The sequence below is a fragment of the Haliotis cracherodii genome, unplaced genomic scaffold (genome assembly GCF_022045235.1).
Source record: "Haliotis cracherodii isolate W230 unplaced genomic scaffold, xgHalCrac1.p SCAF_25, whole genome shotgun sequence".
Classification (NCBI taxonomy): Eukaryota; Metazoa; Mollusca; class Gastropoda; order Lepetellida; family Haliotidae; genus Haliotis; species Haliotis cracherodii.
The window spans coordinates 83,847-228,025 of record NW_027266281.1 but is presented as its reverse complement, the minus strand read 5'-3'; the positions used below and the strand labels follow the sequence as shown (position 1 = coordinate 228,025).

At 44.6% G+C, this 144,179-nt stretch overlaps 5 protein-coding genes across 6 annotated transcripts; 2 read left to right on the top strand and 3 right to left on the bottom strand.

Annotated features, from left to right (window-relative positions):
• Window positions 1–1,635: 1,635 nt before the first annotated feature.
• On the bottom strand, window positions 1,636–11,294 carry LOC139472871 (uncharacterized). 2 transcript variants are annotated; one of them, XM_071255338.1, is made up of 2 exons: window positions 11,180–11,294; window positions 1,636–7,060 (listed from the first exon to the last, which is right to left on the bottom strand). In XM_071255338.1, the coding sequence occupies exon 2, from the start codon at window positions 7,042–7,044 to the stop codon at window positions 3,880–3,882; it is 3,165 nt and encodes a 1,054-aa protein (XP_071111439.1). In that variant the 5' UTR covers window positions 7,045–7,060; window positions 11,180–11,294; the 3' UTR covers window positions 1,636–3,879. The 2 variants fall into 2 exon arrangements, with proteins under 2 accessions (XP_071111439.1, XP_071111438.1); XM_071255337.1 differs by having other exon boundaries at window positions 11,184–11,294.
• A 9,003-nt stretch (window positions 11,295–20,297) lies between these two features.
• Window positions 20,298–41,916, bottom strand: LOC139472727 (integumentary mucin C.1-like). The gene is made up of 5 exons (XM_071255177.1): window positions 41,710–41,916; window positions 38,810–38,912; window positions 26,392–26,771; window positions 21,292–21,456; window positions 20,298–20,444 (listed from the first exon to the last, which is right to left on the bottom strand). The coding sequence occupies exons 1-5, from the start codon at window positions 41,914–41,916 to the stop codon at window positions 20,298–20,300; spliced, it is 1,002 nt and encodes a 333-aa protein (XP_071111278.1).
• A 15,014-nt stretch (window positions 41,917–56,930) lies between these two features.
• LOC139472585 (protein starmaker-like) lies at window positions 56,931–60,279 on the top strand. Its single transcript, XM_071255049.1, has 4 exons — window positions 56,931–56,936; window positions 57,974–58,156; window positions 58,243–59,856; window positions 60,052–60,279. The coding sequence occupies exons 1-4, from the start codon at window positions 56,931–56,933 to the stop codon at window positions 60,277–60,279; spliced, it is 2,031 nt and encodes a 676-aa protein (XP_071111150.1).
• Window positions 60,280–73,321: 13,042 nt separating this feature from the next.
• Window positions 73,322–129,377, bottom strand: LOC139472780 (protein CEPU-1-like). Its single transcript, XM_071255250.1, has 8 exons — window positions 129,068–129,377; window positions 124,368–124,661; window positions 120,059–120,334; window positions 115,096–115,377; window positions 113,637–113,753; window positions 76,354–76,431; window positions 75,889–75,941; window positions 73,322–75,356 (listed from the first exon to the last, which is right to left on the bottom strand). Exons 1-8 carry the CDS (start codon window positions 129,135–129,137, stop codon window positions 75,189–75,191), a joined length of 1,338 nt encoding a protein of 445 aa, XP_071111351.1. The 5' UTR covers window positions 129,138–129,377; the 3' UTR covers window positions 73,322–75,188.
• Window positions 129,378–139,595: 10,218 nt separating this feature from the next.
• On the top strand, window positions 139,596–142,124 carry LOC139472583 (uncharacterized). Its single transcript, XM_071255048.1, has 5 exons — window positions 139,596–139,939; window positions 140,033–140,499; window positions 140,666–141,271; window positions 141,358–141,518; window positions 141,558–142,124. Exons 1-5 carry the CDS (start codon window positions 139,596–139,598, stop codon window positions 142,122–142,124), a joined length of 2,145 nt encoding a protein of 714 aa, XP_071111149.1.
• The last annotated feature ends 2,055 nt before the right edge of the window (window positions 142,125–144,179 follow it).

The following is a 144,179-nucleotide window of genomic DNA, read 5'->3' as shown; positions in this document are numbered from 1 at the left end:
CTGAAACACCTATGTAGTCCTGTTATCGGTGGGACACAAGTGGACAAGCCTTCGCAATAGTTATAACTATATTTACATGAAAAAGGAACTTTTATAGTCAGTTACCTCCCTTGCCTCGGGAAGATGCAATGAGGCTAACTCGAGACTAGTCAAGTGGCCTTGACCTACCTAATATTGACAAATTTACCTGACCATCAACAATCTAGATTTGGACAAAACCAACGGACATCCGTGAAAGTGAAAACGGGGCGGGCAGAGAAGTAGATGAATTGCCACGGTGTAAGCTCTAAAGGACTACGATCAGTTGAGTTAAACAATGTTTATCACTATAAGACAAATGTATCTATTTAGGACCAGTCATAGCTTAAGTCTCTGTGCACTTTAATCACCCAGAATGTTACAAAATATTTTGAGAATGATATAAAGATTCCATTCAAAGATATCTCAATGAAATCAGGTCTAACTGCTTGCTACCGCTACACCTATCTCAAAACATCCCATTACAGTGTCACGTCAGAATGACATCTGACAGCTGCTTAAGAGACCCTGAAAGTAAGAGTCCAAGTGTGTTCTCTTATCATAGAACCCTTTAAAGTTTAACACAGGACATTCTGTTCTATCGTTATTGCTGTACAACGCAATGGGCAAACTATGCTAAATGGAAGAGACTTCCCACAACCCTTGGGAAGTACTGACTTACAATCTCAACCATCTGTTAGACATTCGAGAATGTTCTTTTGTTCGGGTTTTCATATTCTGAAAGCGTTTTTCAAAGCATACTCTGGAATGGAAATCGCCTGCTTGAAACAAGTGCCATAAAGCTCAACAAAACTCCTTTTGATTGGCCTATGTTATCTTCCTCTTAGTCATTCATTGGTCAATCGAAAGGTCATTCTGACATGACCTGGGCCCCGTTCCTCAAAGCGATCTTAGCACAAAGGAGATCGTAAGTCCCATACTATACCATAGGCTTACATTCATTGTAGCGCCAAGATCGCTTTGAGGAACGGGGGCCTGTTAGGGATGTTGAGGCAGCCAGCACTCAGATCTTTGTGTTGAGGCGGCCTGCACTCAGATCTTTGTGTTGAGGCAGCCTGCACTCAGATCTTTGTGTTGAGGCGGCCTGCACTCAGATCTTTGTGTTGAGGCAGCCTGCACTCAGATCTTTGTGTTGAGGCAGCCTGCACTCAGATCTTTGTGCTGAGGCAGCCTGCACTCAGATCTTTGTGCTGAGGCGGCCTGCACTCAGATCTTTGTGTTGAGGCGGTCTGCACTCAGATCTTTGTGTTGAGGCGGCCAGCACTCAGATCTTTGTGTTGAGGCAGCCAGCACTCAGATCTTTGTGTTGAGGCAGCCTGCACTCAGATCTTTGTGTTGAGGCGGCCTGCACTCAGATCGTTGTGTTGAGGCAGCCTGCACTCAAATCTTTGTGTTGAGGCGGCCAGCACTCCGATCTTTGTGTTGAGGCAGCCTGCACTCAGATCTTTGTGTTGAGGCGGCCTGCACTCAGATCTTTGTGTTGAGGCGGCCTGCACTCAGATCTTTGTGTTGAGGCAGCCAGCACACAGATCTTTGTGTTGAGGCAGCCTGCACTCAGATCTTTCTGCATTCAAAAGAATGTGCATGATCAAATAATCTCAGTTTGTAGATATGTTATAAATTGTAATGAATTAATTGATTTGTTACGACTACTGAGTTGACAGTTACTAGACCGATCAACTAGCAGTGCACAAGTCTTCTAATGTTACAAATTGCCGATAGGATGAAATTTTGTAATTTGGTTACAAGAGTCTCCAGCATCAGGACCCCCTTAATTCTGAACCCTGTTTCTCACACACATGTTCTTGTAGAATGGTAGAATGTCACTGTTAACTGCGGTCGAGAACCCAATGAGGTAACTGGAATCAAACATGTGAGATCTAATTCTAGGCCCGTGATTGGCTACTCCATGGTGATGACCTGAGGTCAATACATGACGGACTACTTTCCTGATAGTAATTCCTCAGTCAAATTCACCAACATTTGTGTCAAACTTCTTTGCACTATCATCAAAGCTTTAATAATCCAAAAAAGGCTGAATATGTATTGCGGAGGGTCACACGGCGTATGGGTTATATCGCTCATGACTTGTGTTCTGTAACACAATGCTCCCCTGCGATCATGAGAAAAAACAAAGTCATCAATTCAAGGTAAAATGTTGTGATTTTAGGGTGTAAGAAACAGATTACTGTACTCGTACCTATCATATACCATGTATCTTACAAGTGGTCAGATACGTTTTGAAACTCGTAAGAAAAATGGTATCTTATATAACTGGTATAACCTCTATTTACATGCTCTGACTACATACACAGGGGCACTCATAGGAAATGCACATGTTTTGGACCCCAAAAATATTTTCAGTTCAACCCAAACATGCCAAAGGTTAGAATTTTTATATTTCTTGGTGTACGATCTGCCAACTTAAAATAGTAAAAAAGTGTAAAAAGTGAAAATGAAAAATAAAAGCCAACTTATCATTTTTGTTTAAGAACCACCAACAAGATAAAAAGTAACAAGAAAAAAAAAATAACCCTGATTATTGGACGATGTAAGTTGGACATAGTGTACAGGTAACAGGTAGGAAGTGCCTTGTATACGACAAGCGATGTGTGGAAAGGGAGCTAACTGCAGCTGCAGCCAAATACAGACCATTAAAAAAAAGAAAACATTCATAGAATACCTGACAGGATGGCACTTATTTTTTTTATTTTCCCTACCAAAACCTATGAAAAAATCCATAAACCAAGAAATAAAAGAATTCTGAACAATGAGGTGATGATGATAATTTTATTTTCCACATTGCAGGAGTCCAGGAATCGGACACTTTATGGAACTTGCTGAACTGAGAAAAACAAACCTTCCGACGGAGGTCGTTACCATAGAAACTGTAAACATCCTCCCTTAAACTTAATTAGAATTTACTTTTTTTCCTAATTCAACAACTTTTACATAATAAATACTGGATATTTACCCATAAAGGTAGAACTTTCCGATATTTACAAGTGCACTTTAGAAATGTTCAATGCTGAGTGGTGAGTTGAAGCCATGCAATCATAGCGCTTCTTTGTGGAGACATCAGCCACTGTTCAATACATCACAAATTGATTATAATATGTCATCTGAACAACCGGCTGCCTAAGTGAAGTTTCAAACATCTTTAGCTATTTTCTCTCTTAAAATGCCAATGAGTAATAGACAGCCTACTTGAAATGGATTATTTGGCCCTTGTGGATGAAAGTGGAGATTAACACCTTCACCTGGGACAGATCATCCATAATTCCTCACAACTTGTAGGTTACTCTCTAACACTGTAACAACTCAATACCCTGGGCTTTTGTTTGGAGACTAGATATTTTCTCAGGTAAAGCCAAAAAAACAGATAATACTATGAACCTAAATATATATAAAAACCATCTTGCAACAATGTATTTTTGGTGGCGACAATTCCTCTTTTGCAAAATTTTGAAGCATAATTATCATTTTCCAACATTTTCCGGGACCATTTATATTTATATTTTTCGAGAAAATCCCAGGCCCCAGATATCCAATAGTTGGTCCCAAACCACCTAATTCTGAAGAAGTCACCAGAATTTTGTTACAAAAAATCTTGATCAACTAAACTGCCATATTGACACTGAACCAAACAAAGCCAATGTTAGATAAAATAATTATATTGAGCTGAACAAATTTTATTTTCTCCTTATTTGATCTTCTCAAGCTACTAGGAACAAACCTGTAAATCATGAACGCAAAGAAGTGTGTCATTTTTGGGTGCTTTCTGTCAATTCTGTCAAGGCTATTTCATCAACAAGTTCAACAAATGTCAAATCATAAAATCTACCACGTGATCTCAATCACCTTTGGCTTAGTGTCCATGGCATCGACTTGTTGATCTGAGGGGACAGAAGAGTCAAATAACTCGGGCATTTTACAAACAAGTTCTGGGTGATTTTCTTGTATGTGCTTTGCCAGTGAATCCTTCTTGTCGGTCCCGTAACCACATCGAACACATGGGAACGGTTCGCTGGAGTGGAGCTGCATATGGGATCGAAGCTCCGTCTTGTTCCCAATGTCCTTGTGGCAGATGCGGCACTTCAAGACACGGTCCCCGGAGTGCCAGAGCGTCACATGACGCTTGAGCCGAGTCGGAGTGTCAAAACTCTTCTCACAGTCCCCGCACTTATGATACCGTGTTCGGAAGTGAGTCTTCTTATGGCTTGTCAGTCCTGAGTTGGATGTGAATGTCTTATCACACAGCTCACAGGCGTAAGGACGCTCCCCCGTGTGGATGCGCATGTGGATTTTTAAGTCTGTTTTCCTTGCAAAATGCACACTGCACTCCTCGCACTGAAAGGGTTTTTCTTTGTTATGGAATGAACTCACATGTGCTTCGAGAGGTGCCTTTTGTGAAAATGCCATTGGACATTTATCACAAATGAATGGTTTTTCCCCAGTGTGTACTCTCATATGGACTCGGAGATTGGCAACGTGAGGGAACTTCTGTCCACAAGAGCCACATCGGAAGTTCTGCACGCTGAGATGCTCGCTGACGTGGGTCTTGAAAGCCTCGGCTGATTTGAACACTGTCTTTGTGGTACACACGCTACACTTGAAGGTCTTACAGCGAGTGTGAGCGATCACATGATCTGCTAGGATTTTCACGTTGGAACATTTCCTCTTGCAGGCTGGGCAGAACACGTTCTTCAGCTTGTGCTCCTTGCTGTGCGTCTTCAGTTCATCGGCTGTTGAGAACTTGGCTTCACATGTTCCACAGATATAAAACGCATTTTCCAGATCGAGCAACTTTTTTCTTTTCAAAAATGGAGACACTAGCGTTTGCATAACATCTGAAGAGTCTTTGGAGGGTCTGGGATCGTCCAGATAAAAACGCTTTCTGCCGGGATGAAGCCTTGGCTTCTTTCTGTTGATGCTGAGTTCCTCGGGTGTGACATTGATGTAACATTCAGATGTGACATCAGTCTGGACGGTTACCGTCCTGGACTCAGGCCGGGGGTCGCTCGGCAACCGCCTCTTTGCAGGTGCGACTTCATGTCCACAGTTATCAACACTGTCCATCTTGCCTTCTTGGTCTTTCAGATCCTCCCCAGCAACATCTGCATCTTCATCTGGCTTCTCTATCTTCACCTTCACTGTGCTATCAAACAAGCCATCGTTGGCACTGCCTCCGTGCTTCACAATCTCCACCACAGCATCGGTTCCTGTTGCCAATGTTTCAGCACTAGATAGCTGTTCCTTGTTCTGTTTGGATCCCCCAGCCACTTCACTGTCAACACTCTGTCTTGTACTTGATGGCTTTGTTGGTTCTATGACAATCGTATTGGATGATTTGATAGCAGTTGGCCAAAGTTTGGAATATTTACGGCTGGATGTCTGGGATCCTGCTGAATACATCATCGGTTTCTCTGGTTCGACCTTGATGCTCATCTCGGCTGGCTCAGACCGATCCCCCAGGGCAGACTTTGTGTGACTGGCTGAGTAGCTGGTGAGGAGATCCCGAAGCTGCGTTGGATTGAGGGTGTCGGAGTCCGGAAGCACCACCATGTAACACTCTCCATTCTCAGCCTTGATCTTGCTGTAGATGTTCCTCTCGGGGGGCAGCTTCTGTGGCGGGTTCCGACTGTCAGGGAGGATGGTTGTGGTGTAGTTGCTGGCTCCAGCCTGAGATGGACCCGGTAATGACTTCTTTAATGGCACTGCAATATATTCTGTGGTGGTTCTCCTGGTTGGGGCTCTCATCTGAGAGATTTTTCTAGGTGTGGACGTCACTGTCTGCACACTACTGATATTCGAATCAAGGCCTGATATGACATAGGGCTGGTTGGTGGCATCTGAGCCTATCTGCAACTGATGGATGTTGGGGTTTAGACCATCACTTGTCTCAAGACATCCCTGGTTTATCACCAACTCTGCAATCTGTGCTAGCGACACAAGGTTCTGAGATCCCTGAGGCTGATCAACCGACACAAGGTTCTGAGATGTCTGAGTCTGATCAACCGACACAAGGTTCTGAGGTCCCTGAGGTTGATCAACCATCACAAGGTTCCTCTCATCAGGTTCTGTTTGAACACAAATTGGCTTGCCTTCTCCATTGTCCTTCATAGCAATGTACTGTTCAGTGACAGGGTTGATGTCCTGGTTGGTTCCAGTGTCTTCTGGGATGCTGACAAGATTAGCGCTGCGGTCGCTACTGTTGACAACAATTTCTGCAATCTGTGCCAGAGACTCCAGGTTATATCCATCAGTAAGTCCCGACACAGTGACAGTTTCGGTCTCTCTTCCTGGTGTGTCAATCTGGACTGTCATCTGTACATTGCCTGACTCCTCCATGCTCTCGACGCCAGCAAGGGTGATGGTATGATACTGACCATCTGTGGACATCACCTGGAACTGCTGTCTGCTGTTTGGGGTCATGGTTGACGTGGCAGCCTCTCCAAGTGTGTAGGTGTCAGTTATGGCCTCAATTTTCATGTCAGACGGGGCGATGGTGTGCAGACTGGTGTTGTCAGAGGGGGCGATGGTGTGCAGACTGGTGTTGTCAGAGGGGGCGATGGTGTGCAGACTGGTGTTGTCAGACGGGGCGATGGTGTGCAGACTGGTGTTGTCAGACGGGGCGATGGTGTGCAGACTGGTGTTGTCAGATGGGGCAATGGTGTGCAGACTGGTGTTGTCAGACGGTGCGATGGTGTGCAGACTGGTGTTGTCAGATGAGATGAAGGCAGGCTGGAGGCCAGTTTCCTGACCTCCGTCCATCAGGACTGCAGCTGCATCAGACGGAACAGGCACAGTATGCTGGTCAATGTCCAGCAAGATGGATGACCCTTCAGACTGACCAACGGTCAGGTCACTCTGATGGCCCACATTCATGAGAATGGTGGCAGCCTGTGATTGGCTGTTGAAGACGGAGCTCTCGCACTGCTGGGATACGTCCATCAAGATGGCGGCTGCTTCTGAGTGCTCAGTCTTCAGAGGGCTCGAGTCCATACCGGCTGTCTGGTTTCTGAAAAACGAAACAGATGAGATGAGAGAGTGAGTTGGGTTTTAACGCCGCTTTTAACAGTATTCCAGTTATATCGCAGCGTGTCAGCTTAATGTGGGAGGAAAGCCCGAAGTGATGCAGGTCGCAGACGTTTACCACTTTGGTGAAACTCATGAGCACGGGTATGGTGCTGACAAACCTAGAAACATAATCGGGGCGAACCGGGATTCGAACCCACAATCATAGGTTTCTGTCATGCCCAAGGGACGCAACTCTGCACAGCGAATCGCGGCGCCTTAGACGAATGGGCCACCCGTGCCGCCCAGATGAGATGAAAAATTGAACCAAAGACACAGCACTGGGGTACTTGCTAGGGATGGGTATTAACCTGACTTATGTCTTGCAAATTATTGCAATAATGATTCATGTATTGCCATAAGTACCACATAAATTGCATGCATTCTTACATCTACTATTTTATTTTCTGAGGGGCACGGGTGGCCTAGTCGTCTAAGGTGCCGCCGCGATTTGCTGTGCAGAGTTGCGTCCCTTGGGCACGCCAGAAACCTATGATTGTGGGTTCGAATCCCGGTTGTGTGAAACGTTTGACTGTACTCCTGTCAAAATAAATTTAGATACACATATAAACCAATCTGGTCATGCATACACTGAAGTTGACTTGAAGTTTTTATCTTTATGCAACATATAAAGTCAGAAGGAATGTGTGTATATGTAAGAGTGAATATCATCCTGCCCTATTTCTATCCCTGGGATCAAATTCTCTAGTGTCAGGATGATTCTTCCCCCCCCCCACCCCCCACCCCCCGCCTCATTTCTTACCCCACACCCCAGCCAAACATGATGAAAATGCAAGCATCAACATAAAATACACTAGAATATTTTAACCTATTGCTAGTTTTATTTATCCTTATTTATCCTGGTTGTGACAGCCTGACGACACGCTGTCCTTTAGCTGTGGTAACTTCCCTCTTCTTGTTGTCCTCTGTATAATACACCTCACCCTTTTCCAAACAGAAACGTGGACATACATAACAGACATTTTTGCCTCAAAGCCCTCTCCTGGTTAAAGTTCAACTTTTCTGGATGTATTTTGTCCTTTAAGTAATTGAATACTTTGGAATACATGTTCTATCCATGGTTGATCAAATCAACTGACAATGTCAACGTCAAACCTCAAAGTCATGAAGTCACGTGATCAGCTGATTCTAGTTAATGAACGTTAATTAAAATCGATATTTAGGAGGAACTAATTTACTGAGCGCATGACACAACAAAACTGTCGTTAGTAATACGTCTCCTCGTGCTCACCTTCGAAAAGATGCATGATATGGGGTGCCGCGAAACCGATCAATGGTTTCGAGGTACTCCAATAATGATGGTCCATTTTACGAAAGGGGTGGTCACATGTTTAAGCCCATTTCTCAGAAAATAAACAAATAACAGGAAATATCACAAATTCAATTCTTTATCACAGTTCCTCATCTTACTTGTAATTTGTAGTTATGCGTATCTATGAAATACAAATAATCAAAATTACAAAAGACGTACATACTGTTTGGCCCCTGTACAAGATAGTGTCAACTCGCCTGAAACTGAGGTGGTGACAAGAGACGTCAAAAATGTGCGAAATTTCAGACATGCAGCTTAGCTGAGATGGAAAAAGTTGTTTACTGTTACAGTGGAATAACATAGGTGAGAGAGACCGTGGGAATTAGCAGAAGAATTAACCTGGAAATTATTCACGGGAGCAGTGGACAGTGGCAGGATATTTGTATCTTGGACAGGTACCAAATTACGTTCGTTAGCGAGCTGCTGCTGTCCCTGAAAAATGTTCGAAGTATGTCGTTTTTGAGCCGAGCTCGAGTCAATGGAATACGACTTCAACGATTCATCGGTTTTGTGGCCGGATACCTGCGTTTGACAGCAAAGTGACGGCAGTTTGCAGTGTGAAATTCCCGGTCTTGGATAATGTTTATGCTGCGCTCAAATGGCGGTCCCCTGATATGCCTGTGTATGGCAGCACGCAACCCAACAAAACTCGATTTTGAGTAAGGGTCTCCCTCAGCATGTCTGACTTCGCCATAAAAGAACCTCAGTCTCTCATTCAGTTGAAAAGCAGGAAGCTCTTCGAACGTGGGTTCAAAACCTCGGAAACCAAGCCATTCTGGAAGTGAAAAGATTGCCTTGTTCAGGGTACAAATGTGACGGTAAGTGGGAGTAATTCGTTATTATTACGGTGTCGTGTTTAAATGAAATTTCCGTATATCCATTTAGTATAACATATCTCAAATCTTACAAAACGAAATATTTAATTTATGTTAAGATTTTGGTCAATCTCGTTATATTATTGCCAATTTTTGCGATGACAAATTGGTCACGCTTTACATTGCTATCATGGCAATGGTGTAAGGGAGGTAACTCTCGCTGATGTTCATCGAATCTGCGTAGGAAATTTTGGTATGTGTTTATGTATTCTTTTATGATTCAATGGCTTACGTCGAAATATTTTAACTGCCTGTAGATATGGAGAGGTTCCCATCCACGATGTCCTGTACTGCTTTTTCATCAAGGGACGCGAAGCGGTCACTGGACGCTTGAACTTTGGGCTCTACGGTAACGCTGGCTGTATTTCCTAGTTCAGGGGCCATCTCAGAACGGTTTTCAGCTTCAACAGCTGTTGTGGGTTATAATAAGAACAAAATTAGGTGGGTGTATGAAAGTCATAACTATTATAGAGTTGCAATAAATGTTTTTACTGTGTTAGAAATTGATTTTGTTTTGTTTTTTCCTTTGGCCAAGCCCAAGAAAATTACATTAATTATGATTATTCTTATTTTGTAATTAATGGAAAAAGGTAAATTTCATTTACCTTCAAATTCTTGAATTATCTCAAATGTCTCGTCGTCCCATTCACTCAATATTTCATCGAAATCGCCGATGTGGAAGTCAGGGTAAATTTCCCTCTGTTCCTCCATGTTGATGATTTCAAAAATAGTTCCATTAATTAATGTATACATACACGGTGATGAGACCCCAAAAATTCAGCGATGTTATGCTCATTCGACAACACTTTTTAACCAATCAGATCAGAGAACATACCTACTTTTATGTTACAATTTCCTATTTCCACTTAGGTATGTTTCACTGGGATGAATTACCCTTATTTTTTGGACATAACTTATCCCAGATTTCCCCCATAAGGTAGGATACAATACTCTAGAATAAAACTTCCCCCGGGATAATATTTAGGTAGGATATAATCCTTGCTTACATATAGTCAGAAAGAAATGTGAACATTTGTCACTTATAGTGTAACCATAAGAGTTCTAGATAATATTTGCCATTAAACAATATAATCACGTGACTAACCACGGGTCCAGGTAGTCATGTTGGTACCCGGGTCCTACTCGGTATCTACCCGAACAGAGCACCTGAGTTACCCGCCCCAGCCCTACCAAGAGAGCCCCTTAACATGTTCAATGATTTCACTTGTTAACATTCGGGTTGATATCTGTAATTTGTTATGTAGGTTCAGTCCTGAAACAAAACAGTGACTTTAAAATCACACATCACAAGCCAAATAAAATGTTTAATCCAAAAGAAAGCATAGATTTTTCTGGATTTCTGCATTTATAATTTTCCCATTATGTTTGAACAAAACTATGTGGTCTCTTTCAAACTAATGTGGCCAGATAATGTGAAAATAAATGAAAGTTCACAAAAGAATATCCTTCTGATCACATTTGCATTGAAAAATGAGTTTGATGGAAGCAGAACGTCTCTCTAATTTACTGGTATGCAGGTTCTCATGAAGATTCAAATTTTGAGTTGTGTCCCTTATTGTTTTTCAATGTCGTCTGGCAGAAAAACAACATTCATTTCGGAACAGTTAACTGGCACGAGAAATATAACACAGTCACAATATTTGGTCTCATCATAATCGCCTGAACTGCGTCAGAGCCCAACTTAACGGTCAAAACCAGCTGAACATGGAAAGCGGGATATTATATCAATATCAGCGCGTCGAGCAATCGAGGCCGGAGCACACCTCAGACCTCAATCTACCGTTATTTACGAATCCATGTCTAAGTTGTTTAGCACTTGTAAACTATTACTTACTTACTTGATAATTATCTTGCTCTGTGTAATCTCAACACACAGTTCGCAGTGTCCTTTTGTTAGTTATAGCTAAAAATGTGCGAACATTTCAGACGCCATTTTGAAAGCGGGTAGCAATTCCTCTCACCTGATTACCTCCCCTGAATACATACCGCCTTGTGTTTGTGCGAATACACAGAAAGTTGGGAACATGGTTTTACCTTAAATGACTTTTATCTGTGCAAATGAAATAGCTTGGCAATAAATCGCAAAGAACAATGGAGAACGAAGCGTGATTTATTTCACGATAAAACAATGTTCAATCATGACGTCATTTCTGGAGATTCGAACATGCGCTCGCAATTAATGATGACGGGTATATTTGACGACGTTATTTTTGAGAGGGAAGTGTCTAGTAAGTTGTTCCCCACAGATGTAGAGCCCAGGGCTATGCAGATGACCGAGCGATCGCATTCAAAAGTAGGAGAGATATGAGAAAAGGTGCAGATAATCGACGTGCGGATTGTGAGAATATGCGGGAAATACCAAACCTAACCTTTCTAATAAGAAATAAACGACTCGTGGTCTTTGTTTATCGTACAATAAAACACTGCAGGGAGAATAATTAAACGACTCGTTTATTTCTTAAATACATTTGAAACTGTAGTATTTAGTATGAACACGACTCCGCGTTATTTTAATATTGGTTATATAGTGCTATATTCTTGTGTGTATGTTGTTAAACACCGCACGCAGCAATATTACAGCCTGTCATCGAGTCTGGACCAGTGAGTCTTGTGATTGATATTATGAGCAACCATGCCGTTGGGGTACGATGACAAGCAATGAAGCACGGTACCGATCCTGAGAACCCGATCCACATGTTGCTGGGACTTTTATAACCCATGATCACCACGTGACACTGTTCTCGTGAGTGAGTGAGTGAGTTTGGTTTAACGCCGCTTTTAACAGTATTCCAGTTATACCACGGCGTGTCAGCTTAATGTGGGAGGAAAGCCCGAAGTGATGCAGGTCTCAGACGTTTACCACTTCGGTGAAACCCACGAGCACGAGTGGTGCTGACAAACCTAGAAACATAATCGGGGCGAACCGTGATTCATAGGTTTCTGGCGTGCCCAAGGGAAGCAACTCTGCCCTCTCCCTGTTAAGCCTGTATCCCATGTACACACAGCATATTCAACCTTGTATATAGTTATTAAAGCGGAAGGTCGTGGGTTCGATCCCCGGACGCGTCACGCCTGGTATAGACAAACCATGGTTCATGCATGTAAGTGAAATCCATCAGGTCCCCTCTGGCGGACAAACCATGGTTCATGCATGTAAATATTACACTATAGTTTAAGTCAACACTTGAGTTCATTCAGTGATGCATGTCAGTGTGAGTGTGTATGTATCTGTGTGTGTGAGTGAATGTGTTGATATTTGAGTGTGTGTGAGAGCGCATGTATGTGAGTTTGTGTCTGTATGTGTTGGTATTAGCGCGTCTTAGTTTGCATGTCCACGTGTACTGAACAACAAAAGTTCCTGTGACATTGAATAAGATTTAATGCAAAGTTATGTTTTTTACCAAATCTGAAACAATTTCGGTTTGCAACAGATAAAAGACTCATGTCAGTGTTCAAATGGTTTAATTTGCCATACTGACTTCAGAAAATGCGCGATTTGATAAAAAAAAAACACGAACATGCCAAAATGTCAAATTACAAATCAATAGAGTGTGTGTCCGCCTCTGGTTGCGATGAAAGCAACACATCTTCGTGTGGCAGGATGCATATATTTGGGATTATTTTTAAAAAGTAGTTTAGTATAAACTTATCCAAAACATAGGTATTTTAGGATTTGTGTATTTATTAAATAAATTAGTTTACTTCGTCCACTAACTCACACCTCAGTAACATAATCTAACATGTGGTGATTGATTCTTTGTGCTAAGGCCACTGCGGTCTCAGCCTAGCTTTTTGTTCTCTGCTGGTCAGCTTGGCCTGGCTTTGTATTTCCCGCGTCACATGACCACCTTGGTCATGTACTTCACACCTCTACTATGTGCACCATTTCTAGTCACAACTCTCACTGGGAAAGGACAGTTCAGTTTGGGGTGAGTGAAATATATTTATTATCATTGTCCTTAGGTTTCTAGTATATATAATGTATTTTAGTACACTCATATTAAGTCATTTATGTTCCATAAGAACAGTATATCATGTATATGTTATAAACATGAATTATCAGTACATTCATGTCAGTGCAATATATATTTAAATATTGTAAGATGTTACCACTGAGGTATATGCATAATGAGTGTACTAGATTTAAGCATGTATTGGTACTATTTTATCATGAAAGTGTAAAATACCAAAACAGTATATTTGTTGATTTTATCATACATATGAAATGCCTAAAAATGTTGATTTTTATACTGCTAGATGAGTTTCACATGCCATGTATACAATGTATGTGATGTTTACCATACCAGTAAGATTCATGTATTTATATATCATTTATCAGGTCACGTAAGATACTGCATGACCAGTTTGGATGACATCTGATGGTTTGGCCTCCGTCCCTTAGACGAGGTGAGGGTTACTTCCCTTAGTTATACATATATTTATGTCAACATGTCATGGCATAATTGTCTATACTATTGTAATGTTGTATTGCTTAATATAGAATTATTTAATTGCTTTGTAGTGTATTCAGTGATATCATCCTCACTGAGGAGATATCCGCCATAACATGCTTTACCGTACTAAATGTAAAGTAAGCGTTCACATTATACCTCATTGATTGGTATATCAAACACATTCTTTTAATGATCTAATGGTTATGATGTTTGCCTACATTTTGTAAATATTGTGTTTTAGGGTTTCTTCATCATCAAAACCACTGATTGCACGTGGACCATCATTGGAATAAATCCAGTTGTAAAGACAGCATGCTTTTGTGTCTCCATTACCCTGCATAAGCCTCTGCGACATTCGTCTCATGGAAAGGACCAGGCGTCGCACAAAGTCCTGTGGGATATCTGTCCATATCTGCTAGAGCATGTTTCGAAGTTCCTGGAGTGTCTGTGGAACACGTGTTTGACGTCGAAGGCCCCGATCCATCTCATCCCACATGTGCTCGATTGCTGAGAGATCAGGGGAACGAACCGGTCAGGGGATGACATTCACGTTGTTTTGTTGAAGCGAATCCTGAATATTTCGAGCAATATGAGGCCGGGCGTGGTCATGTTGAAAGGTAATGCCTGGGCCATGACGACGCAAAAACGGTAGAACAACAGGGCCGATGATCTCGTCGCGGTAGCGCTGTCCATTGAGATTTCCCTCTACCACTATCAAACGGGTCCTCTGTCTTGCTGTAATCCCACCCCATACCATAACGCTGCCACCCCCGAACCAATCTTCTTCCACGACGACATAATGATCGACGTAACGTTCACCTTGACGTCGGTACACTCGAATCCGTCCATCGCTGTGGCTGAGGTGAAAACGAGACTCGTCAGGGAATAGAACTTGTCCCCACTGCATGTCCGTCCAGCGTAGACACTGTCTGCACCACTGTAGACGTGCATGACGGTGGTATCCTTTCAATATTGGACGTCTGGCGGGTCTTCTGGCGACAATCCCTGCACATCTGAGACGACGACGTACGGTTTGTGAAGATATTCGTCGAGGGCCAGGGATGTTTCTTGCAGTCACTGTTGCTGGCTGGAATCGATTTCGTAGGTGTGTTGTTCGAATCCAGTTGTCTTGTCAATTATTGGTTTGCATGTGGCCTGCCACTCCGAGGATGGTCTTTGACTGCATTCGTTTGTTGCCAACACCAAATGGTGTTTCTGTGGACGTTAAATTGTCTTGCAACATCATGTTGACTCGATCCTGCTTCAAGCATACCAATGGCTCGCAGACGCTCATTTTCGGACAGGCGTGGCATTTCGTAATGTTGAATAATTGCGTAATTTTGTTGTTTTTCTGAGTGGTTGTTGTCAGCACGATGCTAAACAATGCATATGGAATCCGGTTAACGCACATGTTTTTATTTCCATTCTTGGGTAGTTAAATGCATGGGGTTTGCATAAAAGTCAACTTTTGCATGGAATGCATGCTTATCTGTAGCAGTTGCGTTTTTGTGACTTGATTCCATACATGTACTACAATATTGAAAACCAAACTTTACTTGTTTGAAAAATACACTGAAATATTGGTGTCCCATGAACTTTTGTTGTTGAGTATGTATCTTGAGGCCCGTGAAGACACGGGGAAGAATATGTCTTCAGCAACCCATACTTGCCGTAAAAGGCGACTATGCTTGTTGTAAGAGGCGACTAACGGGATAGTGTGGTCAGGCTCGCTGACTTGGTTGATGCATGTCATCGTATCTGAATTGCGTGGATTGATGCTGATAATATCAATCATATAGCTGGAATATTGCGGCGTTAAACAACAAAACAAAACAAAACAAAACAAACAAAACAAAAATCATATGTGAACAGTATTCTGTCTTGTCTCCTGAACCTCAGATGCTGTCTACGCCAAGCTTTTGGCGTGCCTGGCGGTGCTGTAAAAGGAAAATTGTGCAATTGCCTGAAGTTGGAGCCAAAGGGTAATCTGCGCACGGTTCTGACACGAGCTGGTCTTAACCCAGGAATTATCGGAGCTGTTTATGTGGCAGTTGGGTATAAAATTTGTAGGTGCGTCAACCGAATACTGTTGGTATGACGTCACGTCGCACGTGGACGACCGGCTGGTGTCACGCCATGAGTGTTCCAGCAGAGATGATACATTCATTGTGTTCCGATGAACAATAAAAGGCTACTTTCTTTTGTCCGGTAGTATACATGCGCCATTCCTGTCTGCAGCATACCCACGGTGCGAAGACTGTGATTTTCAGCAAGCATTCAAAAACGACATTTGGGAGAAGCATGCTCCCAACAAACACGCAAACATCCAAACTGTGCGCATCCATGAACATGCACGTGCAGACTGTGAATCACGTCACAAAGTCGAGGAGATGTCTTCATGAATATTTAATGAAAGATGCATCTTTAATTTCATCATAATGTATTTTTATTGAACTGTATATGAAGCACAGTTTCTTTTTCCCGTAAGTATATATTTGAAAGACGCTATGATCTAGTATGTACTGAGTGAGTGAGTGAGTTTGGTTTAACGCCGCTTTTAACATTATTCCAGTTATATCACGGCGTGTCAGCTTAATGTGGGAGGAAAGCCCGAAATGATGCAGGTCTCAGACGTTTACCACTTCGGTGAAACCCACGAGCACGGGTATGGTGCTGACAAACCTAGAAACATAATTGGGGCGAACCAGGATTCGAACCCACAATCATAGGTTTCTGGCGTGCCCAAGGGACGCAACTCTGCACAGCGAATCGCGGCGCCTTAGACGACTGGGCCGCCCGTGCCCCCTCGATGTAAAGAAGGTAAGAGAAGAAGGGTTGCCTGGTCCTCTCCACACCTAGACTTGGCACGCCCTTCATAGATCCAGTGCATTCAGGCAATTTGTTTTAAGAAATTTTATATGAGGCAAAATGTAAGATCAGGGTAAAATATTATACCCAAGAATTGAGCTTCTTTTATATTTCTAATGGGAGTGTCCGCTAGATGTAAGTCTGGATCACTATGTGATTTATACGTTCGACAGAAATGGATACAATGAGGTTTAGATGTCGAAAACCTGAAGTCGTTACATTCTGATCAATCCTTGCTTTCATTAAGACACAACTGCAACTGTCTGTCAACTATGTGCATATTCTACCTCGACATGGTACATTAAAATCCTCAGCAAATATTGTCCCATCAACAGAGTCATTTAAAACTTCCTATTAACTATAACGTTTGATACTAAACAGCGTAACTGATGTTATGAGTGGAACAGTCTGATCTTGATCATAAAATTCAGACAAGGTTGATCCCACTCGTACCTGGCAATTTCAATTCTGTAGAATTGTGAAATAAAATGAGACAAACGACCCTCAATTCCACCTCATGAAGATCTCTTGAAACAAAAGAACCTTCCGAACAAATGATTCTAATCTAATTCACATTGGATTTTTGTGATCAGATTATTATTGTTAGGTACCATATTAGTCTATTGTTGACCATTCATTCTATGGTTTCACACATACAGGTCATACATGATATTTGCGTCTAATTGGACGGATGATATGATAACGGTCCGGTTTCAGTTTTAGATACATGAGTGTGCGCTGAGGTGGTCTGCAGCTCATGAATGGACAATACTTCACTACATTCCTCTTCCTTATCAGAATTAAATATGTATATCTTTCTTTCTATTTGTGCTTTGAATTTCTATAATTTTCATATATAATTAGTTGAGCAAGACTGTGTAGCTGAAGTTCCTCCTAATGCATGTGCTGTATCTGATGTGCTGGTTAGTAGTGTGCCATTCTCCATCAGATGCTGAAGATTAGATTGGGGAGCTTTACCTTTTATCCTTTGCACTGTATTCCAAACATTAGACATACATGAACGTCTGTGGATTTATTTCAGAACATAGCTCGGCCAACATTATCCTTTATTTGCTTTTAAAATTTCAAAATTATGTAAGTTACAAACTGTTGGGTGATGGCGGAAATACTTCTCTGCCCTTTTCCTCACTTTCTGAGCTTGTTTACAATCAGTGTTAAACAAGGGTTTAGGCAATTTCTTATGGATCTGTAGATAACTTTAGTATGTACCTATTCATCAGCTATTTATTTCATTTAAGAGGTCAGAAAAAAATCTGAATAGGTTTTTAGGTTTATTTGAGCGATAAACGATGAGCAAGAGTTGTTTCTCGTAAAATAAAACATTACAGGGAAAACAGACCAAGATGGGCGGAGCTAGTCGTTTATATCGGATATAGGATATCGACAACTTGTAAGCCTCTCTACGGCTCTTAATACAAAATTAAAAATATAATAAAAATATTTATTTGTATTTAATAATGATGACTTCTTGAATAGAGTCTGACCTCGGCAATGTCGGACAAGTCCATTTTATGAACATGGGGTTTAAGTTTGGTATTTCCCGGATATTCTCAATTTTTACGTCGATTATCTGTACCTTTTCCCCCAATACAGATTGCCGTAGCTCTCCAAATTTTGAATACGATCGTTCGGCCTTTTGCCATCTACGTTGCCCAGCTACATTTTATGAGGAACAACTCACTGAACACATACCCCTAAAACGTAGCGTGTTCAATGAAAGAAACAGAAGTTATTACATATTTTATAAAAAGTATCCATACAGAGATCGACATTGGACGGAAAATAGAACAATTCGACAGTAAGAATCAACTGTGATAATATACTACTCAAAATTTGATAAGGATCACTAGGTGATATGTGTGTAAGTTACCACAAACATAACAAAAGACATGACTCTGACTCAGAAACGTGTTTAATCATGTTATGAATGAAAATTCATGAACGGCATGAACTTGTATCAATATGGAATGTTTGAAATCTGCAAACACCAAAAGGCATTTCATTAAAAAATGTTAACAGCAAACAAGAGAAAGAATTACACAGTTATGAGGGATAGTCCATCATTACACTTAGTCGATGAAGTGTCAATATCGAGTATGACCTCCCCTTGCATCAATGACGGCCTGACAACGTCGAGATATGCTGTCAATAAGCACCCGGATGTTCCCAATGGGAAGGTTGTTCCACTCTTCCACGAGGGCATGTCCGAGCTCTGCCAAAGTCGTGGGTTGTGCTCTACGGCGTGAAAGGGCAACCTGCAGCATGTTCCAGACATGCTCAATCGGGTTCAAGTCCGGCGAGCGCGCTGGCCAATCCATGCGGACAATTGTCTCCTGCTCAAGGTACTGCTCAACCACCCTGGCGCGATGAGGACGGGCGTTATCATCCATCAGGATGAACTCAGGGCCAACAGCACCAGCGTAGGGTCTGACGTACACATCGAGGATCTCATCCCGGTACCTCACCCCCTTCATTGTTCCTCTCTCCAGGACATGAAGATCTGTCCTTCCATCTCTGTTGATTCCACCCCAGACCATGATGGAACCACCACCATAACGGTCATGTTCACTGATGTTGGCATCATGGAAACGTTCACGTTGTCGTCGCTACACCCGCTGCCTCCTGTCTGTAAAGTCCAAACAATATCTGGACTCATCGGTGAACAGAACTGGAACCCAATCGTTCCGTGTCAAAGTGACATGATCTTCAGCCCATTCCAATCGTTCCCGCCGGTGTCGAACAGTCAGGGGGATTCGGACACATGCCCTTCTCGAGTAGAGACCTGCATTGTGAAGACGATTCCGTATAGTCTGAGTGGACACATTCACCCCCGAGGCGTTCAGGAGGTCGTTACGTAGGCTTGTTGCTGTCCAGAAGGGATGACGTCGTGCCTGAAGAGCCACAAAATGATCTTGGCGTTGGGTTGTCGACCTCTGACGACCGCCCCCATGTCGGTGTGCTGCTGTACCAAAATTTTGCTGTCGGGACCAGGCCCTGCTTACAACGCTCTGGCTGACGTTTAGTGCATTGGCAACGTCACGTTGTGAATAGCCAGCATCAAGCATTCCAATACATCTGTCCAGTTGTTCTGTCGTCAGGCGACGCCTTACACGTTGAGGGGGCATTGCGTAGATAAACGTAGTGTAAACACTCAATTGAGTTTAAAGTTTCAGAATGAATCAGACACCGTTGCCTGATTGGAAATCGTGCAATGGTAGCAAAAGCATGAACTGTGATGTGAAACGCATTTCCCATGGCATGAAATGCACGTGCAAGTGTGTTGGAGACGTTTTTGATTTCACTTGAACACAATATTGCCAGTTATGCAGTTATTTTGGTTTTTTTTAAGAAAAATATCTACGATCCTTATCAAATTTTGAGTAGTATATAATAAACTCAATATTCCATGTACATCTGTGTGAAACCAGTTTACCGTTGCCATGACATTGCAAATGATTGCATTTGATGAAAGTGGCATTGACAGTTAATACATAACTCAATTTCTCTGTCAGTAAGTGAGATTGACAAACACCTCACAGACGTAATCCATCAAGCGATGCGACAATGTATACAAAAACAAACGAAAGGAAACATTGTTCCCTAAGAGGGTCAAGTGCACTGGAACAGTGAGAGTCTGTAGGATCCCCCACACATCTGACTGCTGTTGCCCTCACACGGAGTGTTGCAGGTCCTGTCGCTCACAGCAGTGTACTTCACGTTGTCATAGGAGTTTCCACAGAAGCAATGGTTATAGTACTGAAAGAACATGCGTGCACTGTGTTATGTTGTAAGCTGCATTATATATTGTGGAGTGGGCTTCTGCCTACCTAAACAATGTGTTTGTTTGTTGTTTAACGCCGCACTCAGCAATATTCCAGCTATATGACGGCGGTCTGTAAATAAGCGAGTCTTGATCATTTGTCAAAGCTCTCTCAACAAAATTCAAATTAAGTTTGTTGTAATTATTTTCGTTCAATAATTCTTTCGTGGTGAACTCGAGTCTCGCGCAAGGATGTTACGCATGCGCACCTATTACCAGATATGGTACATATTTCTACCACTTTTCCGGCCGATGCCTGTTTGATAAGAGCGCGAAGCTTGCTTTGAGTACCAACTGTGGAATCACTTCATTCTACCGATCTTCCTCTCTATCGTCAATACTTTACTTACTTTGTTTGCTTGTTGTTTAACACCATACTCCAACTATTTGACGGCGGTCTGTAAAAAACTCGAGTTTGGACCAGACAATCCAGTGATTGACATTATGGGAATCGATCCATGCAATTGAGTTACGATGTATCATCCAAGTCACCCTGACCACCCGATCCCGTTAGTCGCCTCTTACGACAAGCATAGTCACCTTTTACGACAAGCAGGGGTTGCTGAAGACCTATTCTACACCGGATCTTTACTGATACATTACTCAGACTGTAAATCGGCTGTGTATATTCATCGGTCAAAGGGGAACAAGCCCGTGAACCACTGACGATGCTTCCTCTGACACTGCCATTACAAATAATCTTTCTGGGATTGCGAGGTTGTAAAGGTCGATTACCACAACATTTATGACATCTCAAGCTCGAGTGATTTACAGTGTATTTACCTCGACTCCAGCAAAAAGATAGTTGCCCTGTCTACAGCGAGTCAGGCACCATTCATGCGTCATGGAGTCGTCCTTGACGTGTAGATCGTTGATCATTCTGTCAGCGTCATCCAGGTAGCATCCCCTATACGCGGCACCTGCAATACGATCTGCATCAAATGTCGTCTCGGATTTACTGCTTACACAACGAGATATGGATTTAATAACATATATAAAACCGGGAGTCAGGGCTCATGTCTCGGAAACTGGTTTTACGTTGAAGTCAGGATCAATCCAGCATTACCCCATATCGTCCAGGGGGGCATGGGTGGCCCAGTCGTCTAAGGCGCCGCGATTCGCTGTGCAGATTTGCCTCCCTTGGGCACGCCAGAAACCTATGATTGTGGGTTCGAATCCCGGTTCGCCCCGATTATGTTTCTAGGGTTGTCAGCACCATACCCGTGCTCCTGGTAAACGTCTGAAACCTGCATCACTACTGGCACCTCCCACATGAAGCTGATAGCCGCGATATAACTGGAATACTGTTAAAAGTGGCATTAAACCCAACTCACTCACTCACCCATGTCGTCCAGCGTCAAGCAGCTGGTGACTTGTAATGGAGAGTTAATTGTAATTGTCCCTCAATGACTGATATGTCTACTGTAATATAAAACTCTCTATATTTCAAAGACCCGTACAATTCGTGGGAGAATAGGTTTGCAGCAACCCATGCTTGCCGTAAAAGGCAACTATGCTTGTTGTAACAGGCGACTAACAGGATCGGGGAGTCAGGTTCGCTGACTTGGTTGAAGCATGTCATCGATCCCAATTGCGTGGATGGATTGTGGATCAATCACTTCTCCTGTGATCCGTGCATTTCGAGATGTGGCGTCCAGTACAGCAGGCTTTCACATGAAACCTGACCATTCAGATATGATTGTTGCCCCGTGTAAACGAGTCATTCCTTACAGTGTAAAACAACAGTCATTAACTACTCAGATATGATTGTTGCCCCGTGTAAACGAGTCATTCCTTACAGTGTAAAACAACAGTCATTAACTACTCAGATATGATTGTTGCCCCGTGTAAACGAGTCATTCCTTACAGTGTAAAACAACAGTCATTAACTACTCAGATATGATTGTTGCCCCGTGTAAACGAGTCATTCCTTACAGTGTAAAACAACAGTCATTAACTACTCAGATATGATTGTTGCCCCGTGTAAACGAGTCATTCCTTACAGTGTAAAACAACAGTCATTAACTACTCAGATATGATTGTTGCCCCGTGTAAACGAGTCATTCCTTACAGTGTAAAACAACAGTCATTAACTACTCAGATATGATTGTTGCCCCGTGTAAACGAGTCATTCCTTACAGTGTAAAACAACAGTCATTAACTACTCAGATGTGATTGTTGCCCCGTGTAAACGAGTCATTCCTTACAGTGTAAAACAACAGTCATTAACTATTCAGATATGATTGTTGCCCCGTGTAAACGAGTCATTCCTTACAGTGTAAAACAACAGTCATTAACTATTCAGATATGATTGTTGCCCCGTGTAAACGAGTCATTCCTTACAGTGTAAAACAACAGTCATTAACTACTCAGATATGATTGTTGCCCCGTGTAAACGAGTCATTCCTTACAGTGTAAAACAACAGTCATTAACTATTCAGATATGATTGTTGCCCCGTGTAAACGAGTCATTCCTTACAGTGTAAAACAACAGTCATTAACTATTCAGATATGATTGTTGCCCCGTGTAAACGAGTCATTCCTTACAGTGTAAAACAACAGTCATTAACTATTCAGATATGATTGTTGCCCCGTGTAAACGAGTCATTCCTTACAGTGTAAAACAACAGTCATTAACTACTCAGATATGATTGTTGCCCCGTGTAAACGAGTCATTCCTTACAGTGTAAAACAACAGTCATTAACTACTCAGATATGATTGTTGCCCCGTGTAAACGAGTCATTCCTTACAGTGTAAAACAACAGTCATTAACTACTCAGATATGATTGTTGCCCCGTGTAAACGAGTCATTCCTTACAGTGTAAAACAACAGTCATTAACTACTCAGATATGATTGTTGCCCCGTGTAAACGAGTCATTCCTTACAGTGTAAAACAACAGTCATTAACTATTCAGATATGATTGTTGCCCCGTGTAAACGAGTCATTCCTTACAGTGTAAAACAACAGTCATTAACTATTCAGATATGATTGTTGCCCCGTGTAAACGAGTCATTCCTTACAGTGTAAAACAACAGTCATTAACTACTCAGATATGATTGTTGCCCCGTGTAAACGAGTCATTCCTTACAGTGTAAAACAACAGTCATTAACTATTCAGATATGATTGTTGCCCCGTGTAAACGAGTCATTCCTTACAGTGTAAAACAACAGTCATTAACTACTCAGATATGATTGTTGTCCCGTGTAAACGAGTCATTCCTTACAGTGTAAAACAACAGTCATTAACTATTCAGATATGATTGTTGCCCCGTGTAAACGAGTCATTCCTTACAGTGTAAAACAACAGTCATTAACTATTCAGATATGATTGTTGCCCCGTGTAAACGAGTCATTCCTTACAGTGTAAAACAACAGTCATTAACTACTCAGATATGATTGTTGCCCCGTGTAAACGAGTCATTCCTTACAGTGTAAAACAACAGTCATTAACTACTCAGATATGATTGTTGCCCCGTGTAAACGAGTCATTCCTTACAGTGTAAAACAACAGTCATTAACTACTCAGATATGATTGTTGCCCCGTGTAAACGAGTCATTCCTTACAGTGTAAAACAACAGTCATTAACTACTCAGATATGATTGTTGCCCCGTGTAAACGAGTCATTCCTTACAGTGTAAAACAACAGTCATTAACTACTCAGATATGATTGTTGCCCCGTGTAAACGAGTCATTCCTTACAGTGTAAAACAACAGTCATTAACTACTCAGATATGATTGTTGCCCCGTGTAAACGAGTCATTCCTTACAGTGTAAAACAACAGTCATTAACTACTCAGATATGATTGTTGCCCCGTGTAAACGAGTCATTCCTTACAGTGTAAAACAACAGTCATTAACTACTCAGATATGATTGTTGCCCCGTGTAAACGAGTCATTCCTTACAGTGTAAAACAACAGTCATTAACTACTCAGATATGATTGTTGCCCCGTGTAAACGAGTCATTCCTTACAGTGTAAAACAACAGTCATTAACTACTCAGATATGATTGTTGCCCCGTGTAAACGAGTCATTCCTTACAGTGTAAAACAACAGTCATTAACTATTCAGATATGATTGTTGCCCCGTGTAAACGAGTCATTCCTTACAGTGTAAAACAACAGTCATTAACTACTCAGATATGATTGTTGCCCCGTGTAAACGAGTCATTCCTTACAGTGTAAAACAACAGTCATTAACTACTCAGATATGATTGTTGCCCCGTGTAAACGAGTCATTCCTTACAGTGTAAAACAACAGTCATTAACTACTCAGATATGATTGTTGCCCCGTGTAAACGAGTCATTCCTTACAGTGTAAAACAACAGTCATCAACTATTCAGATATGATTGTTGCCCCGTGTAAACGAGTCATTCCTTACAGTGTAAAACAACAGTCATTAACTACTCAGATATGATTGTTGCCCCGTGTAAACGAGTCATTCCTTACAGTGTAAAACAACAGTCATTAACCATTCAGATATGATTGTTGCCCCGTGTAAACGAGTCATTCCTTACAGTGTAAAACAACAGTCATTAACTATTCAGATATGATTGTTGCCCCGTGTAAACGAGTCATTCCTTACCGTGTAAAACAACAGTCATTAACTACTCAGATATGATTGTTGCCCCGTGTAAACGAGTCATTCCTTACAGTGTAAAACAACAGTCATTAACTATTCAGATATGATTGTTGCCCCGTGTAAACGAGTCATTCCTTACAGTGTAAAACAACAGTCATTAACTATTCAGATATGATTGTTGCCCCGTGTAAACGAGTCATTCCTTACAGTGTAAAACAACAGTCATTAACTACTCAGATATGATTGTTGCCCCGTGTAAACGAGTCATTCCTTACAGTGTAAAACAACAGTCATTAACTACTCAGATATGATTGTTGCCCCGTGTAAACGAGTCATTCCTTACAGTGTAAAACAACAGTCATTAACTACTCAGATATGATTGTTGCCCCGTGTAAACGAGTCATTCCTTACAGTGTAAAACAACAGTCATTAACTATTCAGATATGATTGTTGCCCCGTGTAAACGAGTCATTCCTTACAGTGTAAAACAACAGTCATTAACTACTCAGATATGATTGTTGCCCCGTGTAAACGAGTCATTCCTTACAGTGTAAAACAACAGTCATTAACTACTCAGATATGATTGTTGCCCCGTGTAAACGAGTCATTCCTTACAGTGTAAAACAACAGTCATTAACTACTCAGATATGATTGTTGCCCCGTGTAAACGAGTCATTCCTTACAGTGTAAAACAACAGTCATTAACTACTCAGATATGATTGTTGCCCCGTGTAAACGAGTCATTCCTTACAGTGTAAAACAACAGTCATTAACTACTCAGATATGATTGTTGCCCCGTGTAAACGAGTCATTCCTTACAGTGTAAAACAACAGTCATTAACTATTCAGATATGATTGTTGCCCCGTGTAAACGAGTCATTCCTTACAGTGTAAAACAACAGTCATTAAGTATTCAGATATGATTGTTGCCCCGTGTAAACGAGTCATTCCTTACAGTGTAAAACAACAGTCATTAACTACTCAGATATGATTGTTGCCCCGTGTAAACGAGTCATTCCTTACAGTGTAAAACAACAGTCATTAACTACTCAGATATGATTGTTGCCCCGTGTAAACGAGTCATTCCTTACAGTGTAAAACAACAGTCATTAACTATTCAGATATGATTGTTGCCCCGTGTAAACGAGTCATTCCTTACAGTGTAAAACAACAGTCATTAACTATTCAGATATGATTGTTGCCCTGTGTAAACGAGTCATTCCTTACAGTGTAAAACAACAGTCATTAACTATCCAGATGTATCGTTGAGATATCGCTTGGTGTACCTGGTGTAGTTACAGATGCTGTTGTAACAGTCACCGCTGCGGATGTTGCGGGCGATATAGTAACCGAATCTGAAGTTGTAGTGGTCGTGGCACCGGGAGCTGTAGTCGTTACAGAAGTAGCAGTGATGCAAGCAGTTGTGGCGGCACCCGGGACTGTAGTCGTCACAGATGTAGCAGTGGTAGAAGCAGTAGTGGTGGCACCCGGGTCTGTAGTCGTCACAGACGTAGCAATGGTAGCATCCGGGACTGTAGTCGTCACAGAAGTAGCAGTGGTAGAAGCAGTAGTGGTGGCAGCCGGGACTGTGGTCGTCACAGACGTAGCAGTGGTAGCATCCGGGACTGTAGTCGTCACAGAAGTAGCAGTGGTAGAAGCAGTAGTGGTGGCACCCGGGACTGTGGTCGTCACAGACGTAGCAATGGTAGCATCCGGGACTGTAGTCGTCACAGACGTAGCAGTGGTAGAAGCAGTAGTGGTGGCAGCCGGGACTGTGGTCGTCACAGACGTAGCAGTGGTAGCATCCGGGACTGTAGTCGTCACAGAAGTAGCAGTGGTAGAAGCAGTAGTGGTGGCAGCCGGGACTGAAGCAGTGGATGCAGCTGAGATATATGAGGAATCGATTTTGTCATTTATACAACGTTTATAATCCATGGGGTTCAATTTTAGCAATTGCGATGATCATGACCATGGACTTTCAACATCGTTGATTAGACGTTAAGTCTGTTATTGTTGTTGTAATACCGACACGGTTTGTGTTTAGATAAAAGATAAATTAGAATTATTGTTTGCATGTCGTTTCTTGGAATATCGATCACCCAAACATATCTCCATAAACAAAGTTTGTTTTGCGTTTTATTGATTACATTGATTGATTACATGAGAATCGTAAATGATGGCCTGATCTCGATGACGATTCGTAGTAGTAGCTGCAGTCATGGTAGCAGCAGTAGTAGCTGCAGTAGCTGCAGTCATGGTAGCAGCAGTAGTAGCTGTAGTAGCTGCAGTCATGGTAGCAGCAGCAGCAGTAGCTGCAGTCATGGTAGCAGCAGTAGTAGCTGCAGTAGCTGCAGTCATGGTAGCAGCAGTAGTAGCTGTAGTAGCTGCAGTCATGGTAGCTGCAGTCATGGTAGCAGCAGTATTAGCTGTAGTAGCTGCAGTCATGGTAGCAGCAGTATTAGCTGTAGTAGCTGCAGTCATGGTAGCAGCAGTAGTAGCTGTAGTAGCTGCAGTCATGGTAGCAGCAGTAGTAGCTGTAGTAGCTGCAGTCATGGTAGCAGCAGTAGTAGCTGTAGTAGCTGCAGTCATGGTAGCAGCAGTAGTAGCTGTAGTAGCTGCAGTCATGGTAGCAGCAGTAGTAGCTGTAGTAGCTGCAGTCATGGTAGCAGCAGTAGTAGCTGCAGTCATGGTAGTAGTAGTAGTAGCTGTAGTAGCTGCAGTCATGGTAGCAGCAGCAGTAGCTGCAGTCATGGTAGCAGCAGCAGTATCTGCAGTCATGGTAGCAGCAGTAGTAGCTGCAGTCATGGTAGCAGCAGTAGTAGCTGCAGTCATGGTAGCAGCAGTAGTAGCTGCAGTCATGGTAGCAGCAGTAGTATCTTCAGTCATGGTAGCAGCAGCAGTAGCTGCAGTCATGGTAGCAGCAGCAGTAGCTGCAGTCATGGTAGCAGCAGTAGTAGCTGCAGTCATGGTAGCAGCAGCAGTATCTGCAGTCATGGTAGCAGCAGTAGTATCTGCAGTCATGGTAGCAGCAGTAGTAGCTGCAGTCATGGTAGCAGCAGTAGTAGCTGCAGTCATGGTAGCAGCAGTAGTAGCTGCAGTCATGGTAGCAGCAGTAGTAGCTGCAGTCATGGTAGCAGCAGTAGTAGCTGCAGTCATGGTAGCAGCAGTAGTAGCTGCAGTCATGGTAGCAGCAGCAGTATATGCAGTCATGGTAGCAGCAGTAGTATCTTCAGTCATGGTAGCAGCAGCAGTAGCTGCAGTCATGGTAGCAGCAGCAGTAGCTGCAGTCATGGTAGCAGCAGTAGTAGCTGCAGTCATGGTAGCAGCAGTAGTATCTGCAGTCATGGTAGCAGCAGTAGTAGCTGCAGTCATGGTAGCAGCAGCAGTATATGCAGTCATGGTAGCAGCAGTAGTAGCTGCAGTCATGGTAGCAGCAGTAGTAGCTGCAGTCATGGTAGCAGCAGTAGTAGCTGCAGTCATGGTAGCAGCAGCAGTATATGCAGTCATGGTAGCAGCAGTAGTAGCTGCAGTCATGGTAGCAGCAGTAGTAGCTGCAGTCATGGTAGCAGCAGCAGTAGCTGCAGTCATGGTAGCAGCAGCAGTAGCTGCAGTCATGGTAGCAGCAGTAGTAGTAGCTGCAGTCATGGTAGCAGCAGTAGTAGCTGCAGTCATGGTAGCAGCAGTAGTAGCTGCAGTCATGGTAGCAGCAGTAGTAGCTGCAGTCATGGTAGCAGCAGCAGTATCTGCAGTCATGGTAGCAGCAGCAGTAGCTGCAGTCATGGTAGCAGCAGCAGTATATGCAGTCATGGTAGCAGCAGTAGTAGCTGCAGTCATGGTAGCAGCAGTAGTAGCTGCAGTCATGGTAGCAGCAGTAGTAGCTGCAGTCATGGTAGCAGCAGCAGTATATGCAGTCATGGTAGCAGCAGTAGTAGCTGCAGTCATGGTAGCAGCAGTAGTATCTGCAGTCATGGTAGCAGCAGCAGTATCTGCAGTCATGGTAGCAGCAGCAGTAGCTGCAGTCATGGTAGCAGCAGTAGTAGTAGCTGCAGTCATGGTAGCAGCAGTAGTAGCTGTAGTAGCTGCAGTCATGGTAGCAGCAGTAGTAGTAGCTGCAGTCATGGTAGCAGCAGTAGTAGCTGCAGTCATGGTAGCAGCAGTAGTAGCTGCAGTCATGGTAGCAGCACCAGTATATGCAGTCATGGTAGCAGCAGTAGTAGCTGCAGTCATGGTAGCAGCAGTAGTATCTTCAGTCATGGTAGCAGCAGCAGTAGCTGCAGTCATGGTAGCAGCAGCAGTAGCTGCAGTCATGGTAGCAGCAGTAGTAGCTGCAGTCATGGTAGCAGCAGCAGTATCTGCAGTCATGGTAACAGCAGTAGTAGCTGCAGTCATGGTAGCAGCAGTAGTAGCTGCAGTCATGGTAGCAGCAGTAGTATCTGCAGTCATGGTAGCAGCAGTAGTAGCTGCAGTCATGGTAGCAGCAGTAGTAGCTGCAGTCATGGTAGCAGCAGTAGTAGCTGCAGTCATGGTAGCAGCAGTAGTAGCTGCAGTCATGGTAGCAGCAGCAGTATATGCAGTCATGGTAGCAGCAGTAGTATCTTCAGTCATGGTAGCAGCAGCAGTAGCTGCAGTCATGGTAGCAGCAGCAGTAGCTGCAGTCATGGTAGCAGCAGTAGTAGCTGCAGTCATGGTAGCAGCAGCAGTATCTGCAGTCATGGTAGCAGCAGTAGTAGCTGCAGTCATGGCAGCAGCAGCAGTATATGCAGTCATGGTAGCAGCAGTAGTAGCTGCAGTCATGGTAGCAGCAGTAGTAGCTGCAGTCATGGTAGCAGCAGTAGTAGCTGCAGTCATGGTAGCAGCAGCAGTATATGCAGTCATGGTAGCAGCAGTAGTAGCTGCAGTCATGGTAGCAGCAGTAGTAGCTGCAGTCATGGTAGCAGCAGCAGTAGCTGCAGTCATGGTAGCAGCAGTAGTAGCTGCAGTCATGGTAGCAGCAGTAGTAGCTGCAGTCATGGTAGCAGCAGCAGTATATGCAGTCATGGTAGCAGCAGTAGTAGCTGCAGTCATGGTAGCAGCAGTAGTATCTGCAGTCATGGTAGCAGCAGCAGTATCTGCAGTCATGGTAGCAGCAGCAGTAGCTGCAGTCATGGTAGCAGCAGTAGTAGTAGCTGCAGTCATGGTAGCAGCAGTAGTAGCTGTAGTAGCTGCAGTCATGGTAGCAGCAGTAGTAGTAGCTGCAGTCATGGTAGCAGCAGTAGTAGCTGCAGTCATGGTAGCAGCAGTAGTAGCTGCAGTCATGGTAGCAGCAGCAGTATATGCAGTCATGGTAGCAGCAGTAGTAGCTGCAGTCATGGTAGCAGCAGTAGTATCTTCAGTCATGGTAGCAGCAGCAGTAGCTGCAGTCATGGTAGCAGCAGCAGTAGCTGCAGTCATGGTAGCAGCAGTAGTAGCTGCAGTCATGGTAGCAGCAGCAGTATCTGCAGTCATGGTAACAGCAGTAGTAGCTGCAGTCATGGTAGCAGCAGTAGTAGCTGCAGTCATGGTAGCAGCAGTAGTATCTGCAGTCATGGTAGCAGCAGTAGTAGCTGCAGTCATGGTAGCAGCAGTAGTAGCTGCAGTCATGGTAGCAGCAGTAGTAGCTGCAGTCATGGTAGCAGCAGTAGTAGCTGCAGTCATGGTAGCAGCAGCAGTATATGCAGTCATGGTAGCAGCAGTAGTATCTTCAGTCATGGTAGCAGCAGCAGTAGCTGCAGTCATGGTAGCAGCAGCAGTAGCTGCAGTCATGGTAGCAGCAGTAGTAGCTGCAGTCATGGTAGCAGCAGCAGTATCTGCAGTCATGGTAGCAGCAGTAGTAGCTGCAGTCATGGCAGCAGCAGCAGTATATGCAGTCATGGTAGCAGCAGTAGTAGCTGCAGTCATGGTAGCAGCAGTAGTAGCTGCAGTCATGGTAGCAGCAGTAGTAGCTGCAGTCATGGTAGCAGCAGCAGTATATGCAGTCATGGTAGCAGCAGTAGTAGCTGCAGTCATGGTAGCAGCAGTAGTAGCTGCAGTCATGGTAGCAGCAGCAGTAGCTGCAGTCATGGTAGCAGCAGCAGTAGCTGCAGTCATGGTAGCAGCAGTAGTAGTAGCTGCAGTCATGGTAGCAGCAGTAGTAGCTGCAGTCATGGTAGCAGCAGTAGTAGCTGCAGTCATGGTAGCAGCAGTAGTAGCTGCAGTCATGGTAGCAGCATAAGTATATGCAGTCATGGTAGCAGCAGTAGTAGCTGCAGTCATGGTAGCAGCAGTAGTAGCTGCAGTCATGGTAGCAGCAGTAGTAGCTGCAGTCATGGTAGCAGCAGCAGTATATGCAGTCATGGTAGCAGCAGTAGTAGCTGCAGTCATGGTAGCAGCAGTAGTATCTGCAGTCATGGTAGCAGCAGCAGTATCTGCAGTCATGGTAGCAGCAGCAGTAGCTGCAGTCATGGTAGCAGCAGTAGTAGTAGCTGCAGTCATGGTAGCAGCAGTAGTAGCTGTAGTAGCTGCAGTCATGGTAGCAGCAGTAGTAGTAGCTGCAGTCATGGTAGCAGCAGTAGTAGCTGCAGTCATGGTAGCAGCAGTAGTAGCTGCAGTCATGGTAGCAGCAGCAGTATATGCAGTCATGGTAGCAGCAGTAGTAGCTGCAGTCATGGTAGCAGCAGTAGTATCTGCAGTCATGGTAGCAGCAGCAGTATCTGCAGTCATGGTAGCAGCAGCAGTAGCTGGAGTCATGGTAGCAGCAGTAGTAGTAGCTGCAGTCATGGTAGCAGCAGTAGTAGCTGTAGTAGCTGCAGTCATGGTAGCAGCAGTAGTAGTAGCTGCAGTCATGGTAGCAGTAGTAGTAGCTGTAGTAGCTGCAGTCATGGTAGCAGCAGTAGTAGCTGCAGTCATGGTAGCAGCAGTAGTAGCTGCAGTCATGGTAGCAGCAGTAGTAGCTGCAGTCATGGTAGCAGCAGTAGTATCTGCAGTCATGGTAGCAGCAGTAGTAGCTGCAGTCATGGTAGCAGCAGTAGTAGCTGCAGTCATGGTAGCAGCAGTAGTAGCTGCAGTCATGGTAGCAGCAGCAGTATATGCAGTCATGGTAGCAGCAGTAGTAGCTGCAGTCATGGTAGCAGCAGTAGTAGCTGCAGTCATGGTAGCAGCAGCAGTAGCTGCAGTCATGGTAGCAGCAGTAGTAGCTGCAGTCATGGTAGCAGCAGTAGTAGCTGCAGTCATGGTAGCAGCAGTAGTAGCTGCAGTCATGGTAGCAGCAGTAGTAGCTGCAGTCATGGTAGCAGCAGCAGTATATGCAGTCATGGTAGCAGCAGTAGTAGCTGCAGTCATGGTAGCAGCAGCAGTATCTGCAGTCATGGTAGCAGTAGTAGCTGCAGTCATGGTAGCAGCAGCAGCAGCTGCAGTCATGGTAGCAGTAGTAGCTACAGTCATGGTAGCAGCAGTAGTAGCTGCAGTCATGGTAGCAGCAGTAGTAGCTGCAGTCATGGTAGCAGCAGCAGTATCTGCAGTCATGGTAGCAGCAGTAGTAGCTGCAGTCATGGTAGCAGCAGCAGTATATGCAGTCATGGTAGCAGCAGTAGTAGCTGCAGTCATGGTAGCAGCAGTAGTAGCTGCAGTCATGGTAGCAGCAGTAGTAGCTGCAGTCATGGTAGCAGCAGCAGTATATGCAGTCATGGTAGCAGCAGTAGTAGCTGCAGTCATGGTAGCAGCAGTAGTATCTGCAGTCATGGTAGCAGCAGCAGTATCTGCAGTCATGGTAGCAGCAGCAGTAGCTGCAGTCATGGTAGCAGCAGTAGTAGTAGCTGCAGTCATGGTAGCAGCAGTAGTAGCTGTAGTAGCTGCAGTCATGGTAGCAGCAGTAGTAGTAGCTGCAGTCATGGTAGCAGCAGTAGTAGCTGCAGTCATGGTAGCAGCAGTAGTAGCTGCAGTCATGGTAGCAGCAGCAGTATATGCAGTCATGGTAGCAGCAGTAGTAGCTGCAGTCATGGTAGCAGCAGTAGTATCTGCAGTCATGGTAGCAGCAGCAGTATCTGCAGTCATGGTAGCAGCAGCAGTAGCTGCAGTCATGGTAGCAGCAGTAGTAGTAGCTGCAGTCATGGTAGCAGCAGTAGTAGCTGTAGTAGCTGCAGTCATGGTAGCAGCAGTAGTAGTAGCTGCAGTCATGGTAGCAGTAGTAGCAGCAGTAGTAGCTGCAGTCATGGTAGCAGCAGTAGTATCTGCAGTCATGGTAGCAGCAGCAGTATCTGCAGTCATGGTAGCAGCAGCAGTAGCTGCAGTCATGGTAGCAGCAGTAGTATCTGCAGTCATGGTAGCAGCAGTAGTAGCTGCAGTCATGGTAGCAGCAGTAGTAGCTGCAGTCATGGTAGCAGCAGTAGTAGCTGCAGTCATGGTAGCAGCAGCAGTATATGCAGTCATGGTAGCAGCAGTAGTAGCTGCAGTCATGGTAGCAGCAGTAGTAGCTGCAGTCATGGTAGCAGCAGCAGTAGCTGCAGTCATGGTAGCAGCAGTAGTAGCTGCAGTCATGGTAGCAGCAGTAGTAGCTGCAGTCATGGTAGCAGCAGTAGTAGCTGCAGTCATGGTAGCAGCAGTAGTAGCTGCAGTCATGGTAGCAGCAGCAGTATATGCAGTCATGGTAGCAGCAGTAGTAGCTGCAGTCATGGTAGCAGCAGCAGTATCTGCAGTCATGGTAGCAGTAGTAGCTGCAGTCATGGTAGCAGTAGTATCTGCAGTCATGGTAGCAGCAGCAGTAGCTGCAGTCATGGTAGCAGTAGTAGCTGCAGTCATGGTAGCAGCAGTAGTAGCTGCAGTCATGGTAGCAGTAGTATCTGCAGTCATGGTAGCAGCAGCAGTAGCTGCAGTCATGGTAGCAGTAGTAGTAGCTGCAGTCATGGTAGCAGCAGTAGTAGCTGTAGTAGCTGCAGTCATGGTAGCAGCAGTAGTAGTAGCTGCAGTCATGGTAGCAGCAGTAGTAGCTGCAGTCATGGTAGCAGCAGTAGTAGCTGCAGTCATGGTAGCAGCAGCAGTATATGCAGTCATGGTAGCAGCAGTAGTAGCTGCAGTCATGGTAGCAGCAGTAGTATCTGCAGTCATGGTAGCAGCAGCAGTATCTGCAGTCATGGTAGCAGCAGCAGTAGCTGCAGTCATGGTAGCAGCAGTAGTAGTAGCTGCAGTCATGGTAGCAGCAGTAGTAGCTGTAGTAGCTGCAGTCATGGTAGCAGCAGTAGTAGTAGCTGCAGTCATGGTAGCAGTAGTAGTAGCTGTAGTAGCTGCAGTCATGGTAGCAGCAGTAGTAGCTGCAGTCATGGTAGCAGCAGTAGTAGCTGCAGTCATGGTAGCAGCAGTAGTATCTGCAGTCATGGTAGCAGCAGTAGTAGCTGCAGTCATGGTAGCAGCAGTAGTAGCTGCAGTCATGGTAGCAGCAGTAGTAGCTGCAGTCATGGTAGCAGCAGCAGTATATGCAGTCATGGCAGCAGCAGTAGTAGCTGCAGTCATGGTAGCAGCAGTAGTAGCTGCAGTCATGGTAGCAGCAGCAGTAGCTGCAGTCATGGTAGCAGCAGTAGTAGCTGCAGTCATGGTAGCAGCAGTAGTAGCTGCAGTCATGGTAGCAGCAGTAGTAGCTGCAGTCATGGTAGCAGCAGTAGTAGCTGCAGTCATGGTAGCAGCAGCAGTATATGCAGTCATGGTAGCAGCAGTAGTAGCTGCAGTCATGGTAGCAGCAGCAGTATCTGCAGTCATGGTAGCAGTAGTAGCTGCAGTCATGGTAGCAGTAGTATCTGCAGTCATGGTAGCAGGAGCAGTAGCTGCAGTCATGGTAGCAGTAGTAGCTGCAGTCATGGTAGCAGCAGTAGTAGCTGCAGTCATGGTAGCAGTAGTATCTGCAGTCATGGTAGCAGCAGCAGTAGCTGCAGTCATGGTAGCAGCAGTAGTAGCTGCAGTCATGGTAGCAGCAGCAGTATCTGCAGTCATGGTAGCAGCAGTAGTAGCTGCAGTCATGGTAGCAGCAGCAGTAGCTGCAGTCATGGTAGCAGCAGTAGTAGCTGCAGTCATGGTAGCAGCAGTAGTAGCTGCAGTCATGGTAGCAGCAGCAGTATATGCAGTCATGGTAGCAGCAGTAGTAGCTGCAGTCATGGTAGCAGCAGTAGTAGCTGCAGTCATGGTAGCAGCAGTAATATATGCAGTCATGGTAGCAGCAGTAGTAGCTGCAGTCATGGTAGCAGCAGTAGTAGCTGCAGTCATGGTAGCAGCAGCAGTAGCTGCAGTCATGGTAGCAGGAGCTGTAGCATCCAGCATTGTTGCCAATTCCCTTTTATTTATATGTGACATTCACCTTTTAATTGTGAGGAAGAGGGTATATTTAAAAGCTCAGAGGGAAATCATACCTCATTAGCCTTAAGAATAGTAAAGTGCAAATGTACAAGTTACATAATGGTCGTTCTGGTGCATATAAAAAAACCTGTCTGATTCTAAACACTTTCAAATATTCTGCACACATGTACTATTCATTCTTTTGACTCCTCGTGATCAGGACACCAGCACACTTACTACCATACCACGTGCACGCACTTTCAAATTCCCCAATGGTGACACAGTAGGCACACATCATCTGGGTCCCTCGGGCTGGAATTTGCGGCCCTGGCGGCACAGGCGTCGTTTGAGTCTGAAGATTCGATGTCTGGGCGACACGAATGCACGCCAGGTGTCAGGTTTATTCTGTTCCATTCCAATTTTTCCTTTTTGACTTGACAGGATGTTTTCTCCAAGAATCAAATTCTCCACCATTGCCTTGTCTCTGAGAATCAAGTTCTCCGTCATTACTACCAACGATTGCACTGATGACTTTCCTGTTATTGTCGGCTGTGATTTCGACTTCTCGAATTCTACATTCTGTTTTCTGCTAAAGAATGCCACACTGTATTCTTGTATAAATGAATGCTGTTTATTTGGGCCATTGCAGCCAGCGTGTCAAAAGGATAAATGCCACATGCCTGGAAAGGGGCCTGGAGATTCGTTGGAGTCAAACATGACAGACCAAATGACACTGAATGTGTGCCTACAGAGCCGGTAGCATGGTCACGCTTGAACTTGTGTCTAAAGTTGTTGAAAACCCTGCAAAACGGACCGAAACATCCGACATCCATAGGTTGCAGGACGTGGGATGTATGTGCTGGTAACAGAAAAAGAATATTATATTCACGCCCCCAGTTTATCCATGGTAGAGAAACTATAGGCGCGGAGACAGGGTGTTCCAGAACGTGGTGCTCCGGGTAATAACGAAAACCTTCGGAGCTCGGCTGTCCAGGATGAGAGGCTATCCAGGATGAGAGGCTGTCCAGGATGAGAGGCTATCCAGGATGAGAGGTTGTCCAGGATGAGAGGCTGTCCAGGATGAGAGGCTGTCCAGGATGAGAGGCTGTCCAGGATGAGGGGCTGTCCAGGATGAGGGGCTGTCCAGGATGAGAGGCTGTCCAGGATGACGTGGTGCTCCGGGTAATAACGAAAACCTTCGGAGCTCGGCTGTCCAGGATGAGAGGCTATCCAGGATGAGAGGCTGTCCAGGATGAGAGGCTATCCAGGATGAGAGGTTGTCCAGGATGAGAGGCTGTCCAGGATGAGAGGCTGTCCAGGATGAGAGGCTGTCCAGGATGAGGGGCTGTCCAGGATGAGGGGCTGTCCAGGATGAGAGGCTGTCCAGGATGAGGGGCTGTCCAGGATGAGAGGCTGTCCAGGATGAGAGGCTGTCCAGGATGAGAGGCTGTCCAGGATGAGGGGCTGCTCAGGATGAGAGGCTGTCCAGGATGAGGGGCTGTCCAGGATGAGAGGCTGTCCAGGATGAGGGGCTGTCCAGGATGAGAGGCTGTCCAGGATGAGAGGCTGTCCAGGATGAGAGGCTGTCCAGGATGAGAGGCTATCCAGGATGAGAGGCTGTCCAGGATGAGGGGTTATCCAGGATGAGAGGCTGTCCAGGATGAGGAGCTGTCCAGGATGAGAGGCTGTCCAGGATGAGAGGCTGTCCAGGATGAGAGGCTGTCCAGGATGAGAGGCTGTCCAGGATGAGGGGCTATCCAGGATGAGAGGCTGTCCAGGATGAGAGGCTGTCCAGGATGAGAGGCTGTCCAGGATGAGAGGCTGTCCAGGATGAGAGACTTTCCAGGATGAGGGGCTGCTCAGGATGAGGGGCTATCCAGGATGAGAGGCTGTCCAGGATGAGATGCTGTCCAGGATGAGGGGCTGCTCAGGATGAGGGGCTATCCAGGATGAGAGGCTGTCCAGGATGAGGGGCTGCTCAGGATGAGGGGCTATCCAGGATGAGAGGCTGTCCAGGATGAGGGGCTGTCCAGGATGAGGGGCTGTCGAGGATGAGAGGCTGTCCAGGATGAGAGGCTGTCCAGGATGAGAGGCTGTCCAGGATGAGAGGCTGTCCAGGATGAGGGGCTGCTGAGGATGAGGGGCTGTCCAGGATGAGAGGCTGTCCAGGATGAGGGGCTGTCCAGGATGAGGGGCTGTCCAGGATGAGAGGCTGTCCAGGATGAGAGGCTGTCCAGGATGAGAGGCTGTCCAGGATGAGAGGCTGTCCAGGATGAGAGGCTGTCCAGAATGAGAGGCTGTCCAGGATGAGACCAGGTGATGCCCCTCCATTAGCTCCTCGTTCAGTCGTTTTCCGTTCTGCATATCTGAGTCTGGTCGCGGTATTTGACTTGTGATTGGTGACGGCAGATGGTATGGCGTGGTTGGTTGACACAATTGGTCGCGGTATTTGACTTGTGATTGGTGACGGCAGATGGTATGGCGTGGTCGGTTGACACAATTGGTCGCGGTATTGACTTGTGATTGGTGACGGCAGATGGTATGGCGTGGTCGGTTGACACAATTGGTCGCGGTATTTGACTTGTGATTGGTGACGGCAGATGGTATGGCGTGGTCGGTTGAAACAATTGGTCGCGGTATTTGACTTGTGATTGGTGACGGCAGATGGTATGGCGTGGTCGGTTGACACAATTGGTCGCGGTATTTGACTTGTGATTGGTGACGGCAGATGGTATGGCGTGGTTGGTTGACACAATTGGTCGCGGTATTGACTTGTGATTGGTGACGGCAGATGGTATGGCGTGGTCGGTTGACACAATGCAGGGTGGGGTGGATGTTCCACTCCTCCCTTTTCTTCTACTTTCCAGATGCGACGTGTACTGACTTTCAAGTCGCACTTGTCAAGTCGCCTTTCACGTAGAATTGGCGCGTTGATTAAACTTTCAGATCTGACTAACACTTGATGGCATGTTTACCTTCCTGAACTTGAACCGCAGCATATTGTCAGTCTGAGCGAAAAATGGAGGTCGCTCGGTTGTCACTGAATCGGTGGTAGTGCTGTCTCTCTTTTCGTATCATGGGAATATAAAATGGCTGACTGAAAACAGATGACTAACGAAAACACACAACGGGAGGATACATAATGTGGGTATAGGTAGTTGACAAAGAAGTAAAGGATAGTTGTGACGATAACCTTCTAGAGGGAGGCAGACATAATGTGGGTATAGGTAGTTGACAAAGAAGTAAAGGATAGTTGTGACGATTACCTTCTAGAGGGAGGCAGACATAATGTGGGTATAGGTAGTTGACAAAGAAGTAAAGGATAGTTGTGACGATTACCTTCTAGAGGGAGGCAGACATAATGTGGGTATAGGTAGTTGACAAAGAAGTAAAGGATAGTTGTGACGATTACCTTCTAGAGGGAGGCAGACATGGCAGGAAGCTGCTTCAGCTGGAGCACAGACGTGGGTGTCAGGACAAGGACGTCCTGTACACGGATGACGCGGACCCTAACAGAGAAGTATGTATGAGGATCATATCATATGCCCAAAATGATGTATTGTCGTCTTGTGAATTACTGAACATAAAAATAAGAGCAAAAGCTTGGGTTCCCCAGACCCTGAATGGCGTAGATAAATATGAGCATACCATTCCTGGGATCCTGCCTACAAAGGTATGTGTACATGACTGAGATATTTTAGAATTACCAGTGAAAAGCTTTACTGAGGCCTTGAATGTTGTAACCTTGATCAAACAACTTCTGAGCAACAGATCTACATATGGAACAGTTGCGGCGGTCTCTGTGAATTTTCTATATCGAACATTTTGATATATTTGTAACATTTATGATACACCTATTCTTAAAAGAATAATTTGTATATAGTTTTAAATTGATAAAATATGATTCTCAAATGTTAATTTTAAATAGGCAGAATTGAGAAGGGGTTGGGATGTTTCATGTTCTGTCAAGTGAATGCGTGAGGATTATTCACTGAAATTGTGAATAAATATAACTTAACATTCAACAATAGAAATTGCATTGACTTTCGGTGATAACCACACGTGGATCTCAGAGTCATTCAAAGCGCCTGTAAAACCACTTTATGGATGTTTATACATATTCAAATTAGGGGCTACTGATTCTTTTATATTTTAGTTGGATTCAGGGTTCATTCAAAGTAATCATGTTTGTCCCATGGAAGTCTTCCTTTTGACAACTTCATGTCTGCCCAAAACAACAGCATTATTTCATTGTTCTGTTCATTGCTTGCCGCCGCATCTGATATATTCCAGCTATATGACGGCGTCTGTAAATAATCGAGTCTTGTCCAAACAATCCAGTGACTAAGTATCGATCCTCGCTTGGTATACGTGACATACACACAACCAAGTCACCGAGCCTGACACCCGATCCCGTCAGTCGTCTTACAACAAGCATGGGTTGCTGGGGATCTGTATTCCTATATAGGTGTATACAATACGTTCTGCCATAATTGGTGTGTCAACCTATCCAGTTTCTTACCTACCTTCTATCCACTATACCAGCTTACTATCGCTAGGCAAGCTACAAGTTATACAGATTATTGTACCTTCATGCATCCTTCAAACTACCTACCATCTGTGATGTGTGTACCTCTCTACTATCTTCAGGCAAGCTACAAGTTATACAGATTATTCTGCCGTCATGCATCCTTCAAACTACCTACCATCTGTGATGTGTGTACCTCTCTACTATCTTCAGGCAAGCTACAAGTTATACAGATTATTGTACCTTCATGCATCCTTCAATAACAACACCAAACTACCTACCATCTGTGATGTGTGTACCTCTCTACTATCTTCAGGCAACCTACAAGTTATACAGATTATTGTACCTTCATGCATCCTTCAATAACAACACCAAACTACCTACCATCTGTGATGTGTGTACCTCTCTACTATCTTCAGGCAAGCTACAAGTTATACAGATTATTGTACCTTCATGCATCCTTCAATAACAACACCAAACTACCTACCATCTGTGATGTGTGTACCTCTCTACTATCTTCAGGCAAGCTACAAGTTATACAGATTATTGTACCTTCATGCATCCTTCAATAACAACACCAAACTACCTACCATCTGTGATGTGTGTACCTCTCTACTATCTTCAGGCAACCTACAAGTTATACAGATTATTCTGCCGTCATGCATCCTTCAATAACAACACCAAACTACCTACCATCTGTGATGTGTGTACCTCTCTACTATCTTCAGGCAACCTACAAGTTATACAGATTATTCTGCCGTCATGCATCCTTCAATAACAACACCAAACTACCTACCATCTGTGATGTGTGTACCTCTCTACTATCTTCAGGCAAGCTACAAGTTATACAGATTATTCTGCCGTCATGCATCCTTCAAACTACCTACCATCTGTGATGTGTGTACCTCTCTACTATCTTCAGGCAAGCTACAAGTTATACAGATTATTGTACCTTCATGCATCCTTCAATAACAACACCAAACTACCTACCATCTGTGATGTGTGTACCTCTCTACTATCTTCAGGCAACCTACAAGTTATACAGATTATTCTGCCGTCATGCATCCTTCAAACTACCTACCATCTGTGATGTGTGTACCTCTCTACTATCTTCAGGCAAGCTACAAGTTATACAGATTATTCTGCCGTCATGCATCCTTCAAACTACCTACCATCTGTGATGTGTGTACCTCTCTACTATCTTCAGGCAAGCTACAAGTTATGCAGATTATTGTACCTTCATGCATCCTTCAATAACAACACCAAACTACCTACCATCTGTGATGTGTGTACCTCTCTACTATCTTCAGGCAACCTACAAGTTATACAGATTATTCTGCCGTCATGCATCCTTCAATAACAACACCAAACTACCTACCATCTGTGATGTGTGTACCTCTCTACTATCTTCAGGCAAGCTACAAGTTATACAGATTATTGTACCTTCATGCATCCTTCAATAACAACACCAAACTACCTACCATCTGTGATGTGTGTACCTCTCTACTATCTTCAGGCAAGCTACAAGTTATACAGATTATTGTACCTTCATGCATCCTTCAATAACAACACCAAACTACCTACCATCTGTGATGTGTGTACCTCTCTACTATCTTCAGGCAACCTACAAGTTATACAGATTATTCTGCCGTCATGCATCCTTCAATAACAACACCAAACTACCTACCATCTGTGATGTGTGTACCTCTCTACTATCTTCAGGCAACCTACAAGTTATACAGATTATTGTACCTTCATGCATCCTTCAAACTACCTACCATCTGTGATGTGTGTACCTCTCTACTGATACATCGGGGTTCCGACGTGGTCGGAGATGTGTCGGTGAATGCTGAGTCCTGAAGCCGACAGTTTCTGGTTTCCCTGACCCAGCTCATAGCTTTACATCGTTTGGAGAACCAGCAGAAGTTCACACAACCGATGTAAGTAGGTGTATACTTGACTGTATAGAAGCCCCCATGGCACATGTCTGCAGTGTTGTCACAAGGTCCTTGCTGTGACCACACCACAGAGAGCAATGTCAAGGTTGATGCCATGTATACAAAAGACATCTTCTCAAGTGAAGACATACTTCACTAATACCAGCGTCATGTGCTTACGTGCCCCGTGGTATTTTGCATTGATTTTTAGTTTTAAATAGCTACATCATTGCATTGTGTGCCTGCAGTAGTATGTGGATGGAATAATATTGATTAAAGCCGAGAGGATAATTAGAGTTTGTATCAGTAGCTGGTTCTCATATGTAGACATAAACCTAGTACTTAACAAAACTGAAGACAGTCCCAACGACGTGTATTATGATACATTTGGTTTTGATGAACGCTTCGCCATGGAAACAAAACAAATACAAGGAGGTATAATCGAAGTTCACTGCAAGGATGCTGGATGTGACGTCAAACCCAACTCAAAATGCTGCTGTCAGTATTGAAATTGAAATATTTATATTTTTTTTTAAATCAAGGACGGGATGACCTGATTGATAGTAAACACATAACTAACTAGAAATTACTTTGCACTTGTGAAAGAGAAGCAGGCCCAACACCATCATTTGCAGGAGACGTCCATATCAGTTATGCCACAATACATGTCAAGTGTTATAGCATTATGAGGAATTACACATACCCCAGTCCTAACTCAGACCCTAACCCTAACACTAACCCTAACACTAACACTAACACTAACACTAACACTAACCCGAACCCGAACCCGAACCCGAACCCGAACCCTAACCCTAACACTAACCCGAACCCGAACCCGAACCCGAACCCGAACCCTAACCCTAACACACTAACACTAACACTAACACTAACACTAACACCAACACCAACACCAACACTAACCCGAACTCGAACCCGAACCCTAACCCTAACCCTAACCCGAACACACTAACACTAACACCAACACCAACACCAACACCAACACCAACACCAACACCAGCACCAACACCAACACCAACACCAACACCAACCCGAACTCGAACCCGAACCCTAACCCTAACCCTAACCCTAACCCGAACCCGAACCCGAACCCTAACCCTAACCCTAACCCTAACCCGAACCCGAACCCTAACCCTAACCCTAACCCTAACCCTAACCCTAACCCTAACCCGAACCCTAACCCGAACCCTAACCCTAACACTAACACTAACACTAACCCGAACCCGAACCCGAACCCGAACACTAACACTAACACTAACCCGAACCCGAACCCGAACCCTAACCCTAACCCGAACCCTAACACACTAACACACTAACACACTAACACTAACACTAACACTAACACTAACACTAACCCGAACCCTAACACTAACCCTGACTAACACACTAACACTAACACTAACACTAACACTAACACTAACCCTAACACTAACCCGAACCCGAACCCGAACCCGAACCCTAACCCGAACCCTAACACTAACACTAACACTAACACTAACCCGAACCCGAACCCGAACCCTAACCCTAACCCTAACCCTAACCCTAACACACTAACACACTAACACTAACACTAACACTAACACTAACACTAACCCTAACCCTAACCCTAACCCTAACCCGAACCCTAACCCTAACCCTAACACTAACACACTAACACACTAACACTAACACTAACACACTAACACACTAACACTAACACTAACACTAACACTAACCCGAACCCGAACCCGAACCCGAACCCTAACTCTAACTCTCATTCTCACTTTTATCCTAACCTAAGTTAACAATTACAAATTTAGCCCAGGTTATCGTTTTTTCCGATTCCATAAACCAACGCTCACTTGTTCAATTTTCTGTATCAAGGACTAGATGACCTGACGGATAGTAAACACATAACAAACTAGAAATTACTTTGCTCTTGTGAAACAGAAACAGGCCCAGCACCAGCATTTCCAGGAGATGCCAGAAATCAGTGATAAAACAATATATGTCAACCTGACTCGTGAAGATCTGGAGTAGAATAGGTCTTCAGCAACCCATGCTTGTCGTAAAAGGTGACTATGCTTGTCGTAAAAGGCGACTAACGGAATCGGGTGGTCAGGCTCACTGACTTGGTTGATGCATGTCATCGATCACAATTTCGTGGATCGATGCTCATGATATCAGTCACTAGAGTGTCTGGTCCAGACTCGATTATTTACAGACCGCCGCTGGAATATTGCTGAGTGCGGCGTTAAACAACAAATAAACAAACAAACAAACAAACCATTGGGAAACGTACCCGGACATTTTGACGACTCTATTTGCTAGTGTTGTTAAGTTCTCGGACTGTGCGAAAGAATAGGAAAATAAGTGACTATACGACCCATTCATAAACGGTTATGATGTAGTCTGACAGCATGCAGTAAGTTGACAGTCTATTTTCTGATTGATTCTTCGCGAATATTGTCTTGAATAATTTTAAAGCAAGTTCTGATTGAGGCCAACAAAACCCACTATGCATGTTCCGTCGCACATGTATTTTATATTGAGGATGGATGATCACTAGTAATCCACTGGCGACACTAACCACACAGTCTGCCTTGATGATCACAGAGTTTTCAATTAAAAAAAAGTAATAATTTCGTGTGGTTGCGAACTTTTCACAAGAAGTAGTTCAATATATTTGTTTGGTCACTGTTTGTGTCTTTATTGTATCTGTTATTCTGTGGGAATGTAACATAATGGACATTTTGATATATTTAGGACATTTCATTATATATACCTACTATTTATTTGCTTAACATATTTATATAATTGTTTTAGATAGCTAGCATTGGTCAGGGGTTAAACTATTTGTAAGACAACACGTTTCAAGTCAGGCGCGCCTGATATGTAGGTTTACGTTTCATTGAAAATAATGCTGCATACCATCTTGGTCTTATCGAATATATTTAACAACTTAGTGTTGGTCTAAACGACATTATTTTGTGAACCAATCACCTGGTGTTATGTATGGTATGATATTTGAAGGGGGCCTGGGTGGCCCAGTCGTCTAAGGCGCCGCCACGATTCGCTGTGCAGAGTTGCGTCCCTTGGGCACGCCAGAAACCTATGATTGTGGGTTCGAATCCCGGTTCGCCCCGATTAGGTTTCTAGGTTTGTCAGCACCACACCCGTGATCTTGGGTTTCACCGAAGTGGTAAACGTCTGAGACCTGGATCACTTCGGGCTTTCCTCTCACGTTAAGCTGACATGCCGTGATATAACTGTAATAATGTTAAAAGCTCACTCATTATGATATTTGAAATAGGACATATGTCAATTCAATCAGCTCTGAATGTAATTGTATGGATTTGATTTTCTCAGCAATGGTAGTACAATCATGCGTTCATTGTTGAGATCATACTAGGATATTAATAATTGAAAAGGTACTCTGGTTAGCACAATAACAGTGAAATATATGGCTTTCATTAACATTGTTACAAAACAAAACTAGTCATTTACATGTACATCAAATGATGAGGACACAGAGACCAGTGAGATGTGAATCTTGAGTTAATGCAGTCATTATTACCCTGTGTTCACCAGACCATGAACCTGACAAGAACGGGTTTGTAAATGTTCGGAATTGATCAGGAGAGGTGTTTGTTGATTGTTGAAGTTTTGGAGGCATTCCATGTGATTGCAAATATACTCTCTCCAAAAAAAACCCGCATAACGAAAATGGTAATTTGATGCAGCAATGTATTGGTACAGGGTGGGTTTTTCAAAAATATTTGTTTTGTTTATGATTTCTCTGGCGTTTTTGTCTTAAAACGTCATATCCAAACGCATCCCGCGAGAAAAACCCGTATGTTAAAGCATGATTTTCGATAGACGCATTTAATGTCACAGAACACGTACTGCACGCGCAATACGCGGGAAACTCGGGGATCACATCGTGTCGTGGATGGGTATAAAAGATCGATCTCAGTCTTTTTTCATTCACTTTATTTGGAAGTTTGTGAAGACTGCAAAATGCCAAGACTGAGCCGCGCCAATCGTCACATCGCCATAGGTCTCCTGGAAGCAGGACAATCTCAACTTACAGTTGCCCATCGAATGAATGTTCATCAAAGCACGATTTCTCCTCTCTGGGAGAGATATCGGCAGCAGAACTCGTTGGAAGATGGACCTAGTGGACGTCCTCGAGTCACCACTGCGGCGCAAGATAGGTACATCCGGGTACATCACCTGCGTCAGAGAACAGCTACAGCGACCACTACCACTAGGCAAATACCCGGATTGAGAAGGATATCTGCACAGACTGTCAGGAACAGACTACGAGAGGCAGGTTTAAGAGCATGAAGACCCTACTTTGGCCCCGTTTTGCGTCAACAGCATCGACGTCATCGCGTTCAATGGTGTACAAACGTTCAGGCCTGGAATTTGGTGAATTGGCGTCGAATCTGGTTCAGCGATGATTCGAGATTTCTGTTGGAACGACGCGATGGAAGAATGCAGGTGTACAGACGACGTCATGAACGTTTTGCTGACGCCTGTGTCCCCCAGGTGGACAGATTCGGCAGGGGCAGCGTGATGATGTGGGGAGCCATATCCTACACTGGAAGAAGTGAGTTGGTGTTGATCCAAGGCAACCTGACAGCGCAACGCTACTGCGATCAAGGCCTTCGTCCACACCTCCGTCCCATTATCAACCGCCAGAGGGAGCTATTCCAGCAGGATAACGCCAGACCTCATACGGCACGTGTCACGAGGGCCTTCCTCCAGAATGAGAACATCAATGTGCTGCCCTGGCCCTCCAGATCACCAGACTTAAACCCGATAGAACATCTTTGGGATGCCCTGGACAGACGGGTGCGACAGCGTAACCCACAGTCCCAAACACTCCAGCAACTAGCACATGCACTACAGGCAAGAGTGGGCTACATTGCAGCAACATCAGATTCAGAGACTAATTCGTTCTATGCCGAGACGATGTCGCGCAGTTCTGAACGCCCATGGTGGTCATAGGAGGTACTGACTTCAGCGCCATCAAACGTCGATGTGTGATTCATAAACTGACTTTTTCCTATGTCTTCTTAAACAGTGATACCTTGACATTTCCTGTGTAAAATTTCTTCGAATTCCATTTGCTATTAACTTGTCCACAGTGTATCAAAATAAAAAGAAATCTGTAGTTAAAATTCTTATATGCGTTTCTTGTTTGAGAGAGTATATAACCAAGTTCGTTCCACAACCAAATGTATGCTTTAAACGGTACAATGTTGATAGAGCAGACATCACTTCTTATGTCCTATAATCTCACCTAGGACTATGCCCTCCTTCTGTCCTAGCTTTTAATCGGGACTTATTGTACTCAACGGCTTTCTTGTGAGCATGCGGTGTCCAAGAATACGATATTGCATAGACATTGCAAATTTGATTTACTGATTTCAGTTGTTGACTGACGAATAACAAGTGTTTTCATCCTATACGTATGCTTCCACATATAAGCACAACATAGTTATATAGTAGAGAGTGAGTGAGTATGATTTTACGCCGCTTTTAGCAATATTCCAGCAATATCACGGCAGCAATGGCAGAGTAAGAGAAGGTTTTGGAGATTGTTTGTTGGTTGGTTTGTTGTTTTACGCCGCACTCAGCAATATTCCAGCTATATGACGGCGGTCTGTGAATAATCGAGCCTGGACCAGACAATCCAGTGATTGATATCATGAGCATCGATCCACGCAATTGGGATACGATGACATGCAACAACCAAGTCAGTTAGCCTGACCACCCGATCCCGTTAGTCACCTCTTACGACAAGCATAGTCGCCTTTTACTGCAAGTATGGGTTGCTGAAAACCTGTTTTACCCCATCTTCCCGAGGCAAGGGAGTTAACTGACTATAAAAGTCCAGTTTCCACCTCACTTCATCTATTGTATAAACACATGACCGTGTACCCACTCACAAAATATTAACACCCCAAAATGAAAACAAACTTTCATTCGTTGTGTATATAATTTGGGGGGCAATAAATATACAATACATTGGCTAGCCAATGTTAGAAGTATTTTAAAGGAATGTGGTTTGTCCTATATATTTTACGTGCGCTTTACGCTGCAGTAAGTAAGTGATATATGTGAAAAGACCCAATCATACCTGATAAATCTCGGCTACTTCACAGAGTTCAACGACTACTGACTGACCAATTTATATCAAAGTGAATAGTGATGTGACTTCATCATCAAAGGGAAAGGCGTACCATTTTATAAAGCTAATATTCGGATCTGAAATGTATATTTGGCTACCAACTAAAATATCATATTTTTATATGATATTTATATTTCAAATTTTCGCCCTCGTAATACCTTACTCACTACAAACGTAGGTCGTTGGTATAAACCCCAATTTCACGGAAAGACTGCTTCAAATCTGTAAGTCTTGAGCTGAGGGTGACGAACTGTTTTTATCTTGAGTGTAATTGTTTGTCGCCTGAAAAGAATTTTGTTCGACCCACTTATTGTCATAGTCGTCCCAGCTTTTGTAATCTTCATAGTCTGTTTGCAACCAGTAACACTTAGGTATTATGCGCCTGAAGGAACTGATCAAATGCTTTTTTGATAAGTTGCAATGCTACTGCTACATGTAGAAAGCTAATGTTGGTCCATACTGTGTCCACAGTTTACATATGTTCAGCGTGATTGAACTAGTATCTTCATAATATCATCATACTGTGTCCACAGTTTACATATGTTCAGCGTGATTGAACTAGTATCTTCATAATATCATCATACTGTGTCCACAGTTTACATATGTTCAGCGTGATTGAACTAGTATCTTCATAATATCATCATACTGTGTACCTATGTGAGTGTTTTAAGGTGGAATAAATGAAGTAACTGCCATGTTCTCCCAACTTGTCATTCATAGGATGAAGATAGATGTATAATAGAGGAGTTGTTGTCCATCATAATAATAATTGTCCTGAAATTATCGCGAGCGTGAATTACATGCGAAAAATGCGAATTGTCTTTGTTCGCATTAATGAAAGTTCGCATTTATGTCTCCAAAATCAACAATAAGGCGGCATCACTTCAACTTTGAATAGCGGAAATACCAACTTGAATATATACACAAACACGGTTTATTGAGCAGCAGTTGTAACACGTACATAACAATGTCATTTAAAGAATAGGAATACCACAATAGACATCCGGAGAGTTATTGTGTCAAACTAGGCAAGACTGTTGGAGAATCCCAGATCGTCTAATTTCCTAAACCAATTAATACCCACATTGTCTAATTACTGGTCAGCCCAGATTGCCTAATCTGTGTGATCACTAATCCATGCGCTCTCCCGGAGTAGGCCATGTTGAGCAACGGGGAAGTCATAGCTGAAACCACCACTGCTCTTAAGTGGGAATATGAGCATTGTATAGATTGCACATGAGTAAAGAATCTTAAACCACTGAGATAGAAAGATCGGTAAATTTTGCCTATCTCAAATGAAGAGAAGGATACACGCAGATATAAAAGGAGAATGTCTCTCCCTGTTGTCGGATCCGCACTAAAAGCATTAAAATGGCAGAAAACTTAATCCAAAAATCTCTAAATAAAATACAACAATGGGCAGACAAATGGGGCTTCTCCCTTAACTCAGATAAAACAACAGGAGTAGTATTCAAACATAAAAACATGAAACCTGCCTACCCAATCCTCCAGCTAAACAACCAAACAATCAAATTCCAAAAACAAACAAAATTCTTAGGACTTATTTTCGATCAACACCTCACCTGGGAGGCTCACGTCCAAAACCTAAAAACTAGATGCAGCAAAGACCTTAACACATTAAGATGTCTCACCGGCTCTAACTGGGGAGCCTCCAAAGATACCCTCCTCTCACTATATACAACACTAATTAGATCAAAACTAGACTACGGCTGTGCCATATACAATACCCTAAACAACTCTCTTTCTAAAAAACTTGACTCAATACAATATCAGGCTCTCAAACTAATTACACGCACCCAACATGGCACCTCCTACACCTCACTTCAGGCCCTTACAGGAGAAATGCCACTAAATCTACGCAGGGAACATCTAAGCCTTAATTTCTGGGCCGCGTCCCAAACAAACCCTCTCATCCAAACCTAATTAACCAAAACATTAGCCCAAGAAACCAAGCTCTAGCTCGCAAACACCCCTTACTCACCCCAATATCCCAAAGAATAACTAACTACCTCAATGAACACCAAACTCAAAATCTTAAACAAAACTGCAAAAAAACAAATATCTTCACCCCTAAACTCAAAATACCCCAAATAGACACAACGCTAGCTAACCAAATAAATAAACAAACCGACCCAAACATAGCTAAAACCACCACACTTGCATACATACACGAAAATTGGCCAAATTGGTGTCACATATACACTGACGGATCTTCAGACCCGATCTCCAACCACACAGGCTTCGGAGTCCATACCACACAACCAGTTATATCCACACAATCTTACCGACTCCCTAACACCCAATCTATATTCACGGCCGAACTTATGGGCATGGCCTCAGCCCTGCATAACCAACAATCTAAAAACAACAAAAAAATCCTAATTCTCACTGACTCCCTTAGCGGACTACAAGCCCTCCAAAACAAAAATACCAAAAAACGACCTAAATTAATAAACCAAATACTTAAAAGCTCCAACGACCTAACAAAAGCAGGCAAACAAATAACCTTCTTGTGGATCCCCGCCCGCGTAGGAATTTACGGCAACGAAAGCGCCGATAAAGCAGCTAAATTATCTCTCAAAATACCAGAAATAAGCCTAAACCTACCCATCTCAAAATCAGAAATTAAAAGTGTAAACAAACAAAAAATAACCAAAAAATGGCATAATCAATATCAAAACTCAAATAGCCAAATCAAAAAAGTGCTCAGAAAACCACTCGCCAAACCTAAAATCATACACCCCTCTAAAAAAATTGACAGATTAATTACAAAACTCCAAACAGGACACACTAACCTAAATAACCACCTAAAACAACTTAAAAGACACACCACAGGCAACTGCCCCCACTGCAAACAACCCGAAACCACAGAACACGCACTCATTCACTGCACCCACTATCAAACACACGGAACCACACTACAAACCACCCTCAATCTAAATAAGGTTCCTACTCTAGATGAAATACTAAACCCTCAAAATAAACTAGAAAACTTCAAGGCCTTAGGCGTATTCTTAATCAAAACGGAACTAATAAAACGCATCTAAAAACATAATAACCTACCAAATCAAAATCACATAAAGAAACAAACATCCACCATACCCAGCTCCCTTAGTTCTCCTCCCCAACCCCATCGGCATCTATTCCAAATCTCAAAATTCCCAAATTATATATAAGCAACCCCTAAAGCCCCCTCTTGGGTTGCACAGACCACCCTCGCCCCTTTCGGAAACACATTAAATGTCCTGCCCGGGCCCGTGTGCGAAATACGCATCAGTCGGAAAGCGCACGTTAAATCTCCAAAGTAAGTAAGTAAGTAAGTAAGTAAGTAAGTAAGTAAGTAAGTAAGTAAGTAAGTAAGTAAGTAAGTAAGTAAGTAAGTAAGTAAGTAAGTAAGTAAGTAAGTAAGTAAGTAAGTAAGTAAGTAAGGAATATTTACAGTATTTGGAACGTCAGTGTAGGCGTATTCCTAATCAAAACAGACCTAATTAAGAGCATCTAAAAATTAATTAATCTACCAATCCAAAATCCAATAAACATACAAACACCCACCTCACCCGGCTCCCTTAGTTCCCTCCTCCACCCACCTCGGCATTTATTCCAAATTTAAAAATTCCAAAAATTCAATATAATTAAGCAACCCCTAAAAGCCCCTTCCTGGGTTGCACACACCACTTTCACCCTTCTCTAAATGGTCCGGCCAGGCCCGTGTGCGAAATACGCTGTAGTCGGAAAGCGCACGTTAAATCTTCCATATCAGTCAGTCAGTCCCTGTTGTCCAAAAATCAGCCTTCGCCCAAGTCCGAGTAGCCAGGACAAAAGTAAGACAACTCATAGACGATTCTAAAAAAGATTCATGGCAGACCTTCTGCAAATCCCTTAATGAGAAAACAAATGCTAAAACAGTCTGGAGCAAAATACACGCAATCAGGGGTAAGCGTAAACCCCAAAAAATCCCCAAGTTAGCCAACGCCCATACAGTCAAAGAAAAGGCCAACATTCTAGCTGAGCACTTCTCATCCGTCAGCAGCAACACAGAATACAATGCAAAGCCCTAATGCTGGCCACAGGCGCAGCGACAGGCACCTCACTAGAAGCATTACAAGTAGAAACGGGAGAACTCCCATTGAAACTAAGAAGAGAGCAGGCAATATTATCGTTCTGGGGACAAACATCAAAGCCTTTGGTTAAAAAGATATGTCAAGACAAAAACACTCGAGATGAAGCCCTAGCTCGAAAAAATCCCTCACTAAAGCCATCTGGGATATTAGTACGTGAACTCATTCGAAGTCACAATTGCGATGACATTCAGCCTCCAGAAAGTCACTACAAAGGGTTACACCCTCCCTGGACTTTACAAACTCCCAAAGTTGACACTGCTTTAACATCAGAAGTCACTAAAAAGGAAAACCCAACCCTACTACGATCAGTAGCTATCACTAAAATTCAAACTACCTGGGACAGCTTGGCCCAAATATACACTGATGGATCCAAGAATCCTATCAACAACAGTGCTGGTTATGGGGTCCATATCCACAGCTCCAAACCCCAAGCACATTCAGTTCGCTTGCCTGATGGTCAGTCAGTATTCACGACTGAATTGGAGGCAATTCATCATGCACTCAAACTCATACCGGAACTTCCTGAAACAAAGGCAATCGTCCTATCAGTGGCAGAAACTCAAACTCCAGGCCAAACACAGTCAACAATATTCTATACGAATATACAAAACTATCGGACCAAGGGCAACAGGTGGAACTGTGTTGGATCCCCTCTCACATAGATATTCATGGAAATGAAAATGAAAAAGCAGACTCACAGGCGAAGTTAGCTCTAGACAAAGCGGATATACAGCCCATTCCCTTTAGTAAACTAGAGATAAAAAGCAAAATCAAAGCCTCCATAGCAGAAAGATGGCAAGCCCAATGGGACGCATTGCCCCAGCCCGGGCCCGGGCTAGGTTAAAACAAGAATTGCAGTTAGATCCACTATCTGTCATAGCGAAGGCCAAACTAACTCTATTTCTGAGAGATGGACAGCTACTCGAACGTAAATAAACAGAGCAGCCAAGAATAAGAATGAAATCATATCAATATACGAAAATAGACATCATATCAATACAAAAACAGAAATTATGTGAACACCGAACTCACATGTGTACCCTACTCACACACACACACACACACAGGAGTCCCAAAGAGGGACAGGTCAGCCGAAATGGCTTAGGCAGAAGGTGACCTCTTAAACACTTAATGCAACAACAACAACCTGTTGTCCATAATCAAAATGGCAAATGTTCTAGTGGCAGTCTCCTTTCTACCTCATCCTCGAGGAGGTAGATCTGCTTATCATGGAGGTTATAAGTTTAGAGTGAACAGAAAGAAGAATGATGCAGTCTACTGGAGGGGTACTGAGGCTTCTTGCAAGGGAAACATTACAACAGTTGTGGGCAGACTAGTAAAGATCGGCCCAGACCACAATCACCAATCAGCGCCTTATCTCCATCATGTTGATGCCTTTAGAAGCAAGCTTTTTGATCGTGCCAGAACTGAGACTACACCTATCCAACGAATTTATGCTGATGAACTGGCCAACCTTCAGATGACAAGCTGATGAAGTTCCTGGGGAATGTCTCTGCCATTTTCCAACTTTTGACAGTATGAGGTCACCTATGTACAGAGAAAGACAGAAGAACATACCCAGTCTTCCAAAGACCTGATCAATAGTTCACTTGGAAGAAGGCTGGACAAGAATTGACAAGTTCTTGGACTTTGTCACAACAACATGGGTGGAGGAGCAGTACTGGTCAGCACAAGTTTGGAATCAATTTATGGAGTAACACCTACATAAATGTAGTACATGTAGTAACGCCTACATGCATGTAGTATATGGAGTAACGCCTACATAAATGTAGTATATGGAGTAACGCCTACATGCATGTAGTATATGGAGTAACGCCTACATAAATGTAGTACATGTAGTAACGCCTACATGCATGTAGTATATGGAGTAACACCTACATAAATGTAGTACATGTAGTAACGCCTACATGCATGTAGTATATGGAGTAACACCTACATAAATGTAGTATATGGAGTAACGCCTAAATACATGTAGTATATGGAGTAACGCCTACATACATGTAGTATACGGAGTAACGCCTACATACATGTAATATATGGAGTAACGCCTACATACATGTAGTATATGGAATAACGCCTAAATACATGTAGTATATGGAGTAACGCCTACATACATGTAGTATATGGAGTAACGCCTACATACATATAGTATATGGAGTAACACCTACATACATGTAATATATGGAGTATCGCCTACATACATGTAATAATATGGAGTAACGCCTAAATACATGTAGTATATGGAGTAACGCCTAAATACATGTAGCATATGGAGTAACGCCTACATACATGTAGTATATGGAGTAACGCCTACATACATGTAGTATATGGAGTAACGCCTACATACATGTAGTATATGGTGTAACGCCTACATACATGTAGTATGGGGTAACGCCTACATACATGTATTAATTGAGTAACGCCTACATACATGTAGTATATGGATTAACGCCTAAATATATGTAGTATATGGATTAACGCCTAAATACATGTAGTATATGGAGTCACGCCTACATACATGTATATGGAGTCCCGACTACATACAGGTTGTATATGGAGAAACGCCTAAATACATGTAGTATATGGAGTCACGACTACATACATGTAGTATATGGAGTCACGCCTACATACATGTAGTATATGGAAAAGGGCTTACAGACATGAAGTATATGGAGTAACGCCTACCACGGGTGTAGGTATAATGACTACATACATGGGTAAAATGGAGTAACGACTACCGCGGCTGTAGGTATAATGGTTACATACATGTAGTACATGGAGTAACGCCTACCACGGGGGTAGGTATAATGATTACATACATGTAGTATATGGAGTAACGACTACCACGGCGGTAGGTATAATTACTACATACATGTAGTATATGGAGTAACGACTACCATGGCAGTAGGTTTAATCATTACATACATGTAGTATATGGAGTAACGCCTACCACGGGTGTAGGTATAATGATTATATACATGTAGTATATCGAGTAACGCCTACCACGGGTGGAGGTATAATGATTACATACATCTAGTATATGGAGTAGCGCCTATATACAAGTAGTATATGGAGTAACGCCTACCACGGGTATAGGTATAATTACTACATACATTGCAGAGCTCCAGATAAGCTGCGTATCTGCGTAAAATACGCATCAGAAATGCAGAAATACGCAGTAAAATCAAATCCAAGCGTATCAAATACGCAACGAACATTACAGATACGCTACAAACTTGTGCGTATCATCAAAATATTGTGAAGTTACCCTGCGTATTCAATTAGCAAATCAGCAACTTATTTTTAAATTATAAAGGGGCATTCCGTCAACCTGGCCAAACTCCACGATGACAGTTACATCATGATCATTTGCCATCACACTTTCTTGTGGAAGTATCGTGGTATCGTCCTATAATGCTCTCGAACCCACACGACGCCACTTTGCAGGGACTAAATGAATAGTGTTTTTAAATATTTAACTTAAATACCCACATGTGTAAAAACTAGTGGGTAACAGAAATTTGAATACCCAAATAGAATTACTGATACCCAATGATTTTAAAATGCATGGGTAAAATACCCACAACACCAAACGACTACAACGGCTGTAGGTTTAATGATTACATACATGTAGTATATGGAGTAACGACTACATACATGTAGTATATGGAATAATGCCTACCACGAGTGTGGGTATAATGACTACATACACGTAGTATATGGAATAACGCCTACCACGAGTGTGGTTATAATGACTACTTACACGTAGTATATGGAGTAACGCCTACCACGGGTGTAGGTATAATGACTACATACATGTAGTATATGGAGTAACGCCTACCACGGGTGTAGGTATAATGACTACATACATGTAGTATATGGAGTAACGCCTACCACGGGTGTAGGTATAATGACTACATACATGTAGTATATAGAGTAACGCCTACCACGGGTGTGTGTATAACGACTACATACATCTAGTATATGGAGTAACGCCTACCACGGGTGTAGGTATAATGACTACATACATGTAGTATATGGAGTAACGCCTACCACGGGTGGAGGTATAAAGACTACATACATGTAGTATATGGAGTAACGCCTACCACGGGTGGAGGTATAATGATTATATACATGTAGTATATGGAGTAACGACTACATACATGTAGTATATGGAATAACGCCTACCACGAGTGTGGGTATAATGACTACATACACGTAGTATATGGAGTAACGCCTACCACGGGTGTGGGTATAATGACTACATACATGTAATATATGGAGTAACGCCTACCACGGGTGTGGGTATAATGACTAAATACATGTAGGAAATGGAGTAACGCCTACCACGAGTGTGGGTATAATGACTACATACATGTAGTATATGGAGTAACGACTACATACATGTAGTATAAAGAGTAACGCCTACAACGGGTGGAGGTATAATGACTACATACATGTAGTATATGGAGTAACGCCTACCACGGGTGTGGGTATAATGACTACATACATGTAGTATATGGAGTAACGACTACATACATGTAGTATAAAGAGTAACGCCTACAACGGGTGGAGGTATAATGACTACATACATGTAGTATATGGAGTAACGCCTACCACGGGTGTGGGTATAATGACTACATACATGTAGTATATGGAGTAACGACTACATACATGTAGTATAAAGAGTAACGACTACCATGGCTGTAGGTTTAATGATTACATACATGTAGTATATGGAGTAATGCCTACCATGGGTGTGGGTATAATGACTACATACATGTAGTATATCGAGTAACGCCTACTACGGGTGTGGGTATAATGACTAAATACATGTAGTATATGGAGTAACGACTACATACATGTAGTATAAAGAGTAACGCCTACCACGGGTGTGGGTATAATGATTACATACATATAGTATATGGAGTAACGCCTACCACGGGTGTGGGTATAATGACTACATACATGTAGTATATGGAGTAACGACTACATACATGTAGTATAAAGAGTAACGCCTACCACGGGTGTAGGTATAATGATTACATACATGTAGTATATGGAGTAACGCCTACCACGGGTGTGGGTATAATGACTACATACATGTAGTATATGGAGTAACGCCTACCACGAGTGTGGGTATAATGACTACATACATGTAGTATATGGAGTAACTACTACATACATGCAGTATATGGTGTAAAGCCTACCACAGATAATTTTCAAAAAAGGTTCAACAGGCTTTTGTTTTGACAAGACCTCTCATTGGCAAGACAACAGCAGTCGTGCATCACCATGGACATGAATTTCACATTGAGAAGAGGAAACACGGTAAACCTGTCAATTTTTCATGTGTCATTCGATAAAAATGCCAAAAACTGTATCAACAACATAGAAGGAATGTACAGGAGGCATGTGTGATTGAGAAAAGTTACGAGAAGTAGGTAAACTTTGAAAAATACGATTGCTGTCAGTGTCGGAAAGAATGACCCAACTTCTGTAGACTACTCAGAGTCAGAATCAATGAGAATTCTTCTCTTCGGGGATGGTAGATGACTGTCGACAGTGGAGTGACCCGAGCCGTTGGAAAAAATGGTGAAATTAAAAAAACCCTCCATATATGGGCCCGAGAACAGGGTGTGCACCGCGTGCAGGGAATGGATGGTGTGTGTGGTTTGTGACAAGTGTGACTGACGGGAAACATGACACAGTGCAGACTGACGGGAAACATGACACTGTGCAGACTGAAGGGAAACATGACACTGTGCAGACTGATGGGAAACATGACACTGTGCAGACTGACGGGAAACATGACACTGTGCAGACTGACGGGAAACATGACACAGTGCAGACTGACGGGAAACATGACACTGTGCAGACTGACGGGAAACATGACACTGTGCAGACTGATGGGAAACATGACACTGTGCAGACTGACGGGAAACATGACACTGTGCAGACTGACGGGAAACATGACACTGTGCAGACTGACGGGAACATGACACTGTGCAGAGTGACGGGAAACATGGCACTGTGCAGACTGATGGGAAACATGACACTGTGCAGACTGACGGGAAACATGACACTGTGCAGACTGACGGGAAACATGACATTGTGCAGACTGATGGGAAACATGACACTCTGCAGACTGATGGGAAACATGATACTGTGCAGACTGACGGGAAATATGACACAGTGCATACTAACGGGAAACATGACACATTGCAGACTGATGGGAAACATGGCACTGTGCAGACTGATGGGAAACATGACACTGTGCAGACTGACGGGGAACATGACACTGTGCAGAGTGACGGGAAACATGGCACTGTGCAGACTGACGGGAAACATGACACTGTGCAGACTGACGGGAAACATGACACTGTGCAGACTGACGGGAAACATGACATTGTGCAGACTGATGGGAAACATGACACTCTGCAGACTGATGGGAAACATGATACTGTGCAGACTGACGGGAAATATGACACAGTGCAGACTGACGGAAAACATGACACATTGCAGACTGATGGGAAACATGGCACTGTGCAAACTGATGGGAAACATGACACTGTGCAGACTGATGGGAAACATGACACAGTGCAGACTGACGGGAAATATGACACAGTGCAGAGTGACGGGAAATATGACATTGTACAGACTGACGGGAAACATGACACTGTACAGACTGACGGGAAACATGACACTGTACAGACTGACGGGAAACATGACACTGTACAGACTGACGGGAAACATGTCACTGTACAGACTGACGGGAAACATGACACTGTACAGACTGACGGGAAATATGACACAGTGCAGACTGACGGGAAACATGACACAGTGCAGACTGACGGGAAACATGACACTGTACAGACTGACGGGAAACATGACACTGTACAGACTGACGGGAAACATGTCACAGCGCAGACTGACGGGAAACATGACACTGTACAGACTGATGGGAAATATGACACAGTGCAGACTGACGGGAAACATGAAACTGTGCAGACTGACGGGAAACATGACACAGTGCAGACTGATGGGAAATATGACACTGTACAGACTGACAGGAAACATGTCACTGTACAGACTGATGGGAAACATGACACAGTGGAGACTGACAGGAAACATGGCACTGTACACGCTGACCGGAAACATGACACAGTGCAGAGTGACGGGAAACATGTCACTGTACAGACTGATGGGAAACATGACACAGTGCAGACTGATGGGAAACATGTCACTGTGCAGACTGATGGGAAACATGTCACTGTACAGACTGATGGAAAACATGTCACTGTGCAGACTGACGGGAAACATGACACTGTACAGACTGACGGGAAACATAGCACTGTACAGACTGATGGAAAACATGGCACTGTACAGACTGACGGGAAACATGACACTGTACAGACTGACGGGAAACATGACACTGTACAGACTGACGGGAAACATGACACTGTACAGACTGATGGGAAACATGTCACTGTACAGACTGACGGGAAACATGACACTGTACAGACTGATGGGAAACATGGCACTGTACAGACTGATGGAAAACATGGCACTGTACAGACTGATGGAAAACATGGCACTGTACACACTGATGGGAAACATGTCACTGTACAGACTGATGGGAAACATGGCACTGTGCAGACTGACGGGAAACATGTCACTGGATAGACTGATTGGAAACATGTCACTGTGCAGACTGATGGGAAACATGGCACTGTACAGACTGATGGGAAACATGTCACTGTGCAGACTGACGGGAAACATGTCACTGGATAGACTGATTGGAAACATGTCACTGTGCAGACTGACGGGAAACATGACACTGTGCAGACTGATGGGAAACATGATACCGTGCAGACTGACGGGAAACATGTCACTGTGCAGACTGACGGGAAACATGACACTGTGCAGACTGACGGGAAACATGACACTGTACAGACTGACGGGGAACATGACACTGTGCAGACTGACGGGAAACATGACACTGTGCAGACCGACGGGAAACATGACACTGTGCAGACTGACGGGTAACTCGTGCATCAGGGATTCTGGGAGGATTTAACAAACACGCTTGTGGAGTAGACATAGAAGATGACAGGATTTTGTTGATATTTTTAATGTTGTGATTCATTAGTTGTCGAATAACTGTTGATGGACTGGACGTTCTTGTGACCAGAAACTTGCATAATCTGATACGCTGGGACACCATTGTCGGAACAAGTTTGGCTCATTCGTTTTCTAGCGCTGTGGTTCGTCAACCTTTTGTCTGAGGACAGTCCAGCCCCGGATGCCATGGTCGTCATGAGACCAACAGGTTAAATCTGAGGATCCGTCCGTGTAAATGTGACACCAATTTGGCCAATTTTCGTGTATGTATGCTAGTGTGGTAGCTTTAGCTATGTTTGGGTCGATTTGTTTGTTTATTTGGCTAGCTAGTGTTGTGTCTATTTTGGGTATTTTAAGTTTAGGGGTGAAGATATTTGATTCTTTGCAGTTTTGTTTAAGATTTTTAATTTGGTGTTCATTTAGGTAGTTTGTGATTCTTTGGGATATTGGGGTAAGTAAGGGGTGTTTACGAGCCAGCAGATGTTTGTAATCGTGTCGCTTGAGGTAACGCTCAATGCTAGCCTTGATCCCCCTTCAGAGTAGACGGTTCGTATTCCGAACCATCTGATTTACGTGCCGAAATGAAAAATTTACAAAGAATAATGTTAAGTTCACTGGGACTAATTTCTTCCACCGTTCTTGTGTCATTTAAACTTTCCTGTATAAATTTGTGCACTAAATTCATATCAAGTTAAGTCTTTTTCATAGTGTTTTCGTTTTCATTGGCAGTTAAGAACTTCCCGATGTCATCATCGTTCACAAAGGCAAACCTGTCTGCATTCAGTCCGGTGTTTGGATTCGGGGGGTCGAAAAAGTCGTCAAACAGCAACTCCTCTAGCACAGACGCTGGCAACCCCGGACTTGGGGGTGTTGTGTTTTGCGCACTAGAAACAGTCTCTCGCGTAACTCGCAATCTGAATCTTGGAACTTCCATCTGGCCATATGCAGTTGTGACAACAAATACATTAAATGTGTTCAGAGGTTGAAGTATGCGAATAACCCTTCCTGTCAGATCTCCGTCCACTTTAACGAGGTCGTTTACTTTGACAGGTGTCAAATGGTCAGCCATGTTTGTTTACAAACAACGCAGACGTAGTTTTGTTTTTTGTAATTATGCTTATTGTAAACTAAAACTCATGCGAAATAAATGCTTTATTCATTATAATGTGAAATCACGTGGTTGATAAGAAACTATGTTCTAGTCTTATAAATCTCGATTAAGTGAGAATGTAGCACGTTGGTACATGTGAATGAATGCCCTGGATTTTTGAATGAACTCAATGAGAGAGAAATAGTCCCGTCGTCCAATGAAAATTGACATTTGTTTAACTGACCAATCACCTTCAAGAATCACTAATTGCACACTGTGCAAGTATCAAAAAGTTATTACATTGCATATTTGAGCCCATATGGGTAATAATTATAGATTGTAACATAAATGTAGGTATGTTCCCTGATCTGATTGGTTAAAAAGTGTTGTCGAATGAGCATAACATCGCTGAATTTTTGGGGTCTCATCACCGTGTATGTATACATTAATTAATGGAACTATTTTTGAAATCATCAACATGGAGGAACAGATGGAAATTTACCCTGACTTCCACATCGGAGATTTCGATGAAATATTGAGTGAATGGGGCGACGAGACATTTTCTGAGATAATACAAGAATTTGAAGGTAAATGAAATTTACCTTTTTCCATTAATTACAAAATCATAATCATAAATAATGTAATTTTCTTGGGCTTGGCCAAAGGAAAAAACAAAACAAAATCAATTTTTAACAGAGTAAAAAACATTTATTGCAACTCAATAATGACTTTCATACATCCACCTAATTTTGTTCTTATTATAACCCACAAAAAGCTGTTGAAGCTGAAAACCGTTCTGAGATGGCCCCCGAACTAGGAAATACAGCCAGCGTTTCCGTAGAGCCCAAAGTTCAAGCGTCCAGTCACCGCTTCGCGTCCCTTGATACAAAAGCAGTACAGGACATCGTGGATAGGAACCTCTCCAAATCTACTGGGAGTTAAAATATTTCGACGTAAGCCATTGAAACATAAAAGAATACATAAACAAATAAAAAAAAATTCCTACGAGAGTTACCTCCCTTACACCATTGCCATAATAGCAATGTAAAGCGTGACCAATGTGTCATCGCAAAAATTGGCAATGATATAACGAGATTGACCAAAATCTTAAAATAAATTAAATATTTCGTTTTGTAAGATTTGAGATATGTTATACTAAATGGATATACGGAAATTTCATTTAAACACGACACCGTAATAATAACGAAATACTCCCACTTACCGTCACATTTGTACCCTGAACACGGCAATCTTTTCACTTCCAGAATGGCTTGGTTTCCGAGGTTTTGAACCCACGTTCGAAGAGCTTCCTGCTTTTCAACTGAATGAGAGACTGAGGTTCTTTTATGCCGAAGTCAGAAATGCTGAGGGAGAACTTTACTCAAAATCGAGTTTTGTTGGGTTGCGTGCTGCCATACACAGGCACATCAGGGGGCCGCCATTTGAGCGCAGCATAAACATTATCCAAGACCGGGAATTTCACACTGCAAACTGCCGTCACTTTACTCTCAAACGCAGGTATTGAATCGCGAGATTTGCAGAATTACCGGCCACAAATCCGATGAATCGTTGAAGTCGTATTCCATTGACTCGTGCTCGTCTCAAAAACGACATTATTCGAACATTTTTCAGAGACAGGAGCAGCTCGCTAACGAACGTAATTTGGTACCTGTCATAGATACAAATATCCTGCCACTGTCCACTGCTCCCGTGAGTAATTTCCAGGTTAATTCTTCTGCTAATTTCCACGGCCTCTCTCACATATGTTATTCCACTGTAACAGTAAACAACTTTTTCAATCCCAGCTAAGCTGCATGTCTGAAATTTCGCACGTTTGACGTCTCTTGTCACCACCTCAGTTTCAGACGAGTTGACACTATCTTGTACAGGGGCCAAACAGTATGTACGTCTTTTCTAATTTTGATTATTTGTATTTCATAGTTACGCATAACTACAAATTACAAGTAAGATGAGGAACTGTGATAAAGAATTGAATTTGTGATATTTCCTGTTGTTTGTTTATTTCCTGAGAAATGAGCTTGAACATGTGACCACCCCTTTCGTAAAATGGACCCTCATTATTGGAGTACCTCGAAACCATTGATCGGTTTCGCGGCACCCCATATCATGCATCTTTTCGAAGGTGAGCACGAGGAGACGTATTACTAACGACAGTTTTGTTGTGTCATGCGCTCAGTAAATTAGTTCCTCCTAAATATCGATTTAATTAACGTTCATGTTACAATGTCGATAAATATTTCGTTTTGTAAGATTTGCGTGATGTTATGCTGAATGGATGTACGGAAATTTTTCATTTGAACACTCCGCCTTACGGCGTCGTGTTCAAATGAAATTTCCGTACATCCATTCAGCATAACATCACGCAAATCTTACAAAACGAAATATTTATCTCCTAAATAACCCACGAGGTCCGAGTGATTACGGAAAATATGTCACGAGTGAAATTAATGTTTTAAGTTCCGAGCTTTAGCGAGGAACTTAAAACATTAATTTCACGAGTGACATATTTTCCGTAATCACTCGTACCGAGTGGGTTATTCTATTTATTACCCATATTCGTATTAAAGACATGTTTCAAGAAAAAAACAATCAACTGTCGCCGATCAAGAATCAGCTGTTTTGTATCAATCCGCGAGTGAAAAAACACTGTCCACGCATTCCAACCGCATTACTCAATTATCGTGTTGTTACGCGTGAAAAAAAATAGTTCTGTTAAAAAATTGTAAAGATCACATTATTGCAGTTATATTTCTGTCCGATTTACACAGCGTACACTATCTAGCATTGATAAAGAAGACCTGTTTTAAAAAAGGTTCATCAGGTTTTTTAATCAAAGCTTGTTTTGACAAGATCTCGTCACTGACAGACAGCCCCGTCGTGCATCGGCAGATAGGCTACATGCATTTCACATTGAGAAGAGGAAACACGGAAAACCTGTCATTTTTTTTTGGTGTCATTTGACAAAAATGCCAAAACCTATAACAACAACATAGATGGAATGTACAGAAGTCTTGTTTGTTAGAGAAAAGTTACGAAAAGTAGGTAAACTTTGAAAAGTATGATTGCTGTCACAGTGTCGGAATGAATGACCCGACTTGACCCAGATATGAGACAGCCGAAACCAGGAATGACAAGAGAACCGGTTACAGTTTAATCCAGACAACAAGTTTAATTAACATCGTGTGTGATTTGAGACAAGTGTCACTGATGGGAAACATGTGCATGTGGGATTTCAGGAGGATTTGTCAAACGCGGAATGACACAGTCAGATGACGGGAGTTTGTTGATATTTTGATGTGATTCATAATGGTCGAATACCTGTTGATAGACAAACACGGTATCTGGAGATTTGGTGCTAAGCTGTCCGCATTCACGGAGTTCATTTAGTTCAATATCGGACACAGGATCAGCTCACTGGGGTAAGTTTTCCTTTCCTTGTATTTTTAATTATTTTTGCTTTGATTTCAAAACCTCCGAGTTCAGCAAAGTGCATCGATTTTGCAACCAGATGCTGGTAATCATGTCGCTAAGGTAACACTCTAGGCTACCCTTCATCTCCTTCAAAGTAGACAGTTCGAATTCTGAACTGTCTGATGTGCATGTCGAAATGATAAATTTGCAAATAATAATGTTTAGTTGCACCTTTCCTGTGTCATTAACCTTCATAGTCATATGGTCAGCGGACGTTAGTCAGCCTGCTTACCGCTCAGCGCCGTGCTTTGCAGACGTCGCGGTTACGAAAAACGTATACATTGTATAAAAAGTGTCACGACCTTATTTTTTCACACAACGTTACGAAATTGTACGAAATAGTGTATCTTTATGATGTCTTTCGGAATGTCTAAATGTCGTTGCAAAATGAATTTGTTTTTATTCTCATGCCATCGTTGAAAGTGTGAGTAGTCATATTTTTCGTGTTTTTCTTACCTTTATACATTTGTGAACTAAGTTCATGTCAACTTATCAAGTTTAGACTTTTTCATTGTGTTTTCATTTTCATTGGCAGTTATCGATGTCATCATCGTTCACAAAGGCAAACCTGTCTATACAAAGTCCGGTTTTTGGATTCGGGTGGTCGTAAAATTCATCAAACAGCAAGCAGCAAGCCCTCTAACACAGACGCAAACCAGGATTTGGTGGTGATGATCTTGGCGCCCTAGAAACAGTTTCTGGCAACATAACAATCTGAATCTTGGAACTTCAATCTGGCCATATGCAGTTTTGACAACAAAGACATTAAATGTGTTCAGATTTTAAAATTTTACGAATAACTTTTCATGTCAATCAGATCTCCGTCCGCTTTAACGAGGTCATTTACTTTGACAGGTCTCAAATGGCCAGCCCTGTTTGTTTACAAACGGGGACGTAGTTTTGGTTTTTACTGTAAAATGTAAATCTTGTGAAATAAATGAAAAATATGATAATGTGAAAGCATGTTGTTAATATGAAAGTATGTGTCTTGTCTTAAAAAATCTCGAATCAGTGAGATTGTAGCACGTAAAACATCTGAAGGGAAAGGCTTCGATTTGTGAATGAATGGGATGAGAAAAAAATAGTTCCGTTGTCCAATGAAAATTGATCTTTGTTCCACTGACCAATCAGCTTCGAGAATCACTAATTGCACACTGTGCAAATATAAAAAAAGTTATTACACTGCATATTTGAGCCCATATGGGTAATAATTTAATTTATTACATGAAAGACAAAGTTATTGTCCGGCAAAATACAGCCATGATAAAAGCAAGACATTCACAATGTATATACTATAAAACAGGCATGACCATTTTATCATACACATTCCTGCATCTGTTCTGTCTTTTATCAGCACAAGACATTGCCATAACTGTTTCCCACATTCGCCAATATATAGATAAACAAAATATATACAAATATGCATATCTGAATATGAATTGAAACAATTCATTCATGAATTGAAAGGCTTTACTAATCTTAAAAATAATACAGACATCGTTATTAAAGAAGCCGATAAAGGGGGTGCTATTGTTATTATGAATAAATCATTTTAGCAAAGAAAGATAATGTCCATTTTAAATGATGATCATTATTATAGCAATTCGAGTAAAAGAGAAGAAAAATCTGTCCAGAATAAGGTTAAGAAATTGTTAGATAAGTATGATGACGAAATTCTAGACAAAGAAAAGGACTATCTTACCAATTTTGAACCTAAAACCGCTAATTTTTATGGCCTACCCAAAGTACATAAAAGTAAATGTATTCAAAAGGAAATTAATGATAAAAACTGTGAAGTCATTTCTATTGAAAATCCCGAAGATTTACCATTTAGACCAATTGTGGGAGGACCCGAGAGCTGTACTCAGCGTCTTTCATAGATATTATTCTTAAGCCTTTATGTAAACATCTAAAAAGTTTTCTCAGAGATGACATTGATTTTTTATGTAAATTACCTACTGAGGTACCGGAAGGATCTATGTTAGTTAGTTTTGATGTTGTTAGTTTGTATAGTAATATTGAAACTGAGCTTGGACTGGAAGCTATCAGATACTGGCTGAAAGAATACCGCCATGAAATATCAGATAGATTTTCGGATGAGTTTATCATTGATGCATTGAAGTTGGTTATTACCAATAACATGTTTTATTTTGATGGATCTTATTATTCACAAAAGAAAGGAGTAGCCATGGGTACTAAGGTAGCCCCTACTTATGCAACCCTTGTGTTGGGATTTTTAGAGAATATGTTTTATGATAAGGTGAGAGATACTCTTGGTGAATCTATGAAAGAACAAATTGAATATTCATGGAAAAGGGTTTAGACGACTGTTTTATCATATTAAAAACCAGTAAGTCAACTTACCGCTGTTCATGAAATTTTATATTCACTTAATGCGTCACTCAAATTCACTATGGAAAAAAGCGAATCCAGTTTAACCTTTCTCGATGTAAGAATCAATTTAATATTTGGGAGATTTGTACAAACTGATATCTTTTATAAAGATACTGATACGCACCAATATTTGGATTTTGGATCATGTCACCCGTATCATACAAAACGTAATATCCCTTACTGTCTCGCAAGACGTAGTTGTACCATTGTTTCTGGGAATGATGTTAAAACTACCCGCTTTGTTGAACTTAGGTGTTTCCTACTGCATCAAAATTATCCCGCAAAGCTAATTGAAGATAGCATACAGAAGGCGCTTAGTATTAAGCAACTAAAACTGAGAGAAAAGTCTGAAGAAAACAATATGGGGAATAATTTAACTCTAGTATCTACCTTCAACGCTAATCATGAAAAAACATTATCCATGGTTCAACGATACCTGCCTATTTTGAATCAAAGTATTAAAATGGAGAAGATATTAAGCAAATACAAAATTATCAACAGCCAAAGACAACCCAAAAATCTTAGAAAGATTTTGACAAGTTCTAAATTTGATTCTGTTGTCATCACTCCACAGGTTTCTAAGTGCGGGGACAAACGTTGCCTAACTTGCAGCAATATAATTGAAGGCTGTTCAGTCCAAATTACCAAGGACACTAAATTTACTGTAAAACAAAATATGACTTGTGATACTAGAAATGTTATTTACTTGATTGTTTGTAGTGAATGCAATGAAAATATATCGGAAAGACAGAACTTAACCCTCTGGATGCCGAGTTTTTTTCTGACGCACATTTTCCTAAGATCGGAAAAGTGAAGGTTGTGCGAGAATTGCGCTCACGCGGCACTGGATCTACCTCTGGATATAAAATTACGCAGGGGTGGAGAATATTAAATTTCCTATTTGATGATGTAGAGTTAAATGGAAAAATTGAACCGGTTTAAAAAAAATACACTTCTAAGTGTTGCCCGAGAAATTTTTCTGCCTTGAAAAACAGTAAATTTCTGTACTGTGCGACGATTTTTTTAATTTACAAGCTTTACGGAATCTGTGAGCGAACAAAATACCGCCTAATATCTGAACGACATAACTATATACCAAATGGAGTTATATGCGTATGTATAACGACAAACATGCAATGCCAAAAATAGCTTGCTGTAAATAACGAAAACTGATTTTTCTCTATGACGTCAAAAGGCGACAGGGAGGTTACACACGTACAGAGAAAAGGGGGCATAACTCGGCTAAGCTTAGCACTAGTTAATTGTAACTCAGGTCACTTGATGAGAATTAGCCCTGGGTAAGGATAATATATTTTCGTGGTGTTTTGTTCACGAGGAACCAAACTATTCCAACACAAATATCGATAAAGAAACTGTATACGTTTAGTTGTAAAAAAGACCCATAGGAAATGATGAAATCGTGCTTCATAAAAAAGAGGTAATAGAGAAAAGGATGGCCCTATCTAACCTATAACTTAGTCCTTAGATTCCAACATTCTCCTGAATGTGTAAGTGTAATTTGACTAATGTTGCATTATTAATGGAGCACTATAGCCTTATCATCAAATGTCATGAAATACCCTAAAAATAACACCATTCCTTTTGACGTCATGGCTGGTTTTATGTCTTTGATAACGTCGGAAAAGAAGGACACTGGTATTTTGATTAATATATATCTCCCCTAATTTTCGTTCATGGTATGGAAAATCTCGATGTGTGGAACGGAATTTGATGCTTTTTCGACACAACATAAAATGACTACTTTCACCAATTAAATAATGTCTTGAATATGTAAACAATTAGCTAGTTTATCGTGTGTCTTAATTGGACAAGACACGCATCTGTTTGGCATCAATTTACGTAATGAAATACCCAAAAGAATGTTTCAAAACAACCAAAATTATATTCAATATTGGACCTATATTTGTTCATGATTATATTATATTTTCTTACACAATAAAAAATGCGAAGAAAGCTCTATTGGTAAAGAAATATCAGGATAATCGTATACGTTTGAACCAACTGGGTACCTGGCATGGGTTATATGTTTATACAGATTACAATTCCTGGAGAAATAAAGTAAACTGTTTACTATCCTGTGATCACAATATTGAAAAAAGAATGAAACCATTGATTATGTAATGCAAAACGAGAGGAATAATTTGTAAATTATTTGTGACTAACGCGCACCTGGCGAATCGTTAGATATCACTGTTCTCTGTATCCAACGACATAAAAGACTAATCCAAGACCAAGACATTTCAGAAATGTGTGCATATATTTTACCGAAAAATATTATCCATTTTGTTAAAGTAATATATTCAGTTTTAGTTATAAAATAAAATGAAACGGCTATTCATGGACATTGGTTATATGAACTTATAATATTGACTTATTACACATCCAACGAAATACGTACATGCTGCAGTTACATTTACATTTCATCTTCTAACACTTGTCCAAAAGAAAGAAATATCGTAGTGGACACTATAAACCTATCACATTGTTATGTAAACAATGTTCAAACAAACAGGAGATTACCAAAGCTTCGTTCATGCATGTTGTGGCCTATATGTACATATGATTTCATTTTGAACATTGACAAATATCCAAAGTGAAATGAATTGTGTGAAAAAATGTATAAAAGACATGCAAAATATACACCATAACTGAAACAGAAAATAGCATGATACAATGATCGTGTGCACTCTCATTCAAGGACCTCCACCTCAAAGAAATTACCAAATATGTACAACAATGTTGACGTATGACATCACTACCTGTGACCCACTTTTACAAAATGGCGTATTCACTGTCAACAGTACGCAGGATTGTACGAGGGAACTTTCGTTGATTCAGAGATCGTAGAAACATAAATGTGACATGTAAGTAATCAGAAACATTCTGACAATCTATGTACTGTTATTTGTTGTCATAATTTTCATTGAAACAAACGGAAATAGTCAGAAATTCCGATAAATACCGTTGTCGTTGTGCGTGATTTTGCGTCAGTCATGGCGTCAACCAGAACGGTAACTTTGACAACTTCTGTTGAAAACATCAAATCATTGCAATGTATCTATTTGAAATTCCCTAATTCTTCCTACGATTCTCTTCTCTTTCATAAAAGACAGATACCCGTGATCACTAATATGCTATTTTTGAAATTCATTTCTCCGAGTAAATATCCGAAATTTAGATTTCAAAACATGCTGTAAATAACGCCGTGAGTGGTGATTTAGTATAATGTGTAAAAAATGGCGACATTTACGATGTACCTAATTTTCAGAGATCATGTTCAGTACTTTTGCTTGGCCTAAAATGCCAGTGGATGATATCACAGAACAGGAACTTTCCCACCTTATTCAAAACTGTAAAGTGTATTTGTGTGGGTGATGTATTTTGAATTTTATTCGACTTCAAAGTGAGGGCTGTAGAGGAGGGACATATATCCAAGAAATCCAAGGGAAGATCACTGTGCTTTCTGGAAAAGTTGAAACAACAAACGAACTGTTGAAAGATTTATTGACGGTTTCAAAGGAAACACAGATGAAACAAAACATCACAAGTGAGCTAATCACAGATTTAGCAGTGGCAATGAAGGGTGAACATGTAGGCACCCGTATGGAAACGCCGAATTCACGGGATTCAGTTGGACATCCTCCAGACAATAAAGGTGAGCCCATTCAACATCCGTACATTGCAGAAATACAGAATCTTACGGTAGAAAGAAAAGCATATAGACAGAGGAAGTTAATGGAACACCGATGGAAATCTATCCGTAATGCACGGAGTAAAGCTTTTTGGAACTATCTAAATGTGAGAAACCACTGCATCATTTATGAAACGTGGTTGAATGAAGAACACATTATGCTGCCTCTTAAATATCACATTCGACCAATAGAAGGCGAGAGTGATGAAGCAAAAGATATTCGTATCAAGCTAGCGGTTCAGAGATTGCGAAGTAACATTCAGCTGATGCAAATACACGCGGATAATTATCGCCGTAAGTTTGATGACACAGATGAACATATGCGGGAACTGCTACATAGAAGAAATTCAGGGCATGTACTTGATAAACTTCTTAAAATCTGGAAAGATGAGTGCAACAAAGATGGAGAAAACGCATTTGAAAAGTGGCGACAAAAAGAAAACTGGTTACTGAGATATCCAGAAAGATATGGGAACAGTTTTTCAAAAATAAGAAGCGAACAGATCACACCCCTCATGCATCTGTTAATAAACCCGTTTTGATGAGGAATCAAGGATCCCAGATTGTGTTCAATCTTACTCCACTTATTCAATTATATATATATATATATATATATATATATATATATATATATATATATATATATATATATATCATATAATGGGTAGGTTTCTCGGCAGGATAAAGCAACCGGGTAAAAACGATATCCGTTGGGGTCATATGCGGATAGAGATGCAAATATCAAAGGTCAAGTAGGACTACTTTCACTGTTTATAAACAAACATGGCGTCGCCCTCGTCATTCGGCGATCGAGTCAGAATTAACCATCAGGAATCTGGATAAACTACAGAGATAATTGCTTTCATTATCAAAAGAACAGTCTAATATACTGAAAATCAGTGTCTAACTGTGATGTAGCTAAGGCATTTTATAAGTTTTGGTAACTTTGGAGATATAAATTTCGAAACAATTTTGCGAGGGCACGAGGCCTAGACATGCGGGATCAGTAGCCATATCTGTGCTTGTAGACCTCTGCGGCTTGAAACCTTCTCCACAAATCAAAATAGTTGGAATTGACCGAAATATGTTTGAATTGTTACCTTGTTTCGTTTTGTGGCTGTGTGTACATTTGACTACACTTCTTAACGTTATGACAGGACAGACCGACTGTCAACAACGTCTGACCGTGGCCCACTCTCCTACCCAGAGTTCCATGCGGCCGGCAGCCAGCTAGCATAGTACCTCTGCCACAGGCCAGCGCCATGTGAAGATTCGTCACATCTTTCACAGTCCATTCAAGATATTGTATATGCTTTTCATCCGTTTCATGTTTGACAAGTCTACACATTTTCATAAACAAATGTCAAAGAATGGTTAACTTTCATTTAGAAAGTATGCAAATACGTAAAAATCTACTTGTTTTTGCGCAGTTATCCTATGTTTACATTGGTTGTACGGCTCCACGTGCTGTCATCGAAGCCCAACGGAGAGCTAGCGACGTGGTCACTTTGATGCATAAATATATATTGTCATGCAACTCACTGTCGCAGTTGTAGTAGCATATCTATATAGTTATGCAAAACAATATGTAAAGCGCCCCCAAATACTTGCATTAGTCCGTTCTATAGTGATTTCTGAAAAAGCGCGTTTGTTTACAAACAAGAGAAAAGTCCGGTCACGAAATATGCAAATTAGCCTGTGGCAGTGGTGTTATGCTGAGTCACCACTGCGACGGAGTGTGTCTGTGGCCGTGACGTCTCATAGACTAGGGTCAGAGTAGCTTCCCTTTGACAAAGGGCAGTTACTCTAGCGGACAGACCGATGGATTGCCACGAAAGGCAATTAAAAACAATTGTTGTTTTGCGTATATGTTGCTTCTCCACTGTATAAGGAAGAGATTTCAGTTGGAACTATATTGGGTACTGTCACTGTCCGACTGACACATAATTAACCCTGTGACGTAATAGATATTAATGCGCGTATACCAGGAAAACTCGCAATGTTTCGGTAATGTTAGTGAGAGAGGGAAAGCGATTTTAAAGCACAGAATTAAAGAATGACATTATATGATAAAGAGGTTATCACGCTTGTGTGTTTGGGGATGGTAAATATCCTGTATTAGGAATAAACACTATGTATTTAACATCGCCAAGGCTCGCTAAATACAATGTTTACTCCTAATGCAGGATATTTACCATCCCCAAACACACTCGCGTGATAACCTCTCTCTCTCTCTCTCTCTCTCTCTCTCTCTCTCTCTCTCTCTCTCTCTCTCTATATATATATATATATATATATATATATATATATCACAAATATCACAAATTCGGAAGATATTCATTGATACAAGTATCAAAACTCGAATTTGTGATATCAAAATCTCACTTGTTTGAAAATGCAAAACGATAATAAGTAAAACATATTGCGGTATGTCACGTTCATCACACTTTCGATGTTATGGATATTTTTCATTGCGTTTCATTTGTGAATTATTTGTAATATATTTCAAAACATATTGCCATTTTATGAGCTAAGTAAGATCTACTGGTGATACAACTTTCAAAATACAATAAATAATGTATTAAAGTCATCACAAGTTTATGAAAGATTTAAATATCCTTAAGCGGGTGGTAGATCTAGTCATCAGCTTAATGACGATCGAGCCACGGCTACAGGTAGGGTGGCTTCAACTGCTGGTGTGAGATGACGTCACCAATACAGACAAGACGCCCCTGTGTGTCAACAGCTGCAGGTGCATGTCATGCACGTCCTTGTCAGTGGGGCCAACTGTAAATCAGATGAATGTCTCTCATTGGTTGAGAGTCTTTAGCAGTTAGTATCTTAATTTCATACATCGGTATGCCCCCATCTCTGCGTCATAAAGCACAACGATTGCCTGCAAAATGACGTGACTGATTCATAAACAGAAATCTTAAACTTGGAGTATCCGTATCGTGAATATCACATATTATGAAGGGGAATTATGACATGCGGGCCTTTGGCGATATGGAAACAGACGGGGGTAATATCAGCTCAATGATATAGTGCCATTTTCACAATAATCGGTGTTTAATTCGTAATTTCTCTCAATGATGAAACCTTCAGAACCGCGCATGAGTGAACCGCCTTAAGTATCATGTAGTACCTCATGTCTTTCGACCATGTTTGTTTACATAATCGCCCACACCGACATAATCAATCCCTATCTAGGCGTGTTTGGAACGACAGCCAGTTATCTATTGACAAACAGGCAGAACATCGATGTACGGAGATGACAAGGAGTTCCAGCTCACTCGTGGCAAACTGAATGTATCTAGATTGTATGGAGCAATTGTGTCTGAAAATGTGTGTTCCTACGTATTTCTAATTTGTTCACAATGTTTTCATATGAAGCAGATATCGCCTACAAAGGGACGTTATCGAACCTTGTCATTCCGCGAGTGTGGTCTTTGTTTGTTTGTTTGTTTGTTTGTTGTTTAATAATATTCAATATTCCAGCTGTATGACGGCGGTATGTAAATAGTCGAATCTGGACCAGACAATCCAGTGATTGATGTCAAGAGCACCGATCAACGCATTTGGGATAAGATGACATGCATCAACAAAGTCAGCGAGCCTCTTACGACAAACATAGTCGCCTTTTACGGCAAGCATGGGTAGCTGAAGACTCATTCTGCCCCGGATCTTCACGGCGTATACTACGACAATGTTATATCTGAACAAGGTTTGAAGGACTAAAGTACAACTGTACCACTGTAGCACGCCGGTGTCTGTGGGGCTTGACGCCGCCTTGAACAATGTTTCAGTTATATGACGGCTTGTCAGCTTGATGTGAGAGAAAAGCCCGAGGGGGTTACTCTGTACCACTGTAGCACATCGGTGTCTGTGGGGCTTGACGCCGCCTTGAACAATATTTCAGTTATATGACGGGCTGTCAGCTTGATGTGAGAGGGAAGCCCGAGGGAGTTATTCTGTACCATCTGGTGTAGTCCAGATGCATGGGTTTCGTGATGGCAAACCGAGGATCATAATCGAAGCGAATTTTGGATTCGAACTCGTGTTCTGCGTATCCTGTCACGAGTAGGGCACGCAACGCTGCATAGACAATTGGATGCGAGCACTCATCAGGGTACCGTCCTCACGTCGCTAGTGGATGTCCTGGGCGCCAGGTTGGTTGAAGGCAAGGTCGGCATACTGTGTAGGATCGTCGTCGTCGTGTTTAGTCTTATGTATGTCGACGGCGCTGTCAGGCGGGTCTTCAACATCCACGCTGACGTAGAGCAGACCGTCTTCATCCACACCTGTCTTCCGACCCTTCAACATTGAGGAAATACAGCATTTGTTTCTCATATGTTAACATAAGTAAATATATACACATTTAGTCAACTCGTAAGTAGCATATACATAACATAGTTAAAAATATCTCTCTCTCCATATATCTTCAACTCAACCCTTAAATAGTATATACAATAAAATATATTCTATTAACATAAATATATAATAGTATTTGCCTGCGGGATATTCTCGATAAAATAACCCCCCCCCCCCCCCCCCCCCCCACACACACACACACCTGCATGCACGTCGCTATATTGTTTGTTGGTGGTTTAACGCTTTCCAAAACAATGGTATAGCCTTACAGCGGCTCTGAAGTAGGCGTAAGCGTATCCTTCAGTAACAGTAACAGGTTGTAGCACTGTTAACTCGTCACGCCTGAGGCCAAAGATCGATAACGGGCAAGTCTATCGCGTGATATATAGATGAGAAAAGCGGCGTCTCGCTCAGTTTCACCCACCCAAACACCCATTCACTCACTCACTCACTCACTCAATTTACAATTACCTACCTGTTTGTAAGTCGCGTCTTCCTTTAGATTTGAACCTCCGTGATTTTTTTGACCTGAAAGAAAATTGTAAACGTATGTCAAAAGAACAACTCACAGACGCGGAAATGGCAATACACCCCCCGAGGACTACACGTTGAGAAAGCGCTGTGGAGCAGCAATTCCCACCCCAGGAGTGTCGAGTAAATATGTTGCACGTCACACCAAACAAACCAGTCATTGGCAGAAGACGACCACACAAACTACCGACACCGTTAGGATCTGATGTTTCTTGGTATTTTATTGGATGGAGGTTACCTCAAACAAGTAGTAGTAGTAGTAGTAGTAGTAGTAGTAGTAGTAGTAGTAGTAGTAGTAGTAGTAGTGTTACTTGGTGAATTACTTACGTAGCTTGATTACTTGGACATACAGATTTCCGTCCGCGTCTTCCTAACCAGTGACAGACAAGAAGCTTGGTGAATTACTTACGTGGCTTATTTACTTTGGCATACAGATTCCCGTTCGTGTCATCTTCGGCAGTGCTGTTCATAATATCCATGTCTAAATCTAAAAAAAACAAGAATTTGTTTAACGCCGTTTAGAATAGTATATCAGTTGTCTCAAGGCGTTCCTGTGTCATTTGAGAGGAGCGCAAAGCGGCGCAAATGATGAAAGTTTACTGCCTTCCTGAAACCCGCGAGTTCTGTCATGGTGATAACTAGGGTGGGGTCTGAAACAACTCTGTCATGGTGCGAGCTAACTAGGCTGGGGTCTGAAACAACTCTGTCATGGTGCGAGCTAACTAGGTTTGGGTCTAAAACAACTCTGTCATGGTGCGAGCTAACTAGGCTGGGGTCTGAAACAACTCTGTCATGGTGCAAGCTAACTAGGGTGGGGTCTAGAACAACTCTGTCATGGTGTGAGCTAACTAGGCTGGGGTCTAAAACAATTCTGTCATGGTGCGAGCTAACTAGGCTGGGGTCTAAAACAACTCTGTCATGGTGCGATCTAACTAGGGTGGGGTCTAGAACAACCCTGTCGTGGTGCGAGCTAACTAAGGCGGGTTCTGAAACAACTCTGTCATGGTGCGAGCTAACTAGGGTGGGTTCTGAAACAACTCTGTCATGGTGCGAGCTAACTAGGGTTGGTTCTGAAACACCTCTGTCATGGTGCGAGCTAACTAGGGTGGGTTCTGAAACAACTCTGTCATGGTGTGAGCTAACTAGGGTTGGTTCTGAAACAACTCTGTCATGGTGCGAGCTAACTAGGGTGGGGCCTGAAACAACTCTGTCATGGTGTGAGCTAACTTGGGTGGGGTCTGAAACAACTCTGTCATGGTGTGAGCTAACTTGGGTGGGGTCTGAAACAACTCTGTCATTGTGCGATCTAACTAGCGTGGGTTCTGAAACAACTCTGTCATGGTGCGAGCTAACTAGGGTGGGTTCTGAAACACCTCTGTCATGGTGTGAGCTAACTAGGGTGGGTTCTGAAACAACTCTGTCATGGTGCGAGCTAACTAGGGTGGGTTCTGAAACAACTCTGTCATGGAGTGAGCTAACTAGGGTTGGTTCTGAAACAACTCTGTCATGGTGCGAGCTAACTAGGGTGGGTTCTGAAACACCTCTGTCATGGTGTGAGCTAACTAGGCTGGGTTCTAAAACAACTCTGTCATGGTGCTAGCTAACTAGGCTGGGGTCTAGAACAACTATCTCATGGTGCGAGCTAACTAGGGTGGGTTCTGAAACAACTCTGTCATGGTGTGAGCTAACTAGGCTGGGGTCTAAAACAACTCTGTCATGGTGCGACCTAACTAGGCTGGGGTCTAGAACAACTCTCTCATGCTGCGAGCTAACTAGGGTGGTGTCTGAAACAACTCTGTCATGGTGCGAGCTAACTAGTCTGGGGTCTGAAACAACTCTGTCATGGTGCGAGCTAACTAGGGTGGGGTCTGAAACAACTCTGTCATGGTGCGATCCAACTAGGCTGGGGTCTGAAACAACTCTGTCATGGTGCGAGCTAACTAGGGTGGGGTCTGAAACAACTATGTCATGGTGCAATCCAACTAGGCTGGGGTCTGAAACAACTCTGTCATGGTGCAAGCTAACTAGGGTGGGTTCTGAAACAACTCTGTCATGGTGCAAGCTAACTTGGCTGGGTTCTAAAACAACTCTGTCATTGTGTGAGCTAACTAGGAAGGGTTCTGAAACAACTCTGTCATGGTGCGAGCTAACTAAGGCGGGTTCTGAAACAACTCTGTCATGGTGCGAGCTAACTAGGGTGGGTTCTGAAACAACTCTGTCATGGTGCAAACTAACTAGGGTTGGTTCTGAAACACCTCTGTCATGGTGCGAGCTAACTAGGGTGGGTTCTGAAACAACTCTGTCATGGTGCGAGCTAACTAGGGTGGGTTCTGAAACAACTCTGTCATGGTGTGAGCTAACTAGGGTTGGTTCTGAAACAACTCTGTCATGGTGCGAGCTAACTAGGGTGGGGCCTGAAACAACTCTGTCATGGTGTGAGCTAACTTGGGTGGGGTCTGAAACAACTCTGTCATGGTGTGAGCTAACTTGGGTGGGGTCTGAAACAACTCTGTCATTGTGCGATCTAACTAGGGTGGGTTCTGAAACAATTCTGTCATGGTGCGAGCTAACTAGGCTGGGTTCTGAAACACCTCTGTCATGGTGTGAGCTAACTAGGGTGGGTTCTGAAACAACTCTGTCATGGTGCGAGCTAACTAGGGTGGGTTCTGAAACAACTCTGTCATGGAGTGAGCTAACTAGGGTTGGTTCTGAAACAACTCTGTCATGGTGCGAGCTAACTAGGGTTGGTTCTGAAACACCTCTGTCATGGCGTGAGCTAACTAGGGTGGGTTCTAAAACAACTCTGTCATGGTGCTAGCTAACTAGGCTGGGGTCTAAAACAACTCTGTCATGGTGAGAGCTAACTAGGCTGGGGTCTAGAACAACTATCTCATGGTGCGAGCTAACTTGGGTGGGTTCTGAAACAACTCTGTCATGGTGTGAGCTAACTTGGGTGGGTTCTGAAACAACTCTCTCATGGTGCTAGCTAACTAGGGTGGGCTCTAAAACAACTCTGTCATGGTGTGAGCTAACTAGGGTTGGTTCTGAAACAACTCTGTCATGGTGCGAGCTAACTAGGGTGGGTTCTGAAACAACTCTGTCATGGTGCAAGCTAACTAGGGTGGGTTCTGAAACAACTCTGTCATGGTGTGAGCTAACTAGGGTTGGTTCTGAAACAACTCTGTCATGGTGCAAGCTAACTAGGGTGGGGCCTGAAACAACTCTGTCATGGTGTGAGCTAACTTGGGTGGGGTCTGAAACAACTCTGTCATGGTGTGAGCTAACTTGGGTGGGGTCTGAAACAACTCTGTCATTGTGCGATCTAACTAGGGTGGGTTCTGAAACAACTCTGTCATGGTGCGAGCTAACTAGGGTGGGTTCTGAAACACCTCTGTCATGGTGTGAGCTAACTAGGGTGGGTTCTGAAACAACTCTGTCATGGTGCAAGCTAACTAGGGTGGGTTCTGAAACAACTCTGTCATGGAGTGAGCTAACTAGGGTTGGTTCTGAAACAACTCTGTCATGGTGCGAATTAACTAGGGTTGGTTCTGAAACACCTCTGTCATGGCGATAGCTAACTAGGGTGGGTTCTAAAACAACTCTGTCATGGTGCTAGCTAACTAGGCTGGGGTCTAAAACAACTCTGTCATGGTGAGAGCTAACTAGGCTGGGGTCTAGAACAACTATCTCATGGTGCGAGCTAACTAGGGTGGGTTCTGAAACAACTCTGTCATGGTGTGAGCTAACTTGGGTTGGTTCTGAAACAACTCTGTCATGGTGCGAGCTAACTAGGGTGGGGCCTGAAACAACTCTGTCATGGTGTGAGCTAACTTGGGTGGGGTCTGAAACAACTCTGTCATGGTGTGAGCTAACTTGGGTGGGTCCTGAAACAACTCTGTCATTGTGCGATCTAACTAGGGTGGGTTCTGAAACAACTCTGTCATGGTGCGAGCTAACTAGGGTGGGTTCTGAAACACCTCTGTCATGGTGTGAGCTAACTAGGGTGGGTTCTGAAACAACTCTGTCATGGTGCTAGCTAACTAGGGTGGGGTCTAAAACAACTCTGTCATGGTGCGACCTCACTAGGCTGGGGTCTAGAACAACTCTCTCATGCTGCGAGCTAACTAGGGTGGTGTCTGAAACAACTCTGTCATGGTGCGAGCTAACTAGTCTGGGGTCTGAAACAACTCTGTCATGGTGTGAGCTAACTAGGGTGGGGTCTAAAACAACTCTGTCATGGTGCGACCCGACTAGGCTGGGGTCTGAAACAACTCTGTCATGGTGCGAGCTAACTTGGGTGGGGTCTGAAACAACTTTGTCATTGTGCGAGCTAAGTAGGGTGGGTTCTGAAACACCTCTGTCATGGTGCGAGCTAACTAGGGTGGGGTCTAGAATAACTCTGTCATTGTGCGACCTAACTAGGCTGGGGTCTAGAACAACTCTCTCATGGTGCGATCTAACTAGGCTGGGGTCTAGAACAACTCTGTCATGGTGCGAGCTAACTAGGCTGGGGTCTAAAACAACTCTGTCGTGGTGCGAGCTAACTAGGGTGGGTTCTGAAACAACTCTGTCATGGTGTGAGCTAACTTGGGTGGGGTCTGAAACAACTCTGTCATGGTGCGAGCTAACTTGGGTGGGGTCTAAAACAACTCTGTCATTGTGCCAGCTAACTAGGCTGGGGTTTAGAACAACTATCTCATGGTGCGAGCTAACTAGGGTGGGTTCTGAAACAACTCTGTCATGGTGTGAGCTAACTTGGGTGGGTTCTGAAACAACTCTGTCATGGTGTGAGCTAACTAAGGTGGGCTCTAAAACAACTCTGTCATGGTGCTAGCTAACTACGCTGGGGTCTAAAACAACTCTGTCATGGTGCGAGCTAACTAGGGTGGGGTCTGAAACAACTCTGTCATGGTGCTAGCTAACTAGGCTGGGGTCTAAAACAACTCTGTCATGGTGCGAGCTAACTAGGGTGGTGTCTGAAACAACTCTGTCATGGTGCGAGCCGACTAGGCTGGGGTCTGAAACAACTCTGTCATGGTGCGAGCTAACTTGGGTGGGGTCTGAAACAACTTTGTCATTGTGCGAGCTAAGTAGGGTGGGTTCTGAAACACCTCTGTCATGGTGCGAGCTAACTAGGGTGGGGTCTAGAATAACTCTGTCATTGTGCGACCTAACTAGGCTGGGGTCTAGAACAACTCTCTCATGGTGCGATCTAACTAGGCTGGGGTCTAGAACAACTCTGTCATGGTGCGAGCTAACTAGGCTGGGGTCTAAAACAACTCTGTTGTGGTGCGAGCTAACTAGGGTGGGTTCTGAAACAACTCTGTCATGGTGTGAGCTAACTTGGGTGGGGTCTGAAACAACTCTGTCATGGTGCGAGGTAACTTGGGTGGGGTCTAAAACAACTCTGTCATTGTGCCAGCTAACTAGGCTGGGGTTTAGAACAACTATCTCATGGTGCGAGCTAACTAGGGTGGGTTCTGAAACAACTCTGTCATGGTGTGAGCTAACTTGGGTGGGTTCTGAAACAACTCTGTCATGGTGTGAGCTAACTAGGGTGGGCTCTAAAACAACTCTGTCATGGTGCTAGCTAACTACGCTGGGGTCTAAAACAACTCTGTCATGGTGCGAGCTAACTAGGGTGGGGTCTGAAACAACTCTGTCATGGTGCGATCCAACTAGACTGGGGTCTGAAATAACTCTGTCATGGTGCGAGCTAACTAGGGTGGGTTCTGAAACAACTCTGTCATGGTGTGAGCTAACTAGGGTGGGTTCTGAAACAACTCTGTCATGGTGCAAGCTAACTAGGGTGGGGTCTAGAACAACTCTGTCATGGTGCGAGCTAACTAGTCTGGGGTCTGAAACAACTCTGTCATGGTGCAAGCTAACTAGGGTGGGGTCTGAAACAACTCTGTCATGGTGCGACCTAACTAGGCTGGGGTCTAGAACAACTCTCTCATGCTGCGAGCTAACTAGGGTGGGGTCTGAAACAACTCTGTCATGGTGCGAGCTAACTAGTCTGGGGTCTGAAACAACTCTCTCATGGTGCGAGCTAACTAGGGTGGGGTCTGAAACAACTCTGTCATGGTGCGACCCGACTAGGCTGGGGTCTAAAACAACTCTGTCATGGTGCGAGCTAACTTGGGTGGGGTCTGAAACAACTTTGTCATTGTGCGAGCTAAGTAGGGTGGGTTCTGAAACACCTCTGTCATGGTGCGAGCTAACTAGGGTGGGGTCTAGAATAACTCTGTCATTGTGCGACCTAACTAGGCTGGGGTCTAGAACAACTCTCTCATGGTGCGATCTAACTAGGCTGGGGTCTAGAACAACTCTGTCATGGTGCGAGCTAACTAGGCTGGGGTCTAAAACAACTCTGTCGTGGTGCGAGCTAACTAGGGTGGGTTCTGACACAACTCTGTCATGGTGTGAGCTAACTTGGGTGGGGTCTGAAACAACTCTGTCATGGTGCGAGCTAACTTTGGTGGGGTCTAAAACAACTCTGTCATTGTGCCAGCTAACTAGGCTGGGGTCTAGAACAACTATATCATGGTGCGAGCTAACTAGGGTGGGTTCTGAAACAACTCTGTCATGGTGTGAGCTAACTTGGGTGGGTTCTGAAACAACTCTGTCATGGTGCTAGCTAACTACGCTGGGGTCTAAAACAACTCTGTCATGGTGCGAGCTAACTAGGGTGGGGTCTGAAACAACTCTGTCATGGTGCGATCCAACTAGACTGGGGTCTGAAATAACTCTGTCATGGTGCGAGCTAACTAGGGTGGGTTCTGAAACAACTCTGTCATGGTGTGAGCTAACTAGGGTGGGTTCTGAAACAACTCTGTCATGGTGCAAGCTAACTAGGGTGGGGTCTAGAACAACTCTGTCATGGTGCGAGCTAACTAGTCTGGGGTCTGAAACAACTCTGTCATGGTGCGAGCTAACTAGTCTGGGGTCTGAAACAACTCTGTCATGGTGCGACCCGACTAGGCTGGGGTCTAAAACAACTCTGTCATGGTGCGAGCTAACTTGGGTGGGGTCTGAAACAACTTTGTCATTGTGCGAGCTAAGTAGGGTGGGGTCTGAAACAACTCTGTCATGGTGCGACCTAACTAGGCTGGGGTCTAGAACAACTCTCTCATGCTGCGAGCTAACTAGGGTGGGGTCTGAAACAACTCTGTCATGGTGCTAGCTAACTAGGCTGGGGTCTAAAACAACTCTGTCATTGTGCCAGCTAACTAGGCTGGGGTCTAGAACAACTATCTCATGGTGCGAGCTAACTAGGGTGGGTTCTGAAACAACTCTGTCATGGTGTGAGCTAACTTCGGTGGGTTCTGAAACAACTCTGTCATGGTGTGAGCTAACTAGGGTGGGCTCTAAAACAACTCTGTCATGGTGCTAGCTAACTACGCTGGGGTCTAAAACAACTCTGTCATGGTGCGAGCTAACTAGGGTGGGGTCTGAAACAACTCTGTCATGGTGCGATCCAACTAGACTGGAGTCTGAAATAACTCTGTCATGGTGCGAGCTAACTAGGGTGGGATCTGAAACAACTCTGTCATGGTGTGAGCTAACTAGGGTGGGTTCTGAAACAACTCTGTCATGGTGCAAGCTAACTAGGGTGGGGTCTAGAACAACTCTGTCATGGTGCGAGCTAACTAGGCTGGGGTCTAAAACAACTCTGTCATGGTGCGAGCTAACTAGGGTTGGGTCTGAAACAACTCTGTCATGGTGCGATCCAACTAGACTGGGGTCTGAAATAACTCTGTCATGGTGCGAGCTAACTAGGGTGGGTTCTGAAACAACTCTGTCATGGTGTGAGCTAACTAGGGTGGGTTCTGAAACAACTCTGTCATGGTGCAAGCTAACTAAGGTGGGGTCTAGAACAACTCTGTCATGGTGCGAGCTAACTAGGCTGGGGTCTGAAACAACTCTGTCATGGTGCGAGCTAACTAGGGTGGGGTCTGAAACAACTCTGTCATGGTGCTAGCTAACTAGGCTGGGGTCTAAAAGAACTCTGTCATTGTGCCAGCTAACTAGGCTGGGGTCTAGAACAACTATCTCATGGTGCGAGCTAACTAGGGTGGGTTCTGAAACAACTCTGTCATGGTGTGAGCTAACTTGGGTGGGTTCTGAAACAACTCTGTCATGGTGTGAGCTAACTAGGGTGGGCTCTAAAACAACTCTGTCATGGTGCTAGCTAACTACACTGGGGTCTAAAACAACTCTGTCATGGTGCGAGCTAACTAAGGTGGGGTCTGAAACAACTCTGTCATGGTGCGATCCAACTAGACTGGGGTCTGAAATAACTCTGTCATGGTGCGAGCTAACTAGGGTGGGTTCTGAAACAACTCTGTCATGGTGTGAGCTAACTAGGGTGGGTTCTGAAACAACTCTGTCATGGTGCAAGCTAACTAGGGTGGGGTCTAGAACAACTCTGTCATGGTGCAAGCTAACTAGTCTGGGGTCTGAAACAACTCTGTCATGGTGCGAGCTAACTAGGGTGGGGTCTGAAACAACTCTGTCATGGTGCGACCTAACTCGGCTGGGGTTTAGAACAACTCTCTCATGCTGCGAGCTAACTAGGGTGGGGTCTGAAACAACTCTGTCATGGTGCGAGCTAACTAGTCTGGGGTCTGAAACATCTCTCTCATGGTGCGAGCTAACTAGGGTGGGGTCTGAAACAACTCTGTCATGGTGCGACCCGACTAGGCTGGGGTCTAAAACAACTCTGTCATGGTGCGAGCTAACTTGGGTGGGGTCTGAAACAACTTTGTCATTGTGCGAGCTAAGTAGGGTGGGTTCTGAAACACCTCTGTCATGGTGCGAGCTAACTAGGGTGGGGTCTAGAATAACTCTGTCATTGTGCGACCTAACTAGGCTGGGGTCTAGAACAACTCTCTCATGGTGCGATCTAACTAGGCTGGGGTCTAGAACAACTCTGTCATGGTGCGAGCTAACTAGGCTGGGGTCTAAAACAACTCTGTCGTGGTGCGAGCTAACTAGGGTGGGTTCTGACACAACTCTGTCATGGTGTGAGCTAACTTGGGTGGGGTCTGAAACAACTCTGTCATGGTGCAAGCTAACTAGGCTGGGTTCTGAAACAACTCTGTCATGGTGTGAGCTAACTTGGGTGGGGTCTGAAACAACTCTGTCATGGTGCTAGCTAACTAGGCTGGGGTCTAAAACAACTCTGTCATTGTGCCAGCTAACTAGGCTGGGGTCTAGAACAACTATCTCATGGTGCGAGCTAACTAGGGTGGGTTCTGAAACAACTCTGTCATGGTGTGAGCTAACTTCGGTGGGTTCTGAAACAACTCTGTCATGGTGTGAGCTAACTAGGGTGGGCTCTAAAACAACTCTGTCATGGTGCTAGCTAACTACGCTGGGGTCTAAAACAACTCTGTCATGGTGCGAGCTAACTAGACTGGGGTCTGAAATAACTCTGTCATGGTGCGAGCTAACTAGGGTGGGTTCTGAAACAACTCTGTCATGGTGTGAGCTAACTAGGGTGGGTTCTGAAACAACTCTGTCATGGTGCAAGCTAACTAGGGTGGGGTCTAGAACAACTCTGTCATGGTGCTAGCTAACTAGTCTGGGGTCTGAAATAACTCTGTCATGGTGCGAGCTAATTAGGGTGGGGTCTGAAACAACTCTGTCATGGTGCGACCTAACTAGGCTGGGGTCTAGAACAACTCTGTCATGCTGCGAGCTAACTAGGGTATGGTCTGAAACAACTCTGTCATGGTGCGAGCTAACTAGTCTGGGGTCTGAAACAACTCTCTCATGGTGCGAGCTAACTAGGGTGGGGTCTGAAACAACTCTGTCATGGTGCGACCCGACTAGGCTGGGGTCTAAAACAACTCTGTCATGGTGCGAGCTAACTTGGGTGGGGTCTGAAACAACTTTGTCATTGTGCGAGCTAAGTAGGGTGGGTTCTGAAACACCTCTGTCATGGTGCGAGCTAACTAGGGTGGGGTCTAGAATAACTCTGTCATTGTGCGACCTAACTAGGCTGGGGTCTAGAACAACTCTCTCATGGTGCGATCTAACTAGGCTGGGGTCTAGAACAACTCTGTCATGGTGCGAGCTAACTAGGCTGGGGTCTAAAACAACTCTGTCGTGGTGCGAGCTAACTAGGGTGGGTTCTGACACAACTCTGTCATGGTGTGAGCTAACTTGGGTGGGGTCTGAAACAACTCTGTCATGGTGCGAGCTAACTAGGCTGGGTTCTGAAACAACTCTGTCATGGTGTGAGCTAACTAGGGTGGGTTCTGAAACAACTCTGTCATGGTGCAAGCTAACTAAGGTGGGGTCTAGAACAACTCTGTCATGGTGCGAGCTAACTAGTCTGGGGTCTGAAACAACTCTGTCATGGTGCGAGCTAACTAGGGTGGGGTCTGAAACAACTCTGTCATGGTGCTAGCTAACTAGGCTGGGGTCTAAAACAACTCTGTCATTGTGCCAGCTAACTAGGCTGGGGTCTAGAACAACTATCTCATGGTGCGAGCTAACTAGGGTGGGTTCTGAAACAACTCTGTCATGGTGTGAGCTAACTTGGGTGGGTTCTGAAACAACTCTGTCATGGTGTGAGCTAACTAGGGTGGGCTCTAAAACAACTCTGTCATGGTGCTAGCTAACTACACTGGGGTCTAAAACAACTCTGTCATGGTGCGAGCTAACTAGGGTGGGGTCTGAAACAACTCTGTCATGGTGCGATCCAACTAGACTGGGGTCTGAAATAACTCTGTCATGCTGCGAGCTAACTAGGGTGGGTTCTGAAACAACTCTGTCATGGTGTGAGCTAACTAGGGTGGGTTCTGAAACAACTCTGTCATGGTGCAAGCTAACTAGGGTGGGGTCTAGAACAACTCTGTCATGGTGCAAGCTAACTAGTCTGGGGTCTGAAACAACTCTGTCATGGTGCGAGCTAACTAGGGTGGGGTCTGAAATAACTCTGTCATGGTGCGACCTAACTCGGCTGGGGTCTAGAACAACTCTCTCATGCTGCGAGCTAACTAGGGTGGGGTCTGAAACAACTCTGTCATGGTGCGAGCTAACTAGTCTGGGGTCTGAAACAACTCTGTCATGGTGCGATCCAACTAGACTGGGGTCTGAAATAACTCTGTCATGGTGCGAGCTAACTAGGGTGGGGTCTGAAACAACTCTGTCATGGTGCGACCCGACTAGGCTGGGGTCTAAAACAACTCTGTCATGGTGCGAGCTAACTAGGGTGGGGTCTGAAACAACTCTGTCATGGTGCGATCCAACTAGACTGGGGTCTGAAATAACTCTGTCATGGTGCGAGCTAACTAGGGTGGGTTCTGAAACAACTCTGTCATGGTGTGAGCTAACTAGGGTGGGTTCTGAAACAACTCTGTCATGGTGCAAGCTAACTAGGGTGGGGTCTAGAACAACTCTGTCATGGTGCTAGCTAACTAGTGTGGGGTCTGAAATAACTCTGTAATGGTGCGAGCTAACTAGGGTGGGGTCTGAAACAACTCTGTCATGGTGCGACCTAACTAGGCTGGGGTCTAGAACAACTCTGTCATGCTGCGAGCTAACTAGGGTGGGGTCTGAAACAACTCTGTCATGGTGCGAGCTAACTAGTCTGGGGTCTGAAACAACTCTCTCATGGTGCGAGCTAACTAGGGTGGGGTCTGAAACAACTCTGTCATGGTGCGACCCGACTAGGCTGGGGTCTAAAACAACTCTGTCATGGTGCAAGCTAACTTGGGTGGGGTCTGAAAGAACTTTGTCATTGTGCGAGCTAAGTAGGGTGGGTTCTGAAACACCTCTGTCATGGTGCGAGCTAACTAGGGTGGGGTCTAGAATAACCCTGTCATTGTGCGACCTAACTAGGCTGGGTTCTAGAACAACTCTCTCATGGTGCGATCTAACTAGGCTGGGGTCTAGAACAACTCTGTCATGGTGCGAGCTAACTAGGCTGGGGTCTAAAACAACTCTGTCGTGGTGTGAGCTAACTAGGGTGGGTTCTGACACAACTCTGTCATGGTGTGAGCTAACTTGGGTGGGGTCTGAAACAACTCTGTCATGGTGCGAGCTAACTAGGCTGGGTTCTGAAACAACTCTGTCATGGTGTGAGCTAACTTGGGTGGGGTCTGAAACAACTCTGTCATGGTGCTAGCTAACTAGGCTGGGGTCTAAAACAACTCTGTCATGGTGCCAGCTAACTAGGCTGGGGTCTAGAACAACTATCTCATGGTGCGAGCTAACTAGGGTGGGTTCTGAAACAACTCTGTCATGGTGTGAGCTAACTTGGGTGGGTTCTGAAACAACTCTGTCATGGTGTGAGCTAACTAGGGTGGGCTCTAAAACAACTCTGTCATGGTGCTAGCTAACTACGCTGGGGTCTAAAACAACTCTGTCATGGTGCGAGCTAACTAGGGTGGGGTCTGAAACAACTCTGTCATGGTGCGATCCAACTAGACTGGGGTCTGAAATAACTCTGTCATGGTGCGAGCTAACTAGGGTGGGATATGAAACAACTCTGTCATGGTGTGAGCTAACTAGGGTGGGTTCTGAAACAACTCTGTCATGGTGCAAGCTAACTAGGGTGGGGTCTAGAACAACTCTGTCATGGTGCGAGCTAACTACGCTGGGGTCTAAAACAACTCTGTCATGGTGCGAGCTAACTAGGGTGGGGTCTGAAACAACTCTGTCATGGTGCGATCCAACTAGACTGGGGTCTGAAATAACTCTGTCATGGTGCAAGCTAACTAGGGTGGGTTCTGAAACAACTCTGTCATGGTGTGAGCTAACTAGGGTGGGTTCTGAAACAACTCTGTCATGGTGCAAGCTAACTAGGGTGGGGTCTAGAACAACTCTGTCATGGTGCGAGCTAACTAGTCTGGGGTCTGAAACAACTCTGTCATGGTGCGAGCTAACTAGGGTGGGGTCTGAAACAACTCTGTCATGGTGCTAGCTAACTAGGCTGGGGTCTAAAACAACTCTGTCATTGTGCCAGCTAACTAGGCTGGGGTCTAGAACAACTATCTCATGGTGCGAGCTAACTAGGGTGGGTTCTGAAACAACTCTGTCATGGTGTGAGCTAACTTGGGTGGGTTCTGAAACAACTCTGTCATGGTGTGAGCTAACTAGGGTGGGCTCTAAAACAACTCTGTCATGGTGCGAGCTAACTAGTCTGGGGTCTGAAACAACACTGTCATGGTGCGAGCTAACTAGGGTGGGGTCTGAAACAACTCTGTCATGGTGCGATCCAACTAGGCTGGGGTCTGAAACAACTCTGTCATGGTGCGAAGTAAATAGGGTTGGGTCTAGAACAACTCTGTAATGGCGATAGCTAACTAGGGTGGGATCAAAAACAACTCTGTCATGGTGCGAGCTAATTAGGGTGGGTTCTGAAACAACTCTGTCATGGTGCGAACAAACTAGGGTTGGTTCTGAAACAAATCTGTCATGGTGTGAGCTAAATAGGGTGAGTTCTGAAACACCTTTGTCATGTTGTGGGCTAACTAGGGTGGGTTCTGAAACAACTCTGTCATGGTGTTAGCTAACTAGGCTGGGGTCTAAAACAACTCTGTCATGGTGCGAGCTAACTAGGCTGGGGTCTAGAACAACTCTGTCATGGTGCGAGCTAACTAGGGTGGGTTCTGAAACAACTCTGTCATGGTGCGAGCTAACTAGTCTGGGGTCTGAAACAACTCTGTCATGGTGCGAGCTAACTAGGGTGGGTTCTGAAACAACTCTGTCATGATGCGATCCAACTAGGCTGGGGTCTGAAACAACTCTGTCATGGTGCAAGCTAACTAGGGTTGGTTCTGAAACACCTCTGTCATGGTGCGAGGTAACTAGGGTGGGTTCTGAAACAACTCTGTCATGGTGCGAGCTAACTAGGGTGGGTTCTGAAACAACTCTGTCATGGTGTGAGCTAACTAGGGTTGGTTCTGAAACAATTCTGTCATGGTGCAAGCTAACTAGGGTGGGGCCTGAAACAACTCTGTCATGGTGTAAGCTAACTTGGGTGGGGTCTGAAACAACTCTGTCATGGTGTGAGCTAACTTGGGTGGGGTCTGAAACAACTCTGTCATGGTGCGATCTAACTAGGGTGGGTTCTGAAACAACTCTGTCATGGTGCGAGCTAACTAGGGTGGGTTCTGAAACAACTCTGTCATGGTGCTAGCTAACTAGGCTGGGGTCTAAAACAACTCTGTCATTGTGCGAGCAAACTAGGCTGGGGTCTAGAACAACTCTGTCATGGTGCGAGCTAACTAGGGTGGGGTCTGAAACAACTCTGTCATGGTGCGAGCTAACTAGTCTGGGGTCTGAAACAACACTGTCATGGTGCGAGCTAACTAGGGTGGGGTCTGAAACAACTCTGTCATGGTGCGATCCAACTAGGCTGGGGTCTGAAACAACTCTGTCATGGTGCGAGCTAACTAGGGTTGGGTCTAGAACAACTCTGTCATGGCGATAGCTAACTAGGGTGGGATCAAAAACAACTCTGTCATGTTGCGAGCTAATTAGGGTGGGTTCTGAAACAACTCTGTCATGGTGCGAACAAACTAGGGTGGGTTCTGAAACAACTCTGTCATGGTGTGAGCTAAATAGGGTGAGTTCTGAAACACCTCTGTCATGTTGTGGGCTAAGTAGGGTGGGTTCTGAAACAACTCTGTCATGGTGCTAGCTAACTAGGCTGGGGTCTAAAACAACTCTGTCATGGTGCGAGCTCACTAGGCTGGGGTCTAGAACAACTCTGTCATGGTGCGAGCTAACAAGGGTGGGTTCTGAAACAACTCTGTCATGGTGCGAGCTAACTAGTCTGGGGTCTGAAACAACTCTGTCATGGTGCGAGCTAACTAAGGCGGGTTCTGAAACAACTCTGTCATGGTGCAAGCTAACTAGGGTGGGTTCTGAAACAACTAAGTCATTGTGTGAGCTAACTAGGGTTGGTTCTGAAACAACTCTGTCATTGTGCGATCTAACTAGGGTGGGTTCTGAAACAACTCTGTCATGGCGATAGCTAACTAGGGTGGGTTCTGAAACACCTCTGTCATGGTGCTAGCTAACTAGGCTGGGGTCTAAAACAACTCTGTCATGGTGCGACCTAACTAGGCTGGGGTCTAGAACAACTCTCTCATGGTGCGAGCTAACTAGGGTGGGTTCTGAAACAACTCTGTCATGGTGCGAGCTAACTAGGGTGGGGCCTGAAACAACTCTGTCATGGTGCGAGCTAACTAGGGTGGGTTCTGAAACAACTCTGTCATGGTGCGAGATAACTAGGGTTGGTTCTGAAACACCTCTGTCATGGTGCGAGGTAACTAGGGTGGGTTCTGAAACAACTCTGTCATGGTGCGAGCTAACTAGGGTGGGTTCTGAAACAACTAAGTCATGGTGTGAGCTAACTACGGTTGGTTCTGAAACAACTCTGTCATGGTGCGAGCTAACTAGGGTGGGGCCTGAATCAACTCTGTCATGGTGTGAGCTAACTTGGGTGGGGTCTGAAACAACTCTGTCATTGTGCGATCTAACTAGGGTGGGTTCTGAAACAACTCTGTCATGGCGATAGCTAACTAGGGTGGGTTCTGAAACACCTCTGTCATGGTGCGACCTAACTAGGCTGGGGTCTAGAACAACTCTCTCATGGTGCGAGCTAACTAGGGTGGGTTCTGAAACAACTCTGTCATGGTGCGAGCTAACTAGTCTGGGGTCTGAAACAACTCTGTCATGGTGCGAGCTAACTAGGGTGGGGTCTGAAACAACTCTGTCATGGTGCGATCCAACTAGTCTGGGGTCTGAAACAACTCTGTCATGATGCGAGCTAACTAGGGTTGGGTCTAGAACAACTCTGTCATGGCGATAGCTAACTAGGGTGGGATCAAAAACAACTCTGTCATGTTGCAAGCTAACTAGGGTGGGTTCTGAAACAACTCTGTCATGGTGCGAGCTAACAAGGCTGGGGTCTAGAACAACTCTGTCATGGTGTGAGCTAAATAGGGTGAGTTCTGAAACACCTCTGTCATGTTGTGGGCTAACTAGGGTGGGTTCTGAAACAACTCTGTCATGGTGCTAGCTAACTAGGCTGGGGTCTAAAACAACTCTGTCATGGTGCGAGCTCACTAGGCTGGGGTCTAGAACAACTCTGTCATGGTGCGAGCTAACTAGGGTGGGTTCTGAAACAACTCTGTCATGGTGCGAGCTAACTAGTCTGGGGTCTGAAACAACTCTGTCATGGTGCGAGCTAACTAGGCTGGGGTCTGAAACAACTCTGTCATGGTGCGAGCTAACTAAGGCGGGTTCTGAAACAACTCTGTCATGGTGCGAGCTAACTAGGGTGGGTTCTGAAACAACTCTGTCATGGTGTGAGCTAACTAGGGTGGGTTCTGAAACAACTCTGTCATGGTGCTAGCTAACTAGGCTGGGGTCTAAAACAACTCTGTCATGGTGCGACCTAACTAGGCTGGGGTCTAGAACAACTCTCTCATGGTGCGAGCTAACTAGGGTGGGGTCTGAAACAACTCTGTCATGGTGCGAGCTAACTAGTCTGGGGTCTGAAACAACTCTGTCATTGTGCGAGCTAACTAGGGTGGGGTCTGAAACAACTCTGTCATGGTGCGATCTAACTAGGCTGGGGTCTGAAACAACTCTGTCATGGTGCGAGCTAACTAGGGTTGGGTCTAGAACAACTCTGTCATGGCGATAGCTAACTAGGGTGGGATCAAAAACAACTCTGTCATGTTGCAAGCTAATTAGGGTGGGTTCTGAAACAACTCTGTCATGGTGCGAACAAACTAGGGTGGGTTCTGAAACAACTCTGTCATGGTGCGAGGTAACTAGGGTGGGTTCTGAAACAACTCTGTCATGGTGCGAGCTAACTAGGGTGGGTTCTGAAACAACTCTGTCATGGTGTGAGCTAACTAGGGTTGGTTCTGAAACAATTCTGTCATGGTGCAAGCTAACTAGGGTGGGGCCTGAAACAACTCTGTCATGGTGTAAGCTAACTTGGGTGGGGTCTGAAACAACTCTGTCAAGGTGTGAGCTAACTAGGGTTGGGTCTAGAACAACTCTGTCATGGAGATAGGTAACTAGGGTGGGATCAAAAACAACTCTGTCATGTTGCAAGCTAACTAGGGTGGGTTCTGAAACAACTCTGTCATGGTGCGAGCAAACTAGGCTGGGGTCTAGAACAAATCTGTCATGGTGCTAGCTAAATTGGGTGGGTTCTGAAACAACTCTGTCATGGTGCGAGCTAACTAGGGTTCGGTCTAAAACAACTCTGTCATGGTGCGAGCTAACTAGGGTGGGTTCTGAAACAACTCTGTCATGGTGTGAGCTAACTAGGGTTGGTTCTGAAACAATTCTGTCATGGTGCAAGCTAACTAGGGTGGGGCCTGAAACAACTCTGTCATGGTGTAAGCTAACTTGGGTGGGGTCTGAAACAACTCTGTCAAGGTGTGAGCTAACTTGGGTGGGGTCTGAAAGAACTCTGTCATTGTGCGATCTATCTAGGGTGGGTTCTGAAACAACTCTGTCATGGTGCAGGCTTACTAGGGTGGATTCTGAAACACCTCTGTCATGGTGTGAGCTAACTAGGGTGGGTTCTGAAACAACTCTGTCATGGTGCTAGCTAACTAGGCTGGGGTCTAAAACAACTCTGTCATGGTGCGACCTAACTAGGCTGGGGTCTAGAACAACTCTCTCATGGTGCGAGCTAAGTAGGGTGGGGTCTGAAACAACTCTGTCATGGTGCGAGCTAACTAGTCTGGGGTCTGAAACAACTCTGTCATGGTGCGAGCTAACTAGGGTGGGTTCTGAAACAACTCTGTCATGGTGCGATCCAACTAGGCTGGGGTCTGAAGCAACTCTGTCATGGTGCGAGCTAACTAGGGTTGGGTCTAGAACAACTCTGTCATGGAGATAGCTAACTAGGGTGGGATCAAAAACAACTCTGTCATGTTGGAAGCTAACTAGGGTGGGTTCTGAAACAACTCTGTCATGGTGCGAGCAAACTAGGCTGGGGTCTAGAACAAATCTGTCATGGTGCTAGCTAAATTGGGTGGGTTCTGAAACAACTCTGTCATGGTGCGAGCTAACTAGGGTTCGGTCTAGAACAACTCTGTCATGGTGCGAGCTAACTAGGGTGGGTTCTGAAACAACTCTGTCATGGTGCGAGCTAACTAGTCTGGGGTCTGAAACAACTCTGTCATGGTGCGAGGTAACTAGGCTGGGGTCTAGAACAACTCTGTCATGTTGCGAGCTAACTATGCTGGGGTCTAGAACAACTCTGTCATGGTGCGAGCCGACTACGGTTGGGTCTAAAACAACTCTGTCATGGTGCGAGCTAACTTGGGTGGGGTCTGAAACAACTCTGTCATTGTGCGAGCTAAGTAGGGTGGGTTCTGAAACACCTCTGTCATGGTGCAAGCTAACTAGGGTGGGGTCTAGAACAACTCTGTCATGGTGCGAGCTAACTAGTTTGGGGTCTGAAATAACTATGTCATGGTGTGAGCTAACTAGGCTGGGGTCTAGAACAACTCTGTCATGGTGCGAGCTAACTAGGCTGGGGTCTGAAACAACTCTGTCATGGTGCGATCTAACTTGGGTGGGTTCTGAAACAACTCTGTCATGGTGTGAGCTAACTTGGGTGGGGTCTGAAACAACTCTGTCTTGGTGCGAGGTAACTAGGCTGGGGTCTAGAACAACTCTGTCATGGTGCGAGCCGACTACGGTTGGGTCTAAAACAACTCTGTCATGGTGCGAGCTAACTTGGGTGGGGTCTGAAACAACTCTGTCATTGTGCGAGCTAAGTAGGGTGGGTTCTGAAACACCTCTGTCATGGTGCGAGCTAACTAGGGTGGGGTCTAGAACAACTCTGTCATGGTGCGAGCTAACTAGTTTGGGGTCTGAAACAACTATGTCATGGTGCGATCTAACTAGGCTGGGGTCTAGAACAACTCTGTCATGGTGCGAGCTAACTAGGCTGGGATCTAAAACAACTCTGTCATGGTGCGAACTAACTAGGGTGGGTTCTGAAACAACTCTGTCATGGTGTGAGCTATCTTGGGTGGGGTCTGAAACAACTCTGTCATGGTGCGAGCTAAGTAGGCTGGGGTCTGAAACAACTCTGTCATGGTGTGAGCTAACTTGGCAGGGGTCTGAAACAACTCTGTGATGGTGCTAGCTAACTAGGCTGGGGTCTAAAACAACTCTGTCATTGTGCGAGCTAACTAGGCTGGGGTCTAGAACAACTCTCTCATGGTGCGAGCTAACTAGGGTGGGGTCTGAAACAACTCTGTCATGGTGCGAGCTAACTTGGCTGGGGTCTGAAACAACACTGTCATGGTGCGAGCTAACTTGGGTGGGGTCTGAAACAACTCTGTCATGGTGCGATCCAACTGGGCTGGGGTCTGAAACAACTCTGTCATGGTGCGAGCTAACTAGGGTTGGGTCTAGAACAACTCTGTCATGGAGATAGCTAACTAGTGTGGGATCAAAAACAACTCTGTCATGTTGCGAGCTAATTAGGGTGGGTTCTGAAACAACTCTGTCATGGTGCGAACAAACTAGGGTGGGTTCTGAAACAACTCTGTCATGGTGTGAGCTAAATAGGGTGAGTTCTGAAACACCTCTGTCATGTTGTGGGCTAACTAGGGTGGGTTCTGAAACAACTCTGTCATGGTGCTAGCTAACTAGGCTGGGGTCGAAAACAACTCTGTCATGGTGCGAACTCACTAGGCTGGGGTCTAGAACAACTATCTCATGGTGCGAGCTAACTAGGGTGGGTTCTGAAACAACTCGGCACTCGTGAAGAGCAACCTCCTCGTGGTGAGTGCTGGGTAACGCTAATAGCTCTTCCCCCGTGTGGAACCGGGGCAGAATATTTCCACAGCCTCCCATTGCTGGTCGTATGAGGCGACTAAAATGGGCAACCTGTTTGCCGTGGGTTGCGTCCCTGTGTCGGCGGAGGACGGGAGTCTGGTGGTTGAGGGCACTGGTTCCAGGAATAGCGTTCCTTTGCCCAATACACCACTTCGACCCTTACTTCGCCTAGACGGGTGGTAGGATGGGCCCGGTCCTATCAATCGGCTGGTCATGCCGAGCCCTGAGCACTTATTGTGTTTGTGATATATTGACGATGTGACTGTATTGCACTTATATCACTTTTGATTGAACTTTCTACTTAAGGACTTGGCCAATAAAAATTGTGACAAATCTGGTATTTTGATTGTGGAAAATATAAATTGCCTAGAGTCGTATGCCCAGAAGGCGGTGGCTCATGGGCCAATCCGGTGGATTAATTGAATTTTCGTTAATCTACTTGAGTATACCATCCCAGTATCCTTGGTGCTGCCAGTTGGAAATCCACTGGCTTATAGCATTGTCCTTGTGATACTCCATGGTGGGTGGGGAGCTGGGATGGTGAACCATATACAACTTCACCATGGCTCAAACAAAAAAAACAAAACGTTCTTTAGATGATTCCTCTGATGAGGAACATGCCATTCCAAAGAATCTTTCTAATAGTTGGTCTCGATTTTTAGTCGTTTCCGCTGCTGATGGTTCACCATTGAAACTAAATCCTTTTGCCATTTCCAAAGCACTTTATGGCATTGCTGGTGATGTCAAAGATGTTAAAAAACTTCGGTCTGGATTACTGCTTGTTGAATGCAAGACTCAAAAGCAGTCTACAACATTACAAGCTGCCAATCTTTTGGTTTCTACTGCTGTACTCATTTCCCCACATAAAAGTCTAAATTCCAGCAAAGGGATTGTCAGAGATAGGGACCGTTGTCTCTATGATATGTCTGAAAGTGAAATTGCTGATGAATTACAAGATCAAGGTGTGACCCATGTGAAACGTTTCACATACAAACGAGAAGAATCAATCTTTAAATCCAACACTTATCTGATGACATTTTCAAAATCAGCTCCTCCAAAACATATAAAAGCAGGTTATTTTCACATCGAAGTGGACAGGTACATCCCAAATCCACTTCGTTGTTACAAGTGCCAGCAGTTTGGACACGGTGCACAATCTTGTAACAACCGCAAGATATGTCACCAATGTGGAGAACATGATCACGAAAGTGAGGTGAGGTGTACCAAAACACCTAAATGTGCAAACTGTTCAGGAGACCACGTGGCTTCTTCGAAGTCCTGTCCCAAATTTAAAATCCAGCATCAGATTGTGAAATTAAAACATGAAAGGAATATCACCTTCCTGGAAGCTAAACGGCTAATCATGGCTACTGTCTCTACACCTGCAGCTGTATCCTACTCAGCTGCTGTGTCTCGCACACATCCAAAATCCATGGCATCCGTTCAGTGCCAAACAGACATCACTTGGGTTTCCACAGCACACTACTCCTTGATACAATCCAGTTCTTCTTCTCAAACTGATACTTCATCACCATCAGCAACTGTGTCAACACCGTTCAAGGTGGCAGCGCCGGAACTTGCTCCGGCTCCAAATCCATCCCCTGTTGTTAAAAATGCCATCAAAAAGGTTGATTATTCCAAAACTTCAGATCGTGTCTCAAAGGGTCATCGGGACCCGATTCAGATATACAATCGTTTTCAGACTCTGGAGGACATGGATGTCTCTCCTCATCTCCAAGGGCGCAACAGAAGTAAGTCGCCACGAAGTGGGAGAAATAGATCTCCCGTTCACCCACCAGTAACATGACCATTTCCCATCCACTAGTACAGTGGAATTGCAGAGGTCTCAGGACCAATTTTAACGAGTTACACCTTTTAATACAAGATTTTACGCCATCAGCAATCTGTCTCCAAGAGACGTATCTCAAAGAAACCGACACCTTTGATTTGCGTCGGTACAGTTCCTATAATTCATTTTCTCCACCAGGTGTTAAAGCTACTGGAGGATCTACTGTTTTGGTGAAGCAGGGAGTGATCCACAGCCCTGTTTCACTTCGTACTAATCTTCAAGCTGTTGCAGTGCGACTGACTTTACACATAACCTTTACTTTGTGTTCTCTGTATATCTCTCCTTCCTCTGTGCTTCAGAGATCAGAGCTTCAATCCTTATATGATCAGCTCCCTAAGCCTTGCATTATCATGGGTGATTTAAACGGACATAACCCTCTGTGGGGAAGTGTTAACATTAATACTAAGGGGAAAGTACTTGAAGATTTTATTTCTGACAATAATTTATGCATTTACAATGATGGATCAAATACTTATTTACATCCTGCTACTGGAACCTATTCCGCTTTAGATCTGTCACTAACAGATTCAAATCTTTTGAACGAATTTACGTGGTCGGTCCACGATGACTTGTGTGGCAGCGACCATTTTCCTTCCATCCTAACAGCAAATAATCCATCTGATGTTCCACCCACATCAAGGTGGAACTTTACCAAAGCCAACTGGCCTTCCTTTCAGGAACTCTGTACTGACAGGTTGAAGCCTGATGTGTTCAGGAATATCACTGATCCTATTCAGCTGTTTTCTGATATTTTAAACGAAATTGCCAACATAACCATTCCAAAGTCCTCTGCAAGTCCACACATTCGAAAACCATGGTTTGATAAAGACTGCAAACAGGCTAGGAAGTGCAGGAAAAAAGCGGAGAAATATTTCCGCAGACATCCAACTGTACATAATCTAGATCATGTTAAAATAACAAATGCCAAGGCACGCCGTACATTCAAACAGAATAAGCGTAGGTCTTGGAGAAATTATGTCTCTAAAATTAATTCTCGCACGCCGATATCCAAGGTTTGGAACATGATTGCTAAAATTAAAGGTAAAGGCTCAAAATCGACTGTCCACCATCTCAAGGAAGGTGACCATTTATTAACTGATCAAGTGGACATTGCTAATAAATTGGGCGAGACGCTGGCCAAACACTCTTCCTCGACGAATTACGATCCCAAGTTTCAAACATATCAGAAACAGCAGGAAATGAAGAGGGTTGATTTTACTTCTCAAAATGGAGAAGATTATAATGAGGTATTTTCGCTACACGAGCTAAATACTGCACTTGGTCAAGCGCACGACACTGCAACGGGAGATGATAATATTCATTATCAGCTCCTAAAGCATTTACCTAATTCATGTTTAGAGACGCTTCTTGATATATTTGATCAGATATGGACGTCAGGAAATTTTCCTCCTTCATGGCGTAATGCTATAGTTGTCCCCATACCTAAACCTGGTAGGGACCATAGTGATGCTTCTAATTATAGACCAATATCACTAACTAGCTGTGTGTGCAAAACCATGGAGCGAATGGTAAACAATCGACTGGTGTGGTACTTGGAAACTAACAATCTTATAAGTAACATACAATGTGGTTTCCGTCAGAATAGAAGTACCATTGATCATCTGGTACGTTTAGAATCCTTTGTCAAAAATGCAATTGTCAATAATCAGCATGCAGTATCAATCTTTTTTGATTTAGAAAAAGCGTATGATACCACTTGGAAGCATGGTATTCTAAAAGATCTACATAATTTGGGGTTAAGAGGCCGTTTGCCTCAATTTATATCCAAATTTTTAACAGACCGACAATTTCAGGTTCGTGTGGGTTCCACCCTGTCTGACCATTATAATCAGGATCAGGGTGTCCCACAAGGCAGTATTTTGTCTGTAACTCTGTTTAGCATAAAGATTGATAGTCTGTCAAAGGTTTTAAATGATTCCATTGATGGTTCACTTTTTGTGGACGATTTTAATATTTCATGCCGTGGTAAAAATATGCGTACCATCGAGAGACAGTTACAGTTATGTCTCAACAAAATCGAAAAATGGTGTCTTGAAAATGGTTTTAGGTTTTCAAAAGCTAAGACCAATTGTATTCATTTTTGTAGAAAATACAAGCACCACAAAGATCCAGAACTATTTTTACATGGCACTCCTATCAAGGTTGTAAAGGAGGCCAAGTTCCTGGGTCTCATTTTCGATCACCATTTAACTTTTAAACCGCATATTAACTATCTTAAAACTAAATGCCTGAAGGCTCTAGATTTGTTGAAAGTTGTTGCCAACACGAAGTGGGGAGGTGATCAATCAACTCTCCTACACTTGTATAGGTCTCTAATCCGCTCTAAATTAGATTATGGCTCCATCGTTTATGGTGGAGCCTGTAAGAGCAATTTACAAAAATTAGATTCTATTCACCATCAGGGCCTAAGACTATGTCTTGGCGCCTTTCGAACGTCTCCTGTAGAAAGCTTATATGTAGAAGCTGATGAACCATCGTTAAAGCAGCGTCGTATCAAATTATCGCTTCAATATATTGCAAAATTACGTTCTAACCCGTCAAACCCTGCATATAACTGTATATTTCAACCCCATTACGAAGACCTTTTCCATAGTAAGCCTAAGCTGGTCCCACCACTAGGCATTTGGATTAAACCCCACATTACAGCTGCACATATTGATTTAGATAATATTTCTCCTTTCAGGCTTCTGTCTTCCCCTCCTTGGCAACTTATCAGACCGGAGGTGGACTTGACTCTCACACAATTTAAAAAACAAGACACAAATCAATTAGTATATCAGCAAGAATATTTACAAGTTAGAGCTAAATACGAATCCCACCGTTCTATTTTTACAGATGGATCCAAGGACGGCAGCACAGTCTCCAGTGCTGCTGTCATTGGATCCAAAACCGTCTCATCTCGCTTACCAGACCATAGCTCCATTTTCACTGCTGAAGCCAAGGCAATATTAACTGCTTTAGAATATATCCCAAAACAGTACAGTTGTAAACGGTTCATCATCTTTTCTGATACATTATCATGTCTACAGGCAATCAAATCTAGCTCTTCGCATCATCCATTCATTTTAGATATTTTAGAATTGTATAATGACCTTGCTACTGGCCAATACGACATCGTCTTTTGCTGGTTGCCCAGTCATGTTGGAATCACGGGTAACACAATGGCTGATGCTGCAGCAAAGGCAGCTCTCAATAAATCTGTGACACCACTTCTACTACCATACAGTGACTATAAACCTGTTATTAGATCCTATATCAATGACCTAATGCAGAAGAAGTGGGACACTCAAGTGGGTATAAATAAATTACATGCAATTAAAGCAGATATTGGTTATACCTACTTGGGCTGTCAGTCCAGATTTGAAGAAGTCGTATTAAGACGATGTCGTATTGGCCATTCTCGTTATACTCATGAATATCTGTTAAAAGGCGAGGATCCTCCATTCTGTATCCCTTGTGATGAAAGAATCACAGTCAAGCATGTCCTGCTTGACTGTGTTGATTTTTCCATCACAAGGGACAATTATTTCAAGGTTTCATCTATGAAGGATCTTTTTAAGGTAAGTTCTCACTTAATTATTGCTTTTTTAAAAGAAATAGAATTGATTGATAAATTTTGATATGTATTGTATAAAGTATGTGCTTTTAATTTGGTAAAATGATTATATAACTGTGATTGTTAGTGGCTGTACCTTCAAAGGGGGTTGAAGTAGCGTAAAATAATTGTCCCCCTGAGAGGGTACATAAGTCCTATTTCATTCAAAGTATTTTTCATTTTCCATGTTTTTAATCGTAGAATTCTTGTTGTTTTTAACTGATTTGGCTTAAACTTGCTGACAATTACCAGTAGCCAGAGCGATGGTGTAAATCCTGCTGGGTTACCATGTAGGTAGCAGAAGTATCGTAAGTCCCCATGGTACCTAGTATGGTGACCTACCTTTGGCTATTGGTGATCTATAGCCCATTTTTATTGTGTATTGTTATGAATTGTTACAAATTTTATTCTGTTATGCTAGTTTTACAATCAACATCTGTGATAATCTAGTGTTTTTACTGTCCTTTGTCGACAGATTTTAATGTCTATATTTATGTATTATTACTGTCCAACTTGATTTAGTCACGATATGGCTGAAATATTGCCGATGTGACTATAAATCTTAACTCACTCACTCTGAAACAACTCTGTCATGTTGCAAGCTAACTAGGGTGGGGACTGAAACAACTGTGTCAGGGTGCGAGCTAACTAGACTGGGGTCTGAAACAACTCTCTGATTGTGCGTGCTAACTTGGGTGGGGTCTGAAACAACTGTGGCATGGTGCGAGCTAACTTGGCTGGGGTCTAGAACAACTCTGTCGTGGTGCGAGCTAACTAGTCTGGGGTCTAAAACAACTCTATCGTGGTGCAAGCTAACTAGTCTGGGGTCTAAAACAAATCTGTCGTGGTGCGAGCTAACTAGTCTGGGGTCTAAAACAACTCTGTCGTGGTGCAAGCTAGCTAGTCAGGGGTCTAAAACAACTCTGTCGTGGTGCGACCTAACAAGTCTAGGGTCTAAAACAACTCTGTCGTGGTGCGAGCTAACGAGGCTGGGGTCTGAAACAACTCTGTCATGGTGCGATCTAACTAGGCTTGGGTCTGAAACAACTCTGTCATGGTGCGAGCTAACTAGGATGGGGTTTAGAACAACTCTGTCATGGTGTGAGCTAACTAGGGTGGGGTCTGAAACAACTCTGTCATTTTGCGAGCTAACTAGGGTGGGTTCTGAAACAGCTCTGTCATGGTGCGATCTAACTAGGCTGGGGTCTGAAACAACTCTGTCATGGTGTGAGCTAACTAGGGTGGGGTCTAGATTAACTTTTTAATGGTGCGAGCTAACTAGGCTGGGGTCTGAAACAACTCTCTCATGGTGCGAGCTAACTAGGCTGGCGTCTGAAACAACTCTGTCATGGTGCAAGCTAAGTAGGCTGGGGTCTAGATTAACTCTGTCATGGTGCGAGCTTACGAGGCTGGGGTCTAGAACAACTCTGTCATGGTGCGAGCTAAGTAGGCTGGGGTCTAGATTAACTCTGTCATGGTGTGAGCTAACTAGGCTGGCGTCTGAAACAACTCTGTCATGGTGCGATCTAAGTAGGCTGGGGTCTAGATTAACTCTGTCATGGTGTGAGCTAACGAGGCTGGGGTCTAGAACAACTCTGTCATGGTGCGAGCTAACTAGGGTGGGGTCTAAAACAAATCTGTCATCGTGCGAGCTAACTAGTCTGGGGTCTGAAACAACTCTGTCATGGTGCAAGCTAACAAGGGTGGTGTCTAGAACAACTCTGTCATGGTGTGAGCTAACTAGGATGGGGTCTGAAACAACTCTGTCATTTTGCGAGCTAACTAGGGTGGGTTCTGAAACAGCTCTGTCATGGTGCGATCTAAATAGGCTGGGGTCTGAAACAACTCTGTCATGGTGTGAGCTAACGAGGCTGGGGTCTAGAACAACTCTGTGATGGTGCGAGCTAACTAGGCTGGGGTCTGAAACAACTCTGTCATGGTGTGAGCTAACTAGGCTGGCGTCTGAAACAACTCTGTCATGGTGCGAGCTAACTAGGGTGGATTCTAACACAACTCTGTCGTGGTGCGAGCTAACTAGGCTGGGGTCGGAAACAACTCTCTCATGTTGCGAGCTAACTAGGCTGGCGTCTGAAATAACTCTGTCATGGTGCGAGCTAAGTAGGCTGGGGTCTAGATTAAATCTGTCATGGTGTGGGCTAACGAGGCTGGGGTCTAGAACAACTCTGTCATGGTGCGAGCTAACTAGGGTGGGGTCTAAAACAAATCTGTCATCGTGCGATCTAACTAGTCTGGGGTCTGAAACAACTCTGTCATGGTGCGAGCTAACTAGGGTGGGGTCTAGAACAACTCTGTCATGGTGTGAGCTAATTAGGATGGGGTCTGAAACAACTCTGTCATTTTGCGAGCTAACTAGGGCGGGTTCTGAAACAGCTCTGTCATGGTGCGATCTAACTAGGGTGGGGTCTGAAACAACTCTGTCATGGTGCGAGCTAACTAGGGTGGGGTCTAGATTAACTCTGTCATGGTGCGAGCTAACTAGGCTGGGGTCTGAAACAACTCTCTCATGGTGCGAGCTAACTAGGCTGGCGTCTGAAACAACTCTGTCATGGTGCGAGCTAAGTAGGCTGGGGTCTAGATTAACTCTGAGATGGTGTGAGCTAACGAGGCTGGGGTCTAGAACAACTCTGTCATGGTGCGAGCTAACTAGGGTGGGGTCTAAAACAAATCTGTCATCGTGCGAGCTAACTAGTCTGGGGTCTGAAACAACTCTGTCATGGTGCAAGCTAACTAGGGTGGGGTCTAGAACAACTCTGTCATGGTGTGAGCTAACTAGGATGGGGTCTGAAACAACTCTGTCATTTTGTGAGCTAACTAGGGTGGGTTCTGAAACAGCTCTGTCATGGTGCGATCTAACTAGGCTGGGGTCTGAAACAACTCTGTCATGGTGTGAGCTAACGAGGCTGGGGTCTAGAACAACTCTGTCATGGTGCGAGCTAACTAGGCTGCCGTCTGAAACAACTCTGTCATGGTGCAAGCTAACTAGGGTGGGTTCTAACACAACTCTGTCGTGGTGCGAGCTAACTAGGCTGGGGTCTGAAACAACTCTCTCATGTTGCGAGCTAACTAGGCTGGCGTCTGAAACAACTCTGTCATGGTGCGATCTAAGTAGGCTGGGGTCTAGATTAACTCTGTCATGGTGTGAGCTAACGAGGCTGGGGTCTAGAACAACTCTGTCATGGTGCGAGCTAACTAGTGTGGGGTCTAAAACAAATCTGTCATCGTGCGAGCTAACTAGTCTGGGGTCTGAAACAACTCTGTCATGGTTCGAGCTAACTAGGGTGGTGTCTAGAACAACTCTGTCATGGTGTGAGCTAACTAGGATGGGGTCTGAAACAACTCTGTCATTTTGCGAGCTAACTAGGCTGGCGTCTGAAACAACTCTGTCATGGTGCGAGCTAACTAGGGTGGGTTCTAACACAACTCTGTCGTGGTGCAAGCTAACTAAGCTGGGGTCTGAAACAACTCTCTCATGTTGCGAGCTAACTAGGCTGGCGTCTGAAACAACTCTGTCATGGTGCGAGCTAAGTAGGCTGGGGTCTGAAATAACTCTGTCATGGTGCAAGCTAACTAGGGTGGGTTCTAAAACAACTCTGTCGTGGTACGAGCTAACTTGGGTGGGGTCTGAAACAAATCTGTCATGGTGCGAGCTAACTAGGGTGGGGTCTGAAACAACTCTGTCATGGTGCGAGCTAACTAGGCTGGGGTCTGAAACAACTCTGTCATGGTGCGAGCTAACTAGGGTAGGGTCTAGATTAACTCTGTCGTGGTGTGAGCTAACGAGGCTGGGGTCTAGAACAACTCTGTCATGGTGTGAGCTAACTAGGGTGGGTTCTGAAACAACTCTGTCATGGTGCGATCTAACTAGGCTGGGGTCTGAAACAACTCTGTCATGGTGCGAGCTAACTAGGGTGGGGTCTAGATTTACTCTGTCATGGTGTGAGCTAACGAGGCTGGGGTCTAGAACAACTCTGTCATGGTGCGAGCTAACTAGGGTGGGGTCTAAAAAAAATATGTCATCGTGCGAGGTAACTAGGGTGGGGTCTGAAACAACTCTGTCATGGTGCGAGCTAACTAGTGTGGGGTCTGAAACAACTCTGTCATGGTGCCAGCTAACTAGGGTGGAGTTTAGAACAACTCTGTCATGGTGTGAGCTAACTAGGGTGGGGTCTGAAACAACTCTGTCATTTTGCGAGCTAACTAGGGTGGGTTCTGAAACAGCTCTGTCATGGTGCGATCTAACTAGGCTGGGGTCTGAAACAACTCTGTCATGGTGCGAGCTAACTAGGGTGGGGTCTAGAACAACTCTGTCATGGTGTGAGCTAACTAGGGTGGGGTCTGAAACGACTCTGTCATTTTGCAAGCTAACTAGGGTGGGTTCTGAAACAGCTCTGTCATGGTGCGATCTAACTAGGCTGGGGTCTGAAACAACTCTGTCATGGTGCGAGCTAACTAGGGTTGGGTCTAGATTAACTCTGTCATGGTGCGAGCTAACTAGGCTGGGATCTGAAACAACTCTCTCATGGTGCGAGCTAACTAGGCTGGGGTCTGAAACAACTCTCTCATGGTGCGAGCTAACTAGGCTGGCGTCTGAAACAACTCTGTCATGGTGCGAGCTAACTAGGGTGGGTTCTAACACAACTCTGTCGTGGTGCGAGCTAACTAGGCTGGGGTCTGAAACAACTCTCTCATGGTGCGAACTAACTAGGGTGGGGTCTAAAACAAATCTGTCATCGTGCGAGGTAACTAGGGTGGGGTCTGAAACAACTTTGTCATGGTGCGAGCTAACTAGGGTGGGTTCTGAAACAACTCTGTCATGTTGCAAGCTAACTAGGGTGGGGTCTGAAACAACTGTGTCATGGTGCGAGGTAACTAGACTGGGGTCTGAAACAACTCTCTCATGGTGCGAGCTAACTTGGGTGGGGTCTGAAACAACACTGTCATGGTGCGAGCTAACTAGGCTGGGGTCTAGAACAACTCTGTCGTGGTGCAAGCTAACTAGTCTGGGGTCTAAAACAACTCTGTCGTGGTGCGAGCTAACTAGGCTGGGGTCTGAAACAACTCTGTCATGGTGTGAGCTAACTAGGGTGGGTTCTGAAACAACTCTATCATGGTGCGATCTAACTAGGCTGGGGTCTGAAACAACTCTGTCATTGTGCGAGCTAACTAGGGTGGGGTCTAGATTAACTCTGTCATGGTGTGAGCTAACGAGGCTGGGGTCTAGAACAACTCTGTCATGGTTCGAGCTAACTAGGGTGGGGTCTAAAACAAATATGTCATCGTGCGAGGTAACTAGGGTGGGGTCTGAAACAACTCTGTCATGGTGCGAGCTAACTAGGGTGGGGTTAAGAACAACTCTGTCATGGTGTGAGCTAACTAGGGTGGGGTCTGAAACAACTCTGTCATTTTGCGAGCTAACTAGGGTGGGTTCTGAAACAGCTCTGTCATGGTGCGAGCTAACTAGGCTGGGGTCTGAAACAACTCTGTCATGGTGCGAGCTAACTAGGGTGGGGTCTAGAACAACTCTGTCATGGTGTGAGCTAACTAGGGTGGGGTCTGAAACAACTCTGTCATTTTGCGAGCTAACTAGGGTGGGTTCTGAAACAGCTCTGTCATGGTGCGATCTAACTAGGCTGGGGTCTGAAATAACTCTGTCATGGTGCGAGCTAACTTGGGTGGGTTCTAAAACAACTCTGTCATGGTGCGATCCAACTAGGCTGGGGTCTGAAACAACTCTCTCATGGTGCGAGCTAACTAGGCTGGGGTCTGAAATAACTCTGTCATGGTGCAAGCTAACTAGGGTGGGTTCTAAAACAACTCTGTCGTGGTGCGAGCTAACTTGGGTGGGGTCTGATACAAATCTGTCATGGTGCGAGCTAACTAGGCTGGGGTCTGAAACAACTCTGTCGTTGTGCGAGCTAACTAGTCTGGGGTCTGAAACAACTCTGTCATTGTGTGAGCTAACTAGGGTGGGGTCTAGATTAACTCTGTCATGGTGTGAGCTAACGAGGGTGGGGTCTAAAACAACTCTGTCATGGTGCGAGCTAACTAGGGTGGGGTCTAAAACAAATCTGTCATCGTGCGAGATAACTTGGGTTGGGTCTGAAACAACTCTGTCATGGTGCGAGCTAACTAGGCTGGGGTCTGAAACAACTCTGTCATAGTGTGAGCTAACTAGGGTGGGGTCTAAAACAAATCGGTCATCGTGCGAGGTAACTAGGGTGGGGTCCGAAACAACTTTGTCATGGTGCGAGCTAACTAGGGTGGGGTCTGAAACAACTCTGTCATGTTGCAAGCTAACTAGGGTGGGGTCTGAAACAACACTGTCATGGTGCGAGCTAACTAGGCTGGGGTCTAAAACAACTCTGTCGTGTTGCGAGCTAACTAGTCTGGGGTCTTAAACAACTCTGTCGTGGTGCGAGCTAACTAGTCTGGGGTCTAAAACAACTCTGTCGTGGTGCGAGCTAACGAGGCTGGGGTCTGAAACAACTTTGTCATGGTGTGAGATAACTAGGCTGGGGTCTAGATTAACTCTGTCATGGTGTGAGCTAACGAGGGTGGGGTCTAAAACAACTCTGTCATGGTGCGAGCTAACTAGGGTGGGGTCTAAAACAAATCTGTCATCGTGCGAGATAACTTGGGTTGGGTCTGAAACAACTCTGTCATGGTGCGAGCTAACTAGGCTGGGGTCTGAAACAACTCTGTCATAGTGTGAGCTAACTAGGGTGGGGTCTAAAACAAATCGGTCATCGTGCGAGGTAACTAGGGTGGGGTCCGAAACAACTTTGTCATGGTGCGAGCTAACTAGGGTGGGGTCTGAAACAACTCTGTCATGTTGCAAGCTAACTAGGGTGGGGTCTGAAACAACTGTGTCATGGTGCGAGCTAACTAGACTGGGGTCTGAAACAACTCTGTCATGGTGCGACCTAACTAGGCTGGGGTCTAAAACAACTCTGTCGTGTTGCGAGCTAACTAGTCTGGGGTCTTAAACAACTCTGTCGTGGTGCGAGCTAACTAGTCTGGGGTCTAAAACAACTCTGTCGTGGTGCGAGCTAACGAGGCTGGGGTCTGAAACAACTTTGTCATGGTGTGAGATAACTAGGCTGGGGTCTAGAACAACTCTGTCATGGTGCGAGCTAACTAGGGTGGGGTCTGAAACAACTCTGTCATGGTGCGAGCTAACTAGGCTGGGGTCTGAAACAACTCTGTCATGGTGCGAGCTAACTAGGGTGGGGTCTAGATTAACTCTGTCATGGTGTGAGCTAACGAGGCTGGGGTCTAGAACAACTCTGTCATGGTGCGAGCTAACTAGGGTGGGGTCTAAAACAAATCTGTCATCGTGCGAGGTAACTAGGGTGGGGTCTGAAACAACTCTGTCATGGTTCGAGCTAACTAGGCTGGGGTCTGAAACAACTCTGTCATGGTGCGAGCTAACTAGGGTGGGTTCTGAAACAACTCTGTCATGGTGCGAGCTAACTAGGGTGGGTTCTGAAACAACTCTGTCATGGTGCGAGCTAACTAGGGTGGGTTCTGAAACAACTCTGTCATGGTGCGAGCTAACTAGTGTGGGGTCTGAAACAACTCTGTCATGGTGCGAGCTAACTAGGGTGGGTTCTGAAACAACTCTGTCATGGTGCGAGCTAACTAGGTCGGGGTCTAGAACAACTGTGTCATGGTGTGAGGTTACTAGGTCGGGGTCTGAAACAACTCTGTCATGGTGATAGCTAAGTAGGTCGGGGTCTGAAACAACTCTGTCACGGTGATAGCTAACTAGGGTGGGGTCTGAAACAACTCTGTCATGGTGCTCCATGGTGTCAGGTGAGTGGAAGGTCGATGGTTCGATACCCTGGCCGCGTCATACCTACAAACGTCAAAGATGGTACATAGAGGTTATCACGCGAGTGTGTTTGGTGATGGCATATATCGTGCATTAGGAATAAACATTGTATTTAGCGAGCCTTGGCGAACTAAATACATAGTGTTTATTCCTAATACAGGATATTTACCATCCCCAAACACACAAGCGTGATAACCTCTTTATCATAAGTGTCATTCTTTAATTTTGTGCCTCAAAATCGCTTTACCTCTCTCACAAACATTACCAAAACATTGCGAGTTTTCCTGGAATGCGCGCATTAATATTTATTACATCACAGGGTAAGTGATGTGTCAGTGGGACAGTGGCAGTACCCAATATAGTTCCAACTGAAATCTCTTCCTTATACAGTGGAGAAGCATCATATACGCAAAACAACAATTGTTTTTAATTGCCTTTCGTGGCAATCCATCGGTCTGTCCGCTAGAGTAACTGCCCTTTGTCAAAGGGAAGCTACTCTAGCCCTAGTCTATGAGACGACACGGCCACGGTCAGACGTTGTTGACAGTCAGTCTGTCCTGTCATAACATTAAGAAGTGTAGTCAGATGTACACACAGCGACAAAACGAAACAAGGTAACAATTTAAACATATTTCGGCCTAATCCAACTATTTTAATTTGTGGAGAAAGGTTCAAGCCGCAGAGGTCTACAAGCACAGATATGGCTACTGATCCCGCTTGGCTAGGCCTCGTGCCCTCGCAAAATTGTGTCGAAATTTAGCCTATATCACCAAAGTTGCCCAAACTTATAAAATGTCTCAGCTACGTCACAGTAAGACACTGATTTTCAGTATATTAGACTGTTCTTTTGATAATGAAAGCAATTATCTCTGTAGTTTATCCAGATTCCTGATGGTTAATTCAGACTCGATCGCTGACACTCTCCTACCCAGAGTTCCATGCGGCGGGCAGCCAGCTAGCATAGTACCTCTGCCACAGGCCAGCGCCATGTGACGATTCGTCACATCTTTCACAGTCCATTCAAGATATTGCATATGCTTTTCATCCGTTTCATGTTTGACAAGTCTACACATTTTCATAAACAAATGACAAAGAATGGTTAACCTTCTTTGAGAAAGTATGCAAATACGTAAAAATCTACTTGTTTTTGCGTAGTTATCCTATGTTTACATTGGTTGTACGGCTCCACGTGCTGTCATCGAAGCCCAACGGAGAGCTAGCGACGTGGTCACTTTGATGCATAAATATATATTGTCATGCAACTCACTGTCGCAGTTGTAGTAGCATATCTATATAGTTATGCAAAACAATATGTAAAGCGCCCCCAAATACTTACATTCTATACTTGCGTTCTGTACTGATTTCTGAAAAAGCGCGTTTGTTTACAAACAAGAGAAAAGTCCGATCACATGATATGCAAATTAGCCTGTGGCAGTGGTGTTATGCTGAGTCACCACTGCGACGGAGTGTGGATCGCTGAATGACGAGGGCGACGCCATGTTTGTTTATAAACAGTGAAAGTAGTCCCTACTTGACCTTTGATATTTGCATCTCTATCCGCATCTGACCCCAACGGATATCGTTTTTATCCGTTGGCTTTATCCTGCCGAGAAACCTACCCATCATATGATAAATTTGTTTATCAATCTAGATAGTAATCATAAAAAAAACATTTTTTAAAAAAAACATTACAAATGACATGACGACATGACATATTGTCATAATATTATCAATTTGTTTGCTATTTGACATTTTTCAGCATTATACAATCAAGGATGTCGTTTATCACAAACATGTGACAAAAATGTCACAAACAAACTTTTCATGTTTAAAGACGTCACCAGGACAGTGACATTATGTAAGCTCTTCACAGCGGAGTTCATTTTTACCCTGCCTGACACTCGGCATTATTAGAATTAAAGGATGGACCGGATTGCCGAATAAGTGCAGTAATCTAGGACGCGACTTTAAACCCCATTTCACCCCACCTCACCCCCTGAACCCCTTTGGTGGAGTACTCGGATGCGGAGCCTCCACTTGACGACATTGTTAAGCTAATTGGTTTCATTTATTGATGAATAGTTGACTATATCCTGCCGGGCCAATGGAAGTATACGCTTGAAGTAGGACCCAAAAGTTACAAACGTTAGCAAAACGTTACAAATCCGAAAACAGTTGCCGAAATACTGTAAACTTGAAGTCCAAAACACAACAATACCCTTATCAAATACTAGTACATCACCATCGAATAACCATTTCGTGTTTGTTTCATTTTAGCCGCGATCAATATAGAAGTCTCCATGGGTGACATGGTTTAAATTTTGATTTTTTTTTAGACATTTCTTTTCAATTTTTTTTCCTTAGTATATTTTCATGAAAACAACACGTTGAATTTTGTTAATACCTTCGACCGAGACTGGCACGGAGAATTTCTGGGTTTCCCGAATTAAAATGGGACGTACGTGTTCTTGTCGTCCATTCAATAGAAACTGTACAATGGCAACTTTGTCAAGCAATAAACCACGTGTTTCCCTCTCATAGTTGCCTGGAGGCATGACAAAGGGCTTATAAATCCCCATGTACCCCGAGTGATCCTGCTACAATGAATGTATCTTACCGACATGTTTTAATATGGCCTTGTAAATTAACAAAAACAAGTTCAGCTGTTTGATTGAGCGGCGGTTAACTTGTGCTATATCACGTGACAATCATTGAATCAGAAAAAACGTGAGGCTTTTTGCTTCAGAGCGCGGTATGAGGAATATTTTCTCCCGCTAAGAAATCCACATTCAGCGTGTTTTCTTCGTGTTGGGGTATAAGGGATTTATTCTTCCGCTGAGAAATGTATTACCCTCCTAGGCGGGATACATAGTATTTTATCAAGATCACGTGAACCAATCAGATCTCATCATTCTGACATGGAGGTATGATAATAATTGTGTCTGTCATGCCACTGAAGATAGAAAAGAATGGAAATAAACTGGGCGGCAAGATAAAGTATAGGTCGAGTTCCATGATCGATAAAAAAAATAACAAGAAGAGGTTTTGTTGTGAATTATAATATAATCTAGGGAGGGGTAACAAATGATTGATCAACCACAATTTGAATGAAGTTGTGCAATCACTGGTAATGTTCAAGGTAAACAATGATAGGGTAAGAAATTTCATTTTCAAAAGTTGTCTGAAATGTCACCAAAAAATTGTCAGACACACTACAAGTTCATTGTCGACACAGTTGCCTTCAGTAGCGTGTATGACATCCAGCTGCCTCAATGCATGCTGTGTGTGGACTGGAATACGTTGCCACTCGTCTCTCAGGGCCTGCTGCAATTCTTGTGTGTTGACGGGAGGCTGATGGCGTACTCTAATCTGTCTAGCAAGATGGTACCACAGATGTTCAATAGAATTCATATCGGGTGAGTGGGCAGGCCAGGGCAAAACGTCAACGTTCTGCTGGTTTAGAAAGTTCCGAGTCAGTCTTGCAGGATGGGACCTGGCATTGTCGTGTTGAAACAATGTCCCCTACTGTTGGTTTTGTAAGAACGGAGGCACAACTGGCTGCAACACTTGGTCTCTGTACTGCGCAGCGTTCAGGTTTCCCAGTATAATAACCAAATCATTCTTCTGACAAATACCGCCCCACACCTTGACACCTACCCGCCGAATGGTTGGACCTCTCGAATACACGCCGGAGCCAAACGTTCCCCTCTGCGTCGATAAACTCGTTTTCTGCCGTCATTTCGAAACAAGTTAAACCGACTTTCATCAGTAAACAGCACTCGACGCCAATTTCTCGCTTGCCAGCGTCGAACTTGCCTCGCCCATCGCAGTCTCAGGCTTCGATGATGAGCAGTCAATACCATTCTTCGGAAAGGACGATACGCTCGGATTCCAGCAATGGGATATCCCAACGCTGTTCCTACGAATTTGCTTCGCAGAGGTGAATGAGCCGTATCTGACCGTCTTCCAGTGTTGTCACTCGGGATCATCCGGTTCTAGGCCTGTCCTGCGTCCTCCCTGTCTGTCTGTACCGTTGAATCAGCCTTGCTACTGTCAATGGTGTACAACCAAACCTTCTGGCAATTTGGACCTGTGTTGCCCCCATTTGGGCCATACCGACGGCTCTCTCTCTCTCTCTGTTCCTGTGGCAGTCGTGGCATTTCTTATGTGTGCTTTCATCATGTGTGGATATACCCTGCAGACGAACGCATTTCTACATTTTACATGCACGTGCGGTTTATGCCATAGGCGGGAAACCATTTTTTTTTGTCACCGCACGAGCGCCGTCAAAGGTGGCGCGTTCGGGTGAGGTGTTTTTGGGTACCTGTTCCTGGGCAGTCATATTCCCAATACCCTCTTTCCACTAGTTATCGCTGTTTTTAGAAAAAAATTACAAATTGCCAACCTATACTTTCCTTTGCCGCTTAGTTTAATTGTGGTCTGAGACGAGTTATATAGATAAAGGGTAATTATCACAACAAAATGGAAAGGTCATACTTTGAGTGCACAAGTACTTACCATTGTCGTCTTCCTTCCTCGCCTTTCGGTTGATCAAGACCACGGAAACAGCAACAATCACCAGAATGGCGATCCCGCCGAGAACAATCCCGGCCACCAAACCCCCACTGACGGTATCTGCAACAATCACCAGAATGGCAATCCCGCCGAGAACAAGCCCGGCCACCAAATCCCCACTAACGGGATCTGCAACAATCACCAGAATGGCAATCCCGCCGAGAACAATCCCGGCCACCAAACCCCCACTGACGGGATCTGCAACAATCACCAGAATGGCAATCCCGCCGAGAACAAGCCCGGCCACCAAACCCCCACTAACGGGATCTGCAACAGGCACAAACAGTTCGCTTAATCTTTTTTCACTTATTGAATATTACAAGATTGACACAATTTTATGGATAACAACTTCTTTAATACTGTCAAAAGCGACGTTTCGGTATAGATCCTTATACCGTTGTCAAGCAAAACTGAATGAGGGACATAGCGCTTTTTACAGTATTAAAGAAGTTGTTATCCATAAAATTGTGTCAATCTTGTCATCCGCCAACTTCTAAGTAATGCCTATCAAACAAGTGATTGAATATTGTTTTACGACGACTTTAACACTATTCCAGGGGTACATTGACGGCGCACTTTAGAAATGGTCTTCACCATTGTGCTCATGTTGGGAATCGAACCCGAGTTTTTGGCGTAACGAGCGAACACTGTAAGCCACCTGAATTCAAACCAGGACTAGTAGATTCTGATGGACAACACCTCTCACCTCTCATAGGTCGAATTTTATTTTTTTAGAAGTGATGAACAAATGTTGCATTTTGTTGCTCATATCCACAAATGTGTTCGATCATATGCTAAATATACATACAAGTCGCTAAACAATAACTTAAATACGCCCTGTTCACATCATTTAACAGATAGTTTGTTAAACATTTTATCAACACTGTACAAGAAGACTGAAAAAGTCATGACACTGTCTACAGCGCTGGCGGCGCCCATAGCCCAACGAGTTGGGTAAACATTGAACGTTCAATTCACATGAAACGCTACTCCACAATGGTCAACTCTGAGACCCTAGTTGTCAGACAAAGCGGCATTTGAAAGCGAATACGTATTCTCTGTCGGTTTAAAATGCCGTTATGTGTTATTAATCATACTTGTATATACGCATGTATTTAACCATATACTCAATCGACATAGAAACGCAACATTATCAAATCGACAACACTTACTCTTGAACATATAAGGAAGGTTTCATTGTTAAACAGTTGAAAGTTTTAAAATGACGTTGACACTGAACGTTTTATATATGCACACGGAACATGCCCTTGACGTTTAAGGCTAAATATATTATATAAACTAACGGAAAATGACGTTGACGCTGATTATATAGTAACGTATATGGTTACGGAAAATGATAGTTATCGAGTTAAAGAACGTGAAGTTCAAAACATTTACAAACCTTCTGTGGCTAGTGCGACGGTAAAATTTCCTGATCCAAGATCGTTTTTGACAATAACTGTGTAGACTCCAAGGTCATCTTCAGTGACGTCTTTAATGGTAATCCTGCTGATGACGTTCAGATTAGCGTCGAGAGAACCATTGTTTGCGTCTAACAGGTTCCCAAGCGGGCCAAACCAGGTGAAGGTAGGCGGAGGGTAGGCCATTACTGTCAGGGTCAGAGTTACGTCCCCTTCAAGGGAGGTTGTGGTTGTACCTTGGGAAGCACCTTGTGTTGGAGGACCTGTGGAGTGAGTGAGTGAATGAGTGAGTGAGTGCGTGAGTGCGTGCGTGCGTGCGTGCGTGAGTGAGTGAGTGAGTGAATGAGATTAATTTAACGCAGCGTTAAACAAAGATACATCACCTATAGTCAAGTGCATCTGAAGTCAATCCCGAATGTACAGGTCTGAATTTTATTTCTGGAGTGAAACACACGAGCAACGGGAACCCTCCATCATCCTGGCACCGTTAAGGCACGCAACTCTGCACAACGAATTACGACCTTAGACGAAAGGGCCAAACATGTCCCCAACCTGTGAATGCTGTGATGCTGTGAGAACAGTGATTGAGTGGGTTGTACGTCGCTGTGAGAACAGTGATTGAGTGGGTTGTACGTCACTGTGAGAACAGTGATTGAGTGGGTTGTACGCGGCTGTGAGAACAGTGATTGAGTGGGTTGTACGCCGCTATGAGAACAGTGATTGAGTGGGTTGTACGTCGCTGTGAGAACAGTGATTGAGTGGGTTGTACGCCGCTGTGAGAACAGTGATTGAGTGGGTTGTACGTCACTGTGAGAACAGTGATTGAGTGGGCTGTACGCCACTGTGAAAACAGTGATTGAGTGGGTTGTACGCTGCTGTGAGAACAGTGACTGAGTGGGTTGTATGCCGCTGTGAGAACAGTGATTGAGTGGGTTGTACGCCACTGTGAGAACAGTGATTGAGTGGGTTGTACGCCGCTATGAGAACAGTGATTGAGTGGGTTGTACGCCGCTATGAGAACAGTGATTGAGTGGGTTGTACATCGCTCTGAGAACAGTGATTGAGTGGGCTGTACGCCACTGTGAGAACAGTGATTGAGTGGGCTGTACGCCACTGTGAGAACAGTGATTGAGTGGGTTGTACGCTGCTGTGAGAACAGTGACTGAGTGGGCTGTACGCCACTGTGAGAACAGTGATTGAGTGGGTTGTACGTCACTGTGAGAACAGTGACTGAGTGGGCTGTACGCCACTGTGAGAACAGTGACTGAGTGGGCTGTACGCCACTGTGAGAACAGTGATTGAGTGGGTTGTACGCCACTGTGAGAACAGTGACTGAGTGGGTTGTACGCCACTGTGAGAACAGTGATTGAGTGGGCTGTACGCCACTGTGAGAACAGTGACTGAGTGGGCTGTACGCCACTGTGAGAACAGTGACTGAGTGGGCTGTACGCCACTGTGAGAACAGTGATTGAGTGGGCTGTACGCCACTGTGAGGACAGTGACTGAGTGGGCTGTACGCCACTGTGAGAACAGTGATTGAGTGGGTTGTACGCCACTGTGAGAACAGTGACTGAGTGGGCTGTACGCCACTGTGAGAACAGTGACTGAGTGGGCTGTACGCCACTGTGAGAACAGTGACTGAGTGGGCTGTACGCCACTGTGAGAACAGTGATTGAGTGGGCTGTACGCCACTGTGAGAACAGTGATTGAGTGGGTTGTACGCCACTGTGAGAACAGTGACTGAGTGGGTTGTACGCTGCTGTGAGGACAGTGACTGAGTGGGCTGTACGGCACTGTGAGAACAGTGATTGAGTGGGCTGTACGCCACTGTGAAAACAGTGATTGAGTGGGTTGTACGCCACTGTGAGAACAGTGATTGAGTGGGCTGTACGCCACTGTGAAAACAGTGATTGAGTGGGCTGTACGCCACTGTGAGAACAGTGACTGAGTGGGTTGTACGCCACTGTGAGAACAGTGACTGAGTGGGTTGTACGCCACTGTGAGAACAGTGACTGAGTGGGTTGTACGCCACTGTGAGAACAGTGACTGAGTGGGCTGTACGCCACTGTGAGAACAGTGATTGAGTGGGCTGTACGCCACTGTGAGAACAGTGACTGAGTGGGCTGTACGCCACTGTGAGAACAGTGATTGAGTGGGCTGTACGCCACTGTGAGAACAGTGACTGAGTGGGCTGTACGCCACTGTGAGGACAGTGACTGAGTGGGCTGTACGGCACTGTGAGAACAGTGATTGAGTGGGCTGTACGCCACTGTGAGAACAGTGATTGAGTGGGCTGTACGCCACTGTGAGAACAGTGACTGAGTGGGTTGTACGCCACTGTGAGAACAGTGACTGAGTGGGTTGTACGCTGCTGTGAGGACAGTGACTGAGTGGGCTGTACGGCACTGTGAGAACAGTGATTGAGTGGGCTGTACGCCACTGTGAGAACAGTGATTGAGTGGGTTGTACGCCGCTGTGATTGAGTGGGCTGTACGCCGCTATGAGAACAGTGATTGAGTGGGTTGTACGCCACTGTGAGAACAGTGACTGAGTGGGCTGTACGCCACTGTGAGAACAGTGACTGAGTGGGCTGTACGCCACTGTGAGAACAGTGATTGAGTGGGCTGTACGCCACTGTGAGAACAGTGATTGAGTGGGTTGTACGCCACTGTGAGAACAGTGACTGAGTGGGTTGTACGCCACTGTGAGAACAGTGACTGAGTGGGTTGTACGCTGCTGTGAGGACAGTGACTGAGTGGGCTGTACGCTGCTGTGAGGACAGTGACTGAGTGGGCTGTACGGCACTGTGAGAACAGTGATTGAGTGGGCTGTACGCCACTGTGAGAGGGTGAGAGGGCATCGTTTTGATTCGTTGCTCAATAATATCAACCAATGGTTTGCTTATTCCAGACTTCATGACTCGGTCACAATCAAAGGCGTGGCATGAGTGCGTTAATACAAACGAAGTGAAATTTGAATAAGAACCCAAATCAAAAATGAATCTTACATTCGTAATTTATATGGTGAATATTGATTAACATTTTCGTAGTCGACACTGGCAGATTACACCAGGATAACGTTGTACTTACACCTGACTAGTAGTCGACACTGGCAGATTACACCAGGATAACGTTGTACTTACACCTGACTAGTAGTCGACACTGGCAGATTACACCAGGATAACGTTGTACTTACACCTGACTAGTAGTCGACACTGGCAGATTACACCAGGATAACGTTGTACTTACACCTGACTAGTAGTCGACACTGGCAGATTACACCAGGATAACGTTGTACTTACACCTGACTAGTAGTCGACACTGCCAGATTACACCAGGATAACGTTGTACTTACACCTGACTAGTAGTCGACACTGGCAGATTACACCAGGATAACGTTGTACTTACACCTGACTAGTAGTCGACACTGGCAGATTACACCAGGATAACGTTGTACTTACACCTGACTAGTAGTCGACACTGGCAGATTACACCAGGATAACGTTGTACTTACACCTGACTAGTAGTCGACACTGGCAGATTACACCAGGATAACGTTGTACTTACACCTGACTAGTAGTCGACACTGGCAGATTACACCAGGATAACGTTGTACTTACACCTGACTAGTAGTCGACACTGGCAGATTACACCAGGATAACGTTGTACTTACACCTGACCTGTAGTCGACACTGGCAGATTACACCAGGATAACGTTGTACTTACACCTGACCTGTAGTCGACACTGGCAGATTACACCAGGATAACGTTGTACTTACACCTGACCTGTAGTCGACACTGGCAGATTACACCAGGATAACGTTGTACTTACACCTGACCAGTAGTCGACACTGGCAGATTACACCAGGATAACGTTGTACTTACACCTGACCAGTAGTCGACACTGGCAGATTACACCAGGATAACGTTGTACTTACACCTGACCTGTAGTCGACACTGGCAGATTACACCAGGATAACGTTGTACTTACACCTGACCTGTAGTCGACACTGGCAGATTACACCAGGATAACGTTGTACTTACACCTGACCAGTAGTCGACACTGGCAGATTACACCAGGATAACGTTGTACTTACACCTGACCAGTAGTCGACACTGGCAGATTACACCAGGATAACGTTGTACTTACACCTGACATGTAGTCGACACTGGCAGATTACACCAGGATAACGTTGTACTTACACCTGACCTGTAGTCGACACTGGCAGATTACACCAGGATAACGTTGTACTTACACCTGACCAGTAGTCGACACTGGCAGATTACACCAGGATAACGTTGTACTTACACCTGACCTGTAGTCGACACTGGCAGATTACACCAGGATAACGTTGTACTTACACCTGACCAGTAGTCGACACTGGCAGATTACACCAGGATAACGTTGTACTTACACCTGACCAGTAGTCGACACTGGCAGATTACACCAGGATAACGTTGTACTTACACCTGACCAGTAGTCGACACTGGCAGATTACACCAGGATAACGTTGTACTTACACCTGACCAGTAGTCGACACTGGCAGATTACACCAGGATAACGTTGTACTTACACCTGACCAGTAGTCGACACTGGCAGATTACACCAGGATAACGTTGTACTTACACCTGACCTGTAGTCGACACTGGCAGATTACACCAGGATAACGTTGTACTTACACCTGACTAGTAGTCGACACTGGCAGATTACACCAGGATAACGTTGTACTTACACCTGACCAGTAGTCGACACTGGCAGATTACACCAGGATAACGTTGTACTTACACCTGACCAGTAGTCGACACTGGCAGATTACACCAGGATAACGTTGTACTTACACCTGACCAGTAGTCGACACTGGCAGATAACACCAGGATAACGTTGTACTTACACCTGACTAGTAGTCGACACTGGCAGATTACACCAGGATAACGTTGTACTTACACCTGACCAGTAGTCGAATATTTGATGAGGCAGAGCCAAACCTATTTGAGGCCTGGCATACATAGGTCGCCATATCGTGACAACTCACTGTTGTCAGAGTGGACCTCACAGCGACATCGCCGACTACAGTTTGTAGACTCCGGCTCTGCTTTCTGATGATGACGTCGGCGGGAGGGTTACCTTCGTATCGACAAACCAGGGAAACGGTGTCGTTTAAGTTGACCACGTGTCTGTTGGCTACAGCGTTGGCGGTCAAACTGTTTATCGCCGGCGGGTCTGGAACAGCGCGGATTGTATCAGGTGTACTGTGAGAAAAATCATACAATTCACAGGAATGTTATCCCATAGCTATAAATTCGACTTCGAGTCTGTTTGATACGATTTATATGTTGCAATAGTTATAATTTCAAAATGAAAACATTTAAAGTTAAAACAAATATAAAATAAATTATCATGTTTATACTGCAGCTACAACACAGAACACAAATATCATGTATGACTCGAATGTCTGAAATAAGGGGCGACAAAGAGAGAGGAGAGAGTGAGAGAGCGACACAGAGAGGAGAGAGAGTAGGTGAGAGAGTGACAGACAGAGAGCGACACAGAGAGAGGAGAGACAGTAGGTGGGAGACACAGAGCGACACAGAGAGGAGAGAGTAGGTGAGAGAGAGAGTAGGTGAGAGAGTGAGAGACAGAGAGCGACACACAGAGGAGAGAGAGTAGGTGAGAGAGTGAGAGACAGACAGAGCGACACAGAGAGAGGAGAGAGTGGGAGAGTGAGAGACAGACAGAGCGACACAGAGAGGAGAGAGAGAGAGAGTAGGTGAGAGAGAGAGTAGGTGAGAGACAGAGCGACAGAGAGAGGAGAGAGAGTAGGTGAGTGAGTGAGAGCGACACAGAGAGAGGAGAGAGAGAGTAGGTGAGAGAGTGAGAGACAGACAGAGAGCGACACAGAGAGAGGAGAGAGAGAAAGAGAGAGAGAGAGAGTAGGTGAGAGAGAGAGTAGGTGAGAGAGTGAGACAGACAGAGAGCGACACAGAGAGAGGTGAGAGAGAGAGTAGGTGAGAGAGTGAGAGACAGAGAGCGACACAGAGAGAGGAGAGAGAGTAGGTGGGAGACACAGAGCGACACAGAGAGGAGAGAGTAGGTGAGAGAGAGAGTAGGTGAGAGAGTGAGAGACAGAGAGCGACACACAGAGGAGAGAGAGTAGGTGAGAGAGTGAGAGACAGACAGCGACACAGAGAGAGGAGAGAGTGGGAGAGTGAGAGACAGACAGCGACACACAGAGAGGAGAGAGAGAGAGAGTAGGTGAGAGAGAGAGTAGGTGAGAGAGTGAGAGACAGAGCGACAGAGAGAGGAGAGAGAGTAGGTGAGTGAGTGAGAGCGACACAGAGAGAGGAGAGAGAGAGTAGGTGAGAGAGTGAGAGACAGACAGAGAGCGACACAGAGAGGAGAGAGAGAGAGAGAGTAGGTGGGAGAGTGAGAGACAGACAGAGAGCGACACAGAGAGGAGAGAGAGAGAGTAGGTGAGAGAGAGAGTAGGTGAGAGAGTGAGAGACAGACAGAGAGCGACACAGAGAGAGGAGAGAGAGTAGGTGAGAGAGAGAGTAGGTGAGAGAGTGAGAGACAGAGCGACACAGAGAGAGGAGAGAGAGTAGGTGAGAGAGTGAGAGCGACACAGAGAGAGGAGAGAGAGAGTAGGTGAGAGAGTGAGAGACAGACAGAGAGCGACACAGAGAGAGGAGAGAGAGAGAGAGAGTAGGTGAGAGAGAGAGTAGGTGAGAGAGTGAGAGACAGACAGAGAGCGACACAGAGAGAAGTGAGAGAGAGAGTAGGTGAGAGAGTGAGAGACAGAGCGACACAGAGAGAGGAGAGAGAGTAGGTGAGAGAGTGAGAGCGACACAGAGAGAGGAGAGAGAGTAGGTGAGAGAGTGAGAGACAGACAGAGAGCGACACACAGGAGAGAGAGAGTAGGTGAGAGACAGAGCGACACAGAGAGAGGAGAGAGAGTAGGTGAGAGAGTGAGAGCGACAAAGAGAGAGGAGAGAGAGAGTAGGTGAGAGAGTGAGAGACAGACAGAGAGTGACACAGAGGTGAGAGAGAGAGTAGGTGAGAGAGAGAGAGTAGGTGAGAGAGTGAGAGACAGCGACACACAGAGAGGAGAGAGAGTAGGTGAGAGAGTGAGAGCGACAAAGAGAGAGGAGAGAGAGAGTAGGTGAGAGAGTGAGAGACAGACAGAGAGCGACACAGAGAGAGAGAGAGAGAGAGAGAGTAGGTGAGAGAGTGAGAGACAGACAGAGAGCGACACAGAGAGAGGAGAGAGAGTAGGTGAGAGAGAGAGTAGGTGAGCGAGAGAGTAGGTGAGAGAGAGAGACAGAACGACACAGAGAGAGGAGAGAGAGTAGGTGAGAGAGTGAGAGCGACAAAGAGAGAGGAGAGAGAGAGTAGGTGAGAGAGTGAGAGACAGACAGAGAGCGACACAGAGAGAGAGAGAGAGAGAGTAGGTGAGAGAGAGAGTAGGTGAGCGAGAGAGTAGGTGAGAGAGAGAGACAGAACGACACAGAGAGAGGAGAGAGAGTAGGTGAGAGAGTGAGAGACAGACAGAGAGCGACACACAGAGAGGAGAGAGAGAGAGTAGGTGAGGGAGAGGGTAGGTGAGAGAGTGAGATAGAGAGTAGGTGAGAGAGTGAGATAGAGAGTAGGTGAGAGAGTGAGAGACAGACAGAGAGCGACACACAGAGAGGAAATAGAGAGAGAGTAGGTGAGGGAGAGGGTAGGTGAGAGAGTGAGAGAGAGAGACAGAGAGCGACACAGAGAGAGAGAGAGAGAGAGTAGGTGAGAGAGAGAGTAGGTGAGCGAGAGAGTAGGTGAGAGAGAGAGACAGAACGACACAGAGAGAGGAGAGAGAGTAGGTGAGAGAGTGAGAGACAGCAGAGAGCGACACAGAGAGAGAGAGAGAGAGAGATTAGGTGAGAGAGAGAGTAGGTGAGAGAGTGAGAGACAGACAGAGAGCGACACACAGAGAGGAGAGAGAGTAGGTGAGAGAGAGAGAGACAGAGCGACACACAGAGAGGAGAGAGAGAGTAGGTGAGATAGAGAGTAGGTGAGAGAGTGAGAGACAGACAGAGAGCGACACAGAGATGAAAGAGAGAGAGAGAGTAGGTGAGAGAGGGAGTAGGTGAGAGAGTAGATGAGAGAGTGAGATAGAGAGTAGGTGAGAGAGTGAGAGACAGACAGAGAGCGACACACAGAGAGGAGAGAGAGAGAGTAGGTGAGGGAGAGGGTAGGTGAGAGAGTGAGATAGAGAGTAGGTGAGAGAGTGAGATAGAGAGTAGGTGAGAGAGTGAGAGACAGACAGAGAGCGACACACAGAGAGGAAATAGAGAGAGAGTAGGTGAGGGAGAGGGTAGGTGAGAGAGTGAGAGAGAGAGACAGAGAGCGACACAGAGGAGAGAGAGTAGGTGAGAGAGAGAGGTGAGAGAGAGAGAGAGAGTAGGTGAGAGAGTGAGAGACAGACAGAGAGCGACACAGAGGGAGGAGAGAGAGTAGGTGAGAGAGAGAGTTGGTGAGAGAGAGTAGGTGAGAGAGTGAGAGACAGACAGAGAGCGACACACAGAGAGGAGAGAGAGTAGGTGAGAGAGAGAGTAGGTGAGAGAGTGAGAGAGAGACAGAGAGCGACACACAGAGAGAAGAGAGAGTAGGTGAGAGAGAGAGTAGGTGAGAGAGAGAGTAGGTGAGAGAGTGAGAGTAGGTGAGAGAGAGAGTAGGTGAGAGAGAGAGAGTAGGTGAGAGAGTGAGAGTAGGTGAGAGAGAGAGAGTAGGTGAGAGAGAGAGTAGGTGAGAGAGAGAGAGTAGGTGAGAGAGTGAGAGTAGGTGAGAGAGTGAGAGTAGGTGAGAGAGAGAGAGTAGGTGAGAGAGAGAGAGTAGGTGAGAGATAGTAGGTGAGAGAGTGAGAGACAGACAGAGCAACACAGAGAGAGGAGAGAGAGAGAGTAGGTGAGAGAGAGTAGGTGAGAGTGAGAGACAGACAGAGAGCGACACAGAGAGAGGAGAGAGAGTAGGTGAGAGAGAGAGTAGATGAGAGAGTGAGAGAGAGAGACAGAGAGCGACACAGAGGAGAGAGAGTAGGTGAGAGAGAGAGGTGAGAGAGAGAGAGAGTAGGTGAGAGAGAGAGTAGGTGAGAGAGAGAGAGAGTAGGTGAGAGAGAGAGAGAGTAGGTGAGAGAGAGAGTAGGTGAGAGAGAGTAGGTGAGAGAGAGAGAGAGTAGGTGAGAGAGTGAGAGAGAGAGTAGGAGGATGATTCTACTCACACCAGACATCTAGACTTGCCATGTTGCTCTTGTCTGCACGAGCCTGACATGACCAATGTGTACTTGAGTGGTTCCGGTACGTGACGGGTATTTTGAAATAAAACTTGGAGGGGTCCCCTCTTACAACCCCACACTCCAGTCCCCCATCCGTTCCCATGCTATGCACCCGGCAATAGGTGGTTGTCCCCTGTTTAAAATAGACCAAAAAGTGTCCCTGCTGCGTGGTGCTGCAGGTGAACGTGTAGCTCTTCCCTTCCATCACTGAGCCGGTGACAGGCTCTACTGTGGCTGTACCTGAAACACAAGTGTAATTCTGCCTGATAACATGTAGAGAGAGATAGAGAGTATTCCAGTTATATCGCGGCTTGTCAGCTTAATGTGGGAGGAAAGCCCGAAGTGATGCAGGTCTCAGACGTTTACCACTTCGGTGAAACCCACGAGCACGGGTATGGTGCTGACAAACCTAGAAACATAATCGAGGCAAACCGGGATTCGAACCCACAATCATAGGTTTCTGGCGTGCCCAAGGGACGCAACTCTGCACGGCAATCGCGGCGCTTTAGACGACTGGGCCACCTGTGCCCCCGTGCAGGGATGACCACATTATATCATAATGTGTTGCATGCGTTGTCGTCACATGCACGTCTCTGAATCACAATTACTGTTATCGCTGACACGGATAGAGTGACATGCGATATGCTAGGCTTGTACTTACAAACCGGACCACTACGCTATTGTACTGGTACTGTCTGCATCCATTAGTTGGACAAGATAGATACACAGTCAGTACATGGGAAGATATACTCAGAAGTACATGGGAAGGTATACTCAGTTAGAAGTACATGGGAAGATATACTCAGATAGAAGTACATGGGAAGATATACTCAGAAGTACATGGGAAGGTATACTCAGAAGTACATGGGAAGATATACTCAGAAGTACATGGGAAGGTATACTCAGTTAGAAGTACATGGGAAGATATACTCAGAAGTACATGGGAAGATATACTCAGTTAGAAGTACATGGGAAGATATACTCAGAAGTACATGGGAAGATATACTCAGAAGTACATGGGAAGATATACTCAGTTAGAAGTACATGGGAAGATATACTCAGAAGTACATGGGAAGATATACTCAGAAGTACATGGGAAGATATACTCAGAAGTACATGGGAAGATATACTCAGTTAGAAGTACATGGGAAGATATACTCAGAAGTACATCTGAAGATATACTCAGAAGTACATGGGAAGATATACTCAGTTAGAAGTACATGGGAAGATATACTCAGAAGTACATGGGAAGATATACTCAGAAGTACATGGGAAGATATACTCAGTTAGAAGTACATGGGAAGATATACTCAGTTAGAAGTACATGGGAAGATATACTCAGAAGTACATGGGAAGATAAACTCAGAAGTACACGAGAAGATATACTCAGAAGTACATGGGAAGATATACTCAGTTAGAAGTACATGGGAAGATATACTCAGTTAGAAGTACATGGGAAGATATACTCAGTTGGAAGTACATGGGAAGATATACTCAGAAGTACATGGGAAGATATACTCTGTTAGTCTACATGGGAAGATATATATTCGCTTGATTTACACCAAAAGAAATAGTGCTTCATGATATATATATCATGTGGTTTTAAGCAGATAGGTAACAAACACAGAACCATAAATTGATACGAGTTTTAGCATGTAGTGAAGCCTGATGGTGTTATCAATATTTTTGGTTGCTTTTTGGAAGCCCCGAGTAAAAACGCAACACAAAAAGCGAATCGCCAAAACGCACTATTTCAATGAATATGTGGGTATCATGCACCCATTTCTCGTGAAATCGAAAATGCACGATCTGTCACGAACTGTAGTGGGTATAAAACTGTGGCCGATTCTTGGACCTACCACTCCTTGGTCAACAATGCCACGCCTAACTCAAATTCAGAGAAACCAGGCTGTCGGACGTTTGGAAGCTGGAGAGTCTGTCCAAGATGTTTCCCGTCGTTTTAACGTTAACATAACCATAATTTACCGTCTCCTGCATCGATACAATGCTACACAGACCACAGATGACCTTCCTCGGAGCGGTCGTCCTAGGGTCACCACACCTCGACAAGATCGGCAGATTACCCGTCACCACCAGCGACATCTTTTCCTAAATGGAAGTGACAGTGCTCGACAGACCATAGCAACACATACTCGACACATTAGCCGGGACACTGTGATCCGACGTCTCCGTTCCAACAACTTCAGATGTCGCCGACCAGCACGTCGTCCTGTTCTCCAACCACGGCATCGACAAGCACAACTTCAGTGGGCACAGGGTCATCACATTTGGTCTGTCATCTTCTCGCTTTTGTGTCTCCCATGCAGACGGAAGAGACAGAATTTGGAGGCGTCGAAATGATCGTTTCGCTGACAGAAACGTTGTGGAAAGGGATCCACTGGGTGGACCTAGCGTCATGATGTGGGCAGGGATTGGACTTAATGCGAGACTTGGACCCATGTACTTTCTGAATGTTGGTCAAGGTCGGGGACACGGCGTCACTGCGCAGCGGTATATCGAGACCAAGTGATCAGACCCCTCGTTGTTCCATATTTTGCACAACATCAACAACACGTTTTCCAGCAGGACAACGCTCGTCCTCATGTTGCCAGAGCTACCATGGCCTTTCTGCAACAACACAACATCCGTGTTTTACCGTGGCCAGCCCTCACCCCTGATCTGAACCCCATCAACACTTGTGGGATGAGGTTCAAAGGCGTCTGCACAATGTGCGCCCAGTCCCTACAACTGCCGATGAACTACGCACAGCTGCTCTGGATGTGTGCAGGAGGATCCCTAGGGCCTTCACAAGTCGTCTGATACACTCAATGTACAGGAGATGTGTGGCAGTGATCGATGCTAATGGTGGTCACACCAGGTATTGACCGACATTTTGGGTATTGACCGACATTTTGGGTATTGACCTGAAACTGTGCAAGCCCTTAACATTTAAAAATACAATTATGTCATCTGCCTTTTAATCCAATAAACTGTCTTCAGTCATTTTTTTGGTCAATCTTGCCCTATTAGTATTTCTTGTCTTTACTGTTGAAAATAAAGAACATGTATACTGCATACTCGACTTGCGTTTCTTTTGGGTGTGAGTATATATATATATATATATATATATATATATATATACCTTGTAGCACATGGTAGTCTAATGTGAAGATATAGATACGCTTGGAGCTGTACCATAAGACATAGCACTACATGAGGAGACCTATATTGACGTCGTAGTACATGATAATCTATACACTCACGTAGTGCGCTACAAGATAGATCACACACTCACCTAGTATACTTGAGCATATATATATACTCACCCAGTACTACATGAAAAGACTTATACTCACCCAGTACTACATGAGAAGACATATGCTCACCCAGTACTACATGAGAAGACATGCACTCACCCAGTACTACATGAGAAGACTTATACTCACCCAGTACTACATGAAAAGACTTATACTCACCCAGTACTACAGGAGAAGACATGCACTCACCCAGTACTACATGAGAAGACATGCACTCACCCAGTACTACATGAGAAGACTTATACTGACCTAGTACTACATGAAAAGACTTATACTCACCCAGTACTACATGAAAAGACTTATACTCACCCAGTACTACATGAGAAGACTTATACTCACCCAGTACTACATGAAAAGACTTATACTCACCCAGTACTACATGAGAAAACTTATACTGACCCAGTACAACATGAGAAGACTTATACTTACCTAGTACTACATGAGAGGACTTATACTCACCCAGTACTACATGAGAAGACATGCACTCACCTAGTACTACATGAGAAAACTTATACTGACCCAGTACTACATGAGAGGACTTATACTCACCTAGTACTACATGAAAAGACTTATACTCACCCAGTACTACATGAGAAAACTTATACTGACCCAGTACTACATGAGAAAACTTATACTCACCTAGTACTACATGAGATGACTTATACTCACCTAGTACTACATGAAAAGACTTATACTCACCCAGTACTACATGAGAAGACTTATACTGACCCAGTACTACATGAGATGACTTATACTCACCTGGTACTACATGAAAAGACTTATACTGACCCAGTACTACATAAGAAAACTTATACTGACCCAGTACTACATGAGAGGACTTATACTCACCTAGTACTACATGAAAAGACTTATACTCACCCAGTACTACATGAGAAAACTCATACTGACCCAGTACTACATGAGAAAACTTATACTCACCTAGTACTACATGAGAGGACTTATACTCACCCAGTACTACATGAGAAAACATGCACTCACCTAGTACTACATGAGAAAACTTAAACTGACCCAGTACTACATGAGAAGACTTATACTCACCCAGTACTACATGAGAAGACTTATACTCACCCAGTACTACATGAGAAGACTTATACTCACCCAGTACTACATGAGAAGACTTATACTCACCCAGTACTACATGAGAAGACATATACTCACCCAGTACTACATGAGAAGACATATACTCACCCAGTACTACATGAGAAGACTTATACTCACCCAGTACTACATGAGAAGACTTATACTCACCCAGTACTACATGAGAAGACTTATACTCACCCAGTACTACATGAGAAGACTTATACTCACCCAGTACTACATGAGAGGACATATACAGTATGACGACGTAGAGGAACACGATCCACACAAATGTCTTCATGATATAATTCACAAATTAAAGTCGGTTTGGTCCCCCAAAACACATGACATTCTCACGAGCAGTTTGACTTCCGCGTTGTGGCGCTGTGTATGTAATAAACATTCAGATGTACTCCGGCAAATGTTGTCAAGGCCCGCTGCACATGTTCCGATTGTGTGGTGACCCACAATGCAGCCTTTGAGTGATATACGAAACCCGCACAACAGGTTAAGTTACCCTAAGCATTGTCGACCATCACATATGCGTATCTCTCATGCTGTCAATGATAAAGAGAAGCAAGTGACAGGGGGACCCCTTTCCCAAGGCCCTCGACTGTACCACGTGGTGTTGAGTATTAAACGAAAATCCTTGTATGTGTGTGTCATACTTCCTGTTTCCGTCCGTGTGACTCTGTTCTGTGAGTGTGGGTGGTGGGGGTGGGGGTGGGGGTGGGTGTGTGTGTGTGGTGGGAGGGGGGGTGGTTGTGTGTTGGGGGTGTAGGGGTGTGTGTGTGTGTGTTGGGGGTGGGGGGGGGCGGGTATGGAGATTATAGTTTTTTTCAGTTTTCTTTTAGTATAATTATGCTTGTTTGTTAGTTTGTTGTTTAACGCCGCACTCAGCAATATTCAAGCTATATGACGGCGGTCTGTAAATAAAATAATTGAGTCTGGACCAGACAATCCAGTGATTGACATCATGGGCATCGATCCAGGCAATTGAGATCGATGACATGTATCAACCAAGTCAGCGAGCCTGACCACCCGATCCCGTTAGTCGCCTTTTACGACAAGCATAGTCACCTTTCACGACAAGCATGGGTTGCTGAAGACCTGTTCTATACCCCGGATCTTCACGGGTTATTATAATTATGAGCCTGACATGTTATAAAGAAAAACAAACTTTGTAGCAAAGTAATGTTGATGGCAGACAATTGCATTTTTTGTTGTAACAGTCTGAAGCATAATTATCTTCAGAGATTATCCCTCCGAGACTGGCCAGGTCACATGTGAATAATTAGGATCGTCTGGTACATGTTTTCGTTGGCTCTCACAACAAACATTTTGAATCATGTTATACGATAACACAGGATATTGATGATCTAAAGTCATCTCAGGTAGTAGTTCACTGATAGGACCGAGGTCGTAGTCAAGTGACAGGAAGTTTTAGTTGATCTGAGATAATCAATCAATGTCAATGTGATTTGTTTTAACCAGACATGGCCATGTGCAATACCTTTTAGATAAGATGCCCCGGGAGTTTCCCTGTCCCAAACCTCGGTGATATCAACATGTGTGTGTACAGTAGCGGTATAGTGTGTGTACAGTAGCGGTATAGTGTGTGTACAGTGGCGGTATAGTGTGTGTACAGTGGCGGTATAGTGTGTGTACAGTGGCGGTATAGAGTGTGTACAGTGGCAGTATAGTGTGTGTACAGTAGCGGTATAGTGTGTGTACAGTGGCGGTATAGTGTGTGTACAGTGGCGGTATAGTGTGTGTACAGTGGCGGTATAGTGTGTGTACAGTGGCGGTATAGTGGCTACAGAGTGGCGGTATAGTGTGTGTACAGTGGCGGTATAGTGTGTGTACAGTGGCGGTATAGTGTGTGTACAGTGGCGGTATAGTGTGTGTACAGTGGCGGTATAGTGTGTGTACAGTGGCGGTATAGTGTGTGTACAGTAGCGGTATAGTGTGTGTACAGTAGCGGTATAGTGTGTGTACAGTGGCGGTATAGTGTGTGTACAGTAGCGGTATAGTGTGTGTACAGTGGCGGTATAGTGTGTGTACAGTGGCGGTATAGTGTGTGTACAGTGGCGGTATAGTGTGTGTACAGTGGCGGTATAGTGGCTACAGAGTGGCGGTATAGTGTGTGTACAGTAGCGGTATAGTGTGTGTACAGTAGCGGTATAGTGTGTGTACAGTAGCGGTATAGTGTGTGTACAGTAGCGGTATAGTGGCTACAGAGTGGCGGTATAGTGTGTGTACAGTAGCGGTATAGTGGCTACAGAGTGGCGGTATAGTGTGTGTACAGTGGCGGTATAGTGTGTGTACAGTAGCGGTATAGTGTGTGTACAGTAGCGGTATAGTGTGTGTACAGTAGCGGTATAGTGTGTGTGTACAGTAGCGGTATCGAGTGTGTACAGTGGCGGTATAGTGGCTACAGAGTGGCGGTATAGTGTGTGTACAGTAGCGGTATAGTGTGTGTACAGTGGCGGTATAGTGTGTGTACAGTAGCGGTATCGTGTGTGTACAGTGGCGGTATAGTGTGTGTACAGTGGCGGTATAGTGTGTGTACAGTAGCGGTATAGTGTGTGTACAGTAGCGGTATAGTGTGTGTACAGTGGCGGTATAGTGTGTGTACAGTAGCGGTATAGTGTGTGTACAGTAGCGGTATAGAGTGTGTACAGTGGCGGTATAGTGGCTACAGAGTGGCGGTATAGTGTGTGTACAGTGGCGGTATAGTGTGTGTACAGTGGCGGTATAGAGTGTGTACAGTGGCGGTATAGAGTTTGTACAGTGGCGGTATAGTGGCTACAGAGAGGCGGTATAGTGTGTGTAAAGTAGCGGTATAGTGGCCCTAAAGTGGCGGTATAGTGGCTACAGAGAGGCGGTATAGTGGCTATAAAGTGGCGGTACAGTGGCTATAAACTGGCGGTATAGTGGTTATAAAGTGGCGGTATAGTGGCTACAGAGTGGCGGTATAGTGGCTATAAAGTGGCGGTATAGTGGCTGCAGAGAAGCGGTATAGTGGCTATAAAGTGGCGGTATAGTAGCTATAAAGTGGCGGTATAGTGGGTACAGAGAGGCGGTATAGTGGCTATAAAGTGGCGGCATAGTGGCTATAGATTGGCGATATAGTGGCTATTAAGTATCGGTATAGTGGCTATAAAGTGGCGGTATAGTGTGTGTACAGTGGCGGTATAGTGTGTGTACAGTGGCGGTATAGTGGCTACAGAGTGGCGGTATAGTGGCTATAAAGTGGCTGTATAGTGGCTGCAGAGAAGCGGTATAGTGGCTATAAAGTGGCGGTATAGTGGCTATAAAGTGGCGGTATAGTGGGTACAGAGAGGCGGTATAGTGGCTATAAAGTGGCGGCATAGTGGCTATAGATTGGCGATATAGTGGCTATTAAGTATCGGTATAGTGGCTATAAAGTGGCGGTATAGTGGCTATAAAGTGGCGGTATAGTGGCTATAGAGTGGCGGTATAGTTGGTACAGAGAGGCGGTATAGTGGCTATAAAGTGGCGGTATAGTGGCTAGAAAGTGGCGGTATAGTGGCTATAAAGTGGCAGTATAGTGGCTATAAAGTGGCAGTATAGTGGCTACAGAGAGACGGTATAGTGGCTATAAATTGGCTGTATAGTGGCTATAAAGTATCGGTATAGTGGCTATAAAGTGGCGGTATAGTGGCTATAAAGTGGCGGCATAGTGGCTATAAAGTGGCGGTATAGTGGCTATAAAGTGGCGGTATAGTGACTATAAAGTGGCGGTAGAGTGGCTACAGAGAGGCGGTATAGTGGCTATAAAGTGGCGGTATAGTGGCTATAAAGCGGCGGTATAGTGGCTATAAAGTGGCGGTATAGAGGCTACCGAGTTGCGGTATAGTGGCTATAAAGTGGCGGTATAGTGGCTATAAAGTGTCTATAAAGTGGCGGTATAGTGTCTATAAAGTGGCGGTATAGTGGCTATAAATTGGCGGTATAGTGGCTATAAAGTGGCAGTATAGTGGCTACAGAGAGACGGTATAGTGGCTATAAAGTGGCTGTATAGTGGCTATAAAGTGGCGGTATAGTGGCTACAGAGAGGCGGTATAGTGGCTATAAAGTGGCGGCATAGTGGCTATAAAGTGGCGGTATAGTGGCTATAAAGTGGCGGTATAGTGACTATAAAGTGGCGGTAGAGTGGCTACAGAGAGGCGGTATAGTGGCTATAAAGTGGCGGTATAGTGGCTATAAAGGGGCGGTATAGTAGCTATAAAGTGGCGGTATAGAGGCTACAGAGTTGCGGTATAGTGGCTATAAAGTGGCGGTATAGTGGCTACAGAGAGGTGGTATAGTGGCTATTACATTGGCGGTATAGTGGCTATAAAGTGGCTATAAAGTGGCGGTATAGTGGCTATAAAGTGGCGGTATAGTGGCTCTAAAGTGGCGGTATAGTGGCTATAAAGTGGCGGCATAGTGGTTATAGATTGGCGATATAGTGGCTATTAAGTAGCGGTATAGTGGCTATAAAGTGGCTGTATAGTGGCTATAAAGTATCGGTATAGTGGCTATAAAGTAGCGGCATAGTGGCTATTTAGTAGCGGTATAGTGGCTATAAAGTGGCGGTATAGTGGCTATAAAGTGGCGGCATAGTGGCTATAGATTGGCGATATAGTGGCTATTAAGTATCGGTATAGTGGCTATAAAGTACCGGTAAAGTGGCTATTTAGTAGCGGTATAGTGGCTATTTAGTAGCGGTATAGTGGCTATAAAGTATCGGTATAGTGGCTACAGAGTGGCGGTATAGTGGCTATTTAGTAGCGGTATAGTGGCTATAAAGTGGCGGTATAGTTGCTATTAAGTAGCGGTATAGTGGCTATAGAGAGGCGGTATTATTTTGTGATTTCAGAAACGAAACTAAAACGAACTAAAATGCTCAAAAATATTTCTAGAACTATTCAATATAGAATATTTATTTGTCTTTTAACATCTTGTCAAAGGTTTCTGATTACTAAACAACAAAATACAACATAATTTTGATCAAAGTTTTGATACGCTTTCTACAAAAGTAAAGTAAATTTCGTTTCCTATGCAAATCCTATCGATAATTTATTCAGTAACCCAAGGGACGTATAACTCGTGTTCGAACTTCCGGTTATTATCGATCGGTCTTCGACAGTTGTTTACAATGTTTGCTGTGAACTGTCTTTCTTCGTTAATTGATTAAAGATTCAGTGAGTATTGAATCTAAAGGTAGGGATAAACAGCTGATAAAGTAAGTGACTGTAAATGAAATAACTGTGCGCGACAGATCGCGCTTTGAGTTTTTAATGAGGGGCGATTTGATTTTTTTTTTAGCGTCAATCGCGCAATCGCGCGGTCTGGGTTGGACACTGTGATAGTGGCTATTAAGTAGCGCGATTGTGGGTATAAAGTTGCGTGATATTGGCTATTAAGTAGCATGATAGTGGGTATAAAGTTGCGTGATGATGGTTATTAAGTGACGCGATAGTGGGTAGAAAGTTGTGTGATAGTGACTATTAAGTAGCGCAATAGTGGGTATAAAGTCGTGTGATAGAGGCTATTAAGTATCGCGATAGTGGGTATAAAGTTGTGTTATTAAGTAGCACGACAGTGGGTATAAAGTGGCGTGATATTGGCTATTAAGTAGCGCAATAGTGGGTATAAAGTTGTGTGATAGAGGCTATTAAGTATCGCGATAGTGGGTATAAAGTTGCGTGATATTTGCTATTAAGTAGCACGACAGTGGGTATAAAGTGGCGTGATGTGGCTATTAAGTAGCGCAATAGTGGGTATAAAGTTGCGTGATAGAGGCTATTAAGTATCGCGATAGTGGGTATAAAGTTGCGTGATATTTGCTATTAAGTAGCGCAATACTGGGTATAAAGTTGCGTGATGTGGCTCTTAAGTGGCGCGATAGGGGGTATAAAGTTGCGTGGTATTTGCTATTAAGTGGCGCGATAGTGGGTATAAAGTTGCGTGGTATTTGCTATTAAGTAGCGCGATAGTGGGTATAAAGTTGCGTGGTATTTGCTATTAAGTAGCGCGATAGTGGGTATAAAGTTGCGTGGTATTTGCTATTAAGTGGCGCGATAGTGGGTATAAAGTTGCGTGGTATTTGCTATTAAGTAGCGCGATAGTGGGTATAAAGTTGCGTGATAGTCGCTACAAAGTGGAATGATAATGGCTCTAATGTGGCGGTATAGTGGATATAAAGTGGTGTAATAGTATCTTGAAAGTGGAGGAATAATTTTGCGTTAAAGACTGAAATGGGTCGAGGTAACGCCGCTTTAGTACAGTATTAGTGGTTACTTATGAACTGCAGTGTACAATCTGTATATGTTGACTGATTCACGTCCGTGTCTCGCGCACACGATATATTTGATGTGGGAACCACTCAGACTATGCCCATATTTGGAACAGAGAATCGCCGATCATCCCAAGTTGCGGCGATGACATACACTAATTTCCTAGAAACTTTGACAAACAGTGCTTTGGTTAAAATAGAACAATTGTATTGTGTAACAATTATTATTAGTAAGTATGTTGGTAAATACGTTCTTATTTAAAGCCATGGCTACATGCCAAATAAAGTCGAACCAATGTTAAGTTTCCACAAGGATGTTTTTTAGCTACCATGCAAAAAAAGTCAGTTTTAATATGCTGTTAAAATTCCAAGACTGCCTTGTGAAACAGCGCCCAGGAGAGTAGTTGTAAGCATCAGTCTGGAACCGCTCAGGATTCTGGAACCGCTCCTGGCTTCTGATTGGTCGAGAGGCTAACGTGACCTCTGTGACGTCACTTCCGGTCACGTGACCTGTGCAGTGCATGATGGGACTTGCGTGCGCATCCAAGATGGCGGCACTTCCGTTTCCGGTGGCGAGCGCCTCCAAGATGGCGGCACGTCCGTGTCCGGTGTCGTGCGCCACCAAGATGGCGTCGCCTCCGTTTCCGGGGAGGAGGGGAAAACCCGGAGAAGCGCACGTAAAAGGTGAACAGGATCGACATTGAAAGAAGCGCGTCAAAAATCTTTTGTTGTAGTTGTTGTTGTTCTAAACATAGACGTGGTGAAGGGAGGGTGGTGGTGAAGGGAGGGAGGGAGGGAGGAGGCGGGGGTGGGTTCACGGTGTGGGGGGTTGGAGGGTCGTCAAAGCAAAGGAGGAAAGCGTTCTTTCGGGAGAGATGGGTGGCCCTGAAAAGGGCCGTTTTGATGCTTACATGCATGTGCACGCAACGGTGCAAAGGCACGGGTGGACTTTCATTTGGCGTCTGACAGGACACCTACTGGTGTGCGTTAACCGACGCACGTAGGTGTCCTTCAGCACAGTGCCGCAGTACACACATTCGAAAGTGTCATCCCGTGCCCTTGTACCAAGGGCGTACACAGGCAGGCCCCCTTGGCATCTGCCGCATTGCCATGCTGGAGACCATGGTGGTGGTGGTGATGCTTCTTTCCACAGGGGCAAAGGTTGTTTCACTGTGGCGATTTCTAAATCCCAGTTTTCAGACTTGATGTTGTTGCTGCTGTTGTTGCTGTTGCTCATGATGATGCTTTCTTTTTAAATCAATTTTACAAGTGACACTGAACCACTCGAATCCACTCTTGTTTTATAGGAGAGGCACTGACACCCTGCTTCCTGATTGGTTCGCCAGGCAGCAGCTCCGATTGGTTCGTTCCGGTGCCTGGTCAGCACCTCGGTTTTCCAAAACGGACCGACACTTGTCTTTCTTTTCCATAGGAAATGGATTTTACCATGGGAGAGAAACCACAACCCCGGTTCGGCCATTCAGAGCCCCGCATGGCCCGAGCGCCGCTTCTGATTGGTCGACAACCCAGTCTTCGGATTGGTCCGATTTCGATCCGGTTTTTTTCTTCTTGGGTAGCCTTGGTATTTTTCAGGTAGACGGTCGTTTGAATGCTAAAGGAAGGTGGATCTTCATAGGTAGACATGAACGTGGGAATGTACGTTGTGTCACCCCCATGCCAATCGGAATGTCATGTGTGTGTGTGTGTGTGTGTGTGTGTGTGTGTATGTCTTCAAACAGACGTTGACGTTGATGCATAGAATAGCGTGTTGTCAGGCAAAATGTGGTGTCCTGTGTATGTATGTGTGTGTGTGTGTATGTGTGACTACAACCATGGATGTAGTATTGAGATGAATAGAGAAAGATCGATACACCTGCCTGACGTTTGCACATGTCATGTACTTCGTGTCGCGATGTGAACGTCATGTACTTTGTGTGTTGCCATGCAAACGTAGTGTCATGTGTGTGTGTGTTTTCAAATTATTATTATTATTATTATTTAAGGATAGAGAGTTGTTGACACTCGTGTAGGTCGACAGGCGTACTGTGACACGTGTTTTCATGCACACGTGATGTTTGACGTGGTGTACTACGTGTCTCTATTGATCTATTTATCTATATCTATTTTATATCTATTTATTTTATTTTTAGACGTGTGCCTCCAAGAGGTCTAGGGGAGGGTGTGGGTTCTTTGTTTTGGAGGGTAGGGGTTGGCAAAGCAAAGGATGAAAGTTGTCTTTTGGGTGAGATGGGTGGCCCTGAAAAGGGCCGTTTTGGGGAAGAACAACTTTTCTGCTGCTGTCCAAGAAGAATCACCATGCCCAAGCTTCATGACAAGACAAGGATCGTCGAAGCGGTACTTGTAGTCATCGGGGTGCCCATCGTGGCACCACTTGTGGGTCCAACAAAGAAAAGAAAATAATTTTAACAGGAACTTGAACGGGAACTTGAACAGGAACGCAGGACACGGGAAACGTCCTCCTAAGCAGCCGGCTGTGCTACGTCATTCGTGTACCTCTGTTTCTCTTCGCAGAGATAGTGTAGTTGTAACTGCTTCTGATGTTTCACCAGACCGGTTAGCTTGAGGTAATCGCAGTCTGGGGACCACTTGTGATGTGCCGCCCAAGGATTGTCGTGGGGTGCCCATTGTCTCAGCCGCACCCCACATTGGAAACAGCACACACCATCGGCACCCTGAGTGTAGACAAAGCCCGCATGGGCCATCTCTTCAGCAGTCTGATACATTTGCGTGGGCCACGCCTCAAACGAAGCGAGCCTTCTTTCAAAGCGTAGATAATAGTGCGATGGCGTTTGACTGAGTAGTGACACCGCATCCTCGGCATTACTCTTACTCCAACATCCACGAGTATCTGTACTATCCATCACCACATCTTCACCACGTGTCGTCGTACCACTCTTCTTTGTTTCAGCCATTCTTGATTTTATCACATCAATTTTACAAGTGACACTGACTCACTCGAATCCACTATTGTTTTATAGGAGAAGAACCGGATCGAAAATGGCTGCTTCCTGGTTGGTCCAAAACGCAACGCACGGATTGGTTCATTCCGGTGCCTGGTCTGCACCTCGGTTTTCCAAAACGACCCGACCCTTGTGTTTCTTTTCCATAGGAAATGGATTTTACCATGGGAGAGAAAGCACAACTCGGCTCGGGTGCTGTCTTCTGATTGGTTGGTGCTGTCCTCTGATTGGTCGACAATCCAGGCTTCGGATTGGTCCGATTTCGATCCTGTTTTGGGGAAAGGTTGTCCATCCATCAGACGTTCAGTCCCTCTTAGAGTACAGACGTTCATTAGACACTCAACACTATCATGACGAGCAACCAAAGTACGCCCTATCGTTTGGAGAGGAAAGATACCACCCGCTCCAGACGGTTAAGAACTGCTAATCATACCTATCGTTTGACTTTCAACCCAGACTACTTGGACACCGTACCACCGGAACGCGTTCCCATGGAACTGCCAGCTTTATTTGACAGGGTAATCGATGACTTTTATGAACAGATGTCAGGTCAGAAGGGAGATCGTATTGGTCTAGATATCGATCATCCCGCTTTGAACACCCCCATACGGATTCCCTTTCTTCGTTTTGAAGATCTCCATGGTCTAAATATTTTGCATGCCGTGGAAAAAGTCCAACAGTCCAACAAAGACCTGAACATCGATGCCACCATGGATGTGACTTTAGTACACGTCGCAGATCCCGACAGGCTAGGATCGGGCAGTGGTGTTCCCCGGCTGAAAAACGTGATTGGACTCGAAGCTTTTTTAACACGCAAAAAGTGCATTGTACGGATCAAGAACGAAGGTCAATCCTGTTTGGCACGGGCCCTGGTGGTGGCACAGCATTATGCCCAGAAGCCCTACTCTTTGACCCCAGCATGGAAAGCCCAGCAAATGAGACTGACGAGAACGGATCGGGTCGACATTCAAGGCATACAGGCACGGAACTTGTTTCGATGCCTTGGCCTGCCTGAAGGTCCCTGTCAGGGCCTGGACGACCTCGCACGCGTGGGACGCGCCTTGGCCCACCTGAATTATCAACTGAAAGTCTACAGTCAAGAGGTTGACCAGAGACTGTTGTACAAGTGTGATGAGGCTCCACCCACGCCACCGTGCTGTATGTATATCATCATGATCAGCACTACGATGTCATCACTTCCATGTCCGCTTTTTATGGCTCTAACCATTACTGCGAACGCTGTGACCACCGTTACGATCATCCCGAAAACCATCCCTGCACCAAGGAATACCGCTGTCACCGCTGCCTCCACTCTAGCTATTGCGGACCCCAAGAAGAGCACGGGATCCCTTGCTTGACATGTCAACGTTGGTTCCCCAATCAACCGTGTTACAAACGACATCTCCAGTCACCATCAGAGGGAAAACCCAGCGCCTGTCAATCGATTCACAGGTGCCCAAACTGTTTTCAGATGGTCCTCGTCTTGGAGACCCCCATGGTTCATCACGAGTGCTTCGATGAAGAACATCCCTGCTTGGTGTGCCGAGAACCCATGACTCCAGATCATCGCTTTTACATGACACCTCTCCGTGAAGAAAACGAGGAGGAGGAGGAGGGGGAGGGAGAGAAAGCGGAGGGGGTAGAGGAACAACATCACCTACGAGACAATGTCCAATACGTCTTCTACGATTTTGAATGCATGCATGACACGGGGGAACACATTCCAAATTTGTGCGTGGTGCAACTAGGATGTGGACGGTGCATCAGTGAAGTGAGCAAGGACTTGTGCGAACACTGTCCATGGAGAGAAGAAGGGTATGGTCCCAGCCGTGAGAATGTGTTTCGAGGCCCCACCACGCGACATGATGTGTGTGTGTGTGGTTGACCACGTTGGCTGAAATACCCAAGAAGAAGCCCAACCAAGAGGAAGAGGAGGGCAGCACACGCAAGAGGACAACAGCCCACCTGGGGAAAAAAAGAAAACGGGATTGGCACCCCCTCAAGAAAGCACGCTTCCAAACGTCAACGACATGCTCCACCCCAGCAGGAGGCGGAGGAGGTGGAAGAGGTGGAGGGGGAAGAGGTCATGGAAGTGGAGAAAACAAAGAAGCCAAAGAACAAGAACACCACCACCCATACAGTCCTGAAGGAGGATCGCATTTATGTGATGGCCCATAATGCACGATCCTATGATTTACATTTAATCCTGAAGGGTCTGTCCCCCCTCCTGGTGACACTCCCCACCAAGATTCGACAAGGCCAACGCATTTTGCAGATGACCCTGGGACGGTTGTGTTTCGAAGACAGCTTAAATTTCATCCCTTACCCCCTGAAAGCCTTTCCCAAGAGCTTTGGGTTGAAAGAACTGAAAAAGGGTACTTTCCACACTTTTTCAATACCGAAGCCAACCAGACCTACAGAGGTCCCTATCCACCAGCCGTCATGTACGATCCCGATGGCATGTCTCCCGCGGAACGCACAGCATTCCTCCAGTGGCATACCAAAAAGTGCAAGAAGGAGCATTGTTCGACTTACAAGCAGAACTTTTAGCCTACTGCCAGAGCGATGTGGACATTTTGAGACGGGGATGCGCCGACTTCCGACAGAACGCCATCCACTCGGTTGGCATGGATCCCTTTGTAGAAGTGATGACAGCTGCAGCGTTCACCATAAATTCCTTCCGAAAATACGACCTGAAACCCAATACCATCGCCATTCTTCCACCTCAAGGCTACCAACCCAAGAGAAACTATTCCCAGGCCTATATGCACTGGCTCCACTATCTGATGGAAACGGACCACCATCTGCACCTCCAGCACGCCAGGAATGGAGGTGAAAAAGAGTTCACGTGTGGAGAGGGCCAACATCGGTACAGCGTGGATGGCTACGATCCAGTGACAGGCACCGTCTACGAATTCCTGGGCTGTTTCTGGCATGGGTGCCAGGCCTGTCACAAGACCCAACGTGGAAAACCGCATCCCGTCCTGGGCACGTCGTTGGGAGCCCGTTACACCGACACCCACAACCGCTTGAGTCTCTTGAGTCAACACCCTGAGGTGAAACGGATCGTCACCCTGTGGGAGCACGAGTTTACGAAAATGCAACGGGAGGACTCCGCTCTGCGTGCTTTCTTGCAGGGACCCCACTGTATTCACGTCCCTGGGCCGCTCAACCCTCGCGACACCTTCTATGGAGGACGCACCAATGCCACACAATTATGCTACGAAGCTCAGACTCCCCCTGCGAGCACACGGACGAAGAGAGGTCATGGGTGGGGACGTACGCCACCGTAGAACTCCAGGAAGCCGTGAAGAAGTATGACTACCAGGTGCTTCAGATCTACGACGTTTGGCATTTTGACACCTTTGCACAGCATGACCCCGACACCGAGCAAGTGGGACTCTTTGACACTTACATCGATTGACATTTCAAGGAGAAGCTCGAAGCCTGCAGATACCCCGAAGGATGTACGGATCACGACGCTTACATCCAGGAGATCTATGACAAAGAAGGCATTGGGTTGGACAAGGACCGCATCGAAAAAAATCCAGGACGTCGCACGATTGCCAAGATGCAACTGAATTCGCTCTGGGGCAAGTTTGGGCAACGGGTAGACTACAGTCAGAACGTCTATATGAACGATCCTGTACAGTACTTTGCCTTGTGGATGGATGAACGCAATACCATCGAGGATGTGACCGTTGTCAACGAACACATGGTGGAAGTGACCTATACCCAGCAGAAAGAATTCCAAACCCCTCATTCTCATTTCAACGTCGCCATCGCTGCTTGGGTCACTGCCCAAGCACGTCTCAAGCTGTACGAGACCCTTGCCCTGGTGGACCGCAGGGTCTTGTACTTTGACACGGACAGCCTCATTTACATTCGTCGACCCCACGACGAGCTGGGCCATTCGTTGGGTGAGTTTACAGATAACTGGACGGAAAAACCATCAAGACGTTTGTGTCAGGAGGCCCCAAAAACTATGGCTATGAGTTAATGAACCCCAGACCCGATGGAACGCGCACGACCTGCAAAGTGCGGGGGTTGGCTTTGAATTACCGAAACCAACACCATCTCAACTTTGACACCATGAAAGGACTGATACTAGGACAACGGCCTGGGAAAGAGGGGGAGAAAATCAGTTTGGATTACCCTCATCAGATCATTCGAAAAGGACCTCGGCACGAAAACGCACTTGTGATCCGACCCACCCGAAAAGACTATCATACCGTGTACGACAAGCGACGTCTCGTCTACGACGAAACCACAGGGCTACCTGTAGACACGCTCCCCCTTTGGGTACAGAGTGGACTTTCTATAAATTTTTTCATGACAGCGGATCGAAACTGAATCGACATGGACCCCTACAGAAAAAAACGGATCGAAATCTGACCAATCCAAAGCCTGGGTTGTCGACCAATCAGAGGCCGCGCTCGGGCCATGGTGGGCTCTGATTGGTCGAACCGAGGTTGTGCTTTCTCTCTCACACTACAAGCCTAACCCTATGGAAAAGAAACACAAGGGTCGGTCCAGTTTGGAAAAATTGAGACTCAGACCAGACACCGGAACGGGCCAATCAGAAAGCAGGACCTCCGTGGCTTTTAATACGACCGACGCTCTCCGGTCATCACTTTTCACTGAACGGACCAAGCAACGCCCCTCTGATTGATGTTCCTCACGTTGTGTTGGTTGTTGGCGTTTTATCTGGAAGAAACATGTGTTTGGAGAGAGTACCATCAAGTGTTGACACACATCCGTGAAGACTTGGAAAGAAACAACAACAACGAACAGAACATCCGGACAACATCATGTCGAAACGGTTGAATGACAAGACACGAAGCGACATGAGTGGCCAAGGAAGCAGTGGAGATGGGAGCGGTGACATGACTGCTGAACTGTGGGGTGAAGTGTACGACTTGATGTGTTTAAAGATGAAGATCGACGACGCGTACGCCAAGTTACGTGCGAAGGGCGACGACATGATGTGCGAACAGATACGTTCAAAGATGAGGAAGCTGACTGAACCCCAGAAAGGAGCATCGAAGAAGACGATAAAGAAGATCCAGAAGAAAAAGCGAGCAAACCCACAGCAGTTGTTGTCCCCACAGCAGCAGCAACACCCACCACCACCACAGCGCCAGTCACCACCACCACCACCACCACCACAGCAGCAACAGCAACAACAGCAGCAGCGACAACAGACATCGAAACGAAGGGTACATCCTTTTTGAAACCTGCAACGCCTGCAAAAAGACGATCACGGAAGAAATTATCTCTGAAGATCTCTCCTCAAGAACAGCTGTAAGTACCCTGCTCTTCTTTGTCTCAGTCATTCTTGATGTGATGTTGATGTTGATGATGATGCCGATGTTGATGATGACTATACCTATTCATATGATGAATGGACTCTGTCCTATGATTGACAGGACCCCTGATGTCAGTTCAGCCCAGTCCGTGCTAGAACAGTGGTGGGAACAAACCCCTCGGGAGCCCACCTATTCTCCGAATGCACCTGTGACAATGGCGACGGGTGACCGTGATGATCATGAAGCGCTCAAGCTGATCACTCTCCCTTCCATGGATCTGGACACGCTCCCCCTGCTTGAGGCTTCTTGGTCACCAGCAACACCGGAAGAAGTTCATGTCTACTCCTCAGGTATGCCCATGGTTTGCGACGATGATGATGATGATGATGCTGATGATGATGACAACGTTGACCTGGATCCTTATGGAGAAGCTCAACTCACTCCCCTACAACGCGAATGTCGTGTTTGCCGACGGCAAGTGATGTGTCATGTCTGTTGTCTGGAGCTCATAGACTGTACTTGTATGTTGACCTATGCCAAGTATGATGACAGTCCTATCACATCTGAGGATCACATCTAATGGTGATCCTCCTCTTCACTCGAAGAACTTTAGAACACGTAAGCTGCAACAGTAGTCTAGTGATGTGTCATGTCTGTTTCAGGGAGGTCATAGGCTGTACTTGTTGAACGGATGGACCTCTCACATGTTTGAGGGAGGACCACATCTTATGGGATTGAAGATTGAA

Bases quoted from the DNA above. Each gene is read 5' to 3' on its own strand.
- LOC139472871 (XM_071255338.1), bottom strand. From the start codon at position 7,044: ATGGACTCGAGCCCTCTGAAGACTGAGCACTCAGAAGCAGCCGCCATC.
- LOC139472727 (XM_071255177.1), bottom strand. From the start codon at position 41,916: ATGTGCCATGGGGGCTTCTATACAGTCAAGTATACACCTACTTACATC. The intron at 21,457-26,391 runs GTAACTACACCA...AGTAAATCCGAG, and splicing joins TGACTGTTACAACAGCATCT to ACGACATTTGATGCAGATCG. The intron at 20,445-21,291 runs GTAAATACACTG...ATGTTCTTTCAG, and splicing joins ATCTTTTTGCTGGAGTCGAG to TACTATAACCATTGCTTCTG.
- LOC139472585 (XM_071255049.1), top strand. The intron at 58,157-58,242 runs GTGCAGACTGAC...GACACTGTGCAG, and splicing joins CTGATGGGAAACATGACACT to AGTGACGGGAAACATGGCAC. The intron at 59,857-60,051 runs GTACAGACTGAT...GTCACTGTGCAG, and splicing joins CTGATGGGAAACATGTCACT to ACTGACGGGAAACATGACAC.
- LOC139472780 (XM_071255250.1), bottom strand. From the start codon at position 129,137: ATGAAGACATTTGTGTGGATCGTGTTCCTCTACGTCGTCATACTGTAT. The intron at 113,754-115,095 runs GTTTGTAAATGT...TGATTGTTGCAG, and splicing joins CGTCGCACTAGCCACAGAAG to ATACCGTCAGTGGGGGTTTG. The intron at 75,942-76,353 runs GTAAGTAATTCA...ATTTTCTTTCAG, and splicing joins TGCCAAAGTAAATAAGCCAC to GTCAAAAAAATCACGGAGGT.
- LOC139472583 (XM_071255048.1), top strand. From the start codon at position 139,596: ATGGTCCTCGTCTTGGAGACCCCCATGGTTCATCACGAGTGCTTCGAT. The intron at 139,940-140,032 runs GTATGGTCCCAG...GAAATACCCAAG, and splicing joins TGTCCATGGAGAGAAGAAGG to AAGAAGCCCAACCAAGAGGA. The intron at 141,272-141,357 runs GTATTCACGTCC...TACGAAGCTCAG, and splicing joins TTTCTTGCAGGGACCCCACT to ACTCCCCCTGCGAGCACACG.